Source organism: Lepeophtheirus salmonis, chromosome Z (genome assembly GCF_016086655.4).
Source record: "Lepeophtheirus salmonis chromosome Z, UVic_Lsal_1.4, whole genome shotgun sequence".
In the NCBI taxonomy this organism is placed as follows: Eukaryota; Metazoa; Arthropoda; class Copepoda; order Siphonostomatoida; family Caligidae; genus Lepeophtheirus; species Lepeophtheirus salmonis.
In genome coordinates this window covers 12,997,178-13,141,356 of record NC_092584.1, presented here as the reverse complement: position 1 = coordinate 13,141,356, position 144,179 = coordinate 12,997,178, and the positions used below count along the sequence as shown (strand labels likewise).

Below are 144,179 nucleotides of genomic sequence, written 5' to 3'. Positions count from 1 at the left end.
ATAGTATGGAGTTTTGTTAGCACGCTAATTTGTTTATTCGAGCTCAAAGATGAGGATGTTGATTCTCCCTTATTTTTATATATATTTTTTTTCTGTAAAGAAACTGCTTGTACAAAGGTTAATTTAACTACATTTGAAAAAAGTCTCTGTAAGTCTGATACTAAAGTGTCCTATGTAGTGACCACGGCGCTCTATTGTATCATGGAACCGTTCCTTAAAAAAGAAACATGAAGAAGGCCCGAAATCATCCCCTAGTTAATCATACCAACCGCTATTTATATCTTATATGCTTGCATACTATCACTGTTATATTATTTATTCACAATTTTTAAAATAAATTACATATAATTAAAATCTAGATAGTTTTTTTATTCGATACTGCATTATAGTATTGCTTAATAATATTTGATTAAAAGAGTAGTTATGATTGGTTATTAGTTATTTCTATGAAGAAATAACAAAATGGCCAAAATATATATTATATAAACGACAAGGGATCAACAAGAAATTGTATTCCTGTTCTTTTGGAACCGGAGCTTAAGTATAGAATAACTTATTACTTTGTCTATTTATGAAAAATAATTAATTATGAAATATCCATGACATATCCAGGGAGGAAAGGGAATTGAGAGCTGACAAAAAAACACATAGGGTATTTTTTGTCAGCGAGATTTTTGTGACAGGTGCGTCCACAAGGGGTGCGATTAAGGGCTTTAGCCCCTCCCCCAAATATCAAATTTTCAAAAAAAAAAAAAAAATCTTCCATTTTTTTTTCCAAAAAAAAAATTATATTTACAATTCCTTTTCCAAAAAATTTTATGTTTGAAATGTTTTAATAAAAAAACTTAATGAACAGCTGTTGATTTTGATTTTTTTTTTTCCAAGTTTTTTAAATTTTGTATTCCTAAAAGTTTAATTCTTCAATTTTTTTTCCAAAAAATTGAATTTTTTAAATTATTTATTCCGAAAAGTTTAATTATTCAAATTTAATTTCTGAAGTTTTTTTCAAAAAAGCTTAATTTTTTGTGAACAGTTGTGAATTTCAGAAGTTTTTTCCTAAAAATTTGAATTTTTGTATTTATTTTTTTCAAAAACATATATATAGCTTGCTGACACCCCTGAGTGTATCATGGTCAGCATGTATCATATAGTCAAGTACATATATATATAATGGGGAAATATATTGAAACAAAGGATATTAAAATGACAAATTGTTAATCACATTTTGGGGTCCTACGTCTTAAATGTATAAGTAAACCACTCCAGAGATTTAGCACTGTCTAAGAAAAAAGTCTGAGTCGAGTGGATAACTAAATCTATTATGTGTAAGGCATCTTTGAGATTGTACTTTTGACTAATGTTTTTAATGTTTTTCGATCAAAGACTTTACTTTATTCATATCACGACCACGCGGGATTTTATCATTCAATTGCAAATGCCACTCTGCAAAAGTTTTTGTTGATAGAGCCCCTGTAAGTAAAAGATCTGTCAGAACTTCCAGCTTACTTACTTCCCTCTTCATCAATTTTCATGAGAACAACTCCATCTTCCCCTTTATTTCTTTTATTGACTTGATTCAGTACAAGATCAGAGAGTCTTATAAGGTCCACATTCCCTTTATTCAGTAATGGATTTTGACCCACTTTGACTATGGTACCCCCCAGTTCATTCGACTTCTCTTTTCCATCACTCCAAATATCCACTTCCTACTTTCAATGAGAAAGTAGGAAATGGGGGTCTTAGTAAAAGTTTTAACTCGATATCCACATCTGTTTATTTGGACTCTAATGCTTTCAAACGTTTTTCGAGTCGTAGATTTGGCTCGAAGCCTATGGCACAGACTCTACTCTTTCGGTACTCAGGTCCTCCAAAGTCTCTATTTAAAGTCCTATTTTGGCTTCAGGATAGAGATGTGGCTCAAATAATTTTTGTATCTGAACACCAATTTTTGTGCCATCGTCCAAGTAGACATGAGTACAGTCAGAGAGCCAATTCATTTAATTTCGGTTCGTCGTTTCCCTCCATCCTTTATCGTTTTCCTTGCTCCATTTATGCTTATTCAATAAAAAAAAAAAAAAACTATAAATGAAAGTTTCAAAAGTAAAAACATTTAATTCCTGAGTAATGAACACTCTTTCTTAAATAGATTCAATTATATTCAAAACCTGATTGAACATTTGTGTATGCCCATGAAAGGCATTGTAAGAATTGTCGCGGAGTTATAATTGTAAGTCCTTGTTAGACTCAGAGTAGAATTGGAGATCAACATTGGAGTAATTCTAGCAAATGTCCTTGTTTATATCCTTTTCTCCTTCCTCCCTTGTCATAGATGTTTAACTGATCTAATGAAACCTCAAGAGCATTATTCTTTATCTCCTCCAAAACGTTTCTCAAATTGTCAGGGTTACAATGTTGATCTTAGATTCTTTTTTCTTTCTTAACATGCCTAGTTATCTGGAATATAGATACGTAATAATTAAAGGATCTGGTCAGAAGACAACATTAAATGTATAAAACTTTCCTTATGCTAAGAGAAAGGGTAATTGAAGGACAACCTAATTATTGATCTAGACTCCACAATTTGTAAGAATGAGATACACATTATATATCATAACAAACCCCCACTTAGAGCTTCACTTTTAAGGGTATTCAATTATTGTTTCAAAGGTCGTCCTTGCCACATAAGTTAAAATAACTTATTTTAAAAATCATTCTCTTCAAATAAAGAAAGCATATTTAATGATACATTCATGACATCTCTACTACGCCATTCGAAATGATAAAACTGGAACGTTTTATCAAATTCGTTGGATCTCCAAACTCAACATTTCAGAGTTGAAACGGCTACTAGTATCTACCCTGTCCTATTTAACAATAGCCCGGACAGAAGCTATTACAAATAGCCGAGAACTGTTAAGTAGATCAAGAAAGCAAAGAGTGGATTTCAAAACATTTTCAAGAGTGAGTGGGAAGGATTAAGATAAACATGGAAACACATCATGTGTCATCATGGATCACATGTTCCCAAAAAGACGAAAACGATGACTATGACAATCAAGGGATCAAATATGAAAAAGATTACGAAAACAATTTTTTTTATTTCTAATGATTATTCATTTTTTTAACACTTACAATGATTTATTTTTGGTTCTACCTAAAAATTATTTTTTTCCCTAAAAAGCTATTTTTTTTAAGTTTTACTATCTTAATTAATTAATTTTTTTCCAACTTTTTTCGATATCAAAAAGAGGGGAAGGATATTGGCATGAAGTCTAAACATTCTATATAGTCTCATATTATACATAACAGATCGAATTAACAGGTCACCTTAAAAATTGGACACCCTAGTCTACACGCTAAAATAAAAATAATAAGAAGTTGACCTTTTTAGTGACTTTTTCCGTTATAATATTAAAAAGTTATATAACTATTACTTTAAGCATAAAAAGGCTTTAATGATCACAACATTTGCGAGTTTCTTTTATTAAAAAAATACAAATTCATGGTTTGGGGGGAAAATATTATTTTTTATTTCTAGAGTTCTTAAAAGGTCTCTTTGTATAAAAAAAAAAAGGGCTTAAATTGGGCCCTATTTAGAGAAGAAAAAATATTAAATTTGAACTGTCGTTCGCTAAACTTTTATGTTATTTTCAAAATCCTCTGTCATATTCTCTCTTCTATTTTTTTCTTCTCTAAATCTTATAATTTCTTTCAAAAAAACAACAACAGGTATTTGCAAAGATACGTAGAAATAGATGCAGCCCAAATAATTTTTAAAATTTTACGTTCTTTCTTTTCTGTTTTATATAAAATAATCGTTTGTTAATCAATAAATTCGTTATTAGAAAAATACTATTTAAAGGCCACCATGCCCTTGAAGGCCAACAATTCTTAACAGAAGTATTTCTTGAGCTTAAAAATCTCCATGAAAAATGTCAACCAAATCCATTCATTGGTTTACCCCTGATTCCCGGACAAACACACCTACAGACATAGATTTTTTAAAAATCCCTTTTTATATGCAATATATATTTAATACTTCGTATAATGTGTTGCATAAAAAAATATTAAAAATACTCAGAAACTTTCTATGATTAATGATTTATATGATTCAAGTTTAATTCGACTCAACTCTCGTCTATGTAATATATATATCATTTTAATAATAGTATTAAAACAAGAAAGCCTTTGATACATGAGAATTAATAATGAAAAGAAGAAAGAAAGGGAGAGAGAAAGAAAGAAAAGGAAAATGAGAAATACAAATGAAGTGGGGGGAGTAATGATATACCATTAAGGGAGCAACCATTTCCTTTCTAAGTAAAAACGGTAAAAAAAAAAAAAAAAAAAAAAAAAAAATTACAATTATGTATATATACGTATTGTATTTGTGGTTTTGGGAAATCATTTTTTATACAGGGTTACAGGGTGGGTAAGCTATCTATGCCACCACTTTAGTGCGATTTTTTTGAGGAAAAAGAAGGCACTTAAGTACTTGATTTTTTTTATTAGATAGCTTGTTCATTCCTTCACCAGTTGGAAAAAATTGAATCAATTGACCCATTTGAATTTGTGCCGAGAGCGACAAAATGACAGTTTGGTGAACTCTGGGGCTAAGTAAGACGCTCGTTCCCTAGGTTGGCAAGGAATTTGAGGCTTCTAAAGGGAATTTCGAGGCAAATGCAATGCGGGATGAGGTCAAAAGTTGAAGTGACTGTGTTCAGAATCTAGCAAATCTTCAATGAGTACCTAAAGAAGTCCAAAAGGGTAGTTGCTTGAGAAGATTGCCGGTCAGAGTTACTGATATGGCTCTGCGTTCACGAAAAGCTTCGTTACCACTTATACAAGATGAGTAAGGGCCATATCTTGACAAAAAAGGTCCATAAAAAGGGCTTTAAGCACTCTCAAAGCCTCTTCAACCTGCTTAAGCATCCAATTGATTGAGACATCCTCTGGTATTTCTCAGAAAAGAAAAACTTTTGCTAGGAATGTCCCAAGGATGTGCCAGTCGTCATATGCAGACGAAGTTTTCAGCCCGTGTCATGATATTTGGCACGGTTAGCTGTAAAGGCCACGTCATGCCTCCTCATTGTGTTACCCTTAGGCCTTATGCTCTATACTGATGCCTATATAGACGTTCTAGAGATCAAGGTGACGTCTTGGATCTACCTGATTATGAAAATAGGAGTCCTTAGATGATGCAGTAGGACACAGCTTCCTGCCACACCTCGAACAAAAGTATTCAATAGCTCCAAGACAGTTTTGACGACTTCATCTAGCCAGACGTTTGGCCTCCAAACTCAACAGATCTTTCAGAATCTGGTTTTATTTAAAAAAAAATTGATAACAGCTTGGAGAGAAAATTGCAATTGAAAAAAAGATTGTGGCATAGATACCTTGGTCACCCTGTACTCTATTGCTACTTCTATTTCGTATATATATAGATATGTAATATTTGCATAAAAGGGTTATATTTCTAGGAATTAGTTACAAAAAGGTTTCATTCCGAGTTTATTAATCTATTTTCATTCCCCATTTTAGTTTCTAATGCGATTTTATTAGTGTTGGGTTTCGGTCTGAGACTGTAATATTTTTTTTTGGGACCAAATTAGTTTGGTCCAACAAAAAAAGCTCGGTCTGGACCGGTCTCATAGAAAAATTTGGTCTAGATCGATCCAAAGGAAAAATTTGGTATTGATCGGTTCTGAGGGAAATTTCGATCCAATTTGGTCCTAACAAAATCGGTCTAGACCCATTTTATAGATAAATTGTTTATAACATGACATCATTTGTATTTTAGCGTACAATGACGTCATACGAAGTTTAACCAGAGATAGCTCGGATGATTTTTAATCCTGTCGTATCTTATATATATAATAAATCGGTCTAGAAAAAATCACTTTAAAACGAACAAGAAAAAAAAACTATGACCTGGACTGAGTCTCAACACTGAATTTTATTCCTTAATTAATCTTGATATACTAGGAGCATTGACCAGACTCAAGAGGCGTCGACGTAGAAACAAATTTCTTAATTAGTATAGAAGATAACTACTGATGAAAATTGCGCTAAAAAAACCTGAAAATCATGATGGTGTACCCCTTAGTTTTGTTTTAGTCCATTGTTGAACTGAAAACTATAGTCTTGTCTAGTTCAGTTTCGGTCCGGTCCAGTTCATTACTGAATATCAGTCTTAAGCACTCAAGATTAATAATAATACTAGGTTATATCATAACGTGTATCCAAATGATGTTTGACTTCCACCACCCTTTTAAATAGTGACGCCATAGACTATGATTGTTAGTGTGTTTTGTGAAAATCGGTCTGTCTTGCCCAGAAGTAGTCGGTACGATATATCAAATTGAAAATTATAGAAAGCCCGATTACATAATGGTCGAACCTTGTATTTCTATTAACATTTCGAAACACTTATAAAGTTCGGCCCTTGATGATGTCATTCAATATTATGTCTTAGGTTGTTTAATTAGTTGTAGTACTGACAGTCCGAAGGACTAGCACTTATACTGGACTGAAGAATATTCAGGAGGAGATACATTTTATTAGATCAGCTACAATCAGCTGTGACAAGGAAGGAATTGGGGAAAAAATAAAAAAGAACATTGGCAAGAATTACTCTGATATCGATCCTGAATCATACTCTGAGTTTAACTAGGACTTACAAGTAATAAATCTACAACAAATCCGCAGGTTTAAGTTTACTCTTTTATTAGCATATACTAATATTCAATCCGGCTTTGTATATAATTAAATCCAAGGATGTCTCTGCTATATAGATGGCGGTCCTCAAGACGTACAACTCAGAGTGTGGCCTACCGTGCATCCAACAATATAAATTCTAGTTCTTTTACCTGATTTAAACTGTAAAATAAGTTATTATAAACATTTTTTTTCTCTAACAAAGATAAATTTATTTAATAGGAACTATTAAAATAAGGGATACTTCAACTAGACAATAAGTATGAATTCAAAAATAAAAATCATATGAATGTAAGTAAATAGAGAATGAGCGTAGAGACAAATGAGGAACAGCATGTCTGATGGAGTTGACATCTCTGCTCATTATGTCAATGAACTGGCTCAATTCAACTTGTTCCTCTTCCGAGACTGACATAAGCCTAATCCTAGTGTGAAGTGGAGAGTCACCAAATGAAAGAAATGATCTACAAGATGCGCATCTTAGTTTCTTCTTGAGAGAAAAGGCAATGTATCCCATACCATAATACAGGGCATTGCTTTGACCTGTAGTGGTCATTGTCTCCAGATCCGAAGGTTGCCACTCAGTTAGGATGAGTTCTCCCTTTTCAATGTTAACATCTGCCAACACCTCTTTAACCTCAGAGATTTTCATGTCGTTTAATTTCACACGGGACTTTATTCAGATCTTCTTTTCTGCTTCCAGGATTTGCCTGACACTGATGTAGGATTTGGTTCTGCTGAGTTGTCTGTACCAACCGAATCTTTCTTCAATGTTGTTGGACTGGAATACTGCAAGCAATATGTAGAAGAAAGTCCTTATCTGCTCCATCTAATAAGTTCTTGGTAAGATCTTCTAGAGCAAGACATGTATGTTTGGTAGCTGGAAAAGTTTCAGGTGTCAGACCCCTTTCACCACTTTCTTCTCAGACTGTGAGGAAGTGAGCAAACTCCTTCGGGAAGGACATATCAAGCCGTGTTTCTTTGGTGACTGGTTCTCTGATCACTTCCTTTTTTCTCAGTTCAACTGTTGGAGTCTTGATACTCAAGATGTTCCACATTGTTCGGACAAACTCAACAAAATTAGCTGTGTTCATGAATTCTGGCTTTTCCTCCGAGTTGAACTTAAGGGCTCCAATGGTTGACTCAAGGGAAACTGCGTCATCCAATTTCACATTTTTCTTCTCAATAGCTGTTAGATGAAGGGCCTTGAGAGAGAGGTTGGGTGATTGCTTCACTTTGAATGTTGACACTTTATCATGAATTTATCTGATATGAAAGAAGTTTGGACGTAATGATGGCTTGGTACCGAGACAATCTAAGGTAATGTTGAAGTAGTTTTCCCTCTGAAAACAGTTTTCGAAGTTGAGCACAGCATCGAAGAGGAGATGCACCTTTCTAGTGCTGTTGTGTGGGTGAGGTATTGAGGTTTGAAGCTCCCCACCACAAAGGAGCTTAGTGTAGAAATTCCTGTTGGCTTGATGGTTGTCAGCCGATACAGTAACAACAATGAACCTGATGTGATAAGGAGTCTTCATGGTGGAAGTTTATTGATTGTATATAAATTTTGCATTCATTTTCGCACTGGGACGAGCATGACACCATCTATATATTGTACTCCTTGGGGATTTGATCATGAATGTGAGAACGGTTTTGGTCGTTTGATTGTTCTCACAACCGAAGAATTTGCCTCTCACAAACTCAACGCTTTGTGCTGAGTACACCTCATCAATCATGCGAGTAACATTGCATTCTCTGCTATTCAGGTCTTTTATCCTTGCTCCGAGATATTCAACAGTTGAATCAGGCAATTTAGCTTCTATAGTCACTAGACTTGACAGAGCTCTGAGATGCTTGGGAGAAGGAATTGTAAGAGGATTCGAACTTTATATTTGGTTATAGAGGGTTGTGCTCACGGTTTGCCGCTGGAGACCAACAGAGAGAAGACCAAGTGAGTTTCTCCTAGCTTTGGGGCTCTTGATCCAATAATCCAGTATGTTGATTACTTCCGTAACAGATTTAATCTTCCCCTTTGATTTCGGGGTTAGACTGTGGAAAACTGCACTGTTGTTTACCCTGTGATAGTCTTTAAAAACTTTCTAGGTGAGGTCATCTTTTATTTCAAGGCTGGCTTTGATTTCTAGGCCCTTGACCCTCGTAGCTTCAACCTTGACTAAGGTTTTTTTTGGCGAATGTAAAAAAAATAGTTCCCTATGCCTATGATCACAATTACATAAAAATTATTTGATTTGGATTATGCCTCTTTGTCTATACAAAACACCTAAGGCCCAATAAGCTATAGCTCATATCGAGGATTGATTGCCAAATTGTTGTCACTCAAAAATTACAAATATTACTTTTATTGTAATTAATCCACACATTGAAATAAATAATTGTTTTTATAATATTACACTTTGAAGACAATATTGGGTCTATATTAAGTTGTATCAATAAAATGAAGAGATTGAACTATCATTCATATTCTTAGGTATCTGATCTCAGCTCATAAATTTGAATACAAAGCCTATAATTGACTGCAATATTGGCTTGTTAGTAGGCATACATTATGTACAACATTGGGTAGTAAATTGTATTGCTAAGAGTTATTAGACGTTAGCAAACATCCAAGCTTCGCTTCTATATGATAGAAGATACATCCCCAAGAAAATTTAACCTCACGCGTAGTTGCTCTATACTTAGAAAGAATGAATGAAAAAGAATATCAGGCGTAGGCGATGAGCCAGGGAGTACTTAATCTCTGAACCACTAGCTAGCTAAGTTTTAACTATACAAGGTCGTTCTAAACCTCATCTAAAGTGACAAACCTACGTTATTTTTAATTTTTATATAGATAATGTCATAGACATATCTAGTTATCTGGACTACATGTAAACGAATAAAAAAGTTTGTCGGTTCCAAAACAGGTTTTAAAATTGATTAGTCATTGTTTTCAGTAGTGAAAAATACTATATTTATATAAGTTTGTTAATGAATTTCAGAAAAAATTAGACTGGAGGAAGATAATTAACCTCATTTGACATAACTTTTTGTCCTAAATTCAATGATATTTTAAATATTCATTCGATAGGGTAGGTTAATTTGATGGTTTCGGTAAGGCATTCCTCCCTCCTTTCTCCACGTTTTTAATTCAATGTTATTGCTTGCTTATTGGCTATGATGTATGTCTGAGGTTCATTTGATGTTTTTACGTTTTAAGAAGAAAAGAAAAGAAGAGGAATAAAAGTCTGTATTAATTATTATTTAATATTTTTTATTTATGCGATGCGAAGAAGACAATTTGTTGTAAAATAATATAATTAATTATTAAATGTTTTATACATATTATAACTATAAATCAATTGGAATTCATATAATATTTTGTTCTTCATATTAATAGTTTCACCATTTTATAAATTAATAAAGTATATTTTATATTATAATATTACTTCTATTATGTATAATTCATTTGATTTCTTCAAGAAAATTAAATAAATTCCATCAAATAAAAAAATTATTTGTTAACATAACTTGAAGCACATACATTAAACTACAGAATATATTTACACTTATTTTAATGGCTATTTACCAAAAATTTTAATTAATTGGATTTATAAAAGTTACTATTGTTATAATTAATAAAAATATAAAGGCTTCATTATGAAATTTTGTCAGATGATAGATTTATAAAATAGAAGGGTTAACAGAAAAATGGATTGGAAGAACCATTTCGAAAATATAAACGATTATTCGTGACTTGAATTAATATTATAATTATTATTTTTATTAAAACAAAATTCCTTCATATCTTGCAGAGTTAGTTTTGCGCGTCCCTACAATGTTTTTAACATTCATATATGTATTTATAGCTTCAGGATTCCAATCGTCACTACTAAGTTTAAGGTGAGGGGATGGAAGTGCTGTACCCCCGGATACCGCCAAGGTAATGATGGATCCACAAAAAATCCTAAGATCCAAAGTTTTCCTGGTTTTAATGAACCTCCTAATATGGAACTTGAATCCCAATGGGAGAGTACTGGTCCAAAACAGAAAGTAGATCTCAAAGTGGACTCAAAAATATATACAATTACTAAGAGTTCAAGGCTGTGCAGCCTCCATTTTACAAAATCGGATTAAATTACTCATTCCTAGACCAAAGAGAGGGCAGTGGTCGTCAACTTGATCGGCAACTGGAACACAGGTATTATGGGCACAAGCTCCTGTTCGAAAACTAGCGTCAGGAAGCCCAAAATGTTTGAGGAAGAAGATACACTAATCGTTAACGAGCTTTATGATAAGTTGTTAATTGAAATATAGTCGTCGGGAGCTATACTAATTAAATCCCCCATTTTTCTCTTGCTAAGCTGGAAGCGACTAAAGGTAGGGTCCTTGATATTAAGGTTAGCCACGAAATCTAAGAAGACCGTACCTTTTGAATGTTTTTTGAGCATCATACGCTAAGCAATAGTTCAGTCACCCCATATCTTAACACAAAGGCTAATGTCATCAAATCAGCAACATTGCTGCGTGTTTAGGAGCAAAAAAGTTCTTGAATAATGAATATACTTATGAAACCATCAGGGGCTTATTTGACAAACTACTTGTATCCCCAGACTTGGAACCGATTCATTCTTAAAAATTGTCTTTCAACATTACTCTTCAAGAAAGCCGACATAAGGGATTCCCACCTTGTCTTCCCTCTGTTTTTCCTCTGCGGCAAAATGTTAATACGGCCCTCTATAATCAAATCTGTATGTCGAATTGCCTTACAATTCCATGCTCCAAGTATTCTAGAACTCTGTCTACTGGAGTTACTGCAGAGACTGGACTACAGTCATCCATGATTAAATATCTTGGAACAAGGATCAAACACCTAAATAGCATAGAGCGAAATGTCAATCTTATAATCGATGAGGTCTAGTCCACAAAAATACTTGAGTTTGTTAGAGTTATGTCCTTGGACTGCTAGAACAACCTAACAACAAATACAGTCTTTACATTTATTATCAAATCTGTATGAGGAAAATTACATGGATGTGGTAGAACTTATACCAGTTGCCAAACTAATCACTAATTCCTCTACAGAAAATATATTCTAATTATGAAAACGTCTATCAAATCGGATTTATGATTGTGGCCGTATTAGTTGGCAACCATCCAGTCAACAGGAAGTTCTTCACTCATTTTCTTTGCGGTGGTGTGCTCCAGACTTCAATTCCTCAGACAAACAACATCAATATAAAAGTTCCTCTCAACATCAGCCCTGTACACAATTTAAAAAAATATTTATAATTGCTTCAAAAGGCAAGAATAGGTCAGTATTTCCTTGAACCGTTTAGGAGTTAAATCATCATTACATCCAAACTTTGCTCATTAAAATAAACCCACCATAAAGGGTCAATAAAGATCTCAGAAACTACAATCAAAGTAATGATTGATACTGTGTGTGATCAACATCACAAATGGGCAAGCATTCTTGGTAAGATTTCATAAATCCTTTTCAACGTGAGGGGCAAAAATTTGGTTTCTCAACTCAATGGCAACATCTGACAGGAAGGCAGAAAAAGATAATCTGAAAACAAGCTGAAATCTAAAGAGGTTACCGAATCTGATAATGTTTAAGTGATGAACATTAATATATCTGGTGTTTGCATCTATTTTTGAAATAATTAATGTAAATTATATTGGTGATATATAGGCTTGTGAGCAATCAGGGAAAAAATTGCGATCAGAATTCACTGTAATATAGCAATATAACGATCAGGACCAGTTGCAATCAGCGAACCTATCAATTTAATTGCTATCAAGTTCAAATATACAATTTTTTAAAACCTATAACTAAACCTATATATATGTATATACCTTTTTAATTTAAATTATCGATTTATTCCCCTTTTTCAAGTGTATTTATTTACAAAATTTTATTATAATTGTAAAACATAATATATGTAGAAAAAACTACAATATAGGCGAATAATAAAATATTTCTATAAATTCTTCTAGCACTTTATTTGACATGAACAGGAGCTACTTCTCAAGGTTGCTGTCTCTCAGCCTCTGTCAAGTCTTTCTCAGGATCTGTTTGGGTAAGGAAAATTAACGCTCACTGCTGGCACTACTGGGAAGCACGACATTGCATCTTTGAAACGCATTCTTGGTATTCTTGTAGGCCAAGATCATTTCAAACCTTCAAGGTCATCAGCTGGGTGTCCTTCCACTTCCTGTTTGTCCGTATCCATCTTTTTGGGACGTTTGGTGTAGAAATTACACTAAAAGTTCATATTTATAAATTTCGACCGAAATCAGTTGCAACGACATATATTAGGATCAACACCAAGCCCGAGGTTATAAAGTTCGGGACGAAAATCAAAACCAAGATTGAGTGTATTAGACTCAATACCAAGACCATGACTTTAATGTGTCGAGACGGAGACGAGACCAAAACCAAAAAAAAAACAGTCTCGAGAGCCTGGGGATTTATAGTCTTCTATTCTTATTTCCTGTTATGAATAAATATTTATAGATTTTAACTCATATAATCTGCATTGAAAACCCGTATTAATATATTTTTATTATTCGTGAACCTCTTCAAAGCCACCCCTTGGAGCACAAATTTTCTAGTCTGTCGTCTAGGTCCTGGAGACGTCCATGGATAATGTACTTCATGCTTGATGTTAGTGTTGTGCCAGTCCTTATTTAGGACCAATGAAAGTGGTCCAGTAGGATCACATCCAGTCCAGTCCCTTTAGTCCAGAGGTCGGGTAACTTATTTTAGTCTTACCACAAAAGAACTTGTAGTAAAATTAATTTACTCCCAAACTAGTGCTGGGGAGTTTGCAGGATTATATATATAAATATTTCTTTTTCTTTGGAATTTTTTCATGATAATCCAGAAATAAAATTTTTTTGAAAAAAAAATTCAAAAAACCCTATTAACAAAAATTAATTTTTTTAGAAAAAAATTTAAACATTTAAATTTTTTTTTCTTTTTTCAAACAATATCAAATATGAAGGTTTTTGGAAAATATAATCCTAAAATCCAATTCTGGGAAGTAATCCCATTACCCCTCAAATTATCTAAATTACCCCATTTGGGAGTAATTAACCTCTTTTCCCTGATTAGTGAGCACTGCTCTATTAAGTCTTTAAGAATGTAAAATTGTGACGTGAATGAGGGCGTTTTTCTTTTTTTTTAATCATTCTGTCATATTATGGAATAAATTATATAACTAAGTAACAATAAATATTTTCGTATTATATTGCATTATAATTAAAAAATAATACTTTTCTCCAGATATGGGCAATAATCTTAATTATACATATCTTTTTTGGCACATATACCCTTGATATTCTTATGAAAAATTCCAAAGACCGACATTCATGGACCGGTCCTAGGGACTTACGGTATTAAAGACCGGCCAAATGGTTCGAGGTTGAGAAGGGAAATTTCTGGATCACGTTTAAGTGTCATTTTCTTGACTTGTACTTAAGGTAGAGAGCTCAAGTATGTTTATTTTGTAAGTAATTGGTTAAATTTTAATATATCGAAATATGAAATAATTTCAATCACTAAACTTTCATTAGTTATTAATCATTTCAATACACCCCCGTTAGCTATTATAGGAAGGAAATAATCTCAAATCCCCGTCCGTATCAAGCAATTATAAAGGCAGGAATTACAGCAATGTCGTGCCTCAATTCTGCTCTGAGTCCAAAGAGGACTTACATCGTTCCACAAATCCTCAGAGTTACTTTTCGACTTTCACGCACTACTAGAGATGGTTTAATTGTTCTCTCTTCAATAATAAAAGAATGTTTTTTTATTTAGTGATTACAAAATGAGCGTCATTTTCAAATTGCATATTTCTTAACCTTTGTTAAAGGCTGCACAGCCGTTACAAAGGTTTTGCCCGGTTCAAATTCAGTGGTTCTATCGGTACGGGCTCGGTTCTCTCATTTCAACAGTTTCGGTATCGTTTTTGGTTCAGCTTTGTCTGTCTTGGTTCCTGTCTTCGGTCTCGGTTCTTTTTTATCCCGGCTAAATTTGGTAACAGGATTTTTCAACAAGGGGCATCACTAGAAAATTCGGCCCAGAAAATGATATAACACAAACAGAGCCGCAGCTACCTTATACGCAGAGTTGGAAGTGCCCAAAGTTACGACAGATAAGATGAAAGGGCAACAGTCAAGATTGAAAAAGTAGATCAATATCTCAAGACAATTTGAGATCCAATCCTCAATTCAACGGAAATGTACCTGAAATATCGGATATCATCGGGGATCTTCTTTACTGGGAGACCTTTTAATGACCCTCGTACGCAATGTGTGGATTGCAATCAAGTGAAGACAATCTCTCTCTTATTCCGGGGCATAATAGAGAACGTTGGAAAAGGTGTAGGAGAGAAAATAGGAAGAACCTCTGATCCAGACGAGGTTATATACGGGTTTGAAGGAACCAACGAGGGAGTACGGGTTGCGTAGAAGTTTATATGTAAGCTCCACACTCTTATCTCAGCGGCGTGCTTCAGAAGAAGTGTCTGCCCTTCACCAAGAATAGCAGAGGTGGCTCTCGACGAGTTTAAATTATCGCCAATAAAGACGACAATGTTGGTGACGTGATTTGTTTGATTTTTTTTTCTAAATGTTTATCTAGCCTGTTTTTGAGTTTTTTAGCATCATAATTAGTAGTTAATTCCTTTATAATATGCATGTTATAGTGTTAAAGCCACTGATAAGAAAATAAATAAATAAAACAATACTTGATATTTAATTTCATTTTTTAAAATTTTTTTTCCAAAAGATTAAATTTTTTATAAACAGCTGTGGTTTTGGAAATTTTTTACAACAAATTGATAATTGTAATTTTATTTTATTTTTCAAATTTTTTCAAAAAAAATTAATTGAATTTTCAATTTATATTTGAAATATATTTTTTTAAATTTTTTCCAAAATTTTAATTTTAATTCCAAAATCAAGCCCCAATAAATATATATTTATAATCCTACGGTGGCCCGTGAGTATAGGAAACAAAATGCTAATATTTTATATATTTTTTTGCATCTTGTGGTGCCGGAAATAGTCTAGGGAGGGGTCTGTAGTATACCAGCAGGACGGGGCCCCGTGCACACGGCCAAAGTTGTACAAAACTTCCTCCGCAAGAATGCCCCAGCCATTAAAAACTCAAAATTTTATTAAGCGTCTGCGCAAATTTAAATTTGATATGTAAAATGTTATGTTAATTTTTGGTCGTCTTCATCTAGTATTTATATTTGAGTAAATATCAATATCATGATCGGCATACAAAAATAAAAAATATTTTTCTTCTTGATTATTAAAAAGTTTCTGAGCCAGTAGGGGTTGCCAAGATTTTGTTTTTTCATTTTAAAAATAATATCATCAATTGATCAAAGGAAGATGTTTTTGACACCTAATATTTAGTATAATACAGAGTGCCCCTCCTGATTGGATATTATTAATATTTTAACCTGGCAATACCCTGTGATCCTTGAAGTAGATTCACAATGATGAAAGTCCAGTGTAGAATGGGCATGTTAAAAAAAGAAACCGAAAATCCATATGGTAACCCTGACAATTTGAAGAATGTTCTAAAGTAGATCAGCTTAGCTGTCATGCCAATTCATTAGATCAGTTATAATCAGCTGTGACAAGAAGGAGAAAAGGATATCACCAAGCAAATGTGCTATAATTACTCCGATGTCAATCCCCAGTTCTACTCTGAGTCCAACAAGGACCTAAAATTATTACTCCATAACAAATCTTTTATAAGCGCACACGAACGTACAAAAATGTTTGGAGTATAATTGAATCTATTTAGGAAAGGATTTGCACTACTCAGGAATTAAATAATAATTACAACTGCTTAGGAATGCAAATTCCTTCTTTATACAACGAATTACAAATTAACGGCCTGCTAAAAAACACACCGGATTTACATAATTGACAATGGTCAATGTTATTTCTTCTTAACATTTAGACCCCTTCAGTGCGAACGAGCATTATAATGATAATTACAACATGGAACGACGTAGCTCAATGTACGGGCTGCTCGGAAAAAATTATTCTCTTGCACTCAATGTACGTAGGTTCGAGTCCCGGTGGTTCCTGAAAAAAAGAAAATATACTTTATGTTTATGAAATTCAAAAAATAAAATCGGCGATTAACAATCTCCTCTTACTCCTCAAGATATCAAAAACGATATAATAGATATGGAAGTTAGGTACGTAAACTTATGAATGTGAACCTGTAATGTTCTTTCTATTGCTGCTAAGAAAGAACGAATGAAAAATAACAACAACTTCATGAAGGAATATTTTGTACTGATAATTAGAGATGTGAAACTAATATTGAAATCCTCGTGACCATACATTTTCCAATAAAATATACTTTGCTAAATTCTTCATTGCTCTAGTTAATTACTAGCGATACTACCTGGAATTACCTGGAGTAATGATGTGTCGTCTAAAAAACAAATTTTTCTTCAATGATATACAACATAACTCTCCTCTCTTTGTTTTTCATCAGCACATAACTACTCAATACTCATATCAATTGATATGACGCGTTCTCTTCATAAGAATGCAAAAATTATGATAGGAGTTTGAAAAAAAAAAAATAAATATATATATATTGGGATGACTGATGAGTACTTTAGGCATAAGAACACTCACTAATAAATACAACCGAATTCATTTTCACATGCCAGCCTTTATAATTTATAATTTTTTCAAATCTTAACACATAACGAAAATACAAATGTATTATATTACACACAGAATTGATATTATCTAGTGGTACACTTTTTATTCTTTTCAATCCGGAATTAAATTATCAAGGAGGAGGACAACAAAACATATTATCTCTGAGCAGAGCAAGGTAAGGCAGTTGGAAAGAACAAAAAATATTCTAAAGGCCAACAGAATTTGTGCAAAGTTTTACTCTTTTCTTATGAAAACTTTTCCACCGTTGATGCCACTGTGAATAAGAAGAACAGTAAATGATAGAAGTTAATAGTTATATCCTATTTTCAATGATAATGGCGAGACTTTTCATTCATGTCAATCACCTATTGGTTTTAAAATGATATATATGTTACAAACAATGTGGAAAATCGGGGATTTTGCAAAATGCTCGGGCTATCTATAAAACTTCTAATTGAGTTGTCCTGTTACGTTCATATATATTTTCATGTAAAAGGATTGTGGATAATTTGATAATCAAACAATTCGTTTGGAAGCAATTTGATCATTATTGCTTTCATTAAGATTAGTGTGAGAATGCTAAAAACTACCGCAATACATCCAAGGAACACCTCTATTACACAAAAATTGTTCCAAGCTCTCAGGTTGCGTGGTGTACTTGGGGTACCCCTGGATGCTTAAAAACCATAACCAATTCATCCAGTACAACCAAGGAATCCCTCTAATACCAAAAAAAAAATAGTTTAAGTCCTCGGTTTCCAAATTGAAAACTGCATTTTTTCTGTGTTTTAGCGCCATTTTACTCTTTTTTCTTGTAGATGCTACCGTAGATACAAATAACATTATTTGTATTTGAATATTCATATCACTAATTGTTTTTTCTTTAAATTTGTAATTTATATTGTGTCATGATTCACCATGAAGTTTGAACAAAATACGGGCAATTATCTTTCATTGCAATTTTCACCAGGGCAATCTTTCACGGGCAATTTTCTTCAGTGTAGTTTTCCAGACACGGTGGCCGACTACTCATTCTCACTTCAAGTATTATTTTTTAGCAAAATTTAGCAATATCATCAAAACGCGTAGAACACTCATAATGCGTACAAACATTGAAAAGTATTTGAGGGTATCTTGAATTTTTTGAGACTCTAACAGGGTTGCCAGATTAGTTTTAAGCCGTTTGGCTTTGAAAATTTTTATTTGGCCGTTTCTCATATTTGGTCTAAAATTGAAATAAATTTGTATTTAATAGTTTTGTTTTATATATTCATTTTTCAAGAAATTTAAAATTATAGGTTCTGCAGCCCATTCAAATATTTCAATGGCAATGTGACCCATTATATTGAAAGGTTAGACATCCTTGGTCTAGTGCATCTTCATTAAAATTTATATTGTAATCAGACCATCAAACTATAGTATTATAAGAAATTTCACATAAGACTCGATTCTATTTTGAAATATATACTTAGGCTAACAGGTTGTGCAGGTGGAGAGCTGGCCCCTAAGATGGATCAAAACTTATTCCCACTACTATTCTGAGTTTAAAATACCCCTTTAAATATATTTTAATACAGCCTGGCCATGGGTTACGCTTGTGAATCGCTTTTCCACAAGAGGGGTCAAAATCTATCGACACCGCTATCCTGAGTATCAAGGATCCCTTCTAATGTCCTATGATCCACCCAGCCCATGGGTTGTCCTAGTGAAATACTAGTCAAAAAATGGATTATTAACAACCACCATCGATTCAATACCCGATATTACACTCTAGCTCATGGGTTGTCCCAGTGAAATACTTTTCGAAAAGGTAGGTAAATTGCTATCAGTACAGCCTAATTGAGTATTAATGACCCCTTCTAATAGTATATTATAGAGCTCGGCCCATTCGTATTGCAAGTGGTCTTGAATATGGGAATCTCTATCACTCATAATCTCAGGAATCATATGAAAGAACACATGGCAACATTTAAGACATTCTTATGATGTGGCAACCTGACAACAAGACAAGTAGGTTGGATGATGAACAGTGGTTTGTTCAGTATGCCAAGAATTACCGCTTTCACTCTGGTATTGGGGGGAAATTCATACCAAGCAATGTATGCCCATCCGATAAAGGTCGGACATGAGACCTTACATTGTGATATGTATAACCATAGAGTAGCATCTATTAGAGAAGGGTAGAAATATACATGAACCAGGAAAGGCCCGAAGTGGATGTCATTGAGAGAACACTGATTGATGACAAGAAGATTATATTCTGTCAACAACCTTTATCCAGAGGAAAAAAGAAATTCGATCTGTGACCTTAAATGCCAAGGTTCAGACCATTTTAATTTTGTCATGATGGAAAATGAAGATGCTTGGGCATTTCTAAAGTGCTTACATTGACAATCTTCTCAGGACAGAGAAAAGCTAATCACAAGCAAGAAGAACAAGCAAACAGGAGAATGCAACTCTCTTCAAGGCATTTTAAGGAGACTGAGATAGGACAGTGTGTCAAAGTCCAAGTTCCAACTATCCATCGCGGAAAAACAGATCTCCAATACGTCTTGGCTGTCGTAATCCATGTAGCAGAGAACTGATATGATAAATTAGAGACATAAAATAATATCTTAAAACTGCTCAATGGAAGAAAAATAGTTTGAGCCTTGAAAGAAGTCATACCTCAGTATTGAGGAAGTTTCTAGCCAAATGAATGTTACATTGCGACTCACCGCATCAAATCTGGGGGATGGAAATTAATAAGGTTTTAATCAGTGTCATTGCACATACTCCAAACAAATACATTCATCTGCAAATAAAGGGACACCTCTGTAATAGCAAATACCATAATAGTACAACATGCTGCAAAATATTTTATTTAGTGAATGTGTTTATGTTTAGAATATATTAAGTAAAAATATGAAGGTAAAATGTAGGTCAAAAAGATGATTTTTGAAATGATTACATTTGATGTTAAAAGTATGTTAAAATAAGTTTTTATCACGCTCATTAAAATTGCTCAATTTTTTGGCTTACATTGTAATGGTGACTGGTATTTTTTTTCCGCTTGTTATTTTTCCTGGAGGAGATTTTGTCGCATGACATCTTCGTCGCCTTTTTAAGTTTTTCTATGATCGGTTCGAACTTCACAATATAGGTAGGAAAGAAGAAAATAGAAATAATAATAAAGATGTAATAATCTGTAATCTTGTACTGTTTATACTATTTATTATAAGGAGAAGGAGTAAGGAACCACGGATCTGGGATGCCAAGTCTATTTCGAAAGGACTCCTTGACTTTTGGCACGTTAATGAATCATATTCGTGGTCTTAGTTGAGGATTGAAGAAATGGAAAAAACTCCCATCGATAGAAAGAAAGGAATATTTATTGATGAATCATTATCATAGCTCTTGTCCGAAGATGGTGGGTAGCCTCATATTTCTCTATCGTATGTACTGTTACTATAAAAGATTAAATAGCTCACGAAGGTGCATCTCTTTCCTTGAATTCATCTCACTTGGTCTTAGTATTTTCCCATTGTGTAATATATATTTTATTAATATTAGTTATTGCGATATTACTACTGATTCTTTCATTCTTTGTAGACTCTGCCTCCGATTTTGAAGCTGGAAATCACCAAATAATCTTATCAGGATACACCACTTTAAAATAACTCTATCCCAGATGGGCGATAAACTCATCATCCTGGACTATCTCTTAATCAATGATTTCCTTCGTATATTTCCTGAATTTACTCTATCTTTCTTCAGAGGCCTATTTTCCACTCTTGGAGCTCTGTCTCTCTCGATCATACTCAATCAAGAGGGATATCTGGTCAACCTTCTTTGGATAATTGATCATTGGACAAAAACGTCAGGCCTGAAGGATACCATGTTTTCATTACTCTTACGTTGTGGAGTACGACTTTTTATCTCTTAATACTTAATTTAATAATTTTTATTTAACGTGATTTTGCATTTTTTCCATGCTATCTATTTATAGATCAGCTCTGGAGAAGCGGATAGTTTATCTTATGTCTATTTTTTTTAATATATATATATACTCAAGTCATTAGTTATAATTCATACAAATTAAATATTTTAATAAGATGATTTTATATTCTTTATTTTCTATAATAACAATTATCGAGGAGAAATTACCAACGGAAAAAATGTACGAAGAAAAAATGTAGGGGGTGAAAATGTTAGGTACAAAATTACCTAGAACCCATTTTAATTCTTGAAAATACGTTGCAGAGGATCTGATTGACGGTCATAAACCACCACCAAAGTTACAAATAATTTTAAAGAGCCCACAAAGTATAATACCAAAATAATTTCACTCCCTTGAGTTGTGTGAAAAGCAAAGGTTTTTGATGCTCAATAAAGCAGTGGCTAATGATCTACCTGTTGGAACAGCGATTTATTTGCACAAATAATTGGATACGATGTATAATTACACATTGAAAGGGATCTTCGATGCTCAAGGAAGTGGTGGGGTGTATTATAGTAATTTCCAAAGGGTTCCTTGATTCTCATTGAAAAGATGGCGGGGGTTATCCACCTTTTTGGACCAGTGTTTCACTTGCGTAACTCGGGGCCAGTGTAAATTATAATATATTAGAAGGGGTCTTTGACACTTGAGATAGTGGTGGCGATAGATTTTGATCACCTTTAGGGACCAGCTGTTCAACTGCACAACCTGTTGGCCGATATATATTATACAAAATAGAATTGAGTCGGTCGTGATAATTTCTTATCATACAATAGTTTGATTGTGTGAATACGATATAAATTTCAATGAAAATAAACTAGAGTATCCTATTGCTTGCAATGAAATTGTACCATAATCAAATCCTTCATGATCAAATTGCTTAGCAATATATTTCTTAATATTCATATTACCCACAATCATTTCACCAGACATTGTAAATGAGCATGACATGACCACTCTATTGGAAATTTTATAGATTGCCCGGAAATTTTGCAAATTGTCCGCTCTAATATATATCATATATATTTTATAAGTATTTTTATCCTCCATATATTGAATTAAATGGATTTATATCGATTCTCAATTTCTTATAATCAAATGTTACTTGATTGAATACAATGGACTCAATTAATAAAATACATCCCATTTTGAAGTGTCTTTGTTATAACTCCCAACCTTTTCTTGCAAAAGAATAAAAAAAAAAACTTTATTACCGTTAAATTATCTTGAAACCTTTTCTCCGAAAAAAACACTAAGAAACAAAGGCCAAAATCATTTGATAATTATCCAATTCTTTCAACTACATAATTATTATTCAGTAATTGTATATAGCTTAATAAGAACTAATTCGCATCCAACCAATCAATGTTAAGGACACTGATTAGAAGAAGAAAATATGAAGACACATTCACAGCTATCATCCACATACTATGTACATTTTTGTTTTTGTGAGCTAGATAATGCCGCAGGAAATAATCATGCTGTGAACATGTTTATGTACAGGTAAAACGTGGACTGTTAATTAATGTTTATTTTCTCATAACTATGAAAAGGCTTAGGAATTATTTTTTCATATTCTGTTTCCACTATCCTTTTTACATAAGCAAACTAAATAAGAAGGCTCAAAGGAATTAGTATTTATTTAAAGAGAACGAACAAGGTAGATTTTATAGAGAGGGCCAATCTGAACCGAATTTTCTTACTAGACCCATATAGACCGATCTTGAAACAAATTAGTTCGGTCTTAAAAATACATTTTAGTCAATACAATCCATATTGACAACTATGGTCCCCTCTAAATGAGTCGGAATAATATTTTTGAATGTACCCGAGACTGATTTGAGGACTAAGCATCGTTGACAAAAATATCAATGATAACGCTAATCGATAGGGCCTGTAGCCTTCCCCCCTAAAATGAAGGAATTTTTTTATCATAAATTATTTTCGTATGTTATGAAAAATAAACTATTTAGGATGGGTGGGAATATATTACGATATTACTCCGGGCGGGAAAATTGAAATCTATCAATTAATCAATGATTTTGAATATGAAGTATTTAAAAACTTTTGTTAATCCCCTTACATCTAAATTTTTAATGATATTAGTATATATTATTTTTGAAAAATGCTTGAATAGTTTAATTTTTTTTTCATGGAATATTATCGTAACCTATATTCAATGGAATCTAAGCAGCTTATTTTACAAAAATTCCTTAATGAATATTGAAACAAAATACACACAAAATCTTCCTTTTTTTAATCCATTTAAAAAAATAATTAAAACATAAAGTCTTGAACATTCTAAAACTTCAGCTAGAATATAAAGCATTAGAAGAAAAAAAAAAATTAAGATATTTGCTTCTAAGTTAGGTCCTTTATTTTGCTCGATTTTTTTAGTGGTTATATAAATTTTTTATTAATTGTAATCAAGATAAATGAAAAAACATTCAGCATTTGAAAAATGCTGAATGTTTGTATCAATTTGCTATTTAATTTGATTTTTATCTCTATAGATCTTTCATGTCAAATAATGGCTGAATCGTAGCTATACACTAAAAACTTGATTTAAAAAAGAAAAATGATTTAAAGGCCAAACCTTTAGAGGTTGAAAGATAAAGATTGACTGGTAATATTTGTATTATATGGCTTAAATAACAATAATTAAATGTGGGGATTCAGCCTGCAGGAGCTCCAAGACCTTCCTTTTGTTGCATAGTGAATTATTTACACTGTTTGTATTCAGCCCTCCCCCTTATAATATAAAAAATATACGCCTCCTCCCCCCCCTGATGAAGTCACATTTATATAACAGGTTCAGAGGGGCTTACAATTTTTCAGCACTAACGGTTACCCTACTTTCATAATTCAAGGCAAATCCTTACTCTTGGGAGGAATGCAGAAATCTCCATTCGTTGTTTCTTTAAAATCAAACAATTTATTTTTGTGTAGAGTACTTTAATGATATCCAAAGGTCCACTTCTTGTAAGCCTTTTAAAGCAATTTAAAAAATTTGAGATAAATACCTGAAGGGATATACATATAATGATAAAATCTATTTGGAATGATATTTATGCACCATTCGTTCTATTGTAACACATGGACTGAAAAGCTTGGGATTAAGAAAGAAAACAGGTTTTTGTAAGTAGAAAATTTGCTTTTTTAAATCCTACATTGAATTTTCCAAATTTAATTGACTTGTAAATAGATATGAATGTTTCTCCAAAAAATGTATTATTTGAAGTTGTTTGTCAATAGTCCGGCCTAGAAAAACAATGATAAAAACGCATTTATTTAAAAAACGGAGACAGACATAATGGACATAAAATAAAAGTGAGTTGGGGGGGTATGGGGGGGCTTAGCCCCTTCAAAAATATTTTTTTTGAAAAAACGTACATTAAATAGGAATTATGAAGAAGATAAGCGAGTTTATCATAGTATGTATCTTCAATCCTCATTATGCTTGAAGAAGGAACATGACAAGCAAGCAATGTCAATGCCTCTAAATAAATCACAGGGTCAAACATTTGACAAAATTGCTTTATATTTACCAAAATCAGTATTTCACTTCCTCAATTATATATTTGATTGTTTTGACATCAAATGGACAAAAACAACGAGAAATGTTCTATACAAGGAGTTTTTACAATCGAGATTTACCTATTATCTAATATTGTTGATAGTAGATCGTTTTAATTTAGAATTTGAACATAAACAAACTAGATATAAATAAGATATTATAAAAAATTTAATTGGCTATCTTTAAGATAGCCTGTTTGTGCTATTTATTATTTTTTTCTATTCTTTTTTTTATTATTCACTTTATAAAGTGGAGTCCCAATAACACTTTTCAAGGCATCCCTTAGATTGAGTAGTATATTTTTTCATCAAGAAGCAGCGTAAAATTAAAAAAAAACAATAATAATCCATTGTGTTGAAAATAACAAAAAGACTCTCACACTTAGAACAGTCTTTTCGCAAACTCAAGAACAAACTGTTTTGCAATTTTGACAGCTATCTTTTGAAGGTATTATTATATTATACTAGTGCGTGTGCTCATGAAAGATGGAGAATCAAAATAAGGGTTTGCTCGGAAGAGGCAATTCGAAGGCTTATAGAAGAATTGAGGATCGACATCAGGGTACTTTTTGCCAATGACCTTGTTTATTTCCCTTCTCCCCTTCTTCCTTATCACAGCACTTTGTAGCTGATCTAATGAAACCCCTTGACCACTAAGCTGCTCTCCAACAAAACAATCTTCAAATTGTCTGGGTTAACTTGTTGAAATACGCACTTTTTTTTCACTAATGATAAACACTTGACAAAATAAAAAACACACTTAAAAGTACTTAGTATTTACAATTATATATATAATGTATATGCCGTTACAAGGTTGTGTGTGATATATATAATCTTGTATACGGTCTTACGTTTAAGTAAATATGGATATTGGATATACAAATATAAATTGCTAAATTTATTCATGACGTAACTCTAACTGAGCACATAAATTTTATTGACAAAGAAAAATAATATTGACAGTTTTTTTTTCTTTTTTGCAGATGGTTAGATATACAGATGTATATATTTATCGAATATATGAATTTGAGAATATGTTTATTTCACCTTGTGGCCATGATGTTCATTGTGTGTATGCTCTCAATCAGGGTGAACAAGCTATTTGTGCCGGGAAAAGATTTTTTTTTCAAAACCAGGGTTCTCTCCAACCAATTACCAAATTAAAAAATAAAACCAGATTCTAATAGCTTGATGAATTTTTATTTATTTTATTTAATAAAATCCTCTTTTGTCTCAATAACAGTCTCTATGAGAGGCTAAAAGTGCAAGCAAACCTTCGCCACTTGGTCCTTTGGCTAATCCTGAAATTCATTCTTGATCTGACTGATAATTTTGTCTTTGGTGTTGAAGGGGGTTTGGTTGATTTGTCATTCAATCGTGCCCCGGCGAGTTTGGAGGTAAAAAATACGGCAAGATGCATTCATCATAATGGTCTATGAGCCATTTGACACCTTTTTTTTTCGAGGTGTGGCATGGAGGGAGTCCTGCTGTAAGGCCTTCCATTGGCAACCATCCAGACCATACAGAGATTAACCTTGCTCTTTAGCCCGTCCATGTAATTGCTATGTTGTTTTTTCCATTAGAGATTACATTACAGTCCGCTCCTGGCATCAAGTGACTACCACTGTTCCTGTCCATGGCCAAAGTGCTTGGCTGTACAAATTTGGCCTCAAAAGAAGGCATGTGAAAATTGTTTGTTCATATTTTTTTTGATAGTAGGGAGAAGGGCTTCTAGGAGAAAGGCTTTATGAAGTTGGATTCTCGTTGACAAAAAGTTAGGGAACAGAACGAGGCATACTTGACTTATATTGAATGATTGTAACACTTCTTATATAATATATATTTCAAACTTTATACTTTATGTTATATTAGTAACACGGCTAGGAATTACTGTTTCTTTCTGCTATCCAGACCTCACTCATTATTATTAGAACGGGTATATGGGTAATCCCGAGGATAGAGGGAGGGACACACATGGCACTATTGATTAAAGTTTATTCTTTGAAATAAGGCTAAGGTTTTGGATATAGATGAAGCTATGACGTATTTATGCTCTAGAAATGAGTCCCTTCTATATTTCGAATAACACACACGAGGAGAGTTAATATAAAAATAGCTGATTTTTGTAGGCATTTCACTAATCATATTTATTATACATGGTTGATCTTATCTAGAGGGACACATTTTATTATTTTCAATCCGGAATGATATTGGTGAAAAATAACAGAGGAGGACAAAAAGACGTCTTATCTCTGAACAAATCAAAGCGAGACGGTTACTAAAAACAAAGAAGATTCTAAATTTTCTTAAAGGCAAAAAAAAAAATTGGTGGAAAGTTTTTCTCTTTTCTCATTAACTTTTTTTCACTGTTGGTGCCACTGTGAATAAGTAGACCAGCCGTTACATCATAACAATAAATCCAACCGGAACTTTGGTCTTTCGTGTTTTTGAGTCTGCCCCCATTTTTATGGAGAGGAAGGAGCTGCTCAATGCAGACGCCTAAATCAAACTTCTGGATAAAAACGTGCTACCTTGGGCCTAAAAAAAGTTGGGGGACAACTTTGTTCTCATTCAAGACATGTATTCCTTGGGAAAAACTTTCCAGACTTTTGGGACCTTCAAATGTGGCCTCTCCACAAAAAGATGAAAGAACCAAAGGACGTTTGATATACCCTAATTCAGTGTACTTTTGAACAATAATGAATACTGGTTGGGCCATCGAAATCTGAACCCTTACTATTTCAATTATTAATGAAGGTCAAGTTATTGAAATTAATTTACATTTCTACGTATTAAAGCATAATCAATTAGTTAGAAAACAAAACAAAACAGGTTCTTTGTTTTCGCACAAGTCGAGAAAAACAAGTTCACACACTCCAGGCAGCTTGGCGTCTCCAAGACCACCGTCTATACCGTCAAAAAGCCCGAAACCCTTGGAGAGGAAGAAGAACTCTATCAAAAAGGCCAAACTGGACCCGAAGGAGTTAAAGTAAACAGACCAGGTCAATTACCTTTATTATGTTGTTAGTTAATAAATTATATCTTGCTAAAGTTCAAAATTCAAAGTGTACAAATTTTCATGGACCACTTTGTAAAAATCTAAGGTAATTTTTTTTTTTAAATTTCGAATAATAGATTGGATAAAATCAAATTTTGTATCTATAAGAATTGAGTGATAAAATAGCCGCAAAAGACACTGTCGACTTTCATTCAAATATCATACAGTAATATTAATTTTAGAACATAACCAATAGCTTTAATAGGTAAAAATTGTATCTTATTTTTGTAAATTTATTTAATACCTCAAAAAAACATGGACGGATCTAGAAGTATAAAAGAAAAATTTTGGGCTTTGATCTAGTTTTCTTTAGAAGACAAAAGCCATCTTCAAAAAATAAATAATTATACCAATTAGAAGATTAGGTATTATATATACACAGTACCTAGGGTGTAGATCATTTCTTAAATTGGAAAAATGTTGAGCTCTGAGGGTCGCAATTTTTTTTTTATGTAAACGAGATCGTTTATACACTTTGAACGTTTTTTAAAAATATTCAGAGGTAGGAGCTCAATAGTTACCAAGTTATGATTTAAAAGAAAAGCGTTTTGATCTAAATATCCTCTAAGCACTTTGTCTTACCTTAAAACATAAGAAAATTTTGCTAAAAAAGTTTTCAATCCAAAAATGTTATTTTAAATTTACAAAATTAATGTTTCTCAAATCCTTATCAATGCTCTATTTTTATTTGAAGTAGAATAAATATGTTAAATGACTATAAATTTGACCTTTTTCTGAACTTTTTTTCTATAAATACACCTTTATAGCCTAAATTAATCGTAAATATCCAAAACCTGGTTGTAGTTGTAATTAAAAATTATTATGTGCTGGCTTTAGTTGAAAATTATCATTTCAGACCAATTTTATTTTGATATATATGTATATATTTTTTCAATCATAGAACTTTAACATATCTTTCTAATGTATTATTAATCCAAATTTTGAATATAACGCAATAAAGTTCTATTGGAAATTTGTTTTTTAATTCAAATTATAAAGATGTATTTTTCCTTGAATCAAGGCATATAATTCATCAGATGTTAGTAGAGCACTATATTCTTTAATAAAAACAATTTTACGCTCAACATGGTCATTAACAACTTTAAAATGAATGATAGTGTAAAGTGCTTATTGATATTCATCTCGATCATTCCATAAGTCAGGATCTGTCGAAAAGAAATGTATATTGTAGGTAAAGATTTCAAAAAAGTTTGTTTGATTGTTTTGTAGCAAAAACTTACAAGTTTTTGTATTTGAATTCATTGAGAGTAAAGAACAGCCTTTTTTAGTCCAATTTAGCAAGGCCTTTACTAATCGTCTTTTTGATTATGAACTTAATGTACTGCAAAATAGAAATACTCCAACAAGTTCCTCGGACAAGTACCAAAAATGTCTCAATTTTTTTTATGTTCACTTCGATGTATCTGAATTAATGGAGGAATACTGAAGGAGGGTTTTTATTAAATTCAGGTCATTATTAAGTGTACTTAAGGATTGAAGAGAAGACATGCAGGCTCGAAGATAACCTCGCACGATAGAAATTAAACCATTCTCTCTCCTCCATGTCTGTCAATTTGAATTGAGATCAAAACATCCAAATTTCTAGGTAGTATAAAACAGGGTTTTAGCGGGCGTGGTTTATAGCCACCCCAGGTAACATAAATTTTATACCTTGTGGATGCACATTATGAAGGAATATAATTACCCGCTTAATGAGCACTTTATAGTTGTTTGAAGAAGATTTGTTTCAATACATTTCCTTGCATAATCAAGGGTCCCCTGTCGCACATCTTTTACAAGACTAGTTATTTCACGATCTTCAATTCCAGTATCATACTTATATTTATTAATGGATGGCCATTTTTTTTTTTCGAAATCTTTTGAGCATATGAACATCACGAGAAAAAGTAGGTTCAAACCATGACTGGAATGCCGTGCTTATGATTAATTGCACGATATGATGTCTACATATGAGAGGTTGAAGGTTTTTTCCTTGTAGTCGTATTTGAATTTGTTGTGTCAAAGCACATGCCTTGAATTTGTTAACGTATTTTTTACCATGAAAAATTTAAACTAAATGCCAGTGCTCAGAAATGTTATCTCAGTTACAAATAAAATGAGGTGTAATGACTTTATTTATTGATTACAATTTGGCTGTTAAAACTTTTTGAATCAAGTAAAGCTCAGACAATGTTTAACACCTTTACAATGATGAATTCTTAATACTCAATGACGACTTATTCAATGGATTTAGCTAAAAAGTATTTTTACCAAAAGAGGCCATAAAAGGTCAGTAAAGGTTTGGAAAAATGTCTAATTTTTCCTAACATAACCTTTTTATTCTATTTCGAGTAATAAATTATCAATTGTTAATAATTTGGAACATATAAATATAATTTGGATCATTTCTTTGACAAGCCGACAGATGGACTTACATCAAAAAATGCAAGTTATGGTAGTCTTTGCTCTTTTTGACCAATTAACAGAAAACTCTTTTAAAGAAATCCGATAGAAATTTTATTTACTCAAATTTATTTGATATCCAGGTCAAACACACATTTTTGAAACAAAACCGTAAGATTTCTACCTTTTTAGACGTTGAGCTACCTCTAAATATTTTTCGAAAACCCTTCAAAATTTATATACAATTTTTGTAGCCTAAAATGAAAAATTTGCGACCCTTGGAGCACTACATTTCTCAATAAGTTAATAATAAACTCCTCCTTAATATACAGGGTTGATTTTATCTAGTGATACACATTTTATTATTTACAATTGGGAATGGCATTGGGTCAAAATCACGGAGGAGGGCAACAAGACATCTAAGAGATAGCTGAGATGGTTTGAAGGAGTACAAAAGATCCTAAAGCTTCTCTAGGTAAATAAGAAAGTATGTCCTCCCATTTTTGTGGAGAGGAAGGAGCGGTTCAATGCAGATGCTTACATATAACATCTGGATGACAAAGTGCTACCTTGGGAGAGAGACAAGTTCGGGGTCAACTTTACTTTAACTCAAGATGGAGCTACATAGAACTTCTGGATGACAAAGTGCTACCTTGGGAGAGAGACAAGTTCGGGGGCCAACTTTACTTTAACTCAAGATGGAGCTCCGTGTCATTGCCGGCAAAGAACATTTGGAACCTCAACATGTGGCCACCCTCCTTCCTAGACACAAAACCCTTGTACCTTTCTATTTGGGGGCGTTTGAAGAAGAAGGAGTTTGCTACTCCACACAGGAGGCTCCAGAGTCTAGAAGGAGTTGAACAAGTTTAAGTCTAACGACGTAGCAGTGTTAACTTTTCAAGCCATGGTGTTGCAAAATAAGATTTATTTATAAAAAAAATAATGAAACAACATCTGAGGTACACTTTTGAAGTCTGCATGCTCATAGATATACAAAAATGCAAATTTAAAAATCAGGGATCTGCCCCATATTGGGCTTGGACTTTTTGGGTAGGCTTAGTGTAATTAAAAACTGAGATAGCTTTAAAAAACGTTAAACCATTTGAACTAAAAAGTGAAGGTTTTTATTTCTACCCATTTAGAGCCATAAAGAGCCCAAATTGGTTAAGATTTGACCAATTAAAAAAAGTAAAATTATTTCATCAAATGATGTGAGTGAAAGGACAAGCAGATCCTTGTTGGATTAACCAGTATGATCTAGGATTATTCATAGCCAATCAAAATCATTCTTGAATTATTGTGTACATGTTTGGTCGAAATATAGATAAAAATGTTGATTACTCTTCCATTGCCCCCTCTACTCAATCTTAATTCTGACAAAGTAATAAGGTGATCTATTCTAACAATTATATTTCAAGTAAAAATAAGGTAAGTTTAAGGAAATACTTATTAAAAGTTAATTATTATTAGTTTAGAGAATTTATTTTTATCCTTTTAAAAGAAATGCCTTACTTCAACAAGAGTCAGGAAGAGAACAGGCAAAAAACTTCCCTTCTTTGCCTTAAAAAGGGGTTTCATTCATCCCATACCTTATGTTTTGAAGAAAATAGTAACAGAAAAAGTATACTTTCACTTCAATGACGATGAAAGATTCTTACTATGTGCATTGTGTAACAATTGTTACACAGTCTTGAGATCTCAAAACTATGACAAACCAAGAAAGCTTTCAGGTTTAATAGTTGTTTCTTGGGTAAGTCTTGAATTTTGATTTCAGTTGACTTGTTTTCAGAATTTTTTCCGAGGTTCAAAGAGTTGGCTGATTCCTTGAGGTCAATTCCATCACCCACAAGAACCAAACAGGACCAACCATGCTAATGTGAAACTTGCAGAATTGCAACAGCCAAAGGTAGGTTACTCCAACCATCTCATTTCTTAGAGAAGCCTAAGAACAAAAGAGGAAGGCCCGTGAAAAAACACCCTCTCTGCCAGACTACAATGCCTGTGGGACATGCGATCGCAGGGAGAGACGATGAATCAGGCATCAATGCTCCATTGCTAGAAAAAGGTAAAATGCTGCTGACACTGCTATGTCTGAACGGTGTCTGACTATTTGAAAGTGTTACAGGATCTGTTGCATCTAATAAAAAAAAAAAAGATTATACAGAAAGGCGATGAGCTTGATTCTATGTTTGAGGGCAAAATTTTAATATTTGATGACAAGGACGTCATGTCTCTGTCTGTAGCTCCTAGAAGAATGCTTCTAAGTACAGAAAAATAGAAAAATTGTGTGTCTTATGCAATGATCTACTTAATTTGATCAAATACTTCATTAAGAAGAGAGAATGCAAGAAGCCCACACTGAAACTTGGCATGGATGGTGGCCAGGTTTTTTTTCAAAGTATGCTTAAATATTCAAGAGCAAGATTCAGCTTAAACCAGCCCCTCCACAAGATTCTGGGGTGAAGAAAATGTTTGTGCATGCAATAGTGAAGTACGGTCCTGAAAATTTCTTTAATGTCAGAACCATCCTGGATCAGTTGAACATAAGTGCCACCCATGTTTTGGCATGGGATTTCAAATGATAAAATATTCTGCTTGGATTGCAGAATCATGTAGCTACCTACCCTTGTTGCTTGTGTGAGGACAAGAAACCTTTGACAGATGAGAAAGTCCCCTTGAGAACTCTTGGCAACATCAAAGCCAACTATAATGATTTTAAAGGGACTTCAAAAGCTCTATACATGAACCCCTAATTGGACAAACCAATTATGTAGTCATTTTGGATTTATCTCCCCACCAGAACTACATCTATTTTTGGGTAATAGATGGGATTTTTGATAGCCTCAGTGATTCACTTACTGGCAACAAGGCATTTAAATGGGCTTTCGAAAATGGAATAGTTCGGGAAGGCTATCACAGAGGCCAATTAAACGGCCCCAATGATGTACTTTTGCTCTCCAAGGTGGAAACTCTTGAGCAAATTGTACCCAAAGATTTATTTGGACATATTGATGCCCTTCGGTGGTTCAACAAATAAAGGCAGAGGTGTTTTGGCAAGACTCTTGATTCAAATTATGTCAAACTGATTGAAAACTACAAGAGGGCTTATTACAAACTTCAAGTCTTCAACAATCAATTTTGCTCCAAATTTCTCCTTTTTTTCATTGGCTGTAATTGGAATCTTGCTTCCTCACATATTCATTAATGTATTCATAAACCTGATTGCATCCTATACATCGATTTCCCTCCATAAATGTTAATAGAAGTACATTTCTATTAACCTTGGAGTGTTTTTTCTATTGTTTTTCTCCCTAATGAAGGAAGGTTTTTGCATGTTCATTTTCTCTCCAAAAATATCATCAAAGCTGTTGTGTAATCTAACTAGAATCAAAATTTTCTCTGCTTATTTCATACCAGTCTAGAAAAATGATCAATTTTCATACATACAAAAATGCAAAATAAACAATTTTTCCCGAATAGGTCAAAATGGGTAATTGAGTGATGGCACACAAATCCTAAGTCTACTTATGACTGACAAAGATGAGACGAATCTAAAAAAAGCTGACAAAGTCAAGGTCTCCAATGGAATAAGCCTCATATTAAGGTCTTATTAGAGCTGAGGGCTCACATTTTGAATAAAAGTTGTGCACAACACTGTTTTCAGATGATTTTATTAAATAAATATCCTTACCAAACCTCTGGTGTAAATTTAACCCTAGAAAAGTTGAAAAAAGAAAAGAAAAGATGTACCCCTAGATAAGATCAACCTCGTACTTATGTGTTTAGGGATTTGGTCAAAGAATCCTAGACTGATCTGAGACCGTAGCGATTTTTAGTTGACCAAATACATTTGGTTCTTTAAATAAGTTTAGTCAATATCCATGCTTAAGAAAAATTAATGAATCGTTGATGACTTCAGGCTGGTTTCAAAATTGTGAACATGGACGTACAATAACGTTACATGAAGTTAAATGTGTTGCATAAGTCAAATTTTTACAACTTATCAATTAGGAAGCGTAATAAATAGATTGAGTCTCAAAAAGTCAGTCCACAATTTGGAGATTGTTAAATTACGGTCTACGATCTGAGATCCCAGTTTGGTCGAAATATGGATCCAAAATCATTCTAAAAAATCAATTGAGACCGAACCAAAAAAAAGGGTCTTTGACCGAGTCTCAGCAATAATACTTGTATAAATTATACCTAATGGTATTTTCTATCTTTATAAATTATTGAATATTATATCCTTTGGGTAGGATGAATAAAAAACATTCATCAAGGATGTTCATCCGTCTTAAATATAAATGATACAATTAAATAACATGCAACAAACATAAAGGTAGGTATATAGAAAACACCCTCAAATTAGCGTACTATGAAAGGAACTTGAAGGATAAAACAAATGAAATATATAAACCCTTCTTCTCCTCAATAGAAGCATCATTCGACATTCAACCCCCAAAGTAAAAGTAAATCCACTAGAACAAAAACCAAAAAATGAACTCAAAAGTAATTGAATTCAATATAAAAATGATATTTTCCAAAAGTATTTTACACCTCTTTTTACTTTCAGGTATCCTGTTTGATTGTTCTCGGATGTACTTTTGCATCCCTTATAGCGGATGATGATGTCAAAAAGAGGGATATCCCTCTAACCTCATACGGGATTGGATCTTCCAGCAATTCCTACTCAAGTAACAATGCTGGATCCAACTCCTTTCAAAGCAATCGGCCCTATATTAAGATCTTGAGCAGTAATTACAACGCACCAGGTACTCTGGATGGCTCAAGTAACTTTGACCATGCTTTTGAGTCCGAGAATGGGATTCGTCAACAGGCAGTAGGGAAAACAAAGGTCGTTGGAGAGACTGAAGTTGTTGTGATGAAGGGCTCTTATGAGTATGTGGGCCCTAATGGGCAAACCTATGTTGTTGAGTGGTATGCTGATGAGACTGGCTATCATCCCTCGGGTCCTCATCTTCCCAAGGATGTTCCCATTCCCTATCCTGAGATTGCTAATGCTGTATCTGCTCAAATCTCATTTGCTGCTGCTAATCCCAATGACTACGACGATGGCTTTTACACTGGTGACAGTATCAACAATATAGTATATGATAATCGACCCATTTCTAACTATGGTTATGACAAATAAGAATCATTTTTATAAAAAGATTTGCATTGCTTTATAATTTTATTAAATAATAATTATTGTTGTTTCGTGTTTAAATTACCAAACTTTTCTTCAAATATAATTTGTATGCATTTTTATGTAAGCTGTTAATGTTTGTACCCATGTTTTTATTGATGTTTTGACTCTGAATCTATTTAACTTTATTTAAGTATTAAAATTAAATGTAATATTTAATAAAAAATATATAGCCTAAAAATTGGAAAAAATGACATCATTGGAAATCTAGCATATAATTTAAATAAGAATAGTTAGTTAATAAGTTCAATCCTCCAAAAATTAAATTATGACTACAACAGCTTGTGAAGAAAACTGTCTTTCTTTATTTTGCCAAATACACGAAAAAAACAGGCGAGCTAAAAAATTTCAAGTTGTTTATTCCTATATATCAATGATCATTTTTTCTATCACGCCTGGCAGACTTGATGTAAGAAAGATAAATTTAATTTATCCTTGTCACTACGTCAAGTTTTCGATAGCGGTTGATATATGTTGTATTCTCTTATTTTCTAAGATTTATATTTAATACAAAATAATTTTTTTTTTTTAAATCAAAACAGTTTTTTGGTCCCAAGATTTCTTGGAAAAATTAGAGTCCAAAAATTATTCTTTTCACATATTCCTTGTAAATACATATAACTATCATGCTTACCAACCTAAAACTTGTTTCTTACACCTTTCGATTTATGAAAAGACTATCGAGTGAAAAGTTTGAAGAAATGTTAAATATATTGAAACATCTGTTTTCTTCTAATTTAATTAACTTCACAACTAAAAAAAACTTAACTTTTGTTAATTTTTTTTTTTTGATTTCATATCTAATTATGATATTACTATAGGGACAAATTCCGAATATGTAATTAGTTTCTTCTTATGTATCCATCTGATTTTATCGCATTTTAGATGTGAATTGCTTTAATATTTATATGTTTTATATAGGATTTAGTCAAATTTTTAGTTTGGAAAAATTCCAAAAATGCACATGAAAACTAACTGAATCTCTGCAAATTATTTTGTTCATTCCTAGAGTTGTATGATATAATTTTCCGAGATACCAAAAAAAAACAAAAAAAAACTACAAAATCAATTTGTTATCCTGTCAATTTGAAGAATGTTTAAGAGAAGATCAGATTGGCTGTTTTGCCATTTTATGATATAAGCTGAAAGAGGCTAGCGAGGGGTTCATTAAAATCTGAAGACTTTGAATTTTAAACTTCAACAAGATATAATTTATGAATTAACGATAGAATTTCAACAAAATTAATACAATAAATAGATGTGTGTCTTAATCATCAATTTAGCTGTCCTTAGCGGCAAAAAATTCCTATATGGTTTCAAAGAACTCAAAAAAATCCTTCAAAAGTGCCTTGCAACGGAAGAGATGGGTTCCTTTCGTTGTTGGTCTTAAAAGTTGACTCCCCACCCTCGTAAGGCTCTTTCAACGTACTTTTTATAGCTCTTTGGACATTCTGGTGTGAAACACTGTGATTTCTTGCAAGTGCCCTAATATACTTCAGGAGATTGACATGGGCTGTTTGCTTTAACTCCTCTAGGCACAATTTGGCTGTTTTGACAGAACCCTTCTTCCTTTCCAACGTTTCGGACGGCGTAAACGGTATTTTGGAGACACCCAGTGTCAAAGAGTGCGTGAATGGAAATTCGTCGATCACGTTCATGTTTCCTCAACTTTTACGTAAGATATAGAACTCAAATTTGTTCCGTTTTCTAGCTATTTGTTTATCCTTTAATATTTCGAAATATGAATTATTTTAAATCCCTTCACCTTAATTCATTATTGAATGAGTAAGTTTTTTGATTATAATACATATACCACCTGGTATGAAAGGAATGGAATAAACACAAAGGCTACTTTTATTTAGCAAGGAAATACGGAAAATGTCTCCATTGTCGATTTTCAATTATATTCTGAGCCTAAAACGTACTTATACTCATAACCCTCATACCTCAACCTCATCAGTGTTACTCTCCGTCATTTATGAGCACACACACACACGTGCTAATGGTAATAGCTTTGGAGAAGAAATCGTTGCCATATCACTTTTCGGTTCTTTTTCTTTGTATACCAGTTGGTCATACTTTCTACACAGAAGGATTTATATTTAAATTTGAAATTTTCGGATCCTATATATAGTGTAAAAAGATCAAAAAGTCCGTTTTTTAAAGGTTTTGTTCAAGCCAAAATAATAAGGGGAGTACCGGTGCATCTGGATCAGAATCAGCAATAATTCACCTCTTTTAAAGTATGGAATTGGTTATGTAATTGGCTCAGTAATGCCGGTTCAACCAATACCTATAGATAATTAAGTTTATGGATTACATGACTTATTTGAACACATTTTTGGAGGCAAAATTACGCTTACAAATCAAAAAAATAAAATAGGTCCTTTTTTGTCTCTTTAGAACTTGAAATACAAGGTATGTCAATCACTTACATTGGGCCCACCCTCCTTTTGAATTGTTGTACCATACTGACTGATAGTCAAATTAAATGGAAACATTGCTTTTGTAACGTCATATCTGATGTGAAAAAACTATATAATACTAATATAAATATTGTATTTTAAACGTATTCATAGTAATTAGATACTATTGAAGGTCTTTACTTAACAAACCTAAATGTCTTAGCAGTATTTTAATATTTTTATTCAAAAAATCCCTTCATATCTTTTGCAGAATGAATTTGGTCTTTAATATCGGAAAATAAATTTGTATCTAAAAAATTAAACATTTTTAGATTTGTATCTAAAAAGTGGTTAAGTTTGTTTAAAAACTATAAAACACTTAAGTCTTAATTGTTAAGATCAATCACTTAATAATTATACGTTGAACTTAACTGTTGAATTTAATAGTATATCGGCTGTGACGTCTCGCTCCATTGACAAATGAAAAGAAGGAAAACGCGGCGATGAGGACACAAATCAGTCCAAAATATATAATTGATTGATATATCAAGTTACATTGTGTTTGTACAGGAAATTTACTTTGAAGTTACAATTTTAGAAAGAACCACTTTTTTAGTGCCCTATAAATTTAAATAGTAACATGGGTTGTTCACAAAGTTCCCCAAGGATAGAAGTTAGGCTTGTGCGGCTTACTCTGAAACCACTAAGTAACTTTTTCAAAATACTTTTTTTTTATTTTTGTTTTTTGAGTAATATTGTTTATTACAGAACTAAAGCCAAGTACATATTTTCTGAGTCAAGTTCGATTCATCAGTATCCGTCTCGGATCCATTAAAAAAGACACGACTACGGACTCGAGCTCTAGTTTATACATATTTATATTCATAGGGCATAAAACTCAGTTAAGAACTGGAGTCGGTTTAAGACCATATGATCTCATGTGGGCCGAACCAATTAAATAATAGAAAATAGGCTTTAATTAGTGTCTTAAGTAATTATTTTCTAGAAGTGAGGCACTTGTAATTAGATCAAAGACCATGGGGTGTACTCCCTAATATGAGCCAACCAGAAATTCTCTTGAGCACGGAGTGTAATTTACTTTTTTTATATTTAAATTTATTAACAACTCATCATGATTGATAAATCTATGTTATTTTTTTTTATCCATAATTAATAAAAAGTTAAATAAATAATTTCGTCATTTGTGTATAAAGTCGAATTGTCCATAAGGAAGGCAATCGAGCAGGAATCGTCTCAAAAAAACATCCTTAAAGACAAAGAATTGTTCATAATCCTTTCTAGACTATTTTGTTCATAAAGTTATGAAAAAGTAGATGGATAATAATGAATATAATTCAGAAGTTGTTAGTGAAAGAGAAGGGAAAGAGTGTGTGACTACATATTTATACAAGTAGTAGAAGGCTTAACCTATATACCTAGAAGCGAGAAGTTATTTTGATGGAAGCTTGGCATATAAGACAAACATCTTTTTTAATCTAAAGCTCGATCTGAAGAATTAAGCTACCATAAAAGGAGAATGTATAGAATAAATAAAAATTAAAGATTTTAATTATATATATTTTTAAAAATATGTAGAAATACAATGACGAAATAATCGAATGTATATTCTAAATATAAAATCAATAAAATCATTGATAACTTTTTATGGAAAATAAAGTCAAAATTGAGACTCACAAACTAATAACATTACTGGCTGTGGATGTTCAGATAGTTTTACAAATGAATCAAGGACTTAATATGAAAGATGCGCACTGTTCCTTGAGCAACGAATATCTAGTTTAGGTTTAATTTAGGACTCATCGACTCAAAGATCCTCCTCCACGTGTAGATGCGATCTGTATTTATTTTTGATATAAGTTAAGAGGGAAAAGGTTTTCTCATATAAATAATTTAAGCAAAAGGTTATAAGTAAATCTAAAGCTGATTTGGTAATCCGTGAATACTCATTCGTCACAGAAATCCATAATTCGTCAAGTGTTTTAGAATCAAATTTTTTTTATAGTGTTTGATCATATGGAAGTTTGATATGTGCATCTTCTTTGTGAGAAGACAGATCATTAGCTTCCTAAGTAACAAGGGCGTATCCAGTTATGCTTTAATGAAGCACTATCTTCTGGAATATACTTTTTAAAATGATTCATAGGAGACTTATACAAAAATAAAAGTTCATCATTGTTTAAGCTTTATTGCTACTCAAAGTAGTTTGAATTATATTCTTCTTTTTTGGAAATCATGTTGCGACCCCTCCGTTGTGTCCCACGACCCCCACTTGGGAAATACTGCTCTACTACATCCCTCTTTGTTAACAGCTGAAATTTATATCACCTCTTTTTATTTCTTTGTATACATTTTCAACAATGAAATCAAATCAATATTGATAGTAAACAAATTCAAACTACATTAGATTACTCTAGTACTACGGCTGCTTTTCAAAATGAAATAAACAAATTTAACACCTTAAAATATTCAAGACTTACTTTAGGGTCGCATCCCATCTATTGAGAAACGTTTCTCTAATACACTCCTAAGTGTAGTAATATTATTATATAGCTGTAAAACATTTATATATACATATATATGCATATAGCAAACAGGATTTGGGACTCTTCCGATAATCGAGTGGCCATTTTTTATCTAAAAATACCAAATTGAACAATAAATTAGTTTGTGGGGCCCTAAAAATATAAAAAATTACCCATTAAAATATCAGGATAATGTTATATTAATGCATTCATATCAATTAATTTTAATAGTGTTTATTTGGGACTGTAAAGGTGAAAAAAAGGGGAAAAAAAGCATATGAGTAAGGAGTGAGTCACAAAGCTGTTGAGTTTTGTTTACCTACATAATTTGAAAAGAAGATATATACGCAGTTAATTTTGACCTCCACAGATTTTATCATGAATAAAAAACATTCAACTAGGATATTGATCCGTCTTAATTATAAATGGATACAATTAAATTACATGCAACTAACATCTACGATATGGAAAACACCCTCAAATTAGCGTTCTACGAAAGAAACTTGAAGGATAAAACAAATGAAATATATAAACCCTTCTTCTCCTCAATAGAAGCACCATTCAACATTCAACCCCCAAAGTAGAAGTAAATCCACTAGAACAAAAACCAAAAAATGAACTCAAAAGTAATTGAATTCAATATAAAAATGATATTTTCCAAAGTATTTTACACCTTTTTTTACTTTTAGGTATCCTGTTTGATTGTTCTCGGATGTACTTTTGCATCCCTTATAGCAGATGATGATGTCAAAAAGAGGGATATCCCTCTAACCTCATACGGGATTGGATCTTCCAGCAATTCCTACTCAACCAACAATGCTGGATCCAACTCCTTTCAAAGCAATCGACCCTATATTAAGATCTTGAGCAGTAATTACAACGCACCAGGTACTCTGGATGGCTCAAGTAACTTTGACCATGCTTTTGAGTCCGAGAATGGGATTCGTCAACAGGCAGTAGGGAAAACAAAGGTCGTTGGAGAGACTGAAGTTGTTGTGATGAAGGGATCTTATGAGTATGTGGGCCCTAATGGACAAACCTATGTTGTTGAGTGGTATGCTGATGAGACTGGCTATCATCCCTCGGGTCCTCATCTTCCCAAGGATGTTCCCATTCCTTATCCTGAGATTGCTAATGCTGTATCTGCTCAAATCTCATTTGCTGCTGCTAATCCCAATGACTACGACGATGGTTCTTACACTGGTAACAATATCAACAATATAGTTTATGACAATCGACCCATTTCTAACTATGGTTATGACAAATAAGAATCTTGTTTATTTAAATATTCGTTTTGGTTATTAATTTTATTGAATATTAATTATTGTTGTTTAGTATTTAATTAATTAAACTTTTTCTACAAATTTAAGTTATATACATTTTCATGTCAGGTAATTATGTTTTTTCCTATCCCTTATTAATATTTTGACGCTTAATCAGTTAAAATTTGTATGAGAGATTTTTAAGTTATAAATAACGTAATAAGAATAGTCATAAATTGAAATGAGTTATCACATAATTTCGGGCCTTTAACTGTTTTGATGGAAATGATAACACCTGCACGATTAATTAGTCTATTTTTTTTAAATTTTGAAGGCTAAAAATGCTTTCTTTTTAGGAGTTGATAAACATCAAAGATGTTTGATTGTTTGAAAATATGATTTAGGATTTTTTTTTTGGTTAGAAACTTTTTTTTTTTTCAAATTAACTGAATGACTGCTCCTACTTAAATAGAGAGGTTTTTTTCACCTGAAAAAAAAACAAAAACAAAACTGCAATTTTCAACAAATTCATTTTTTAACAAAATAATTTTTTTGATTTTGAATAAATTTATGACCGGTTATTGAAGATTATAAAATAGCAGTACATAACTTTACTTATTTTAATTTGATGCACTTGAGTTAAAAGGCTATTAGAAAAAAAGCTGTAAAATTTTATTAACCAAAAAATTGGGAAATATCAAAGAATGAGTAGCATATTCGGAAATGCAGTAGTACTCCATCCTGAACAGCTGTTTTGGTTTTCCCATAAGAACAATTAGGATTATATGTATTATTTTATGCGGCACGGACTCTTTAAATCCATCCTTCTGGCGTTAGACACTCATTATTCAACAAACATACAAAGTCTTGTTAATTCATTTTTAGCTTACACCATATTCTTCGGAGTTATTAAGTGCCGACAATCAGATAAAAAGACACACAAATTTTGCTGTAATAATATAAACAGAGCTGCCGAGTCGGTACATAAAATACCCTACTCGGATTCCATTATTTGTATGTCACCGACTCCGACTACACCTCATAATTTTTAATAATATATTTTATATCCAATGTAAGTAGTATTGAGTTAATTGAGTGAGGAAGCCCTAAATATAGATTTAATTTATAGCTACAGATAGTTATTAGTTACACCGAATGTTCCATTAAAATCTGAACACTTTGAATTATAAAATTCAGCACGATATAATACATTAATTAACAATTGGCTTGTCAAAAAGGTGTTGGTTTAAGACGATGTGTGAGAGCTAGCATTGTCACGGTGAACAATGATTCGTCTTCTCTTCTTTTTTTTTCCAATTTCTCCGAAGACTTCAGGTAAAAAATTTGTGATGTACCAGTCAGAATTGACCGTCCTACGATGCTCAAGCGGAACAGTCGCCACGTGACCAGTTTTGTGGAAGAAACAGGCGACCATTTGCTTCGAAGTGCTTCTTCCACATAACAACTTATGTTGAATTTGGCTCGTCTTCGAAGACCCAGACGGTCGATCGTTGTTTTGTTTAGGACTCATACGCCTAAATCCATGATTCGTCACCTGTACTCTTAATCAATGTACTCTTGTCGTGATAATTTACGTCGAAAGTTGTAAAAATTGATCGCACGAAAATATTCACGACTTAATTCCATTTTTTTCAACAATTATTTTTGTCAAGTCACTGTAAACAACACAAATGATGGTCGTACGTCAAAACATTTTGAGTACGATTATGTTGCAAAGATGTCAAACTTACCATAGCATGTGTCAAATTACACATGACAACCCTTAGTGTAGCTTAGGCCAGAAATATATATAGTAGCCTACTTATAAAATCAATTAAAATTGAAAATCTGTTAAAATCGGATGGATAGTGAAGAAAATAATTTCATATTCGTAATTGCACCTCAAAGAATACCATAATTAAAGATATTAAATAAAAGTAAAGATAATATTTCGCATTTCTCTAAACTTTTCACTAAATAAACTTCACTTCTTAACCCTCTTATATACATCAAAATGAGTAAGAAACATGACTTAAGTTGTCATACATAATAATTTAATCTATTTACCTAAATATGTAAGGATAATATTTTTTTTGACTCTATCTGTTTCCATGAAACCTTATGACAAAGTATATAAAAAATGTGATGTATTAAGTATACTTTTGTAGGTGGCAAACAAAAGAAGAAATTTTCTTTTCCTAAGATGTAGTCGTTATTATATCATTCCTGAGGGTTGAACTTCTATTCCTATTGCCTATAATTATATTATAAACCTGATTGATGATGTTGGTTGATGAAATCACCAAGGATTAAATGTTGGATAAGTGAAAGGAGTAGCCTTGTTGTGTATGAGGGCAAGGAAGAAAAGGAACATCATTCTCCAGATACGGAATTTGGATAGGAGTAGGGATCGAGGGTTCAGGCGAAGGATGGTCGCAGACCGTGTTATTAATACTCTCCTCTTCAAAATCTGATGAATAAAACGATGTCTCAGATAAGACTGGATACTTAGTAAAAGGGTGAGCTGAATGGACCTGGATAACCATTGAGTTCAGTTTGTTGAATTTTTCATCCCACAATGTACATTTGATATCTTTTGTAGCCATAATTATTCGAAAAACACTAAATAACACGAAAAAATGCTGGAGAGTACTTGCAAGCGGTTACACCAGAAAGGGATAATAGCAAAGGTGACGATAAAACAAAGAAAATATAGGTTGTGTTAGTAGAAGGGCACTAGTTTTAGACGGTTTTATCAAAATTTGCTATTCCAATGGAGTGCAGGCAGTTAGTTACCCGACAAGCGAATGATTTTGAATACAAAGTACTTAACTACCCAATTAATGAAATTATACTGATAAACATAGATAATGTAAAAAATTATCACATAGATCATGTCTGATTTATAGCGGTAATGATTCGCGAGATCAGAAGTCCCTATCACCGACCTTGTTATGAAACGTATTTGCAGAATGAAAGAGTCTTCCATGAAAGGAGATGAGATCCAAAGAGGCGAGTTAATGAAGTTGAAGAGAGGATCAGAATACGTATTGCCAATTGACTATTGGATATCCAAATGAAAAAAATATGAATTTCTAGGAATAAGAAAGATGACCATTCGTCCGGATCCATATATCCGAATGCTTTGTACAAATCTGAAATCACTATGAATCAAATATCTTTCAACCCATATCTCCCTTCCCTTCTCTCCATCTACTAAGTAATAATACTAGAAATTCATAGTTAAACGTGTCCAAAGGTTTTGCAAATCAAAAGTTAGTTGGAAGTACTCCTTGTATAGTCCCAGACTATGTCTGTGACCGTGTGCGGACTTTTGGCCGAAAACATTCTTGCCAAGTGACGTTTCGCCAAAGGGCAATTTGCCGAATGGGGATTTTTCTGAAAAAACATTTCGTTTTAGGACCATTACCCAAAAAATGTTTCGCGGTCATAAGCTCTTCAAAAAGTTGATAATAAAGGTTTTTTCTTACCCCTTCTATGACCTCCTCTTGGAGGTCTTCCATATCCTTCAAGAGGACCCATCATCTCTTTGCATGAGTCAGTAACGTATTAGGAGCAGGGTTAGGGCTTGATGGTACATTAGCCGAAGCTGTATCTAGGGGCCTCTTCCTGAATCTCGAACCCCTTTTCATAGCGTTATTCAACCCACAATCATTTTTATCTTGATCAAGAATCATCTTAATAGATGTGGAGCTAAAATTTGCTCGTTAAAAATCAAACCCTTCACCTCCTTTTTTTAATACGTTGGTTCCCTCAGAGTGGAAACCATTATTATACGCCTTCCATCCTTGAAGACAGTTTCCATTCTACGGAGGCATTGAACTGCGTAGAAGACATGCCCTCAAGCCTCGGGAAGTGTTCCATTAATGTCACACCAAAGTTCTACCATTGATGGACTTTGTGCAACATGGCCTTAAAGGTCCCTGAACTTCGATTGCTCAGTTATATTGGGTAAAACCGTCGTTAAACTGTATATGCCATAGGCTTCTTCATAAGCCTCTATAAGGGGTATCGAAGAGAGCCTAAAGCTATTGTGGATATTTGCGAGAACCCCGAGCTGAGGCACAATGTCTAATGTCTTAAACTGCAGGTTAACAGTCGGATGGCCAACTCTGCGTCCATTGTGTCACTTACAGTATGAAATTCTTCTAACAACAAATATCTTAATTTTGTATCCGATAATTTGTCACTCTCTGAGAAGATCTTCTCTCGGAAGTATAGTAGAGTCTCCCATGTCAATGATAAGTTAGCTTCCTTCTCCCCAACTGATGCAAAAAAGGAGCTTCCCCAAAGGGCTCCTTCCCTGCACTAGACGTGCCTTCACCCAAACTCGCCTTATCTTCCTCTCTAACTGAAAGCCCAGCAAGAGAATCAGACTGAGTTGGTTCCGCCACCTTCTTATAGTGGCTTGGCACGTGAGTCTTGAATAACTCTATTGAGACAAGAAGTGACTCACAAATGCAGCAAGCATAAAAACAGGCAGATTTGTCTTGCATGATGACCTCACACAATTTTTCCCTCATTGTTTTTCTACTTTATTGTTTCAACTAAAAATATTGTTCTTCACTGTAAAGACCATGATCACACTCGTAAAGGATAGAAACAGAAAATACTTATAACTTCGAAATGTATAGCTAAGCTTTTAATAAAATACGACATTAATACATTAGACTTAGTTAATGTCTACTATTAATTTATATTAATATAGATAATATACGACACAGAGGGGGAGGCTGTTGGGCTAACAACAACATTCTATAACCCTGAGGCCGCCCTGCAATTGCATATTTTAATTCAATTTAAAATGATATTATGAATGATGATAAATAGGTATTGTTCATAAGCTATATATGTAACACTGGGAGGACTATATACATGGAGACTGCACGTCTTTTCAGATAATACATAGGTTGACATAAACTATCAACTTTAGTATGTCTACGTGGCGTTTGATTGGATAAAATACTATACGTAGATATGCTAAAGATGATTGTTTTTGTCAACCTGTGTATTTTCTGAAAAGAAGTGCTCTCTCCATGTATACAGTGCTCCCTGTGCTGGTTGTAGGGCTATTACCCCGACCAACTACACCCTGTCCTTAAATCCCAACCTATTACCTCCTTTTACCCACTAGCATTTCACCCTTAAAAAAGGGTGATTTAAAAACAGCATTTAATTATGTTAAAAATATCAAAGAATTGACTAAAAATGAGGTTTTAGATATTTTGAATGGAGAAGTTATAGGAAAAAATGTATGCCATTAATGGCTTGTAGATTCAAAACTTGAAAACTTTAATGCCAAAGTGGAAGATTTTAATTTAGATAGAATGTGTTTTAATATTTCATAATGGTCTCAAACCGAAAATTACGACACTGCAGAAGAAAGTGCATTTGCTTTAGTTGGAGATTTCAAGTTTTTTTGATTAACTTAATCTTACAATATTTTTATTATTATAATTTGTACATAAACAAATACATTGTTGCATTGCACCATTATTTACAATTGCTAAATAAAAAAATAATTGTTAATGTCCCATTAATATTCTTTAAAATTGTCAAGGAACATTGTCTAATATTTAGTGTTGATGAATACTGAAATAATTCTACTTATATAAAGTTTTTGTTACATCATAAGCATGTAGTGTAATCCGTAGTTTATTTATTGAATATTGATTCCAGATCTAAACTCCTACCGATAGAGTGAATTTTAAGTATAATGACAAGGGATTTAGGACTCCCGACTCACTAACTTTTAAAATATGTTAAACGAAATTCATATTTTTCATTAAAACTCCACTAAAGTTATAAGATCCCCATAATTTATTAACATATTTATCACGTAAGAGTTCCCATGAACTATTTATCCATATATGCAGATAATAGGAGAGTTGATGTGTTTTGCGTGTTTGCTGATAAAGATATCTAGAAAAGAGGACCCTATTAAATTCATGCTCCAGGATTGTCTTCTACCTTTTTTCCAATGACAGAAGATACTCATAAGTAATAATGTAATCGGAAGCGAGGATGGAGTTTCTAGAATTACATAAATAATACTGCCATATAAATAGATTGTAGTTCTTTGTTTGTTATGCAGATGTAGGATGATAACTCTCTTTGGTTCTTACTGTTCATTTCATTCCAGTATTACTCCTCTTTATTAAATATATCCTCAGTTATTATAGAAGTATACAACGACTCAACGCAAGATATAGAGGGGCGGATGTGTATTTGGACCAATGGATGATGAAGTAACAGATTTGGACGTCAAAGAATATATCCATAATGACTAGTACTTTGAATAAATGAGATGACATTCATCGAGTAAGTTGCAAGAACCTTTTCTAAAGAGATGAGATCCCTGAACATGATGGATATCCGTATTCCAATGTCATAAGCACATATGAGTTCAATTGATTTGGGAGCTTAATTACATTTATTCCTTCTAACCTTGTAATCTTGTTTTAAGTTCATATACATAGAGTATGTTTCTTTCTCTAGGAATGACCTGGGAACGAACGTACACACATTGAGTTCGAGAGAAGAATTTATCTCGAGGACAACAAAAAAACTTTTATATTTCTATATTATAGACCTATTAACATTGACATGTCTTAGTTTTATTGTTTCACGAAGCCTTTTCTTCGAAAAGAAACAGAAAAAAGGCCCGAAATTATCTGGTAGCTAGCCAAATAAGTCAATCATACCAACTGCTTTATATCCCTTATGTACTCCCAGACTATTACCGTCAAATATTATTTCTTCGCCATTTTTAAAAGATATTTTGTAATATTTAAATCTACATTGTATTTTATCGAATATAACATTACTAAACAATACAATAATAATCTCTCAAAAGCGTAGCTATTAATTTGTATTACTATTTAATAGCCAAAATTTATTCATATATATATATAATAAAATGACCTTTTATGAATAACTTCCATCAATTATTGATTAAGAATTCCATAGTTCTGAGGAATTGACCAACTATAACAGATTTTCTGGCTTTTCCTCTGGTTTCTTTAGTATTGAATGGTTGGGGAGTACAATGCAGGTAACACTGTGACCCTGACTAAGTGTTCTAAACATTCAAAGGGGCGTCTGATGGGGATAGAGGACCGGAGTCCCCTCCCCACACCCAAAAAAATATATATAATTATTTTTTTTAAGAGAATTAGTATTTGATAATGAGCTGTGAAGAAATCACACAAAATTTCGAATAATAGTTTAATCCTATGGAAGAATTAGCTAAGTCCTACCAGCCAATTTAAGCATTTCAACCCGAGTTTCTCTATGGATTTGCTTACTGAATAAAAGATAAAATTACGACATACTACTGTGTCAAACTCCTTACTTTTTAATCTTATTTCCTTTGATTCAATAGTAGCCTGAATATTTATTTTTAAGAAATCCTTTCTGCTCCGATCCCAACTTTGTGATTAAAAATCTGTGGAGGGGGAAAGGTTGCTACGTGATGATCAGAGATACTCCACTCTCATTTATTTATTATAAAAGTTATAATACATTAGGACGGATCAAGCGAGAGGAGGGAATCGACAGCTGACAACAAAATACATAGGGTATTTTTGTGTTAGCGAGACAACGCTTTGCTTAAGTTTTTTCCTATAAAGTTGCTGATATGATATGCTCTGGAACAATATAAAGGGAGACTTGTATCTTATTTATAGAATATATATTATTATGTTAATCTTACGTATATATTTTTCATAAATAAAGAAATGAATTTATACTAGAAACTTCATAATATTAAATCAAAGTAAAGTAATAAGCATGAATGGGAAAATAAAAACATAATATAATTTGTATGATGCACTGATCCAATTTTTCCAAATACATATATTTATTTTCAGTTTTTCTAATTCTAATTTTACTATGCTAGAATCTCAAGCTAATCTATTTTTTTATATATCCGGATACATAGCCTCTTCCATCATTAAATTTTTAAAAATTAAAGTTTGCGAATTCACGACCTTTTTCAATTCTGAGAAATCAATAACTCATGGTGTTGAATTTTCTGGCGAAGATCGAGATCTCATCGAAACATTACAAGATAGTGTTAATAGGGGTACTCTTAAAAGGGTTTCAGATTTATTATATTTAACTACCTTACATGCTAGTCAGGTTTACAATATGATATTCTCAGCTACCAAAACTCGACAAATTTTATGGACCTCGACAAATCCAAGACGATGCTTTACAAAACTATTTCTCAATTTATTAGAAACGGAAGATTCCTATCTTCCAATTGGGTTGAAATGTAAAAAAACAACGTCATGTTAAGTTTTCAATGTTTTATGTGATAAAAAAGTAATATTTAATGACTATGTAATATTGGAAAATCTAATGATCATACCCATGTCTTTAAGCGAAGAAATTAGTGCCAGACAAACTAGCTACGAAGCATCCAAAGCTACTACCTCTGTTGTTGTGACCATTTAAGCAGTTGTTTTTTCTATTTAATGAGTCGTCTATCATAATTCTTGATATTTTTTTTAGCTAAAATAGAATCATATTTTATGCTTATATTGTAAAAAAAAATGAATACTTACTGTTAGATGCCACAAAACTCAAAGTTTTATTTTGAACTTAGTAAATATTTTATACTTTTTACTGGTAACTTTGATCTTAATTTGGTGTCAATGACTCTAAACAAGCTGAAAATTCTCTCAACTTCACAATTTACAATGGAGGTATTTCCATAAATTTTAAGGGTATATTACATGCAATAAGCTTCTTTGTGAGATCAGAGTTAAGGTCTGACTTGATGTATTCATCATTAACTTAATTTGTTAGATGAATATCCATGCTTTTGATATGATAATGAGTGGCACTAAATTCTAGACGGGGAACTTAAGGCAAATTTGTATCGACAAATCCGACAAGCCATCTGTTTCTCGTCCGGTAAGTATTTTCAAATTCCTGGGCCTCCATTTCCAGAAATCCAGACAGAAGGAGACGTTATTTTAGGCATTTTATTCAGTTCTCTATCTACTATCAGTATCTAATATTAAATTTATATTGAATAATAAAGGCAAAAACAAAAAAGTTATGAAAAGTAATGTTGTCGAAAAAAATAACCTTCGACAACAGGCTTATTTTTGCAAATATTACAAAAAATTTGTAATAAAATGTTTCAGAAATTGAAAATATTATATTGTACAGTTAGGGTATAAATTTTATCTCCAAAAGGTATCATTTTGTAACATTTTCAAAATTAAAAATTGTTTTTTGATGGAAAAATGAGAAAAAAAGAGACAATAAAAATTAAAAATATTGAAAAACATTCAAAAAATGAAAAATCTTTGAGTTAAACGTCAATTTTTTTAGTCCAATTTATATGCAAAAAAATATTTAGACAAATTTATACAAACTTTATTCAAATTTATCAATGAAGCAATACTCCAAAATAGAAGATTTTTGAATATGATCTTACAGTTATATTTTTTTTTTGTTAAGCCTAAATCGTTTTTTCTAATTTCAGAGATGTTATGATGGAGAAAATTTTTTTTTAAATATAAACATCAGTCGTATAAATCATTCAACTGAACTGAACTTCATTCCAAAGATATTTCAAAACTCATAATTAAAAAAAGAAAACTCAAAATTATATGCTAGATTTTTTATAAAGTAATTGTTTCCAGTTTTTTGACAATTTTATAATAAATATAAAATATAACTTTAAAACTTAAAAATATTTAATTCAAAGTTAAACAAATTAAGGCTCAAAACATTAATAAAAGCCTAGGTAAAAACATAAAAGTGCATACAAATTATATTTGAAGAAAAGTTTGGTAATTTAAACACGAAACAACAATAATTATTATTTAATAAAATTATAAAGCAATGCAAATCTTTTTATAAAAAAGATTCTTATTTGTCATAACCATAGTTAGAAATGGGTCGATTATCATATACTATATTGTTGATATTGTTACCAGTGTAAGAACCATCGTCGTAGTCATTGGGATTAGCTGCAGCAAATGAGATTTGAGCAGATACAGCATTAGCAATCTCAGGATAGGGAATGGGAACATCCTTGGGAAGATGAGGACCCGAGGGATGATAGCCAGTCTCATCAGCATACCACTCAACAACATAGGTTTGTCCATTAGGGCCCACATACTCATAAGATCCCTTCATCACAACGACTTCAGTCTCTCCAACGACCTTTGTTTTCCCTACTGCCTGTTGACGAATCCCATTCTCGGACTCAAAAGCATGGTCAAAGTTACTTGAGCCATCCAGAGTACCTGGTGCGTTGTAATTACTGCTCAAGATCTTAATATAGGGCCGATTGCTTTGAAAGGAGTTGGATCCAGCATTGTTGCTTGAGTAGGAATTGCTGGAAGATCCAATCCCGTATGAGGTTAGAGGGATATCCCTCTTTTTGACATCATCATCTGCTATAAGGGATGCAAAAGTACATCCGAGAACAATCAAACAGGATACCTGAAAGTAAAAAGAGGTGTAAAATACTTTTGGAAAATATCATTTTTATATTGAATTCAATTACTTTTGAGTTCATTTTTTGGTTTTTGTTCTAGTGGATTTACTTCTACTTTGGGGGTTGAATGTTGAATGATGCTTCTATTGAGGAGAAGAAGGGTTTATATATTTCATTTGTTTTATCCTTCAAGTTTTTTTGTAGTACGTAATGTAGTAATTTGAGGGTGTTTTTCATATCGTAGATGTTTGTTGCATGTAGTTTAATTGTATCCATTTATAATTAAGACGGATCAACATCCTTGTTGAATGTTTTTTATCCGTTAGAAAATCTGTGGAAGTCAAAATCAACATTGTATAAATCTTCATTTTGAGATATCCATAGATACAACACTTGGTAATCTATAGCTTGAGGCCCTTAATGTGATTGTATCCTTACTCAAATGCTTATTTTTTTATGGTCGTGCATAAAGCCTATTAAAAGTAATTGATAGAAATCTACTTGAATAAATTTAGCGTAATTTTTGTAACCGGAAGTAATTATATTTTTGAGGTTCCCACAAAGAAAATTCATTTATTAATTTGGTAGTTTCAGATAAAAGTTGTACCCTACACAAACATCAGATTCGCCCTGATTTCCTACACATATGGAATGCATATATCTAAAAGGTCGTTTGCGGGGTCCCAGAAACCATATAACCAGGTTTTAGAGTGGTGATAAAAGGCATTATTATAATATTTTATTATCCCACTATAGTGAATGTTTCAAGCTGTTCAATTATTACAAGATTTCTACAGATCCTTCGATAAAATATGATTTATTTAATCCAATAATACTGTATTTCAATTATTTATGACCTTTTTAGGTTATAGAGATTTGTATATTATTTTGTATATAGTTTTTTAAATTTTTTTGACAAAAATATAATTTATTTTATGTATCCAAAACTATATACATATTCAGGGTGGTACATATACAAATCATTGGATTTGTAAAGTCGTACAGGCTTATAACGAACGAACGAGATGTGGTAGAACCATTTTTTTTAACTATATGGGTAATAAACTTCTTCAGGCCTCCACAGGCGAATTTTACTTGGGACAGGCCTCTTGTAAGACCCTCTCCCAGACATAGAAATCGCATGGGGTCAGGTCTGGGATGTTTGCAGCCAAAAATGAGGACATTTTGTGGCCAAGACATCCTGCACTTTTTTGCCCAATCCATCAGTTTTCCTATTTCCACGTCTAATAGAAAATTAACTTTTGTTATCCAAACCTTCAAAACTCCTTTGCTCTTTCCATTCTTTCCAACCTCCGGGATTCTGTAATAAGCTAATGCTTCTTTCTAATGCACGAAGTTTAACCCATGTCCTTTTTTAAATCTTGAATAGCCTCTTGTGACAATTCTGTTATTGTGATAAATTTGCATTAAAAGATTTGTTTTCACAAAACATATTAGGACACTTCCGTACTTTGAAGCTCTTTTTTGGTTAAAATACTATAGTTCAAATTCCTCATCCACTAAACTTACTATTTTTTTTTTTTTGAGGAAGGAAAACCTTAACCTTTATTTTTATTTTATCAGCCATTTTTTAATCAATTTTCTGCACAATAAACTTATTTAAGCAAACCTGTATTCCTTTTATATAACTTAACCTTGTATGGTTTAAAATAAAATCTTAAGTACATTTTTTGCAGTACGACATTTTTGATTGTAGACCATTTAATTGTTAGGAACAAAAATAAACTATGTTATAATTCCACCAAATTGAGTACCATACTTAAGCTTCCATAATGAACAGGGATATTAGACACCACAAAATTAAAAAAAAAAATCTTTATTATTTTTTTTTATTTATTATGAATTTTATCGCCAATACTTTTCCGTCTGCTCCTGAATTATTCAATCTGATTAAACACAATTCATGATTTAAATTTATAATTCCTTGTTTAGAGTTTCTTACATTCTTCTTTTTTCAATGACAAAGATAGTTCTAATTTCATAAATTTTTATACATGTAATATGTAGCTGATTAGTAGAAATTGAATAGCCAAAATTAGCATAAAGTAATAAGTATTTCATATAAATTTTTATATTGTATAAAAATGTAATATTTTTATTACAAGAATAACAAATTATAATCCCATATGATTATAAATCACAAGGCCATAATCACTTAGCTGAGGATCTACAAAAGACATATCTGTACACACAAAAGAAAGGAAGAAATTTGGCGAACGATTTGAAATCCCATGTTAACCGAATCATCTTTTATTCGGGAGAGAAAAATCGACTGTGAACAGATCTCACAGAATCCAGAACGATAGATGGTTAGTCAGAGAGAGAGCTAATGTTTCGCACGTCTTTAAAACCAAGTATCCAGCGAGTATCATTACCCTTGGGGTCATTGAGAGGAACAGCTTTGTCATTGCCCCATCTTCTTTGAGGCAAAGGAAAGGGTGGGTGCGGAAAGGTACTATGAACTCTTGTCTGACCAAATGATACCTTGAATGAAAGAATCGAATTTCTGTTTCAACAAGAATCGGCTCCCTCTTACAAGGGTCGCAAGACCCAAAATTTGTTGAAAGAAAGGAAGGTTTTATTTTGACACCGTCACAAATGGCTCTCTAACTCTCCATATATAAATCCCATGGATTACTTCTTCTAGGGGGAGTTAGAGTCTTTGCCAATTCACACAACAACATTGATTCCTTCAAGGTCTTTATCATCAAACATTGGGGGAAAAGTGTTTCCTGCAGACGTGGTCAAGGTCTGCAAATCCTTTAGGCCTTGTACCGAGGGAATGATTGGTGAAAATAGCTAGCACGTTCAATAATTTTTTTCCATTGTATTATTAGAATTTTGTAAATAAAATTTTCAAACATCTATTTGCTTTCCTTAATGATAATGATGCAGTTAAAGGTAGTCGGGTTTACGACCCTGCTGTTACACATGAGTTAAAATCTCCTCCGCACCTTTCTTTCTCTTTCTCGATCTGTTTAAGCTGCTGTGTCACACCCCCTCCTTACGTCACAACAATGAGAATAGTCAAAATAATGCCAAAAATTAGAATTAAGAAATTAATTTATCGTCAAATCTATAGCCAATTTGCAAACTAAATAGGAATTAAATGACTTAAAGATAAAGGAAAGATTCTAATTATATATCTACATTTTTTAAAATGAATCAAATAAATTTTAGAAGTAAAAGTTCTTTATGCTGTTTTTTTTAATATAAAGTGAAGAAAGATAGACTTTTTTTGTAATATCATACAACTTCTTCACTTTGATTAGATTGTATTTTTAGATTCATTATTCGACTCGATTAATTCCTTTCTTTGATGAGACGTATGAAAACGTTTTTCCTCAGCTTGACTCCATGACAACTTCTTTCTCCCTACTTTTAATTTCATTTCGTTCGCTATATCATATAATAAATTATCTTCATTTAATCAACACAAGAGATGAATCAGGTATATAATTATGTTAATAATTTCGATTCATTAATATGATCTAACTGTCTTTATATATATACCAACAAGTACTTATAGTAATTTTAATATCAACGATAAGGTGTTACAATATTATAAATATAATGGTAATTCTATGTTTCTTGTTTATTAGATTTAGTACTTCAGGGACATCCGCAGGATTATACTTTTGTTATGGGGTTTGAACTCTTGGATTTTTTTGTAAAAAAAAAAAAAAAGTAAAATTATTTTTGGATAATAATTTTAAAAATTAAATTTTAGCAAAAAAATTTCAATAATTAAATTTTAGAAAAAAGTTTCGATAATTTAATTTCAAATTTTAATTTTATGGAAAAAAATTTCAGTAATTTAATTTCAAATTTTAATTTTATGGAAAAGAAGTTTCCATTATTACATTTTCTTCCAAAAAATTTCGAGAAATTTACAGTTATTTTCAAATAATTCAATTTTTTGTATAATCATTTTAATAATAAAACTTCTGAGAAACAAATTTTAATTTTATGGAACTTTTTTTCAAAAATCTACGGATATTCACTAAAAATAAAAAAATTTGAAAAAAAAGTTTCTGATATTAAATTATTTTCCGAAAGATTTCGAAAATCTGCAACTATTCACAAAAAATTAAATTGTTTGTAAAAAAATAAGTAAAAAATCCACACCTAACCACAAAAAAAAAAATTTTTTTGAAAAAATTTCAAATTTTAATAATTTAAAAAAAAAATCACAGTTATCCACACAAAAATAAACTTTTTAGAAAAAAATTTCAAAAATTAAATTTTTAATTTTAATTTCTTGAGGAAAAAATTTCAAAAAAACATTTGGAAATTGACTTAAATTATCTTTGAATTTTCCTCAACTGGGATGTTTTTCATCATTTTATAAGCTATTATTTCTTTTTTGTATAAACGAATGAATAAATAAATGATTTCTTAAGTAAAAAGATGCTTAGGGTTTAAATCGTCCCTCCCTATCTAAATCCACTAATTTATACATATAAAATAAAAAATAACCAAAATTTGATAATATCAAAATCATCATAGGCCATTATTTTCAATTCCATGCTTCCCCTTCTCGGCCCTAACGAACCATTAAATTTTAAGCCAAGACTGAGGAGTCGAGATGAGTTTCCTTAGGAGGTCGATTTATATTCAGCTTGTCAATTCCTGAGGATGACTATCTTTTCCTATAACTAAAAAATGAAAAATAATTACTATGATTTTTTTACATTGATTAATAAATTTATCCCAATCGTAACAATGTCTTATGATCTTAAATTAATCAATTTCTTAACTTATCCCAAATTATATTTATCCTTTAACTTAATAATTTTCTTTCGTACCTACACAAATTAAAACTAAATTTATATTACTTTCGATATTCATTTAGCATATTTTTTTTACATTAGTGTAAAAATAGTTTTTATTTCGTATGTAATGATAAAAATATAATACTGGAAGTACAATCATCCATTAAGTACAAGGAAGTTTGGCAATGTTTCTGTTGTTGTTCTGATGATGACAAATATTTTATCTTCAGGAAGCAACGCAAAATTCTTTATCACAACGTTTAAAGACAATTTTAGGAATATAGGTAAAGAAAGAGTGATCAGATTTGCAGCTTGTTGATAGTATTTCCCTGGATATTGATAATATACAAGGTAAATACTCCATTACTTTTATTTATCAAAAACTATCATAATATCCTCAACTAATAGAAAAGTGATTCCAGAATATTACAACATTTAGTGTAAACAAATCTTTTGACTTAAAAAGGGACTGCTGATGATTACTAAAATACTTCCACATAAGTTTCTTTTATTTATGAGCGAAGCTCATTTCTAGGTGACGTTATTATGATAACTTTTTATAACTAACGGTAGCGTAGTATTTACTTTAATTATTGTACTTGATTTAAGGTGATATCATAGTTATATATTTTGAGAGGTGTGCAAATATAGCAAATTTTAGCATAATGATTGTGTTATAAAATATCCGACAACATAAATACTATTCCTTGCTGGTGTTGAAGATCCTCTAGAGGAAGTTATTTGCAGTATATTTCCACATAAAGTTCTCAATTTGCATATCATATTGATCTACTTTTAGAGATAATATTTTAAAATTATTCTTTTTTCGGCTTTGAATGGATCGACTTGAACGAGTTGATTTTTGTCAAATAAGGAAACTATTTACGTTTAAGTAGTATTCTTTGGATTTTTGTTAAATAATTTTTTTTTCACTGAAGTACAATTAAGTACTTTTTGTTGGTTTGGGTATCACAATTGATAATATATATATATATATTTTAAATAACTAGAATCATTTTATTATTTTAGATGCAGATATCTTCAACTTCAATTGATGCATGTACTATGCAAATTATTTCTCGTTTACTACAAGTCATTTCTTATATCGTAAATCATACAACCATTTTAGAAGCGTAACTTTTGTTTCCGTAGAATTTTTCTCTGGAGTATTAACAATGATTGTTGTATATATCCGCCAATATCAAATACTATTCCTTGCTGTTGTTGAAGATCCTGGGGAAAAAGCTCTACAGTCCGGAGATTTTCCTTAATAGTCTGAAATTACCAACAATTTCCATTTCATATTGATATATTTTTAAAGAAAGATGTTAGATTTTATAATTTTTCGCCTTTGTGTAGATGGACTTGAACGAGGTGTCAAATAATGAAACAATGTATGTTTAAGTAGTAGCCTTTGCATATTTGTTAAATACTAAGTTTTTCATTCTTGTTCAATTTATTACATTCACTTAATTCCTATTGTGAGTATAAGATGGATAACATAAGACAAGAAGAATTCACTTTTGGTTTATTCTTTTTTGCACTAGCTAGGCAGATATCTTAAATATATAAATTAGAAATCATGCAAACTATTCCTTGGTAACTAAAGGCCATTTCCGTTTTAGAAGTTTGATTTTGTGAACTGACATTGTACAATATCAAAGCAACGAGAAGGAGCACAACATAACATATTTTACTTTTAGGATGTTAGAAGAGATGATAACTTGGAAGATTGAACATCGTCCATTACTACTGAGTTGAAGAAATTAAGTAGCGGTTCACAAATGTCAAATGTTTCTTTTTCTGTCCGTGGAGCCCAGAAAAGCTGTGATGTTGATAGCTTCAGTGACAAGAGTTAATTTTAGTATCTGAATTTATGCAGTGTGATACAAAACTCTTATTTAGCTCGATGTTGTTAAAGAAGATCCTAAAGGATATGTCTTCTTCCACCTCCAGGTAGCTGCAATGTCCAGCCCTTTCATACCTTAATGTATAATTTTGACACATGTAACTTTTGGAACTTTAAGCAACAAGAACCATGAAGGCGATGATTACAAAGAGAGTTTTCAATTAAAGATATTATGCTGACAAAACAGTCTCTTCCATAAACATTGCATACTCCAGAGCTTCTTGTCTTTCCTTTTCCAAATGCACTCTTTTGGTCTTCATTGATGCCTGTGTTGGAGATGGTGATGAGAAGTAGATTGGTAGATTCGGCCACTTTGATGGGATGGCATCATCTTTCAACCGCATGTCAATATATATCATTTATAAGTAATATTAATGACTAAAATTACAAAGGAAGAAATTGGAATATTAAAGTACATAATTTAGAATTTGAAGGGAATGCTTCTGAACTATGCTATGATTTCGTTGTCCAGACATTTGAAAATCATTAGGTAGTACTTCTAAAAAATATTTGGAATGAAATAAAGCAAAAACGACGAGCAGTCTCAGAGATTCACACGCAATATTCATAGTATTTGATAACATTTCTTACTTTCATAGGAGAGATTTTCCTTTATTATGGGATTAATCTTCAGATTCAGTGATAAAATCAGTAACTTTAAAATACATACTGCATAGTCTTGAATTCGCTGTAAGTGTCTAGTTAATCGTATCTCTTGGCAAGACCCTAGGCCATTAGGTTAGGATTTTGGAATATTTTATGAGGGATTTATTAAATCCGGATCCTTAGTAATGCCTTCATAGCCCTGTACACCATTATTACTTAAGTAATAATAAAACAAATTCATTCACTTTTGTGAACCACATCTTTCTTTATTATAATTTATAAAACAAAGGAAGAATCTGTCAGACTCATCATGAGGGAAAAAAGTGAGCACTTTATGGGCACAAGAGGACTTGTTGCATATACGTAGTGAGTGAATGATTCCAAAAGAAGAAGATTCTCGGAGCAAATCTTACTAACCAGGGGCATTTCAGCAGGGATTCCTTCCAGCACATGCAATCTTCTCCATTGATGAACACCGATACCGAATTTGGAATTATATTCTCAGGATAGATTGCATTTAACATTTTTTTAAATTTCTCCCATCTTCTCAATAGGCGCCCATAAGTGTAGTCGAGGGGATTGACACTAGGGCTGTAGGGTGGGCAAAAGTTTCAAAAAAGAGTTCAAAAGAAGATTAATTGAGACATGTTCTTTTCACCCACTTTTTTGATAGTTATCTGGGGAGTCTGGTATGAAACCTGGGATCTCTGACAAAGGCCCTGATGGACTTAAGGGGATGGGCTTGGGCTTTTTTTAAAACTTCTTCAGGTCCGGGTTGACCTTTTTGACAGAGCCCTTCTTCCTCTCCAATGGTTCTGATTTGATGACGGCGTAGACAGTGCTCCTGGAGGGGCCCAACTGCCTGGAGTGTGCGAATGGAAATTCGGGAATCCCTTTTCCAATATCTTATTTTTTTAATCTATGGAAATATTAATCGATTAAGGTTGTATTGTTAGAACATTATGAGCATGTTAGAACAACATTTTCCTCTGAGTAATTCCCTTCTAGAGGGGTAAAATTTGCATGAACTGACTATCTATTCAGTGATTTTTAGCAGTTTTTTTCTCTAACTGGTCAGAGTAAAGGTTTTGTGATACAATAAAGGTCATAAAAAAGTTTGCTGAGAGAAAGTTACAGAAAAATAAAGGACAAAAGGTGAAAAAAGGATACATTTTATATTAAAAAAAAACAAAGCAAGATGGATACACAGGGTGGTTAAGACAAATTGGGAAAATATTTAAAGGCTTATATTAAACGAACTAGATGGGATAACCCCATCATTTTATTATTATTTGATAACATTTAATTATTTATAATGAGATCCCCTCTCTTGATAACCACAGCCGCACAACGCTGGAAGCTTTGACAGACCCAAGTGACATACTCAGATCCAGGATTGTCATTATACTGGTTCTAGTTTTCCTTGGATGGATGGAATATCCGAAAGAAAAAATAACATCTTCCAACAGGACAGTGCACTAGTTTGCAAGGCCGAAAAGAATAGGATGTCTTGGCTACGAAGTGTCCTCACTTTTGGAGCCTGAATTTGGGCTACAGCCGAGACCTGAACCCATACAATTTCTATCTCTGGGGGAGAGTTGTTCATGGGGACTGTGCCAAGTATCATTCGTCTGTGGAGTCCCTGAAAAAGTACAATGCTGAATCTAAATGACGCCGCCCAAGCGTGCCAAATCTTCCGGTCCCGTGGGGCCAAGGTTATCAAGAAAGGCAGATCTCATTCTAAATAAATGTATGTCATTGAATTTAACTTTTAAAAATAATAATGGTTCTGTCTAACAATTTCCTCCGGTATAAGCCTTTAAATATTTTACAAATATATCTGGACCACTCTGTAGATGTGACAAGGGCGAACAATATCAATTTTCAATCCTTTTACAAATCCTTTCATCCTTGAAAACGTTTTATTCTTTTGTTTAAGTACATAATATTTGGAGTGAAAGCACAAACAAAACTATGATTTATGGTTCTAATATGTGTCTTTGTAATACCCATATTCCATATCCTGTTACTTCTGTCAAGGAGGTATTAGAGTATCCATCACATTCAATTAGGAACTATTCCACCAACACCCCCTTTCATTCTCCTCTTCAAAGGATTTCCTTTTTCTAAAGTAAACAAACCTTTGAGAGAAGAAGAAAAGTTCTCTAATGACGAATCATTAATCATGTTGTGTGTCATATATGATCATCATTTTTACCAGTGCTTTTTCCCCATGCCTTTATGTTCATCTAGTATTGGATCAGTCCACTTTGCCGTATGCACTTTTGTGGAACGGACACATTGCCAAAAAAATATTATATATATTTGATAATGATTTGTTAGGTTTACCATTCATGTTACACCTATTTTAAAAGATATAATGTTTATTTATCAAAATTGATTTATTTCATTGTAAAAATGTTTCAACCATGGGCTCAAATCTCTATTTAAACCTTTTGCAACAAGAATCAGGATAATTGACCAATAAATAAATAAATTAGTAATAGAAAAAATGAAGACAAGGGGTCAATCCATCAATGGTTGAGATTCAATGGACTGTGCAAATGAATCAATCGTTAGAGATGGAATGCCTTGGAGATTTTTTTTGAAACTGATTAAGTCTTGGTCGATACTTCTTTATCCTGGGGTCTTATCTGACCATAATTATCAAGGTGTGTTTGTCATTGGTGGAGTCCAGCGTTTTGCAAAGAAAACACCCTCTGATTTGATCTAGGGGGTGGTAATGCAAAAAAAAAGACCGGTAGAGAAAAAATTAAACTTACAAAACTTAAAACAAACCAATTGATCTACAAAATTTAAAAAAATGTTACTATTAGATAGTAGTATTGAATATTTTTCTATTTAAATATGTTAGATTGTAATAGTAAAAATGTACTTGATAATTTGCTCCTTTACATTTTGTTCTGTTCTCAGTATATTCTTACCACAAAGTATAAATACTTATAATTTTGTTAAAAACGTGGAACAACGGAAAGTTAAGATCCAAAAACTACAACACATATTCCACATTCTAAAACTTCAAGCACTGGACTTCAAGGACGTCAAGTAATTATAGAAACTGTATTAAGATTTTTTTTTTTTGCATCAATTAGCTTTTATTACTTAAATTATTTGGGTAAATATCTCGATCTAAATTTCAGCTGTTAAACAAATGGTTGTAGTAGAGAATAGCTGGAAAATAAAAGACAGTTACGGTATTATCCAATTAATAAACCTAGTAAGGGGTTATTATTTTTCTTTCTTCCTTTAGATATTGTTTGCTCAATGCCAAAATGCAATCAAAAATAGCTTGTCCCACTATATTCATTTGAGAGTTATCCATCTTCTTACTGAAGCAACATTTACAACTCACATAACTTACTCATTTGAAAATGCCCGAAGCGAAGGACTTTATAATTTTTTTCAACTATTTACAACCCTTAACCATAAAAGTTATAGTCGTATCTTATATTTTTTTTCAGAATAAAGGATGTTAATCCATCAACAAGCGAAAAATAAGTGTAGACAGTATAGCGATGTATATTTGAAATATGGATTTGTATCAGCACTACTGAATCAATATCAACCTATGTGTCTGCTGAGAAAGTGCTTTCAAAAGAAGCCATGAAACCCTCAACACTTTAGGAACATTTGAGAACAATCCACTCTTATAAAACAGACAAAAGTGTAGCATATTTCCTGTCGCTTCAAGGAAAGTTCAAGGCACGAAAAACTATTCAAAATATGTTTTCGCGCACATTATCCACTGACGGGTTGCGTGCTTTACAAATACAACATATCTTTGATGATTGCTAGATCTGTGAAGCCTCCCATAATTGGAGAGAAGCTTATTCTGCCTGCTGTACGAGATGTTGTGCACACTATTGTACTTAAATTACCGAACTAAATTATGAAATCTATATCTCTCAGTAATAATTCAGTTCAAAGAAGAATAGATTAAATAGCTGAAAACATAGAAGATAAATTGTGTAACATTCTTCCCGCAACCGAATTTAGTTTGCAATTAGATGAGTTTCACTTTACCAGGAAAGGAATCCGTGCTTTTTGCTGATGTTCGTTTTGTAAAAGAGGAAAATTTGTTTGATGAGCTGTTATTTTCTAGACAACTTATAACAAACACTAAAGGAGAGTTGGTATTTGATAATTTTTTCAGAGAGAAAAATATCCCTCTCATAAATATTCTTATCTGTGCAACAGATGGTTCACCATCCATGATAGGTCATCATCGTGGCTTCATCAGTTTCTTGAATAAAGCCATACCTGTATAATTCACTGACAGAATCCGGTAGCAAATATTATCACAGTCCAATCTGTTATCACCGCTTTCCTGTCTAAGTGTAAGTTATTCAAACAAAATTTAGCTTGTCATATAATTTACTAATTTCCAAGCCTTTATGAATTGGATATCGAAAAGAACATATCAGATGATGACCTTCAAGTGTATTGTGCTCACCTGAAAAACGAGTGGCAAAGAGACATGACTTAAATATATCAGGATTATTCTAGCTAAAAGTACCATACTGGATTATCAATCTATTCCTCCAAAAAAAAGTTCATCCATGCAAGTCCTAAGGTGGGAGTTAACTACTTATACTTAGGAATTTACATCTCTCATGATCTGAGATTGAAGAGTCATATGTAGTACATTATAAGGAAGACCAATCAAAACTTGGGAAGTTAAAAGAAGAAGCTTCAAAACTCGTGAAAACAAAACAAACGTTTAAAAAAAAAGATAAACCTAAAATAAACTGTGGACTTTGTCTAAAATGCTATAAATTTGGTAACAAATAGTCCTGCTAATAAAGAGTATATTAGCATGTTCTTTGTTTTTTTTTCATTATCTAGTTTATAAATAACTCTTCATTCTATAAAAGGTATTCATACAAAATAAATGTATGTACATGTTATACTTGCTAATTTGTCCCCTAATAAAGAGTGATTTAATATGAATACTCTAAAAGAACAAAACCCTATGATACGTGTATAATCCTCAAAAAAAAAAAAATCTAATAAAAGAGAGAAAAGTTACAGTTCAAACCCAGAGGAACACCAGTATCCCAGCAGTTTTAAATCACCATAACTTTTGTATTTTTCAACAAAGCATAGCTAAATTTCCCTCATACTAGACAAATATTAAATAAACAATAAAAAATTTAAAAAAATGGATACATGAAAGACAAATAAAAGGTAGAATGTGATTTTATCGAATTCTAAAAAATGACATAGTTTAGAGACTTATATAATACGTACATAAAGATCTATGATAAAAAGTTTTTTATTAATATTAAAACGTCATCTTGCCCCTTTTTGAGTGAAATCATGTTATACAAGTACTTCCTACTTGAGAAAACTTATGCACACACCAAACTTAACACCATTCAGTGCATATTTGGAACAACGCAGCATTAAAAAATGTAGCCAAGAAAGCCTTAAGGCAATCACCAATAAGTTTTTTAGTTCGAGCGAAAGATTGTTTAAATACAGAATATTATCAGGGACTCTCGCGGTTGCTTCTAAGTATTTTAATGACTAAAGGGGAATTTGCTTCTTCTGTCAATGCTCAAAAGAGACAACCGATCATATTTTGTGGGAATGTAAATCTTTATCTAAAATTTATGCAGACGTTATCAAAATGGTTAGTACATTATTCAATTTACAACTGTGTAAAGAAGATTTCCTCTTTACCTCAAATAATGAGAGAGTTGATGCAATTATTATTAAAAGGCAATAATATATAGTCTATAAATTACGTACAGTAAAAGAAGACAACCTCGATGGAATTTTACATATTGCTAATCTTTATGCGAATATTTTTTTGAAGATTTAAACTCTTTTATTTTTTTTTAGTTCATCGTGCAATTGATGTTATTTCTAAATAATTTATTTTAAATACTCTTGATTGTGCCATATTTTATAGTGGGCTTTTTAAACTTCGTTTGTCTACATGTTTTAACGAATTATTTTTCGAGTATATTGTGTTATATTATAATTAGATTGTAAATGTTTAAATGCATGGCAATAAAGGCCAATAAAAAACAATGTTGAGGAACACAGTGAAAAACATCAGGGACATCAGTCCCAGATGTGGCTGTCCAAGAACTTTGAGGACTACAACAGCAACAACATCTGACCTCTCAACAGCCCGGATAGAAATCCCTGTGACTTCTACCTCTGGAACGCAGTTGCACAGGATACCAACCGAACCTTCTGACACACGGTGGCCAGTTAAAAGCAGTGAATCATCGTTGCCAGGGACCAGGTTGAGTGCATCTGAAACAGTTTCAGGTCCAGGCTGGAGACTTTGAATAGAATTCAAAGCCACAGGCCACACCCTTCAAATCGTTTTTGTATTTTTGTATTTATTAAATTATTTAAGATTTTAATCCTTGTTTTGTAAATTTTTTGAAAAGTGTCGGAAATATCCCGTCGATCTTGTATGCACAGGTTCCGCAATTGCTCTGTTTGATTTATGTATGTATATAAAATATCACCCAAATAAATAATGATATAAAAAAATCCTCACTAACAATTAATTGAATTAGTTTAATGGGAAAAATCCAACGGCTACAAAATACATTTTAAATTCATATATCTTTGATATATGAATTTAAATGAAATTAATGATATGTCCTAGCTGTCATTATTGGGATATTTTCTCGTCTTGAATATAATAATTATTTAAAAAATCTTTTTTTTTTTTGTACAAGTCCTTATTTTATAAAAAATAATGTAGCATATATCATATAAATAATTGGATGAGTTTAACACTAGAATGACCATGCTATCATTTTTGATAACATTTTTTTCTTTTTTCTAGAATATTATATAACGTTCAATCTAGACATGGGCTGATGTCAAAATAATTTCCTTTTAGATACGAATCCTTTATATTTAAAATAATATTTTTTATCCAATACTTTGATTTGATCTGATATTTTACAAATGATTAGATGTACGTTATCCTTGATATATTTTTGTTTATATTGTCACCATTGGATTATTAAGTATGGCAACAAATTTGTCTTCTAAGAATACAATATTTAAAAAAAATCAACTTAAATATTTAGTAGCAGCTTTTCAGTGACAAAACTTTTATTTAGCTCTGTAATCTGTCTATTATTTTGTTGATTTAATAATATAAGAACATGTTACGCCAAAAGATACTGATCAATTTTGATTAAACTTTGTATGAAGATTATATATTACCACAGTAAGAGGACATTAAATTTTGAAAGGTTAGGGTAAAAGCTCGCTGTAACACAAAAAAGAAAAAAAAAAAAAAAGCATAACATTACTTTGTAACAAATTAAGATAACTCAATTTGATTTTATGCTGAGGTTTAGTGGTCTACTGAGTGCCCGTTCTAGTTCCTATTGGTTTATTGAAAAAGGTTGCTTGTGAGAGGCACATTTATTTGAATAAAAATATTTTAGTTATAATGGACTAATAATGTACTATAATGGAATTAATAAATCTGATCGTAGATTTTTACCTTATATAAACCAGTGACCAGAGAGGCAAAGTTTTTTTAAAAGTGCTTAATTATAACCGTTGAATTCATTCATTCAACTAAATGTGATTGCTCTGTGTATTAAGCCGTGACCGGTAATTTCATTCCTTGTAAAATTAATCACCGGTTATTTCATTCCCACTTTGTAGAGGGATTTTTAGTGATGTCATACGGTTTATGGGCAGTGGTCAGTTGGCACCGAAGATGAGTGATAGATGGGAGATGGATATGAATAATATAGGGTGTTTATGGATTAGAAAAAACGTCAAGATAAATCTTTAATAGTGAGTAGAAATAGGATGCCGATCCGTGGATAATATTTATACCTTTGGAAATGGAGGTAACTCCCGGCATTACTCTTCTTCTTCTCCTAATTCTGAAGGTATAAACACCATAAATTATTCATATCCGTCCCCCATCTATCACTAGTCATCGATGACTCATCCATCATCTACAGTGCCGACTGCCCAGCCCTCCCTATAACCCCTATACAAAAAATACTAAGTATTTTAGAAACATGAACTGTATGACGTCACTAAATATCCTTCTTCAAAGTTGACCTTTAACCAGGGAAGTATCACTGTCTCATTGACTTCCAGATATACTTCTGCGTTGACCTTGAGGTATTTTGGAAACCAGAAAACTCCAAGAAGTCCTCTGTCCTTTTCCAATTTTGACCACAACTTCCAAGGCTTCCTCTCATGGCCTTTGTTGTCGATAAAATCTTGGGTAAGGATATCGTTGCAGCAGGGGAAAATGATGGATATATCCTCATATCCATGTCAAAAAGCGCTGATAAACGATTTCTTCTAGTCTCTTTCTTAGTTGTCCTTGGCCTGATCAATAAACTGACTCCCCACAAAGAATGTTTGTTTTTATTGCTCTACCAGCTTTTTGTTTAAAAAAAAAAATTGGATAATTATTTATTAGGTTAATTATACTTTTCTGGATTTTCATTCACGTTTAAGGGGTGCGGCAGGATTAAACGTAGGCTACTATATATATTTCTGTCCTAATAATGAAAATACGAATATTTATCATCCAAAATGGTTTTATTGTTTTTTAAAGTATTCTTCAGCATGATTTATACACTTTTGCATGCGCTCCAAAAAATTGTCGAAGTTCTTTTTCCACTCCGATTCAGACACTTCCAAAACATGGCTTTTAAACACTTCAAGAGCATCTTTTGGCGACGAAAATCGTTGACTACGCATTTTTTTCTTGATCTGCAGGAATAAAAAAAAGTCATTAGGGGCCAAATCAGAGCTGTACGGCAGATGACCCATCAGTTCGACATTTTGGCCGGTCAAAAAGGCGCTGGTTTGAGCTAATGACTGAGAGCTCGCATTATGGTGGTGATCAATTATTTGTCTTCTCTTGTTTCTTTTTCCAATTTCTCCGAAGACTTCAGGCAAAAATATTGTGATTTACCACTCAGAAGTGACCGTCCTACGATGCTCAAGTGGAACAGTCGCCACATGACCAGTTTTGCCAAAGAAACAGGCGACCATTTGCTTCTTCCACGAACAACTTTCTTTGGATTTGGCTCGTCTTCAAAGACCCACACGGTCGATTGTTGTTTTGCTTCGAGCTCATACTTATAGATCCATGATTCGTCAATTGTGACGATCTTATAAACATCTTTTAAAGGACTGCCAGCGTATTTTTTCAATATTTCTTTGTACCAATCGACACGAGCCTTCTTTTGAGCGATTGCCAAATGGTGCTGGATCCAACGAAAGCAAACCTTTTTTGTGCCAGGTGTACATGCAATATCGAATGTAAGCTGGTGAAAAAAGTTCCCAAGGAGCCCTCTATCTCACAGTATGTCACAAGACGATCTTGCATTATCACTTCACGTACGGCATCAATGTTCTCTGGCACAAGGGCTGTTTTTAGACGACCTTCACGAAATTCGTCTTTGAGCAAGAGTTGGCCACGATTGAATTCATTAAACCAGTTTTTCATAGTGCTATAAGATGGTGCTTCATCGCCATACAAGGATTTAAGTTCATCAATGCTCTCTTGTCGTGATAACCCACGTCGAAAGTTTTGAAAAATGATCGCACGAAAATGTTCACGATTTAATTTAATTTTTTGGCAAATTAATTTTTCAAGTCACTGTAAACAACACAAATGACGGTAATACGTCAAAACATTCTGAGTACGATTAAGCTACAAAAAGGTTAAGCTTACGAAAGGAAATGTCAAATTGCACCAGGCAACAGTTTGTGTATCCTCGGCAAGCAGAATATATAGCTGCCTACATAAATATAATTATTATATATATATATATTTTTTTTTTTTTGGGGGAAAGGGCCTATTTTTTTGGATATTTTTGTAAAATATTTCAACAATTCATAGCTATTCACAAAAATTGAATCCTTTGGCAAAAAAATTTCAAAATTTCACAACTATTCATACAAATTAAATTTTTTGAGAAAAAATTTCAAAAATAATATTCCAAATATTAAATGTTTTGAAAAAAAAATTAATCCTAGTCTTAAAAAAAATGTATTTTGTAGGAAAAAATGTCAAATATGAAATCTCATATAAAGTCTTTTGGAAAAAAAAATTCAACTTATTAATGATATTGTCTATAGTATCAATTAGTAGGACTTCTTTTAATAATACTAAGGACTTTGAATTTGCTTTGTCGAATGCTAAAACCTTTATTGCGAACAAGTTTTGCACCTATTTAAAACTGGAAGCCCAGAATTACTAACAATTTTTTTATCTGCTGTAGCACGATACTCCGTCTTCTCTTTGAGGATTCCAAATGTGCTGGGCTATGTATGGTAATATGGATCGGATTGGATACGATACTTTTCAAATATATCAACACTTTAAAAACAACTATTAGATCTTAAAAAACTTTTTGAAAGTAATTGTTTTAAATGGGAATTTTGGACTCTTGAGTCGGTATTTAGTTTAGTTTTTTTTTTAAATAAATATTTATGTTTATTTTAATCGTCATATTATATTTTTGTTTGTTCTACTTCATCTGATCATGTTTTATTAATTTCCCAAAAATTTTATTGCTGTGTATTAGCACGTACTGAAAGGTACTTTGGGAAGGGGATGATTTTTAAATTAAATGTTTATTTATGTTACATAACTCAATTCTCTACCTACATATTTTATATTATAATATAAGTGTTCATGGGCCTTAATCATAATGATACAAAAATATTAATTTTTGTGAAAAAAAAAAAAATGTAAAATTTTTTTATATTGCAAATTTAGATATTGTGGGATATAGCCCCTCCAGCCCACGTCCTACGGAGGCCCCTGTTTTTTTTAGGAAACGCATTTATATTTTTCAATTTCTTAATAATTTTCTAAGCAAATTTACTAATTAGTATTTTTTAAAACAGTTGGAATCATTATTGATATATGCAGTCTCTGAAGGTAGGTACTAGTGTTAAAATGAATTTGAATTGACGTCATTCCCTCTCAAATCCCTTGTATGAATATGTAAATACACACTTTAATCATAGGGGAAATGTACACTCGTACAACAAAACAGTTTCATTATACGAGGAGAAACGCCGTCGACGTCTACTTAAGTTTTTCTTAGGCGCTTTCCTATTTTGTAATTTTTTTTTGTTCGTTTTATCTCCCATCATTTTAAGTATAAATATACACTCACTCAGTTTTTCATTTGAGTTTTGAGAGAAAGTCAAAGGAGTTAATTCTAGGGGCTTTCATCAAAAGAAGAAAGAAATAATTTGTTGATTCCATCATATCATGTATATTATTAGAGCAGTGTGAAAAATAAATCATCTTATAAAGCAATTAATGATTTTTTTCATTCGCAAAATATACATAGTTTCGCGCATATTAGTTTCTTCAGCAACACATGTCACTTTGCAAAGGTATGCTTAGTCTTAATAACTTTATTGGTATATATGTTGTATACACGTTGCAGCTTTTAATTAGTTAACTGTTCATTTTCTAAACAAAAAATGAGATGAATAGTTTGAATGAAGGATGTACGTACATACAGTAGGACATGTGACAAAAATAATGCTCAGGGGCGTCCGTAAGATGTGGTCTGGATCTTCTCCCAAATTAAGGAATTTTTGATATTTACTCGAAAATTTAATATTTGAAATTTAATTTTTCTAATTTTTTTCCAAAAATTTTTGTTTTACAAATTTTTTATTCAAAAAATTAATTTTCTGTAAATGGCTTTGAATTTTTTAAAATTTTCTCCAAAAGAATTAAAATTTGATAATTTAAAAAAAAAAAAATATTTCATATTTTGTGAACAACTGTTGATTCTGATTTTTTTCAAAAAATTTTACAGTATATTTACATTTGCTAGAAAAAGTTTGGAAAAAATAGAATTTAACTTATTTTTCTTACTACCACCTATGACTTCATTGTCAGGTAACACGGTAATTAGGCTATTAAAATGAAGAAAAATCAAGTTTCAATATGGGTATCAACATTCAATAGTAAAAAAATCAAAGTATTTTGATTCAAATTTTAGCTTTATCAAAAACCCTTTACCATTATAACTGCTTTACAAACTTTTACCATTCTTGCTGTTAGTTTTTTAAGATAGGCAGGTTTGGTGTCATCCCAAGCATTCTTCAAAATGTTCTTACTTGGGGGACACTTTTCCTGAACTTTTCAGTCTAGGTGTTCTCACAATAGCTCTATTGGATTCAACTCAGGCGATTGAGCTTGTGGCAATTATAATAGATAATATGTGGGAGGCTTCTTTCTTTTGCAAGAAGTTTTTGGAGAGCTTGAATATAAGTTTGGGTATTGCCTTGTTTAAAAACAAACTTCCTTCCAATTAATCTCTGTCCAGAAGGAATGACTTACATCTTCAGGAGATAGAATGAAAACTATTCTGAAGGAATTAAATACCAATCTTTCATGCTTGCCAGAAAGAAACATTAAATATGAAATTCAGCCTCTCCAAAACAGCTGTGTTTTATTTTTAAAATCTAGAAAGACTTCAGTCCTATCAGTCTGTTCCTAATCAATTTTATTAGTCCTAGGACTAATTACAACAGCTGAAATGATTAATTATAACCTCTTTCAATGAGACAAGTTACCTTAAGTTTGAAATAAGAGGCGCGCGACTAGAACTTATTATTATATATTCTAGCTATCATTAATTATTTTCTTCAATCCTAGTAACTATGAATGAAATAAATTGAAAGATAGTCAGGACCGTTGGAGTAAAAGAGTGACTTATCAGTCCTTAAACCCTTGAATGGTAAAAAAGATAGCCCGATTAAAAAGAAGAAGATAGAAATGGGGGTAGGGGAGTGTGGAAGAGACTTATTTGTAAATTAAGAGCTATTCAATACTAGTAACTTTTCAAAAAGTTGGTTAATGCAAAAATGTGCTTTTTCTAGCTATTTAAAATAACTACATAGTGTGAGATTTGTCTAATGATTTATGTTATAAAAAATATTTTATAGAAAGAAATTTAAATAGTAAACTAATTAATTCAAAGTTATTTTCTTTTTTTTTAATCTAAATAAATCATGTGACTTTTTTATCAATTTGTTATACTATTTGAAGAAAACATGTGAATACTTTGGACTTAAAAAAATAATGTGAACATTATTATTACATTATGGGGTTCATGTGTATTTTGTGATATTAAAAGACTTCCTTGATGATCAGGAAAGCAGTAGCAGATAAATTTAACTTAGTTCGGGGCTTAGTAGCTCCCCTACATAACCCCGTGGACTAGGGTTTACTAAAGCATATTAGAAGGGTTCTATCCTGATATGTTTTTTCATCATTCAATAGTTTTATAGTCCAAATATTATATAAATTGTAACAAAATTGCACACGATAATATTGTCTTGCAATGAAATTACTCACAATTATATTGCGTTACGATGATATTACCCACAACGTTTTTGTTTCACAATGATAATGTACACAATTATATTAGTACACAAAATTATTATCCCAACGTTTTTGTCACAAACTTTTTACCACAATCATTTTACAGTGAACCATACTCGGTATCGATACTGAGATCCTTTTTATTCATGTTCCAAATTAGATCAACTAATATTCGTCCTGAAGATACATAAATTTTGAAAGATGATTGCTTCAATTTATATTGAGGAATAGTAAAAATCTAAATTCAGCAGAAAAAAAATATTTTCCTAATTGAAACAGATTTTTAATATTAATTTAGAATGCTCATATTAACAACTATTCAACTAATACACTAAGTATATTGACTTAGTAAATGCAAACCTACACTTTAAATGCTGACTCTTTAATACTTTTTTTTTGCAAACTCTGCTAATATTAATATGATGTCCAATCCTTCAAGAATGTACATGTAATGACGCTAATTTTAAATTAATATTTTATTTAATATAGGCTATTAAGTTTACACTGGAGATTTGTTTCAAACTTTATAAAAAACTAGTCTTTGAAGATAATGAGAACAAAATTATGTTTACTTTTAGTGAATTATAACTGAAATATAATTTTTTTAATGCAATATGGTGCCCCTCACACTCAGTAAAGGCCTCCACCCTCTTCCTGGATACTGCACAACCCACAAGTCATCTCATGGTAGACTATAAAAATTTGGCAGACTCGTGAGGCTTGTTGCAGGCAGCTCCTTCGACCATTGACTAGATGGAATAATCCGAAGGATTAATATCTGGGGATCTGGAAGCCACATTTTCTAGGACACATTCAACAGTAGTTTGCCTCTAGACAACCTCTTCTCTTCTGTGGCCATTGTAATCAAATTTTTTTCCTGCTTTTTCATGATTTTGCTTCCAAGTAATCCATAATGATCCTTCAGAGTGTGACCTTGTTCATATTTATCTTCTTGACCATACAAGATACTCTTTCTTAATGTATTTCTAGTAAGGCTGTTTTTGTCACGCATAATTATAACCTTTGCTCATAATGTTCGTTCCTAACCTTCCCCAAACTTCCTGGCGACTGTTTATTGGATTTTAAATGTCTTTTTCATGCCATAAATGACTGTCCAACTGATCCTGAGGTATTTGATTGGGATTTTCTGGTGCAGGAGGATTTCAGCACAAGAATTCATTTGGCTACCATTTTCTCACCTTTCAAGATACAGAAAATATTTTTAATCTAAATAAAATTGTTAATGATTATTAGAACATAAGGGAATCTCATTTCTGTAAACATTCCTATCAAAACTCAAGCTGAGATTATTTCTTTCACTGTCACCTTTCAATTGATTCACAAATTAAGTTCCTTCCGGATATGATTGAAATGAATGTTTATAATTTTTTTAGAGGGTACTTATTTTTGTATGCTAGGCAGATAATTTTATGGAGTAATGCCAATTAGATGGGTTAAGACCCATCATTGTAGCAAATATATATATTTATTTACTAAGCTATCAACGTGTATTCATAACTATATGAAATGTTACTCTCTAGGGCACAAAACCACAAGTTTGTTCTCGTGTTTCTCGAGTTAAAAATGATAAAAAACCATCATCGTAATCCCAGGGTAAACATTTTTTGACTAATATTGTCTCATTCCTTATTCATTCGGTCCAGTCCATGCTCAGGGTGGTCCTTAAGAGTGTCAGTCCTTGGAATTTTTCGTCAAGGTTTGGTAAATTTGATTAATTTGCTCAAGTTTAAGTCGTTTCTTTACTTCGCCTAGAATCCTTTTTTTCAATTTAATGTATACACATAGCTACAAATGTAATATTAGCAGCTACTATCCCATACATCACACTCAATCACATCAAAATTAAAGTGTACCAACATATTTAGTACTAAAAGTTCGTGAAAAGTAATTAATATAAGTTTTAATTGATACTGAAGTTATAATATTTCAACTCTAATAATCACAAATTATATCATGCTAATACCCAAAATCTAATGTTGTTATGATTAATAAGCATAATTTAGAGTATATATCAAGTGTATGTCAAGAAATAAAATTCTCTTAACATTTAAGTTAACGTTGAACCCAAGTTTGCTAACTATGTCAAAAAAGTATGTTCACTAACAGGGGTTTAAAACAAAAAAACATGGATTTAGTTGGATGTCTGTTTTCCCAGAAAATTCAGGGATGAGATATTTAATAATAATTAATGTTTGGTTAAAGTAATTTATTTTAAGTAGACATCAAAATGTATCAATATTTTCAACATTTTTAATAATTAACTATTAATTTGTGGCTTTGTTATACTTCCGTTGGGTATCTTTTTTTTGTGTGTTAGTGGATTTGCACTCTAGCATAAGTTTTTTAAAACTTTACGATCCGGCTAATTTTCAATGTTTATTTCATTTTTCATTGAACCCATAAGGATTTTTAAATGAACTTATAATTTCAGCTAATATGAATGTAAATAAAGAGAAAAATATTTTAACCGGAAAATAGTCTTTTTTGACCAAAAAATAGACTGGTTTCATATGATCACTCTAGAAAGATCTGTATACATTTTACACATTTTTCTATTTTCTTAATCTTTTGAACTGTGATATTATACACGCTGAAATTTATACAAATGCTTAGAATCTACTTTTCAGGATGACCCTTAAATATTCTATCAGATTATTTGCATTTATATATTTATCTTGACTATGACTTGTGGGCCATAGTTATTATTTACCCATTTTAAGACACAAAGTATTGAAGTCCTTGGCAGGATCCTAGGTGAATTAGGAAACAAGTTTATTAACTATTAATTGAAACCCAAAGGACATGCTTTAGTCTATATATTTGACATCAGAAATGATGGTGGAAGCTGCTGCACCCTCCCCCCTCGATGTACTCATGGAGGCCCAGGGCTTGTTGACGGAGATCTCCAGGGCACGGGTGTTGTTGTGACGTCTCCTTTAGGCCTTGGGTACCACGTCTAGATGGAATAGTCTAATGTGGTTGATGTCTGTACTCTGCAGCGGACAAAAGTCCTTTTTTCAGAAATGCATTTTGGCTAGGAGTAACTTTTAGGTTTTCTTTGCGGTGTGGGCAGGTGATCCATCTTGTTGGAGTACCAAGAGAGAATTGAAAAAGATGGATTTGATCCATTTGAGAACTTTGTTGTCCAGAATTATGACGTACTCATCTGGCTTCACCCTGTATTGTAAAGAGAACCAATTCATGACCTTCCCGTAAGATACAACTAGACCTAACATTATCAATGAAGCCGGGTGTTTGGTGGTGGAGACATATCGGTGCTCCTCTCCTACATCATCTAATGTCACAAGTGATCATACTGTCTGTTGAAAACAGAGTCAACACTAACAGAGTTCTCATAAGAAAGGATCACAATGAGTCAATATGCTCCCTTAAGGTGGCTCAAAATATTTTTTGAACACTCCACAGGGACTTTTCTCTGTAGTTCTGTCAAAAGATACCCGCAAATACGCCGCAATGGCTTTCCTCCTGCTTTTTTAGAGGCCTGGACACTGTTGATGGGTAATGGTTCATCTTCCTGGTCACATCACCAATTGAGGAATTTGGCTTTTTCTTGAATCCCTACATCAGGGGGTTGAAGGACACGGAGGGCTTCCTGCCTGCTCCTGGAGAGTTTCTGATGTTCTCTCCAGCCTTCAACCACATGTTGACATTGTAAATTGTCTTCCTCGAGGCCTCGGTCTACTCCCAGATGGCCTTTTCGGACATTTTCGCGCGGAAGAGCGCTGCAATCTCAAACTCAATACGAGAGTTGAGTACACATGGTGAATAGAGGTGAGTTGGCCCCGCCTTGAGCAAATTCTAATGTTGGTTTAGTGAATTTAATTAACTCCTTTGATTCAAAGTTTTTCCTTTTGATTTCTATGATAATTCTTTTTGTAAGGACCGAGGCATACAGTAGGAGCAAGCTATGTTCTTATAAAATACACACAATCTCATCAAAAACCGATTGGTACTAATTTGATTCCCAAAAGCTGCATAAAGTAATGGATGTTTCATATACATTTTTATCGATGATAAATATTTTATATATATAATTTTTGAATAACAAATATTATCTTGTTAAAACCCAAGATTCATGTTGTTAATATTATTTTAAAAAAAGGATTCATTTTTTGTCAATGCATTTTATTCATATAAGTATTTTTAACACTTTAATTGATAGGATTGCAAAATGGATGGAAAAGTTAAAAAATGAATGACAATTTAAATGACAAATTGATTATAATCAAACACTTTATGTCATGAATTAAATACATATTATTTTTGTGGTTTATTTTAAACCAGCTCATTAACAGAGTTATATAAAGGATATGCACTAACGGAGTAATACATTTCTCAATTTAAAATCTTTAACCATTGGCTCAGAAATTTGAAAGTACCACAATAAAAAAATAAAGTTAATTTGGACAAAAGTTTTGTGTAATTCAATCTGAAGTCTAAAATAAATCATCTTGTATTATTTTAACTTTTTATTTTATTCAAACTTTCAAAGTGTAGTTGAATCATTTAATCTGACATTGCTTTATGTATATATGGGATCATAATAGCCGTTAATGGGTAAATATGAATGAATATTGTAAAATATTTACACTTGTTTCTACAAAGACTAAAGATTCAAGTGTATTTCAATTTACATCCGGACGGAATTAGGATTATTAATCTGAGAGGTGACCATTCATGGTGTCATTATTCATAGTAATGTGACAATTAAAAATTAATTCCGATCCCGATGCAATTCTAGTATAATTTCCGAATGCCGATTCTTTTATATGTTAAATAATAGTTAAAAATGACCATTTTGCTATCAGAGGCGTACTCCAGATTCTATATTTTTTCGGGGGGTGCTTGGTTTTTCGATTTTTTTGTTGAGAAAAACCCCAAAAATATTCAAAAATTTAATTTCAAATATGAAATTGAAATTTTGTGGAAAAAAAAAAAAGAAATCCAAAATCCTTAGCTCTTCTCAAAAAACTTAATTTAAATATATTTGAAAACAGTTGCATATATGAAATTTTCTAGTAAAATGCAAAAATTATTTTTTTTTTTTTTTTTGGGGGGGGGGATGTGTAAAAGTAATAAATACAAAAATAATTAAGAATTGGAATCGCAATGTAAACATTATTTTTCTGATGCCGATCCTGATTCCAGAAAACAACAATCGATTCTCCGATTCCAAATAATCGTCCCATCACTAATTATTAGAATTGACTTGTCTGTAATTAAAAAAAACTACCTTTAAAAAGGGAAGAAGGAAAAGTGGTTGTTACGGGTCTTCTATTTTTTTATTTTTTTATTGGTTGTAGTGGTGTTCCTTTCTCCCACTGACGTAAGCATTCTTATCTATCTTTGGTGTAAATGGTTTGCAAAATGCATAATAAAATTAATATATATATAAATTTAAATATAATTTAAATATTTTTCTTGTATACTAATGCTATTTTAAAAGTAAAAGGTTCTCCTCTTTATACCCTTAATTCATTTTCTCCCCTCAAAACTTTATGAGAGGCAGCTGATATTAACAAGGGTCTTATTGGGGTGTAGCAATTGTCTTGCTCTTGTCATCTCCTCGCTATCTTTTTCCCTTTATAAACTACTCAACTACTTAGTTGGGAGTCCTTTTCTCCTGATATCCAAAGCCTAACCAGTTTCAAGTCTCAAAATATATTTTTCAAATGGATGTATCTTCTCTGATCTCTATCAGTTGGTGCTCTGTAAGCTGTGCAAGTCCTCTGGGCTCTCTGCTGTACTTGCAATCCAAGTAACACAGAGCCAATCGTACTGTGCATAATACTCTTATGGGATTTAATTAATTATTAAATAAATCACTAAAGATGCCAGATTTTGGGATCAGAAAAGTTACTTCTACTTAAATATACATTGTACGTACAGTGAAAATATATTAGGGGTGTCCAGGGTCCCCCAAATGAAGGAATTTTTGAAAAAAAAACCCCGTATTGAAAGATTTTTTTGGAATAAACAAGGGAAACAATTGAATATTTAAGAAAAAATTCAAACATCTCAAGCCCCCCAAAAAAAAAAAGAATCATGCGGACGTCCCCAACATATCCGACATATTTATATACAATTTCGTATTTTTCAATTTATTTCAATGGTTTACTAAGAAATCTTACAATCATCCAATTTAAAGCAGGTATACCCAGTTCTGTTCGATAACTTTTTACCAACGCAATTCATAATGACCTTCCCGAAAAAGGCCTTGTTCCTTTTGTAAAAAAACACTCTCGGGCAACCAATTTCTACTGTCTCTATTTAGGTTCAAACTTATATCCCAAAGCACGTTGGCCATAGACAGAAACAGGCAGTAGGTACTTGATGCCACTTGTGCTGTTGTTATCCTATGATTTTCTTGTTGCCAACCTTGTTCTAATAATGAATCCAAGAATCGAAAGGAAAAACATAGGAACGACTTTAAAGCAAAAAAATGTTAATTTTATTACCTAAACCTCAATTAAAAGTTGCTAAATACGAGAATAAATTCTAAAAAAGGCAATATTAAGATAAATAAATAAACGCATATACAGAGTTGATCTTATCTAGAGGGACACATTTTATTATTTTCATTCCGAAATTATATTGGTGTCAAATCACAGAGAAGGACTACAAGACATCTTCTCTCTGTACAAAGCAAGCTGATCTTCAACGTGAAAGAGCAAAGAAGATTCTAAATTTTCTCAAGGCCAAAAAAATACTCTGGCAAATTTAAGCTCTTTTCTCATTAAATTATATTCACCGTTGATGTCACTGTGAATAAGCAAAACAGCCGCTATATCACAACTGAACATAATGTCTCCGCTTCAGTGAGACGTGTCTTCAGAACAAAAAATACAGCTTGAACCATGGGGTTGGGCTTTGCAGAGTCTCCCCTAACATTTTTTTTGGTAAGGAAGGAGCGGCTCTATCCAGATGCTTACATCAAACTTCTGTATAAGAAAGATCTACCTTGAGCTTTGTTTTCTCTCAAGATGGAGCTCCGTCTCATTGTATCGCAAAGACCTTCTTGAGAGACAACTTTCCGGACTTTTGAGACTGCAACATATGCCCACCCTCCTCTGCAGACGCAAACCCCTTGTACTACTCTATCTAGGCGTGTCCGGAGGAGAGGATGTGTATTACTCCTTACAGGAGTTTCCAGTTCCTAGAGGGTTCTATCAAGAAGGAGTGGACTAAGCTGGAGATTGACTACGTAGTCAATGTCTGTAAGGGATTTCGGCCTCGTATTGAGGCAATTATTAAAGCTGAGGGCTCACACATTGAATGAAAAGTTGTGCTGAGGACTATTTTTAAATTATTTTGCTGAATAAATGATCTCAACAAAATCTCTCGTATACATTTTACTCTTTAAAACCACTAAATAACATCAACCTTACAACAAATTTTTACTTCAACATTTAAGGTTATACATACTTCATATTGGCAAGGAGTATAATTATGTAATTGGAGTAATAAAAAGGGTGTGACGCGGCAGCCATTACTTTAAGGGTATATGAAGAAATATACGATTTAATTATTTTATAGAACACAAGTTATGTTGAATTAATATCCCTTTTTTTATTGTGGTCTCAATCGATAATACTGTATTTTCTAATGCGTGTAAAGGCAAATTACTTTTTAATAATGCATATGGAATATATATATTGAAATGACTCGTCATGATAAGATAGAGCACCAATTAGTATTGACTTCCAATTGGTTATTTTATCAATTGATGTCATTGGATGACCTCATAAAAAATAAATATATAGATACTTAGAGAAAAGAAAATATCAATCATAATTTTTTCAAACGCTCAAGGAATATTGGACAAAATGAAGATAAATAAGTTGATTTTCCGGATTGTATATCCCCATGGGGTACTCAACATACTCCCTAGGTGATATTTAACGCTTCTTCTCTTATAAAAGATGTCCACTGGATCTTTGTTTAGTGTGCGTGCTAGATCAGACTTTAGATATTTTTTTTATTATACTCACTTTTTTCCATTAAGTACACTTTTGTTTGTTAGATTCATAAATTTGAGGGGATACGTAATCAACGAGCAAACTTTTTAATATTTTAATGAATGAATGATATTATAAAATTTTAGTTTAGTATAGAACCGTTTAAAGCAGTTTTTATATTAGAGACCAAAATTTATTCAAATTACCCTTATTATTTAGAAGTGAAATCTTGTGACTAATTATTTTTACCCATATTGCTATTTGAAATTTCAGACACTATTTCAGACTGAACCGAAAAAAGTTGTTCTTGTACCAATAGTATAAACGTCTATAAGCAAAAAAAATAATAATATCATAGTCAGGCTATAGTTTACCCGATCTGTTAGTGGTCACTTGTTTTTGTTTCGTCACATTTGTTTTACTACAATTTTCGGTTACATTTTGTGGAGCAAATCAAATATTTGCTTTAGTTCAAAATTTCCAAAAAAAAAATATTTGTTTCTTCTTCATCTCTTAATCCAAAATTGGCCCATTACATAGGGTTGAACAATTTAATTCATGTTTTGACGCTAAAGTTGGAAATCTTTTATTTTGGTTTCTTCAACATGTGATGTGTCATTCTTTGATCTTTCTTGTATCTGTTGCACCAAACTTCAAAGAAGAAGTTACTCACCACCTTGTTTATTTTACTATGACGCTCTCTAATGAAATATCTGAATGACTTTTGTACCAATCCAAGATATAAGTTTATTCCACATTTTGCAATGCTTAATATTTCTTTGCATTTCTTAACTTTTTGTAAACGGATTTAGAATAGTATCAATTGAGGATTGAGAATCCGATCGAATTACTACCTATTGAGTAATATTATCATTGTGGGAGTTGTATTATTTTTTTTTGAAAGACAACCCATTCTCGATCGTTTAGTAAACAAACTACTATAAGTAAGAAATGCACAAATCCCACTAAAATTGTCCTCCGTCAAGGATTCTAATTCCAAATTTTGTGATAAAAATTGAATGAAAAGAAAGAACGTCACTATAAAGTATTTAAAATCTAATCAACAAATGCACCAGAACCATAAAATTGAATAGGTAATAAATTATAATTGATAACATCTTTTATTCTATCGTTCTTGCCTAAAAATAAAAAAAAACATTTACAAAAAAGTTTTTCCCTGCATATTTTATTTATGTACAAGTACATTGAAGCTCTCAACGTTCATACTGGGTGCGACAACAAGGCTTCCTTCTTACAAAAGGTAATAAAACAAGGGTTTTTTAAGAGTGATGATTTTTTTTTTGTTTCATAATAATATTTCCCAATTAAACATTTGTTTTAGACAGTTTTTGAACAAGAATGGGCAATCAGTAGAGCACAAAACCTCCGTTTAAATTCAAACTGAGTTATTTATCTTAATTTGTTTCAAAATTATCGTCGGTTCTATAATTTTGTCGTTTTCTGTTATTTTGACCTTGACTCTCAAAATTTAATGGACTCTTACTGTGACTACTATATAATCAGTGTAATCAAAATCGATCAATAACTTTTGTCGTAATTCTGGTGACTAACAAAGAAACAGGACAGAACCATAACATCCAATCAACTTTATTGTAAAAGGTTGGTGTCCTCAATTATCCATACACTGAATAATTCCAACTTTAATATTTTATTACTTGAATTTTTGGTATTTCTTTAAAATTCTTTTCAATTAGTGATTTTAAAGGATAATTTATGAAAAAAAAAGATATGCAAAAGCTTAAACTATTACTTTTTTAAATAATAAGTCAATCTCGATTTTACATGGTTCTTAAAAATCGTCCCAAATAACTCGAATATTAATTACTTGATTGAAACAATCTGCACTGATTTAGAATCCTTACATAAGATCCCGTTTGATTACTAAGGTCCCGAAAGACATCAATGTGTGCAAGTCATCAATGAATTGCATGATCAAACGGTACAAAGAGAACCGGCGAATCGATGATTGATCGCCTGGGATCCACGAGGACATCGAGGCAACAATATCGAAGATCAATCACAAAAAGAAGCACTCCAAGGATAAAGATGGGCATGAGGTTTGTGTGTCTCGAGACACCATGCATAGGAGGGTGATGAGGGAGAACCTGAGGATGAAGACCTTTTTATGAATACATTTGAAGAATGAAAACATTTTTTACTTGCTCAGATCTGAATTTGGAAGCTGTTATCATTATCTTTTTATTCTTGAAGAGAGAAATTTGAAGTATAAAGTAAGTACCATTACTTGTGATCATGAAAGGCAGAGAGTAACTATGAGGAATTGCAGTAGAGTTATTTGTTCCAATGAATCCTGATGAAAAAAGGAGAACAACACGAAAAATTTATTGCAGCATCTTTTTTAGGGAAAGGAATCAGCATTTAATTATTGCAATTCGTGTTAAATAGATCAAACCTTATTTCTTTTAAAATGGGTTTAACATCAATTGGAATAATAATTACATAGATTTACAGCATGAATCTAATCTAATTAAGGAACTTTTGCAAACTTTGGGAATTTCTTATTAACAACTCTAAATAAAAAAGAAAATAATATTAGAAGTTATTTTTTTGAATATCTATGGTCTTTGGGATTTTTTTGTACACAGCTCTAGATTTTTGAATTTTTTTTGGAAAAATTTAAAATTTGGAATTATTCTCGAAATAAATTAGTATTTTTTGAATAAGAAATTTACTTTTGATTTTTTTTGTTAACAACTGAAATTTGGTTAGAAATAACTTAATATTTGAAATTTTTTTTCAAAAAATTAATTTTTTTGAACAGTCATAATATTTTCAAAAAATTTAATATTTGAAATTTAATTTTTGAAATTTTTTTCCCGAAGAATATAATTTTCTATGAATAGCTATTGATTCTTGAAATTATTTTTTTCTAAAAAATGTTTGTTTTTATTTTTTTTCTAAAAGTTTAAACTTTTATGCATAGCTTTGGTTTTTGAATTATTTTTCCAAAATGTTTAATTTTTTGTATATTGTTATGAATTTTTGAAATAATTTTTTCATAAAAATTTAATTTTCGTGAATAACTATAGGTTTTTGGAAATTTTTTTATAAGAAAATTAATATTTGTCAATTAATTTTTGAACATTTTCCAATAAAATTAATTTTTATTTAAATAAGTATGGTTTTATTAAAATTTAAATTTTAGTTGTTGTTTTTTTTTTTTTTTTCAAAAAAATTCAAAAAAAAAAAAATAGTAGCCGTACACAATTAGACATATTAATAGTACTTACAGTGCTGTATGCATGATCATGTAACCACAAGAAGCCATTTTCTATAATTATTATTAGCATACACAATATAAAAGCTGAATAACTGTTGCAAATATTTATTTTTGCACAGTATATAATATGTATGTAAATAAGATGAAATCTTACAAATTAGAAAACAAACTTTATATTTTCAAATTAAAGAACAAAAAAATATCAATTCAAAGTTAAACGTACATAGTACAAAATAGTGAAATGTATAAGATAAGTATTCGAAAAACATAATTAAAAATAACTGATTCCTGTAGCATGCTCATTTTAATTATTTTCTGAAATTGAAGAAAGGATTTCCATGTTGTTTTTTCCTTTGAGAACTTTGTATTTTATTTACAGATGTCCTTTAACTAAAATGTTTCATCTCATAAGCTTACACATAATTGTGCTGAATATTCATCAAATCAAATAGAACTAATTGATATCTAGGTCCCGAATTTTTATGAGTGCAATTTCTAAATTTCAGTTAATTGGTTCAATTTCTAATATTAAAAGATTTTATTACTTCGATTCGTTTTCATAATTTGAAATTTGGTAAATTATTAAAAGGCCAATTAGTTGATAAATATTTGTGTTAGAGAGCTAAATTAGAGATTATCAGATCCGGAGTCAAACAAGAATTCCCAATCAGTGCATTAATCGAGTTATTAGACCCATATTTTTAATTTTGTATTTTTGTTTGTATAAAAAAAGCTACTTCTCAAAAACTGTTAATTGAAAAGTTATTTACAGAGAAAAAAAAAATAACCCAGCTATTAAAAAATCGAAAGTCGGTTTATTCAGTGTGTGGACATTGAGGAAGGTCACCTATGACGGATATGATTCTCAATACTGTAATTTTATATTTTTACATACTATTATTATTAAACAAAAATAAAACTTTTCTAATTGATTAATTAAACTGACTATACGGGGTGGTCCATTGAAATCTGACCAATTACTCATTCAATAATTATTAATGAAGGTTGAGTGATTGAAATTAAATTCATATTCACATATATTAAAGTATACAAAATTAGTTAGAAAGCAATGAGTAACATTTAATTCGCACACTCCAACCAGTTGGGCGTCTCCAGGACCACCGTCTACTCTGTCAGCTAGTCCAAAAAGTTATAGAGAAAGATTGGCTCTGTCAAAAAGGCTCTCAGGGTTTTACAGCAGACTGTCTAGAGAACTACCAAAAAAGTGAGTGGAATAAGCCTTGTGAGGGTGGACAGACTACTTTTTACACCATTGCAAGACTCTTTTTAATTAGTCTTTTGGATATCTTTTGACACCTTTTAGCTCGCTACAGCCCTGATGCCAAGCCCTTGACTACACCTTTTAGGGTCACATCGAGAGGAAGGCATTTAATGTCCGTTATCTAAATATTGAGGCTCCCGAAGCCACTGTCAGCCAGCACGAGGACACCTTTACAGAGGACTACATACACGGAGAGTGGGAGGTCTTCTGCCGTAATCTGGAAGCCATTATTGCCGCTAAGGCTGGCTACAATAATTGTAAAGAGAGCTAAGACACACATCTATTTATAGTATTTTTTTATATTGACATTCAATTTTTAATTAATAAATTATGTCTTGTTGAAGTTTAAAATCAAAGTGTTCAAAGTTTCTTATTGCTACAAGTTTTAAAAGTGGGTTACCACATTTATCGAGCATGTACATACGCACATGCAATATATTTATAAAAACTTTGCATATAATAATTTTCAAGCCTCAACAATTATCTTTGTCAAGATAATGAGGTTATGTGAGTAAAAAAAATCTTGTTTGGGGGAAGAAAATGCCACGTTGGAAATGTTCGTGCTTCCAAAAATGAGTGTGTCTTAGTAGTTTCAATTTTACAAGTATGGAACGTCCTAAGTCACAAAAAATATTAATTTTGAAAGGGAAAGTTCTTAATTTTTGAAGATTTTACTAATCAAAGGTCCTAAAAAGAAATTATCTCTCGCTCTGTTTCAAAATGATATACGTGTGCACTGTACACACATGATAAATATGAAAACTTAACATCATTAAAGATTCAAGTTGTGCTTTTCAACGAGGATTTAACTTTATTGATTGTTATATAAATAACTAGACTTAGAGGTTCACTAGCTCGTCTGAGGGGAATGCCCTCCAAAAATATATTTATTTACGTTCATTTCTATTGTAAAGACGCAACTTTTGCAATGGTTAAATATTTGAGAGCTCAATTTTTGTTGTGGACGATGCCCTCTAGGGTAGAAGCATAATATATCTGGTAGCCACCCTTTAGTCATGGAAATCACAAATAACGTAACTGATAATAAAACAAGGTAGAAATATATCTTTTACAAAATATACTTGTACCCTATTACCAACTCTCCGAATTGGTCCTTTTTATCACATAAAAAATACAATTAGTTACAAAAAAAAGTTAGTTTATATACAAGAAAATATTTGTCCATAGATTTTTTATCTTGAGGCTCCAAATTTTTTTAGTATTTATATAATTATGTACATATTTTTGTGAGCCAAAAGTTTTTGTGTTTTATGTAGAATATACACATGTGTGCAGGGACATTTTGTCAAAAACCATGTTCCCGAAAGCCACTTTGCCGAATTACCACACTCGATACAAATAAAAATAGAATGGATCTTTACTATGTATTTATAAGAAGGAAAACTTTACTGCACAGTTTCAAATCTTGGTTGACCTTATTTTTTATAATGCTCAATGTGAGAACATTCCAAAACATGTAACTCCTCTATGAGATTGTCCTAGTGTTTGAATTCTAAAACAATTTATGACAATAAACATAAAAGAACTGGATGGCCCAGAATCAAAATGATGAAAAGAACGGTTTTTGTTTAGACTTTCTTAACGAAAGGGATCCCCATGAAAGACGAAGGAGTTGGAATGAATGTTTGTTGTTGAATTCCAAAGCTCTTATTGGTAGTAAAATGAATCTTTAAAGTAGATTGTAAAGTCTTACAAATCTTTTAAAAAGAAATAGTCTCATGATGGGGACTATTGGGATCTTTAATGGTGAATAAATAATTATATTTTCTTCTTATTCGCTTTTCTTTCGGTAATTGTTATATGTTATGCAAGTATGTGTCTTAAAAATCTGTATGTTGACAGATTTTATTTAGTTCTTTTTGCTTTGTGAGGATTAGGCTGTTTTTTTTTAGGAGAAGGATAATTATAAACTAAAATGTTTATCAACTTTATTTTTTACGTGATCCTTCTTCTCTGAGTTATCTCTTATTTCATTTGTACATCAAAAATGAAAATCTGAAAAAACGAAAACAAAATTCAGTCATTTCAATTTTAAAGTGAGAGATTGAGCCTTAGCTTTAAGTTGGTCGCGCAACTTTTAATTCAAAACATGTATTTACGATGTAAGAGACCCGGAGGAACACCGTCATCGAATTGACTTTCACGGTACACAATCCAGTGTACATAAAGAAGATGCTCAAATATCCAAAAACAAATGTCTACGATGTTTAAAATCGCGGAAAGGAGGAGGGGGCTTATAAGATAAAATCCCACAAGTTTTGGAGTGATAAAAATGCACTCCCAGATTCCTAGTAGGCCTGAAAAGTTCCTAGAAGACATTCCCTTGGACTACAATTAGCGCTCTTGCCAAAAAGCGCAAAGAAAGCCATCCAACAGTCTCTAGGGCCATAAACACGGATCTGAGGATGAAGTCATAGAGTCCCCAACGTCGTTAAAATCAAATTTACTATAGTATCATTTCCTCTTTCTTCTTTGAGCCAAAAGAGAGTGTGCCTTGTAATTGCTGCTCAAGATCATAATGTAGGTTTGATTACTTTGGAAGGAGTTGGATCCAGCATTGTTGTTTGAGTAAGAATTGCTGGCAGATCCAATCCCGTAGGAATGCCCCACTTTTGACATCATACACCACTATAAGGGATGCAACAGCACATTCAAGAACAAAAAATAAATGAGAAAGGACACTTGAATGTAAAAAGAGTTGTAAAATACTTTGAAAAATATCTTTTTTATAATATATTGAAATACTTTTGAGTTCATTTTTTTGTTTCTTGTAGTTGATTCTATTTCATCTTTGGGGTTTGAATGTTGAGTGATGCTTCCTTTGACGAGAATAAAGGTTTATATACATTTCATTTTTTTGTATCCTTCAAGTCTCTTTCATGAAGGCTAATTTAAGGGGGTTTTACAAATCGTATATGTTTGTTGCGTGTAATTTAATTGTATCCATTTATAATTAAGACGGATACACATCCTTGTTGAATGTTTTTTATTCATGAGAAAATCAGTGGAACTCAAAATCAACTATGTATGAATTTTCATTTCGACCCTTAACGTGATTATCTCCTACTTAACAGATTTTTTATTTATTAAAGTCACGCATAAAGCCTTTTGAAAGTAACTCATATTAATCTATTAATATAACATTAACATAATTTTTGTAATTGGTAGTTAAAATATTTTTGGAGTTTTTGGTATTTTTAGCCCTACAAAAAAATCCCTGCTCGATTATTGGAAGAGTCCTAGCTTCTGCTTGCTATATGTATATACAGAATATGCATGCATAATGGGGTTACAAACACCGCGGATTTCGCATAATAAGGGGTTTGGAATTATTCTGAATAGCGCGGTAAATTTGCGTTTTTTTATTTTATGATTGTAAATAATAAGAAACTTTGAGGTATACAATTTTTTTTTCTATTGCTTGATGAGTTTGTTCATAAAATATAACTGTATATGAGAGGGTATCCTGTAATTATTGGATCTGATACATACATATGGTTATTACTAAACAAATAAACTCGCAGTTAAAAAGTTTGCCCGATAAATATTGGTTAAATTTTACAGTCTTGAAATGAAAAAAAAAAAATCTACCAAGTAAGAGTAAATTTTTCTAATGGCTTTAGAAGTATCCTGCCTGCCATAGATTATTTTATTTTATTTATTATGAATAAAATGTTTTTTTGTCTTAACCATATATATATATATATAAACAAAGAAAAAATAGACAAACGTGTACTTTAAAAAAACGGGATTTTGCACTAAAAAAAACCCTGTACATATAATGTGGATTTCATATAGCATGATTTATTCTTGCTCTAAAAAAATGTGATAAGCAGGATCCCCTGTACAGGGGATTATATATACATATTTCTATAGATGCATGAGAAAAAATCTAAAAATTAAAATATTTTGTACAAAAATTTGAAAAACTATAATATTTTGTACAAAAATTTGAAAAACTATAATATTTTGTACAAAAATTTGAAAAATATTAATTTTTTTTGCCAAATCCACGTTTAATCACAAAAAATTTAATTAAAAAAAAGTGTAATAAAAAATTTTTCGCCCAAAAATTTCAAAAATTCACGACTACTCAGAACAGATTATTATTTTTTTTAAACTTAAAGGTTTAATTTCAAGTATGAAATTTTATTTACCAAAATTTCTAATGTTATATTTTCTTAAAAAATATTGCAAATTATTACATTTAAAGTAAAAGCAAAAATTCTTTAATTTGAGGAAGGTTAGAATCCCTGTTTTAAACCCCATTTTTTTATTTCCAAGAGAATTTTAAATCACAATACAGCATCAGTATTTCCCAAGGTAATCCACCTTCGAAACTGAAATATTCTTGTAAAATATTAAATGTACATATTTGCTCCATCTTCTTTATATTTTTATTGTTTATCAAATCTGCAGTTTTTGAAAAATACAAAAAATTATAATATTTTCTCATAAAACTTTAAAAGAAAAAAAATTTCTGAATTTTTTTTTTAAATATTAAATTTTTTCGAAAAAAATTTAAAAATCCACACCTTTTTACAAAATATTTCAAAAATCAATAGCTATTTTCCAAAATAATTTTTTTTGCAAAAAAAGTTCCACAATTAAATTTCAAATATAAAATATCTTGGAAAAAGTTTTTAAAATTAAATTTTCCCCGAAAAATTACAAAAAATCAATAGCTATTTTAAAAAACTTTATTTTTTTTGAAATTTAAAAAAAAAAATTGAGTTTTTACAAAAATGAATATTTTTAGAAAAAATTCCTAAAAACTATATTTCAAATATATCATGTAAAAAAAAATTCCAATACAAAATAGTTTGAAAAATTTAAATAAATTTCAAATATTAAATTTTCTTGTAAGAATCAAACATTCCTTAATTTTTTTTTTTTTTTTTTTTTCTGGGGGAGCCCTCCCCTGAGGATGCCCCTGAAATACTTTCTTTTATTAACATATTTTATAATTAATTATCGAGTTTTTAAAGAAAAAGTGTTGCGTGCTTTCTTATAATTACTTATTATCAAACTTATTTTTTGCCTGTTAGAAAAAAACAAGTTATTTTCTTCCAACCTACAAATATGAATACTTAAAAAGTTTATTTAAACACATTTATGAAAAATATATTAAAAAAATGTTTTAGTTTCATCTGTTATCCATTGCCTTTGTTCTAATTTAACTGTGTTTTATTTTCTAACTTCTTTTTTAAATCTACGGTTACTTATTCACTTATTCTTTTTATTTCCAAAGATATAATTTGATTACAAAACTTGAAAAGTTTTTACAAACAGATTGTTTGGTACATAAGTAAATAATACAAAATTTACATAATAGAATATTTAGATAATAATATAATCTGTCAGTGTTGGATAAATAAATGTTCTTCTATAAATGAATCATGAAATATATTTAATATAGCATGACAATCTGCGTCATCCATCAATCCAGTAGGAATTTATATAGCTTTTCAATCAAGCCATTGTTAAAAGCTCTTTGATATATATATAAAAATCATTGGATAATCGATAAAGTCACATATTTAATATGTAATTACGTTATTGGACAGGGCTGTCTGCAGGATTATGTTTGAAAAAAAAAAAAATTGAATATGTATATATTTATTTACCAAAATATTTGACAAATTATTTAATTTCAAATAGTAAAATTTTTTGAAAAAAATTTCAAAAATCTACAGCTCTTCAGAAAAAATTTAAAAAACTAGTTGTTCAGAAAAAATTTTAATATTAGAAATAAATTTAAAAAATTAATAGTTATTCTCAAAAAGTTCAATTTTTGTAAAAAAAAACTTGAAAAATTAACTTTCAAATATTACATTTTTTAATAAAAAGCAAAAATTCCTTATAACTTAGAGAGAGTGGGCTAGATATCTGGCGGAAGATTTTCTATAAAATATCAATTGGAGGACACTCGATCCATGAATAAAAATCCCTAAGTTGTTGTTTTTTTCAGTTTGAACTGGGTCAAATTTTTGAAAAATAATGAATAGCTGTCATACTCTCAACCAATATTTTATAGTACACAACGTAGTCTCTCTGGGTAAATTCGTTCGTTCAAATGTCAATAATTTTGTCTTTGATGACACGTCATGACCTCATGTTTATCCGACGTTTTTTTAGCTGGCCTTTAATTTGTAATTGGTATTATAAAGAAGAAATTATCTTTTCATTGCAGCTGTCATTATTATTTAATTCCTGAGTAGTGAACAAACATCTTTACCTAAATAGATTCAATTTATTTAAACCCTGATAAAACGTTCGTTTGTGCTCATAAATGCCAGAACTTAACCCTGAGGATTTGTTGTTCATTTTTAATTATAAGTCCTTCTTGAAGGACTCAGAGTAGAATTGGGGATCGAAATCGGAGTATTTCAAGCCAATGTCCTTGTTTATATCTTTTTCTCCTTCATCCTTTGTCACAACTGGTTGTATCTGATCGAATGAAACGTCATGAGCATTATTCTTTCTCTCCTCCAAAACATTCTTGAAATTGTCAGGGTTACCACGTTGATTAGTCCCAGACTTTGCTTACAAAATCTTTTATCCTTTCATCAAGTTCAGTTCGTATCCATTGATTTTTTATGAGCTCATTTAAAAGCCATAATTAAAATATAAAGCCCATAGTTGAAGGCTATTTCTAAGTTCATTATAAAATACATTTCGAGTACATAGAGTCGTGAGTCTTAGTTATCGAACCAAGTCATGTCTCATGTAAAGTTCCAAGTCTTTAAACTAAGGACTCTAGTCCAAATCGAGTCACAAAGCTGGAGTTCAAGTGCACATCTCTTTATATACAGAGTTAGGGAAGCTAATTCTTGGGGTCAGCAAAAACCAAACTTATTCGTTCAAAAACTCAAAATTTTATTAACTGATTTGAAAAAAATATATTTACAAAATTTGTTTGTCACATCACAGAGGTTGCATCTTATTAGAAGCACTGACAGCCTAAATACCGTGCCTGAAGCTGGTACATGCTTTGACATTATTGTCCTCAGAGTAGTTGATCCAGATATTGGATATGACGGACTTCAGATTATGACCCTTTCGGTGTAGGTTTAGATTTGTGATGCCTTTGACGTCAGCCCACCAAATTCGGGGTATGACGGAACCACATGTCCTTGGGGCAGAAATCAGATATTTTTTTCTTGCAGAATTCCACATCTTGGAGCTTATTGACGTCCATTTACCAACGCTCTTCATATGCTGGATATTGCTGAGGTCCTCATATTGATCCTAACGATGACTGCAATGTCTTTTTGAGATATAAAACCCCTTTTTTTCCTCCTGCTCACTAATTCGGTGGTCGAATCAAAACAAAAGCTTAATTAAACAATAACTATTTTTGACGCAATAACATGATTTAAAAAAATAACAGAGAATCTTATTCCAACATGCATTCAAATGAATTTAAAACGACTGCAAAATTTTGTAACGGCACCTTCTATATATTTCTTTAAAAGGTTCTAAAAATAGCAAAAATAAGAGAGGTCCCATTGAATTTAGTAGTTTAGACATATGACGTTTCATTTTACAGGTTTAAATTAAAGATATTTGCTACTATGAGTTTCGTTTTTCTTAAGTAAGTGAACTGATAAACACATTTATTTACAATGTTTTTTTTTCTCAATAAGGCTTATTATTTACGACATTTACTTTATTTTTCTTAAAAAAAGTATTAATATATATGAATCCCCAAAAGGACTCAAATCTTCTTTTATTTATGTGAGAAATAGAAATAGAAAGGAAAGAAAGAAAGAAAAAAAAAAAAAACTCCGTTAGTGCTGCCAAATCCTAAAAATAATAATTATAATAAATATACCACCCTAGTTCATCATAATTTCAATAGGGCGTCCCAATTCTCTAAGACTTCGATAACAGGTGCAGACGAAAGCTTAAAGTAAATAACATGACTTGATCTTAGGGGGGACTGGGAAATTTACATTCAAATGAAGCTTTCACCAAAAGCTCTTATCTAAATTTACTTTAAATCGCTTCATTAATAATTAGTAAATAGTTGTATTTCTGTTCTGTAAAACTTTGGTTCGTCTAATTTGAAGACTCTCAAAGTAATTCAGTATGACGTGTTTCAACTTTCTCCGGTCTACCCTACTCTTTATAAAGTGATGAGTTTATCTTTTAGAATGGATAAATAGTTCCTTTCTTATTCATCATAATAGTATTCCGATAAGTCTTTGTATATTTTGAAGACAGTGAGGTTTTATATATTAAATTTAAACCTTGTTTGATTTTAACTTCAAAGGCAGATTAAAATTAATTTCATTTAGAGACTGCAGTTGAGGTTGGAGGGGATTTGATTAAATAAAATAAATCGGAAGCCATATAGCTTTCAGAATATAGATTTATATTAATATTTTTCACTAATTGTCCTCCTTTTTTCGTCCTTAGTCGATCCAAAATTTGTACAACGAATTTAATCTTTTAAAAGGGATTTTCAGTAGATATTATGTTGGCTTAATATCAATAAGTTTCATCAAGATTTATTGGAAATTTGGTTTTTTTACAAAGTAAAAATATTAGGCTTGGATTCGAGTAAAAATTGTCGAGTTTGCTCATATTTTACTGCTAGTTTTCTATCAAGGAATAACATAAATTACAGAAGTTAGGCTGGTTCTTAATGGAACAAATATTTGTATTTCATTATATACTAATTGTTCCCGTTTAGTCACACACAAAGGAGCTTAATTCCAAAAATAAGGATTACTCCTTTCCGATAAGTATTGATTTCTCTACACTTTGATATTATCTTTATCGAGGTTACCATGAAGGGTAATGAGTATATCTGCTACTTTGTAATAAATCCTGTTTCTCTTTAAAAACTATTTCCCCTGGAGGTGAAAACCCTCTCTCACAAGGAACTGAAGTTGCAGATTTTGATAAATACCTATTGGCTAGCTTTAATAGGTTTGGAAATGATATTTGTACTTCCGTGTTCCTGCACCTTGGGGAGTGATTTGATTCTAAATATTGATGCTTAAATAAAACATAAGGTTTATAATATTAAAATATTATGTAGCCCCTGGCCTGTGCAGTTAAAATTGTCATTTATAAACTCTAACAGTGTGGCGGGGATTATAACTAGTTAAAACTTTTATTATTGTTATAATTTGTAGGTTATATCGCCTTTCCTATCCTTTGTAATGAACAATTAAAAATGCTAATCATTGCTAAGTTTGGCCCCATCAGTATCCTTTATTTTGAATAGCAATTTTAAAAATTATATTTTAAAGGGAATAATTAGATATTATTTGAAATCAAAAAAAAAAATAATGCAATAGTTGAGGCTCATATAAATATTTCGAGTTTCCGTGGTTTGAGTTCAAACTATGTTGTGTTTTCAATAGACATTTTGGACGGGTTTCATAAATGTAAATTCAAATTTTGTCTCTACTTATGTCAAGTAACATTTGAATCCAACTCTAAAAAAATATCAACTTTCAGCCCCCGAGAGAACGTCTCCTTCAACTATGATCCAATTTATCACGTAAGTCAAAACGCTTTAAAAAGAAGGCAATTTCTCATATATATATGGAGAAAAAAAACATATTTTTCTTTTCTAAATATATTTCTTGATTTTTATTGCATTGATTTTCTTTCATCGTCAGCTTTTGATGATAAGTGTGCTCCATGTATTGAAAATACTTCTCCCAAAATATATGTCGAAAATAAATACACTACCTCATGCTTAATTGACCATAACCAAACAACACAAAATATACAATATCATTATATAATGAAATGGATTTAATGCAAGAAAAAAAACAAGAATGAGTTCACGTTGATTCAATACATGATGACCTTCACTTAATCAGTATTTATTTCTACTCTAATTACCCATACTTTCCCTTCAAATCTTAGTGTGAATACGTTCTTGTCATCTTTCCCGGTAGGACATGTTTAATTCATAACTGGAGATAACTATAAATAGTAATGACAATCTTGTATATTACTATTAGCTCATCCCTTATTTTAAAATTGGTAATCAGACGGATGAATCTTCTTTTACTCAGCTGCTGTCATTGCTGTCAGCTGCTGCTGTAGTGAACTTCCTTGTCCACAACATTAAATTAAATACAAAACTCATGGAATATTTGTGTGTGTTCATTAACGATGGAGAGTAACCTTGAAGATAATCGAGAGAGAGTTATAAATTTTAGTCCTTAGTGAAATCCGAGTAGAATTGAAGATATATATAGAAGTAATTCTTGCAATGCCCATTTGTGCGTTCAGTTATGATACTCCTTCAAAACATTCTTTAAATTCTCATGATAATGATTAGCCATGAAAATCGGATCCTTTTTTTTTTTTTTTTGGAATTGGTAATCTGAAGAGTAAATTTTATTTCCCTAAGCTGTTGTGACTATTATTCAACTCCCCCGACTCCTTATCTCCTGACCATGATTCAAAACGTTGAGTTCACTTTTGACTCAAGGTATCTCCAAACAAAATAATCTATCGGATTAAGATCCGGGGAGCGAGGAGACTAAATATCGTGGCATTTCCAGGGCTATTTAGTCTCTACCAGAGCCTTCTTTAACTCTACTACTCTTCTTCTGTCAATTTCTTTCATCTTTGAGATCTTAGCTTTGCTAATATCCAAATGGACAATCCCAAAAATCATACCAACAATGCACCTGCGCCCTGCTTTTGAAAATGTAATGTGTAAAGAAGGGATCCGTGTATAGCGATTAGAAGAGGAAAAATGGTTGATGGTGTTTTTTCTTTCTTTAATTCCTTATGCGCGAACTTATTTTTGTATTTCATACAATTATAGTCAAAACCTGATAGAACATTCATGCTCATAAAAGACGAAAAGTAATCCTGAAGATTTATTACGGAGTTATATTTTTTAGTTCTGGTTGGACTCAGGGAAGAATTGAGGATGGACATCTGAGTAATTCTCGTGAAGTTTATTTCTTTCTTACATTACTCCCTCCTCACGGCTGATTTTAGCTGACTTAATGAAAAGTAATGACAGCCATCTTGATATCATCCTCGAAATTCTTCAAAACATGAAGGTTACCATATTAACATGCCCCAAAATATATATGAATTTTATCACTAACTTATTATATATTGCTCTCTGCTAGCTTAGACATATGGAAGAATAATTAATAAAAGCACTCATATTTTACTCCAATCAACATATACTTTTTTTTATCACTCCCTTCAATTAAGCCAATATCCAACTCCCGATATAAAATAAATGATATAAAAACCTGTCAAAAATCCTAACTAGTACATATTAAAAATAATACTCGTTTATGCTTGCAGTAATTGTTTCACCTTATATTCAACATATAGTGATGAAAATAGTGTGTATTTTGAGGGTATTAAAAAAGTCAAAATTGAGAATGGTAACAGTTTGAAGCATGTCTTGGAGCTGAGCAGCTTAGCTTTCATGATGCTTCAATGGATGACCTGTGACAAGGGAGGAAGGAGAAAAGGAGATTAACACAAGGACATTGGATAGAAATACTCGGATGTTCATCCCCAATTCTACTCTGTGTATAACAAGTACAAAGAATTATAACTCTGAGGAGTTTGTTGGGGCCAACAAATCATCAAGGTTACTCTCCTTCCGTCTTTTAAAATCACACACAAATTTTCAATTAGGTTTTGTCTATAGGGTCCTAAGGAATTAATTCCTTGTTCCTTTTCTCCACTTCTTCTTCCGGACAAATTTAAATAATAATAGTAATAATGATTTAAAATAATGAGAGAAATCCATAAACACCTAATGTCAATTACTAACATTTTTTTCTTGCATAGATTGTGAATGTCAGCTACATGAAATTTTGCCAAATGATAAAACATTTTAGTATGTTGTTAAGTTTAAAAAAATCAAATACTTTAGAAAAGGAGAAAAATAAAAAAATATATACCTAATCAATTTTAATAAAAAAACTTGTCTCTCCTTCAAACGGGGCAAAATATTTGAAGCACCCTTTATATTGTTAACATATAGATTTAAATAGCCAATATAAATCTATTTAAAAAAGAGGCCTTTGAAAATAATAAATCACAGTTTTTATGAAATTATTTAATTTCAATATCAAAGCCTGTCACATGCCTTTTTTAAAAGAATATTGACAAATATTAGACTATTTAAATCTAAGAAATAGGATTTTATACAATAAATATATGACAAATGTTGATTAATGACTATTTGAACTTATATATGTTATTGAATTAATTTCTTAGTTCTTACGCTTACAGGTCTATAGTATTATCTCCCAGAAAGCGGGAAAAACTCTCTGTAGTTGTACCAAGAACCGGTTTTATTATTTGAATATCAGTATTGTTTAATTCGAAGTATAAAGTAATCACATGTATGTGTGCTCAAAAAGACTGAGTATAGCAATGAGGGTTTGCTCGGAGTTATCAGGGAAATCCTTGCTGGGGTAGGTATAGAATTGAGATCAGCACCGGTGTAATGATTGCCTATATGTACTCTGTATATACGAAGTGGGATTTCCTTCATTTCACTGGAGCTTGCAGCTAATTTAATAAAAAAGATATTGACAGCTAAGTGGCATTCCACCAAAATACTCTTTAAATCGTCAGGGTTACCACCACGTTAATTTTTAATTTAATTTATTTTTACATACCTATGGGACATATCATGCATGCATCACTAGCATGACCGTAGTACTGAAGGACCGACTATTTTGTCATTTATTCAATTTTTGAAGGGGGAACATATATCTCATTTTGGGGTGATCATTAGTGTTGAGACTGGTCCAGCACCGATTTTTTTTTCGGTTCGGTCTTAAGTGATTTTTTCTAGAAGCATTTTTCGGTTCAAACCACTGTCTAAGTCCGTGGACCGATTTTTTTCGGTCTCACTTTGAGGAACGATTTTTTTTGGTCTCACTTTATGAACGGATTTTTTTTTGCCTATCCCTACAGACCGATTTTTTTTGTTCCATATATTATGAGAGAGCAATTTCTTTTTTTTTCTAGATCAACCGTCTTTGATTTTCTCAAAATAATATCTAAAGTATAGGATATGTTCTAGAACAAATACTGTAAACATATGAGAGACGACGAGATTAAAAAATCATCCATGCTATCTCTGTTTCAATTTCGTTTGACGTCATCGTATTTAAAAATATATATCATGTCATGCTATAAACAACTTATCAGAAAAAGAAGAAGTTTACACCCAATTTTTTTTCCTATAGATCGATCTATATCAAATTTTTCTATGAGAACGGTGCAGACTGAGCTTTTTTTTTAAGACAAATTTGTTCGGTCCAACAAAAAAATATATAGGTCTTGGCCGGTCTAGTATTTCCAAACCGAAACCCAACATAACACGTATAGTCTATCTAGCAGTTGCATTATAAACTACCACTTTTTGACGTCTGACAGGTGTAGTAACATTCTAATTGTGTCTAATATGTTGTAAAAAGTCCCCAGTTTACGAAATGGTTAAGTTTACGGTCTAAAAACATTGGGAAGTACCGAAGACGTACTTCCAAAATGGAGAGTCTTCAAACGAAACTGCAAGAAAATTACGTTGGTCGAAATAAAGCCCCTTCCAGCCAGTTTGTGGATAAATTTGTGAAGCGTGTGCGCAAAACTGGTTCATTAATGGATAAAACAACGCATTACCGTGTTCGTTCAGTGCGCTCAATCAAAAACATTGCTGCTGTTGCCGAAAGTGAAAAAACGAGCAAGGAGCTGCCGTTACGGTCAATGGTGAGCGCTATCAGGCCATGTTGGAAGATTTTTTGTTTTCCAAAATGGAAAAGGAAGACATCGACGGCATTTGGTTCCAACAAGATGGCGCACCGTACCACACAACCAACGTTACAGTGGATCTTTTGCGCACTGTCTTCAACAATCGCGTCATAAGCCGAAACGTCATCTGGCCACCTCGTAGCTGCGATTTGACTCCGTCGGACTATTTTTTGTGGGAAACCGTTAAGGATAAATGTTACGTCAAACATCTAGAGACGATTGACGATTTGAAACACGAAATTGGAGTCGCCACTCCAGCTATTGAAGATCACACCATCGAAAATGTATTGAAAAATTGGGTTGATAGAATGGGCTACTGTAATGCCACCCACGGCGGCCATATGAATGAAGCAGTATTCCTTCATTAACTGGAATGTTAAGGCTTTCAAATAAAATAAAAAATATTGAAAAATATCCATCCGTCTTTTATATTTATAGTGATATCAAAAGAAGAAGTTTCGTGGGCCACTCTTTAGTTCTCATGAAAGATGGAAATTAACAATGAGGTTTTGCTCACAGATTGATAAAGGAAATCCTAGGTGGGTTCGGAGTAGACTTGGAGTAATTCCAGACTCTATATCTTTGACATATACCTAGTGCGATGAATCTTTATGTCTTTTCTCTCTCGGCTGCTTGCAGCTTATCTAATATAACGCCATGACAGCTCTTCCCCCAAACATTCTTCTAATTATCAGGGTGAATTGCTATTTTAAAGATGTTTTTTATTTTTCCAGAGTTCTTATCATTATTATTTTATTTCTGAAGAGAGAAAATCAAAGTATAAAGTAATGACTAGTGCATGAAAGACAAAAAGTAACACTCGAGATGTGTTCCAGAAATATTAAGACCATGTCCTTTTTGGACTTGGAGAAGGAATGAGGATATATATCGAAGTAATTCCTGCATATATCATTGCTATATTATATATTATAGTGGGGTTTCCGTTTATTTATTTTATCTGTTCTCACAAATAATCGAATATAAAAGTACAACTGCTCTCGTCCAAAACATTGTTACTACTAATATTTTATATTCATCTCTTTATTACCAAATTCTTATTAAAATAAGTTCAAAAAAATAAGTCAAAAATAAAACCAAATGAAATTGAAATATTAGGTTGGAGAAAAAGTAATTTCGGATTTTCTGCCCCTATTTTTAAATATAAATATATTTTGCTTATAATTGGTCACATCGGACCACACAATAATGGGTACTAGGGATGTGAGTGTATACTACAAAGTCTTTTTCTATAATATGTCGCTTGACCAGTTCAGTCATTAATTATGGAGTATTAAGTATGGAGGTATTTAAGGAAGAAATTCGCCATATTTTATATTTTTACTACCTGAAGTAGAAAAAAGTGTCAAAGGCGACTAATAAAATTTGATATGTATACGGGTCCGATACTCTCATAACAGTAAGTTGAGCAATTTAGAGTTTTCTTAAAAAGTCACCTTTCTCTTTCCATATGTTATGGACTCTCTCAGAAAAGTATTATTGAGTAAACTCCATGAATTTAGGTTCTTCATTTTATGCGGTTAATTCCTGCCTATATCTTTGGAAGATATAGAGTGCGGTTAAAGGTTATTTTATTCAATCATAATTTATGTAACAGGTTGATCATTTAGTCTATTTGTACACAAAACCAAGATTCCTTTTTCCCTAAACTTCTCGAATAGGTAATCTTATTTTCCTACTAACTTATCAGGGCCTGTAAGAGTCATGACTTCTTAAAAGGTGTGGAGTAGAGGACAAGTAAGAATTTTGAAATGATTAGTTTTGATTTTGTTGAAGCTTTTATATGAAGGGCATCATTAGTCTTGGAGATCGATATTTGAAAGGTTGCCCTACTTTTCTACATTCGTTGAATATATGAAAGTTTGGTTTCCTCCTGTAAGCCACAGAAGAAGCCGTTGCCTTCATATTGAAAAAAACATTTCTCCTTTTGTCTTGGGATGGGGTATCCAAAGAGGTTGATCGAGCCCTTGACGGAAGGTTTTTTTTTTTTTTTCAATGTTCAAAAAAATTAATATTGGTGGACGCATGTTAATAATGATTATAAATGTGAAAATGCAGGCATTTTTAGACGTCCAATGTACAATTTGCTCGTAAAAAGAAAATAATGTATATATTAAGTTGTACTAGTACATTCTGCGAGTCATAAATAACATGTGTTAACTCTTAAAAATATCTTTTGAAATGTATATATCTTTAAAAATATTAACAGCCGTTTTACTTATTACTTTTATTTTTAGCTCAGTAAGTAAATCAATTGCAGAAAAACAAATTTTCTTTTTGAAACTTCAATACCATAAAAGGCGTACAAAGTTCCTAATTATTGACTGACTTTGAGCTATCAAAAAATTAATGTCAAAAAAACTTTGTTTAAATGGATTCAATGGTTAAAAGAATACCAAAAAGAAATAATATAATATTTGCTTCATCCCTGCATAACATCCCGGCATGAATATGAATCATCCCTTCCCAGTCTATTTGTATCACAGCTGAATTTTCTACCCGAACTGTATATTAAAAGAAACATCTACCTCATAATGTTATACAAACTCATAAACATACACTCATTATTAAATAATAATTATATATTTGGGAAAAATTGGCTGGCTACTAACTGATTTTGGGCCTTTTTCCCCATGTTCCTTGTGGACGAAAGGTTGCGTGATACAATGCTAGTAACGACGTGCTATAATTTATTTTAAATTTTGCCGAATTCTTATATAAAACAAAATGACATTTCGTATTAAATCTATTGATAGATAGAAGTGAAAATAGTTTCCTTCAAAAATTCTTTACATTTTTTACTTTTGACGCTAATTAAGGCTTCAGGTGACATCTCAAGCATTGCTCCTACACATGTGTTGTTTTTCTTGTCTATTATGTTGTTTTGATCAAAATCGGAGGAAGAATGAGAGAACAGAAATCAAAAAGGCAAAGGGTTTCGTATCAGATCGACGCGGATATTGATCCAAAATAATTACAGAAATTGTCGACATTACCTTGAGGACACTCTGGAACATCCGGGTGGGCAAGAAGAATGGAAAAGGAGTCAAAAGGAAGGAAGGAAGTGGAGGAAATGGTTTGACTCGAGATGAAATATTTCTCAAGTCCCTGGAGGCCAAGATCAAGGAAGATACAAAACAACATCAATGCACCACTTGACTCACGTGCTCAACGTGGACGAGATTACCACCAGGAGGTAGCTCATGATGCCCTCGGCCTTATGTTCTTTATCAGGAGTCCAATACATCTCCGTACCGACAGGATAAAGGCCTTAGTGGTTGAGAGATGTAACAAAGTCCTTAATTACATTCTTTCCCTCTGTCAGTCCTGATCTCGTCTTAGAGAGAAGGGTTTTGAAGACATCAGTCATAAATGTGCAGGAGCTCAAGGCCAGCATCAAAAATCAATGTACTAATATGTCCACTGATTATCTTGTGTCAACTTGAATCATGTTCCAACCTCGTGTGGGGGCTGTGATAGAGGATGGAGGCGACCATGTTGAATACTTCTTGCCAAGATTGATTGCTAAAAGTATTTACATAACATTTTTCAATTTACTTTTGTAATAAAAAGTTATGAAGGTTTTGTTTCTTGATTGCGTCAAATTTCCCTGTCGCACTCTGCACATATTCATTGTCAGTAAAAAAGGAGACAACCATTTTGCCATAATAAACACTGTATAACAAATAATGAGGATTTACTGCATTATGTACAATATTCATTCACATATTTGAATAATATATTATAGCAAATAAATAAATATACAACACTGCAGACTTTTTCGACTTATCTCATAAATCCAACAATTTATTAACAGTCAAGGGAAATATTTATTGCTTGACATAATTGTTAAACTTGCTTGTTAAATAATTAGTACATTAGATATGATTGTTCATGCTAAAGTATTTAACACGGGGTTTTTCATGACTAAACATTTATAACCCTCTTTGGAAACTCTACTTTTAGAGAGGACAAGTTTATTACTCCATTGTTCTTCTGTTACTTTGCTGGAGTTTTTATCCATATATAGGTAAATTATTATAATTTTTTGGAGGATAGCAGCTTAGTTGTCATAGCGCTTAATTAGATAAACTGCAAACATCTATTATATAAGTGGAATGAGCTCCGTATCTAGCAATGGTATAGCTAGGAATTACTTCGATGTGGATTTGCCATTTTATTTCAAGTAGAAAAAGACTTATGCTTGTACCTAGTGTTGTGTCAGTCCTTAGGACCATCCATCCTTGGGATTTTTCATAACAATATCGATGGTGTATTAAGCTAAATAATATATATGACATATGTATTAAGATTATTGCACATATCTTGCTAAAATTATTATTTTTTTCATTGTAGTACAAACATTTATATTGTATTAAAATCTATTCTATTATTTAACAGAATAATTTAAAAAAAAATCACAATTATTGACTTCACGGGGGGATTAAACTTACCTTTTTTAAAGACCGACAAATGGGACTGGACTGGATGGGACCAGACTAGACTGGACCTTGGTCCTAAATATGGACCGACACAACATTACTTGTACCAAGTGGTCCATTAAAATCTGAACACTTTGAATTTTGTACATCAGCAAGATATAATTAATTATATAATTTCAACAAATTAAATACTATAATTTGATGTGTGTAGCTAAGCTCTCTTAATCATTAATGTACCCGCCCTTAGTGGCCCATGATGGCTTCCAGGTTACGGAGGAAGACCTTGAGCCCTCTGTGTAGAATGTGTAGTCGAACGGGTTGGCATAAGGGACGTGAGCAGTTTCTAATTTTAAGCCAATCAGAATTGAGAACTACTAAATCCTACCTTCCTGTCCTTGAGTGTTTACCCTCAAGGACTAGAGTCCTTTAGTCAGAACAATCTCTAAATCCTCTCTTCACTATATGATTTACCTATCAGATCTCTAAATTGGCCGGTTTTTCTTTTTTTGTCTTTATCTTTGTGTCGTTGATGCAAGTGCCGTTTCATTTTAGGTTTTTATGAGTGTGTTTTTTTTAACCTAGGATGTGATATTAATGTTTCCATTCTTTTATAAATGTATTATATATAGAATGAATAAATAAATATAAAAAAAAGAATGGCATATAATCTGATTTAATATTTTAGGAATATACTCAAAAGTATTGGCTATAAATTGAAGATTCAAAGGACTAAGAAACATTTTTATAAAGTTCTGGATGTTAAATATCCCTTTTTACTAGTGGAAGTTGAGTATAAAAAAAATAATAGGACTCTAATTGACTATTTTTCAATATACTTAGTTATTGAAAGTCACTTCCACAATATTTTCATTTATGTTGTAAAAATATTCGGGCTGTCATTTGAAGCCGTTGAAAAAAATATATATTTTTAAGCTTTTGATATGAATAATGGGTTTTCCAATATTCAATTACTTTTCTTCTACACAAAATGTCTTATAGAAGTGGGTATTAGAGAAGGAATATTGAAGTATAAAAGTTCTTACAAAAGTATTATTTCTTTTCTATATGTTACTGATAAGATCATTAATCTTTGAATATTCCTTTTGTGTTTACTTTGATTTTATATAGATTTTATTATTTGAATCATATTATGACTACCCTTATGTTTGATGTCCGTGAATCAAAATATAATAAATCAATTTCGTTTTCTTATGATGACAAATGTGGCAATGACCTCCCCAATTGATATAGCACGGCGTAATCTCCCTATACAAAAATTGACATTGTATTTTTTGTATGTGTTCGAGGTTGCTATTTTTTTCTTCTTCATATTGATTTTCGACCTCACACTATAGTGTAGTCTACACACTTCTCTCAGCAAAGTTACAGGCGGGACGGGCTAAAGAGTTGGGTGCATGATAAAAAAATAATAATAAATATAAATTATAAATTGTCAATCAAAAAAACAAAACTAGAAAAAGGTGTTCAATAATAACAATTTTTTTTTTAAATTACATTTTTTCGTAAATTGCTATGGATTTCTGAATTTTTTTTCCAAGAAAGTTAATTTTTGGAAAACATTTGTTGATTTTTGAAATTTCTTTTTTAAATTTTTTGCGATAAGCTGTGAATTTTTATGAAAAAAAATATTATTTTTCTAAATAACTATAGGGTTTGGAAAAGAAAAATTGTATTTGAATTTAAATTTAGAAATTTCTTTTTGCAAAATTTAGTTTTTGAATTTTTTTGTGAATAGCTATAGATATTAATTTTTTTCCAAAAAGAAAATAAATAATCCAGCAGACACTTGTGCTAAAAATTTCAGAAATACGTTACTATTTGATCTACATATTTACAATTTAGTAGACTTGTGACTTATAAATAATGTTTAACTTATATTTTTACATAATTTGATGACCAAAAATTGGCAAACAATTAGTAGATTATTTTATATGTACGATTAATTTAAAGATAGATTTTTGATAGATTATGTTCACAATGGTATATAGAATATCTCAGAAAGTATTTTGTATAGCTCTGTAATACGGTGGAATTGAGTCATTAATACCAAAATAAAATTATACATGGTAATATCCTTAAAAAAAAAGTTTTTCCCTTTTTTGAAAAGTGTGGGGAAGACGCATTATACAAGAAGATGATTTTTGTTCAAGTGACAGCGGCGTTAAAATTAATTTATTGTTGTTACAACAACTTTGTGAAGTACAAAAAAGAACTTGACATGAACCTGAATCTCATTAAAAAAGTAGGAAAATAAGATTTCGCCCCCCTTCTTACTTAGCCATAAATTAGAGCAAAGATTTTGCATAAAATTAATAGTAAGCCTAGAACATTTTTATGTGCGTTAATTTGTTCTACTGCATTTAAATCCGTGATAAAAGAGTATAATTATCTCATGTACATTAGAACAATCACTATTTTTTGCATAAATGTGCACATTTAAAGTAAAAATATGGTAAGGATTAAAAAAAACATAAAAACTTCATTATAAGTCTTTCAAATGACTATTTTAAAGGTTTTTGATAATTTTATTTGCGGGTTGTGTGAATATTTTGAATGTAGATATGTCTCAAACAGTGTTTCACTATGTTTTCTTTTTTGAAAATACTTATTTATTTTATTAGAATAACCTATACCTATATTTTTAATGGGACATGTCTTTTTAGGTGGGGGTGTGTTTGGGAATGAATGAATGGATTTTGCAAAAAATCCATGATGCTTTTTTAGGCTACAAAGACGGTTGTGGTAACATATATATATATTTTTTTTTGGGGGAGGGGCCTTTAAGGCCAATACAGCCTTAAAGTAGCACAAACGTCTACTTCATATTAAACAAGAAATAAGTCATTAAAATTATAAAAATTATTCTCTGTAAATGTTAGTATTTATATTTGCATAGTTAAAAAAAAGAGATTATAAGTTTTAGAGAATAAGACAAAGGATTTTTTAGCATAAAATGACAGTTGAGCAAGTACCAGTTCAACATGCAGCGGGAATAATTCTTAAAATTGTACGGTCTTCATATAACACCAAAACAGAAGAGATGAGACATAATTCTAATTACTGAATGTCCTGGGCATCACTGGGCAAACATATTCTAGTAATTAGTTAAAGGTGACTACTACTTACATACATATAATCTACTATAATATTCTACAATTAAAAAAGGGCCTAATTTAATGTCTTTTAAAGATCTTGATAGTGCAATAGAAAATTTTAATGTACTTTATAGAGTTCTCTAGAAAATACCTTAAAATATCCACAGCTATATCGAACGCCTATATATCGTGCTTTTTTTTTTTTTATGTATGTAAGTCTTTCTAAGTTCCAAGCAACAAACTTCCTCAGTAAAAGGCAAAACGTACATTCAGTAAAATTGTGAAGAACTGAATTGAACATATAACTAGGGTCTTTGCAATAATCATTTTATATTTACCAAACCCTAAGTACTTTCAATTGGGCAATAAATTTTTTTCCTTTGGAAATCCTTTTAGCAGAATTCATTATATGGATTGTCCATTCCTCTTTTAGGCTTATATTACAGATATTTTTTCTACAAACATTGATGGCTGCATTTTATGCTTTTTTAAATGACCCCTTTTCATAGGCCAAGGAGTCAGGAGAGAGTGTGTTGCTGCCTTCCTATGCAAAGGAAATAATAGCTTCCCTTTCCAAAGAAATACCATAAAATTTAGCATCATGAATCGAAATTATGTTAGTATCCATGGCTTTCCTTTCCATGCTTATCTGATTTTCATAGTTTTTAAAGGAATACCTCCTTCTCCTCTTCTGATGCGTTGTGTTGATCGTCGAGTTTGAGTCAAACCCCACATCGTTCATCCATAGAATTCTTTGAGTTGCTTCAATAAAAGAAGAAAATTGGACCATCTGACAATTTATCTTTTGAGTTCCAAACAATCCTACTCAAGGAAATTCAAGACCTCCCACCAACATTCTAGTTCCCAATTCAATTAAGAAAAATCTTCTTGGCAACTATAGGCAAGATAGTAGAAATAGTGGCAAGTCCACCTCCAAGTTTATTTTTGCTTCTTTTTAATAAAGGTATGCATAATTTATCAAATAACTTTTAAAGCCAACTTTTTTTTCTCCTTAATCGAATGCTCTCGGATTAGTAACTTTATACAAGATCCATGGAATGACTTTATGTTATATAAATGTATCCTTTTTTACAAGGTAAATTTTTTTCGATCCACTAATTTTTTATAGATCAAACTTTTATGTGACGTCCATCTTCCCAAGAAATTCGAGATTTTCTCGTATTACTTAACCTCTAACGTGAGTGTAACATATGAGAGTCAACATACTAATCAGTTGTATTACCGTTTTATACATTTCGACTGCAAGGCTACACTTTATCTCAAACTTCTTAAAGTAAGTCAAGGGAAGGCTTCTTTCTCCAATTTAGCCTCTACCATAAGAGTCACATCATGTGCATACAGGTTCAATATTTTTATGCTCGATCTTACTAGAATACTAAATGCACTATATTTCCTATTGATAATCTTACTGATTTCTCCAATTGTCCCAACGAAAAGCAAAGGAGAAACTGGGCAGATTGTCTGTAACTTCACTTTAATTCCATTGATTTATCCTCTAATCCATTTTAATATATTTTTGAAGCTCTATTAAAAAGTAAAGCCGTAATCGGAATATAAAATTTCTTAGTTTAGATTCTCATAACAGTATTCATGATAATAAGGTATCTGGTAGAGTCAAATGATTTTGAAAAATCAATAGCCATAACCGGACCATACATTTGAGGGTCATTTTCCAATTCTATTGCCGCTTGAATGAATCAGTGATTCTCTTCCCTCGAAGAATATTTTTTTGTTCTAGGGCGCACTTCAATTTTCAAATTGTCTCACTTTGTTGAAAATCTTCATTAAGGATGATTTGGTATGATCCTTTCAGCGAAAAATACAGATGGATGGATTCCGTCCTGAAAGAGTTGCATTGAAATTATAAATGTATATGCCATTTGAATGTCCTTGCTATCATGCAATCACATCAGGGGCATCTGCAGGGGGCGAGGGTGCTGGAGGGCCTGTAGTATCCCCCTCCCCCTAATAAAGAAATTTTTGTTAAATTATGGAAATGAAAGGCAAAATTATTGATATGGTAAAAAAAAAAGAAGTTATAACGGGAAAACATATAAAATTAAATGTCATTCCATCAAATTATACCTTGGAGCAAAAATTTAAAAAAAATCCTGTAGACGCCCCTACACATTTAATTTAATTATAGTATTAATTGGTTAATGAGATTGACTTTTTCTCTTTCGTAACATTTCAAAGATGTATTATCAACAAACCTCGATCCTTTATTAATAGTATAAATATATTTCTCCTTGCTAAATTTAATTTTCTTTAATGAAGTTGTATGTCTGTATGATACAACAAGTTATTATGACTTTTATCATTCTGATCAAAATAGGTAAATTTAGCAGATTTCTAAAAGAAAATAATTTTTGTTTTGTGGGTGAAATATGTTTTTTGGAGGCATCCTAAAGGCCCTTAAGCTCTACTCCACCCTTTTGGAACAACCCTTGTTTTATTTACCAAGTATTACCAATTTACTTCACAAAATGATGTCTGAATAACCAAGTAAATGCTTTGAATTATTATCACATAGAAAAATTAAAATAATACTTTAATACAAAAAAATAGCAACAATCGGTTAACTTGTTATTAAAACGGAAACCCGTTTGATAACACAAGTTGACCTTAATTGATATAGCTATATTCTTCTCCTGAGTGAGATTATCTAAGTATGATTGGATAAAACAAATTAAATACTTTGAGAAAATATGTTTTTAAAATTAAATTAAACTTGATATTGTATGATGTCAAGTTTTAATATTTTAATACAAATTTTTCACTTGTCACTCAGTGTTATAAATTCATATAGGTAGTATATCTACATATTCCCACTCAGGGAAGCAATGTTCATCGATTATCTTATCGAAAAGATTGTGCAATGTTCTCTTAAAAATACATTTGCGCAACATTTTAGTTAAATATTTTTTGTGTGCCCATTTTTAAAAAAAGAAGAAAAAAATTTAGGTTATTAGACATTGGACGGGTATTAAACCCGAATTCGAAGTATCCAAGTGCGATTTAAGTAAATTTTTATTATCCGCAAAGATCTAATATTTCAACCAACTTTGGGTACTCAAATTGTTACAGATAATAAAAAAGATCAAATGAATTGTCCGGCTCATAAAAATCCTAATAGTATTGCTTAATATTTGGTCCTAGTTACATAAAAAGGATATATTTCTAACTTACACCAAATTTATTTATATTTGTGCTTGGAGCTAGTTCTGCATAAATAATTACATTGTGTGGTTATTTCACACGTTTTAACTAAATCAGAAGCACAAAATAACCACTGTATTTGTTTGTCACCTGTCGATGTTTATTCTTCTTTTCCAATCATCAGTGTTTCCAATAATAATAAGTTAGATTTCAATGTGTCTTGATTAAGATGTGACCAATTTTCAACCATTATTGAATAATAATTCCATATTTTGAATAATTTACTCTAGACCAACTGATTTTGGGTCTTTTTCTCTTTCTAGGAAAGGTTACGTGATGCAATAAATATTAGGATTTGTCTAATGTTATTACAATAAAAATTATATTCTAATATTAATAAAAAAGAGTTATTCACTGCTATGTAAAAATGAAACTTTAATCCGGATCCTAGTTCCAAACTTTTGGTTAAACTGCTTATAAAATATTCATCTTACATTGGTTTCGAATCTGGATTCAAAAGTGTGGAAATCCGAAATTCATTAGAATATTTACGTCTAAATATCCAAACATACCGCCAGATCCGAGAAAATGCAGATCCGTTTCATCTTTACATTGTATCCCTGACAAATCGGAGGATGCTTGGAAGGAAAGTTTCTGAGCTGTTATGGCGTTTTATTAAATTCGTTGCAGGTAGTTATTAGAGGAAGAAAATAAACACAACATCCTGTTGTGTATCAGTCAAAGTCATAGGTTTGAATTACTCCAATGTCGATCAGCAATTCCACTTTGAGAGTACAATAGAAACATACACATAAAACTCCCAAATAATCCTGAATATTCTTTTAAAAACAAACTAAAAAAAATGATACCAGCCCTTGTACATAAAAACACTCTTCAAATAATATACCTACTAAAAGTTTAACACGCAATATTTTTTTATAACTCTATTAATGAGGCATGCACACCACAATGACTCAACAAAAGTTATTTTATTCAAAATCTTTTGGTTTTGATTTTCCTTGTTTGATGAGGTATTTTAATCAATGTGACACGGCATTTAATTAAAAAAAGAAGCTAAAGTTAGCAAGATCCTAGGCCATGAAGAACCAGTGAACTACAACCCAAGGTTAGATACAAGGAACAAATACTATTCAGTACTCAATATTAACACCTCTGGAGTGCTCAGGCTTTAGAATAAACAAGGACTTGGCATTCCAAGCTTTATAATCCACAAGATGACTACTTCATTTGTCCTGAAGCACAAAGATACTACTCGTTTTAGATCACCAACTCCTTTTTTATTAGCTCTAAAGTCAATTAAAACAGATGACTAAGAACATAACTATTAGGTAAGGTAGAAACATCAGTGGAAAAACTGGTAACAAAACAGTTGGACAGAGTAGGTCTTTCTAGGTTTCGTCATTTAAGAAAAAGTGGCTCCGCTAAATTGCTACTTCATCGATTTATACGATTAAATTGAATAATAAGGATGAGAGTATACATTGCACATTCTGCAGCAAGAAATATAAACATACAAATGATCTACAAGTGTAATGAGGAACTCATTTTGTAATGTACACCCCAGTCTACTCCAAGTCCCTCTCCGCCTGATACTCAATAACAGAAGAACTCACAGCTTGATCCACATAATAATAACACTTCCTGCTACTTTTAAAATACTCACAATTGATAATTAAATAACTCAAAAGAGTCCAGATCGCTCTTCTCCAATAGTGGTGGGTCCGTTAAAAATATGAACACATTAAGGTATAAACTTATTTATAAATTAAACATTGAATATGAATAAAATTAATGCCATAAATAGATGTGTGTCATAGATCTCTTAATCATTAATGTAGTCCCCCTTAGTGGCAATGATGGGCTCCATATGGCGGCAGAAGGCCTGTCATCCTCTGCATATGTAGTCATATATCATGGCATTCCATATCTGGCAAACAGTAGCATTGAGGGAATCGTTGTTTGCATGACGGTTACTGCAGGCCTTCTTCTCAACATACGCACAAAAGGTGTATTTGAGGGAGTTTGCATCAGTTCTGTTGGGGGGTGAGCAACATTGTCAAAAAAGACTTCAAAAGACTCATTTAAAATAGAGTCTTACAACAAAGGAGATGGGATTTCTTTCATTGCTGGTTTCAAAAGTCGACTCTCCATCCTCACAAGGATGGCTCCATCGACTTTTTTGATAGCCTCTGGTGTGAAATCCCGAGATCTCTTGCATGGGCCCTCATGGATTTGATTATATTGGCCTAGATTGTTTTCTTTAACTTTTCCGGGACCAGTTTGGATTTATTGATAGGGATCTTCTTTCTCTCAAACGTTTCGAACTTGTATACGGTGGTCCTAGAAACGCCCAACTGCATGCAGTACACGAATGGAAATTCGTCAATCACGTTCAAGTGTTATTTGTCACTTGTGAGATTTTGTTTTATTTTGTAACTAATTGCTTATGGATTTATAAATCAAAATATGAATTAATTTCAATCACTCAACCTTCATTAATTATTAAAATAGTAAGTATTCAATTTACAATGGAAAACCTGGTAATATGACACACAGGCAACAATTGTAAAGCATTTGTTACCCATTTTGTTGTAATATAAGTTATTTTTATTTGATTCATTATAATACATTTTAATATCATTTTTAATAGAAATATAAAAAATACTTATTTTAACAAAAAAATATGTCTTTATAAGATTTAATCCAATGATTTTCCTTTTTGTTCATCAGATTAATGTGATAACCCTAAGCACATATTCAAACAAAGGAAATATTGTTGTTTTGTGTAAGAGTATCAATTTAAAGTATAATAAAAGACCTATAAATGACTTGCAAATAAAGCTGTTAAACCAACGTTTTGGGTATTTTTGTAGGAAGATTGAGTCTCAACTATTATAATTTTGATATACGATAAAAAACTTAATATAGTTTAGAAATTGTCAAAATTAAAAACTGAATTGAACGGTTTATGGTACGTAAAGGATATTAATGATCTTATTGATTACTAGCAAAGGGATACCTGGCGTTGCTCAACCAAAGAGGGAGTGGGGAATAACATTGACAATGACCAATGTTATTTCTTTTTAATGTTTAGAGGCCTTCGATGTGGGCAAGTGTTATAATTTGGCGCATTAATAAAAATATATATGTATTTTTACTAATTTAAAAAAAAAAAGAATTTTTTATAAACTTCAAATAACATAAAAACAGATATGCATGGAAAAAATTGTCAAGATGAAAGTCCCTTTTTTATTTTTGTCAATAAATTGCCAAATCGAGACTCACAAAGAAAAAACCAAAAAATTATTTTACCCTAATTTTGTAAAAAAAAATATTTATCGGCATTGTAAACACAGCCTTCTAATATTTTTTTCGTACTTGAAAAACAAAAAAGTTACATAAAATGAAGTTGTCGAAAAACTACCCTCTTTCACTTTTTTAATTCATGCAAATATTACAAAAATAATGAAATAAATTGTTCCAATAATTAAAAATACTTTATAGAAAAATAATAATTTTATGGCATTTCTTCTTAAAAATGGACTTTTGATAAAACGAAGAGAAAAGAAAGTGAAAAAATTATTTAGACAATTACTGATATTATTATAGTTAAAGATCAATTCTTGTGTGTCAAATTTATGAACAACCGAATTTCATGACAAATTGTACAAAATATATTTTCTCTAAGAATCCAATATTCCATTCAAAAAATTTTTTGCAAATAAAAACAAAAATGTTAGTGCATTTCAACCGACTACTGATTTTGTACATAACTTTTAATTTTGAATAAATTTTGTTTCTTGAATTTTTTTTGTAAATAATTTAATTTTTTATGAATAGCTGCTGATTTTTGAAAAAAAAATTCATATTCAAAATATCTTTTTTGAATTTTGTTTTTTTCTAAACAAATTTAGATTTCTTAAATTTTTATCTTAGAAATTCAATTATTTGGGAAAAGCTATAAATTTTGGGAAGTTTTTCAAAAAATTTTAATTTTTGAAAAAACACGCCCCCCTAAAAATATATTCCTGTGGACGCCCCTGGACCAGTTACGCAAACTTTGTATCCCACTCTTTTTAAGAACTACAATGGATCATTAGATAAAAATAAGTAGAATAGTTTTATGTTTAAGAAAGATTTAATAATCTGTTTTGATATTCGGGATCATTTTGGGCATTTACTCCCCCCAAAAAAAAAAAAAAAAAAATAAATAATAATAAATTACATATTAACCTTGACAATTTAAAGAATATATTGGAGAAGAGTAATGTAGCTGTCATGAAATTTCATTAGATGAACTACAAGCATCTGTGACGAGGAAGGAGGGATATTGGGAAAGAACTATTCCGATGTCGATCCCCAATCCTACTTAAGTCCAACACGGACATACAGTCATAATTCTGCAAAAAATTCTCCGGGATCGCTCGGTCTTTTATAAGTACAGATTTCTCATACATTTCCTTGCTCCCAGTGCGGTTCTTGGATCCAGGGAAGTACTTGGGACAGTAACATGTTCAGATAGACTCGTTGACTGACCTTCACACACTGAGGAATGAAGATCAAGAGCATCTTCATCCTGCAGTAGGTGACTTCTGCCCAGACCATCAGCGAGGCCAGCTTTTAGCCTCTGAACACGATGCACTCATTCAAAATGAATTTACTCGATACTCCAACCCAGGACCCGGCCGTTGTGGCTTTAGTAAGACAGCTCACAGTGACGATCTTCTCGTCAGTCCACATGATTGAAATGTGCGTACAAGAATTGAGGAACTTCAGAAGCATTTTCTCCTGGGTAAGCCTCTTGATCATTGTGGGCTCGCTGAGAAGTTGCCACATTTTAGGAGACACGGCTTTATCCTGTGGTCCTCCCTGACCGCCCTACGCATGGTTTTTTGAGACACGCCAGTCTCATTAACTATCTTTCTCATTTAGCACTTCTTTTTGCGGTTTATCTTCTACCTCATTGCCTCAATCAACCTAGTTCTTCTTGGACCTTGGAACACCCCTTCTGAGCCTATCATCGACCCTCCCAGTGTCCTTTTACCCTTGATCTTTTAGTGGACTGATGACTTGGATAGGGCATTGGTATTGACCCTACAGCTCTTCCCTTCCATACTAAGGGAAATGGTGGGGGCAGATCGTGTTCATGATGTCGCCGTTAGAGGCTCAAGAACCTGTTTTAGAAAAAAGTCTGATTAACAACAAACAAAGATGGATGTTGCATGAATCATATGAAAAAAATACAAAATTAAAAAAATATATATAAACTCATCTAGGATGAATATTTAGTTAACGTTGCTGCCCTAGAACTTATGGGTCTTCTGACACCCACTCCCCCGAGTTCATATTTTACATAATTTATTTTGATAGAATACTTTTTGAATATTCCAAAAACTTGTTCTTCCCCAAATCTATACAACCCACCATAGTGAACATTGCCATTTTGCATCAATCCAACTTTAATTGCAAGTAGGAATCGAGGATGTCACAATTGTTTTAGTTTGTTCAATGGGGCCTAAATGTCTGAGAAATAACTGACTTCTTCTGTATTCGTTTTTAATAACTTTTGTTTTTACAAGATATCTTATTTCAATATTTATTTAAGCTACTTTTTCTCACTCTGGTATTTTGTTTACCATCAATTAAAGCCCATTTATATGTTTGTTCCTACAATTTTTGGTCGTTTAAAAGTACAAACATAAATACATTAAATATAATCTAATTGTCGAAATCTCTTCTCATTGCAGTAAAAAAGATGCATGTCCACATACCACAAATCTATTGTGTGTATTTGTGCTAATTTATTTGCAATAAAGTATGATTATAAGTTGCTACGATACTTTTATAAAAAATATTATTAGGAATTTTTAATGTATTTGATGATGGCCTGGTTTTTCAATGTCTTTAAAGAGAAGGATTAAATAATTCTCACATGACGAGTCAATTTATTTTATTCGTATTTCATCCCAGCCGTAGCTACCTAGTAGTCCATGGAAATCTAAAAACTTCAGCAAGATATATCATATAATGTATTATTTAATAATAGAATTTGAACAAAATTAATACTAAAAATAGATTTGAGTCTGAACTTTCTTTATCATTAATTTAGTATCCCTTAGCAGCAATGATGACTTCCAGGTGGATGTAGTCCTGAACCATGGCGTCCCAGTGTTAGCTGACAGTGGTTTGAGGGCATCAGTGTTTAGATAACAGACACAGCAGGCCTTTCCCTAGACATTCACACAAAAGGTGCAGTCGAAGGGGTTGGCATAAGAGCTATAGCTGGGGCAAAAGTGTCAAAAATAGTCTGTTGTGATACCCTGAGATCTGTTGCATTGGTCCTTATGGATTTTGAAGGGATGGGCCTCGATTGTTTTCGTTAACTCCTCCCGGTCATGATTAGCATTTCTGATAGATCCCTTCTTCCTTTCTAATGTTTTGGACTTGCTGATGGCTTAATCGGTGGCTGGAGACGTCCAACTACTTGGAGTGGGCGAATGGAAATTCGGTGATCATGTTTAAGTGGCATATTCTCGACTTGTATATAAGTTAGAGATATCAAGTCTCTTTTGTTTTGTATCTAATTGTTTATTCTTTAATATACCGAAAAAGGAATTAATTTCAATCACTCAACCGTTATCATTTATTGAATTAGTTAATGTTCAGATTTCAATTGACGACACGGTAAGCCATCGATATGTTTATCAAAAATTCCAGGAGGGACAAGGATCGGTCCCAAGGACTAACAGTTCTCAAGGCCTGTTCTAAGGAACAACAATCTTAAGGACCGGTTCGTAGACCAAATAAATAAGGATCAACACAGCACTAACACAAATTACATTACTTTATCATTTTCCCGCCTGTAATATTCAACTCTTTCTTCCCTTTATATAATTTTTCTTGCCACTTTATTCAAGAGTAAATTTATGGAGGTTGCGTGGTTAGTTACTAATGGTGCTCTCAGCAGACCAAAAATTACTACAACAATAATTATTAATATCGTCTTATGGTTACAATGCATTGAACCTTCAGATTTTTGCCCGTAACTACTATCCTTACAATTTACTCCACAACATCTATAAATTATAAATATATTCAGCTGATAAACAAGGATCAATTTTCCTTATTTTACGAATGAATAGAGTGGCGGATACACTCTATTTTGAACCGCATCTTTGAATACTCATTTTTTCAGAATGAAGTTTATTCAATTAACGCCCCTATAGCAATTTTTTTTTTTTAGAATAACAATCATGTTACTATGCAAATTATCGAAAACCTTTTAGAAACAACTATTCATTCATAACTTCATTAGTTATAATTCCATCAATGATTTCAAAAAACAATAGTTTTATTCAAGAATGATAGTTAAAAAAAAAAAAAAACATTCAGAAAGACGCAACAGAAAAAGAAACAAAAGTTTGTTTCAAATGCAAGCGTTGAAATGGGAAAATGATGATACACAATAGCTAAGTGATTCATGGAAAACTAAAAATAGAAAGTTGTTTCAGATTTTTTTTTCGTTTTTCTATCCAATTCACGCGTACTCTATTTATGTAATACAACTCTACCCGCTAATATTTACACATGCCATACAAAAATGTTATATACCGAGCCAATTGACCACATTTTAACACACAAAGTATTGAAGTCAATGGCACGATCTTGAGTGAATTAGGAAACAAGTTTATTATCTAGAAATTATTAATAGATAACCAAATGACATGTTTTAGTAAATTTACCGGCCCTCAGAATTGATGGTGAGCTCCAGGCGGTGACGGAAGCTGCTGTAAACCCTTTGGATGTATTCAGCACTATTACAGGCTCAGGTCTCGTTGAAAGAGGTTATCAGGGCCTGGGTGCTGTTGTGGAGTCTTCTGTAGGACTTGGACTCCACGTGCTCCTAGGTGGAATATTCTAGGGTCTAGGGTTATCTGAAGTAACCAAGGTATAGTTGAAACAAAAGTAAATAATCTTTATTTTTATTCGATGTCTCTAAGTACCAAAATATCGGAGCAACAACAAAAAAGGCAACGGGTATGCGAGATTTTTCGTGGTGGTGTCAGTAACCAGAATGCCAAAAAATCGAGAAGTCCATTGTATTGCAAATTAGTTTTGAATTTTCCTTTCTTGATTAAATAAAAATCACATTTTTCGTAATTTAGTCATGCTACTGGAAGTTTTGGATCAGCTCACTGTATTTATTCATTAAAAAAGTATGATTTACATATTCATCAAATTAACAAGTTTACTAAATACGGGTGTATTTATTTTTGACGAAAATCGGGAATTGCACTTTTTAACTCTATCTGTCCTATATACAGATCAGAGTGTTTGAAGCGGATTCCACTTTAAAAGACCTTAATTGCAAAAATTACCTTGTGCGTTGACTGTTGATTATATTAACTAAGCTACGTAAAAAAAAGTTTCATACATAAAATGATAATTCAACTATGTTTTTCCAGGTCCAAGATTATTGAACTAAGAAATTGGTAGCCCTGAGTTCATTATAATTTAACATACATATCCTTTATAGTTACTTAATATGGGTTGTACGTTAGTTTTATTCAATCTCATTTATAATATGTTATCTAATCATTTTAATTAAATGAATTCGCAAATATTCCATACTATTATATTATTTTATCGAATAAATTTAGAACATAATAGGCCTATATTTTATTTATACCAAATGCATTCAGAATACAAAAGGATGAAAAATATGAACTTCAAAATTATGTGCTACAAACACGTTCTTGTTGAAAGAGTCTTGATTAATATTTAATATGATTTGCAAATAGTATTAAATCAATATTTTCTAAACGACGTATAATTTGATCAAGTATCCAAGGTAAAAATATACATAATATATTGAAATGCCTTTAGCGTGTCCGTTTTATGATTTTTTAATTTGCAGATGAAATTTGTATAAGTAGGAAAGCTGAAGGAACAAAATAGTATTAAAAAAAAAGTGTAGAGTAAATAACTTTGAACGATGAATATATCAGTCCCAAAATTTGGAAATCTATATATTCCTGTTATACATAGTTAGAATTGTAAATATAATTTATCGCAAAGAACTATATTTGCAGTTGGACGTATTTATTGATATTAACCGGTGAGTCATCATTAGTCATAGGATTTTTGAGGAATTATTTGGAACTAAATTAACATAAAAAAGAGATAATTTTTTTTTGAAATTGAGCAATTTGTATTTAAAGAAAAAATAGTTTAATACGAATAATTTAATGTAATTAGTAATATTTTATATTTATTACAATTTATGCATAAATTTTGCTATTTTATATCGACAAATCAATATTTTAGAAATGTATTCTTTTCTTAATTTTAACATTCGATCAGTATTGGTAGCTTTATCCCAATACTAAGAGACCGTTCAACGTGCACATTAGTCGTCGGAGCAAATTTAATGTTGGTGTGATCTTCAAGAGGACGTAAGGATTAGACATTATCTCATCATCACCAACACTAATCATACGCCCAACCTTTTCCATAAATGGACAATCGGGAATTAACAATTTGGGCAATGAGTATTTTTCATTTGTTGCAAAATTCAAGGAAGATTATTCAGCAGTCAATTTTTCCTCAAATGTATCCTTTCTCAAATTAGGTTTGTATCATAATAAGGCTCTCTCACATATCCAATCATGTAATCATAAATAGAAAGCGACCTTTCCAACCTCAAATGGCTCTTTCTACCTATTTAAAAAAAATAGTAATCTGAACAGTCTGGTGTAAAACTCCGAGATTTCTTGCATGGGAGCTCATATACTTGATGGGATTAGCCTCTGGTGTTTTCTTTAAACTCTACAGATCCAGTTTGGCCTTTTTAAAAGAGCCCTTCTATCTTTTCAACGTTTGGACTTGCTGACAGGGTATAAGGGGGTCCTGGAGACGCTTAACTGCTTGGAGGGCGAATGGAAGTTCCTAGATCACGTTCAAAGTCATTTTCTCGAGTTGTCCCGAGGCTAGAGCTCAGATTTTCTTTTGTTCTTCCTAATCTTTTATGCTTTAGTCTATTAAAATATGAATTAATTTCCATGACTCAACCTTCATTAATCATTGAATTAGCTATGTTCAAATTTCATTCTACCCCCCGGTACTGAAATGAACTTCACACAATATTGCCTGTATAAGTTTTACTTAGTATTTCATTGCTCTCCTAAATTATAAATAACTTCTGAAAGTCTGTAATTATATTTACTATTTAATTAAGAATACCCAAACTTTTTAGAAGAATAATGAAATTTGTTTACGTACATATAATTTCCTGGTTTTTTTTTTGTCTCTCTTTAGAGGGAAAGTTAAAAGATTATATGAAAATCTTCTTTTTGCAATAATAAATATCCATATATCAATCTTTATAGCATCCTTCAAACTTTTTCTACAAGGATAAATAAACCAAAATCAATTAGTAGTTTGACATTGTTGCCATGATATGGGCATTTGTAGGGACTCTCAAATCAAGAAATTGTTGTCCTCATCAACATAAATGTTCTTATAAATTTTAAAATTATTCTTATAATTTGAATGGCAAAACGGGGGGAAAAAAATCACTTGTTAAAATTTAAAAAAATGTTTCTTTTTCTCTTCTAAAAATAAATAAAAATTATAATAATTATGCCTACGAGCCAGTCTTATTCTTTGCTTGAAAATAACATTTGAGTCTATCTAAACAACGTTCAGAACATATTAATCATGGAAAGGTGTATCCCTTTTCTGCATTGTAGTTTATATTTCTTAAATTGTAGTATCTGTTCTTATTAGGGGCTTGGCAAGCCCTTGCATCCACTGAAACGACTGCAGATCGGGGAGACCTGCTTTCAATGCGAGTGTGTCGCAACAGTTTTGCATCACTTAGATAGGGAGGGATACCAATATGAAAAAATAACAGGGGTAGATCCGCTGTGAGATTCAAAAAAGTTTCTTCTCCGTGTTAGATTACTAATATTTAGTTGCCTATTAAAAATGTATTACACAAAATATAAAGAGCCCATTCGTGTTATTTGGACGTTACACTCCACTTGTCGATCATTGGTTCAGCATTGAGAAGCTTTGATATCTGGTCTGCAGAGAACTTGGGGCGCTCAATAGTCAACTTGGTGTTATAGTGATTATACGTCATTTGTTATTTTCATTTAATCTTTCAATTCCTTCGTACTAACTATGTCGAGCAAAAAAAAAAAAAAGTGGTCCGACAAATACGTACAACATGGATTCATGTTTATAATGGAACTTGTCGGGAGTCAGCGTCCTCAATGCATGATTTGCACTGCCATCTTGAGCAATTTTAGTCTAGCACCGGGAAAACTGAAGGAACGCTTCCTAAAGCTTCATGAAGATAGGAAATACAAGAATTTGCTGAATTCAAGGTGAAGAGAGCCAGCTTCAACGGCAACTTTTCAGAACAACAATGCTGTCAACATTTAGTGTCAGCAAATCCTTGCATACTCTCTTATTGAAAAGAAAGCACTGGGTATATTCATACCGTTTGTCACAACACATCTTTGTGCCCCCCGCCCCCTACCATTATGATTAAAAAGATAAGACTTTACTGAGTTAGCTTATTTGTCAAAGATTCGTCGAGTTATTCCAAATCGCTTAGGAAAAATACTTATAGAAGAAAAAGTAAAACTACTTATACGCCATTTTGTAGAACACTTTGTGTAGTTTGTACTTTAAATACATATATAGGGCTCAAAGATTAAATATACGCCCCGTTTAGGTCCCCCTCAATTAAAACAAAGGACATAATTGAACAAAATTTCGATGATGGTCGACATAAAAACAAAGAAAAGGAACATACTCTGTTGTGAATATGAAATGAGATTGTGTACAGTATGTCAAAAAATGGATGGTGGTTTTTTTAAAAATAATCATGAAATAACCTTAAGCTTAATACATTTTTATATGCGTTTTGGCATCCCTTCATACAGATTATTCAGAGTACCTAGAGAAATTTTTTCCCAAGCTTTTGTCAGATTTTTTTTAAAAATTCATCCTCTGAAGTTGCTGGTGCATTTTCATTGAGTTTCGTCTAGACCAAGATTCACAAATATTCAATGGGAGACAAATCAGGACTGTTGGCTGGCCGTGTATCTTTGCGCCAGAAATAATTTAAGTTGTCTGAACACCACTTTTGAGCCTTTTTGGAGTGGTGAGCAGTGGCACCATCCTGCTGGAAAATGACTCTTGATGTGTCAGACAACATTTTCCTCTTCAAAAGAGGTCCAGTTTCTTCAATACAAGACAAAGCTGACATCAGAGACTTGCTGAAGTTTTCTGTTACGTAGTACTCAGCCGTCGCAGCTTGGTTTTGTGGAATCAGGTGAAGATCTGACACTGCCTGGTGGCTGATAACGGCCCAAACCTGAATTTTGAGAGGAAATTTCACAGTTGGAGTGGGTTCCACATCTCCCTTATCTCTTGCCCAACCCCGATCTGTTTGGGAATTTGGGACATGAAATAGCTCAAATGGACTTTTATCACTGAAGAGGATACATTTCCAGTCATCTGTAGTCCTGTGTTTCTGCTCACAACATAATTGAAGTGGGGCCTTCCTTTGGTTTTCTGAAAGTTTTGGGTGCAGACGAGGTTTGTATGCAAAGCATTCAAAGAGTGCCTCATATAGTTGTGGACAGACTACTTGGATATTGTATAGTCCTTTGAAGTCAATCATGCTGCAAGTTTCCTTGTGTATTGCCTATCTTTGGGCAAACATTTTGAGATCAACAGATTGGGAACTTTGCTAATTTTTTTCATCCTTCCTCAACCCTTCTGATTTGCAAGGGTGTGTTCATCCTTCCTTTTCTTACACCAATTCTCAAAGGTCCTGAGAGGAATCTGTTGTAACCTTTGAGCAAAGTATTTCTAGCTTGATCCACCCTCTATTATGTCAACAGCGTGGCCCTGGTCTCCAAAGAGTCCTCTCTCACCATTTCGGATATTGAATTTCAACTAACATCCTGTTGTGTTTTCTAAGCCCTTTTATACTGATGTATCATGAAATCATCAAAAATTATTGCATCAGAAAAATTCAACATTGCCTAATGATTGTATCAGCCAAATTTCATTATATTCCCAACAAAAATAATTTTTTTTAAACTATAAAACGGATATTTTTAAAAACACCATCAATTTTTGGACATACTGTACTATAGAATATTAAAAGGATTCATTGGTGCAGAGAAACACGACGGAGGTAGATTTTAAAATGAATTTTGGTCTGACACTTCACCTGTACAACCTGAGAGCTAAGATGTATTTTCTGATATTAGAAGGTAATTTTGATGCTCAGGGAAGGAGTGAGGGAGAATTTTAACTTGACTCGGACTCAGCAGTTGAATTGTACAACCCATGGACTGGTATTTGTTAAAAAAAATATTGGAATGGTTCCTTGGTGGATAGAAACACGGCGGCAGTTGAAACTATATTGAAGCCCAGCACTTTATCCGTACAACCTCAGAGCCAGGGTGTATTTTGGGATATTAAGAGGTTTCCTTGATGCCCAGGGAAGCTGTTGCAAGACTGCGAGTTCTGTGTCTGACCCAAACTAAAGGTACTGTTTCCTCATTGCATGAAAAAAGAGTACCTATACAATGAATATATATCAACATCTCATAAAGGGCAAAGACTACTTTTATGTTATCTATTGACAGGAAATCATATTTCTTCTGGCTTTGGTGATTTTAGTTATCCTCAAAAAGCCATAATGTGGGAACGGGGAAAAATTCAGAATGAAAATCAGACTCCTTATAACAAGATCGATTTTTTTATTTTTTTTGCATAGTAAACATTTCATTCTCAAAGTGATATTTATAACAGTCAAACACTCCAATGAAAAAATAGGGAGGATTTTGATTGAACACATAAGCCGAACATTTCATGGATTCAGGGTGTAAAAAGAAGACGAGTCTGTGTGCAAAAGGACTCTTGTGTATTCATAATTTTTTTTTGCTAAGGCATACTTCAGTTTTTTTTTTTTTTTTTTCATCTTCGAATTAATAAAATATTGTGAACCAAAAAAACATATATGATGTCCAAACTTTTGTTTCTAAATATCCTTCAACTAGTCTGCTGTTGTGTTATGAATGTATATATAAATCATGGCAAAAGAGGAGAACTTTTTATATTTTGGAGTTGTATAAACAATTTGTCAATGTTCTTGATGCTTTGATGTTATAAATTGACAACAATAGAGGAGTTAACGTACCCTTTTCTTTAAATATATTAATATATGATTGCTCTTTCATACTAGGAGAAAGTTTTGTGGAGACAATATCTTACAAAAATGCACATATTAAATATTGAAATTGTTTGGCAGTAGATTTTTTTAGTGTCCTGATTCGTACGGTTGTGATTCCATGTCAAATCAACAAGGGCATGTCACCCAACCCTCTCAGACTCGAATGATTTTTGGCACACAAGCTCAAATTCAAAAGATTGCTAAATTTAAGCACATAATTCAGATTATTTTCTGAGATATAGATACTCGTCTTAAGCCAAAATTTTCATCGTCACTTACAACATGTCTTTTTGTACATATTTTTTTAGTTTCTAACTTGTATACTTATGTGTAATCTTATACCCTTTCTTTATATTAATAAATCATCTTGCTTTTTTTCCTTACTGGAATTCACTTGCTTTTTCTTAAGAGAAACACTGCTTTGACAAGATTATTTTCTTTCTAAAAATCCATCTCTATACATACATATATATACGAAGGACTGAGAATATACATATAATCAAAGTGTCTTGAAACAGACATGCAAAGTAATTCTTGAAGAAACTTTTTTTCACAATACTTTTGTATCTTTTTTGTTTTTCATTTATTTTGTAACAACCCAGAGTCGCTTTTCGTTTCTAACTTAAATAAAAACAAACAATTCTTTACACAGCAACTCATTCGTCAATCTTTTTTTTCTCTCAAACCCAATGATGGGAATGACAAGGCTAGTAACCAAAGACCAAGTGATCAATATTCGTTCAAATATTTTGACCAAGTACTAACTTCTTCTTTTTTCAACTAGAGGCGTTGATTAATATACATGCATATTATTAGAAAGGATGTAATAAAAATAAATCAACTATTTTCCCAATAGTTGACTATAGGCATGGGTATAAGCGGTTGACGTTAAATAATTGTAGAAAGATTATACATCGTACAAAAAAAAACACAACTATTTTGTGATTGTTTTAGGGTGCATCGAAGATGGACAGCGGGAAATGTAATATATGCCCTATTTCAGAGTTTTTCTTCAAGCAAGGAGAAAACAGAAGCCAGGTGACTAAAAACATGAATAGTGATTATGGGCCTGATACTATAACCCTAAAGCGCAGAAAATTTTGTTTTAATTAATTCCGTTCTGGTAATTTTTATGGCAAAGATGTACCACACAGATTAAAGCCAATTGTCAAAAATGTGGATAAAATAATGGAGATTATCTAGTCCTTGACTGCTAAGGGGATACACATTAATCGGGGAAAAATATAAAATAAAACAAAGCAATTGGAATTGACATGAATCGCCCTGTTTTGAAGTATCGGAGTCGGTTATTAGAATCAATGCAATAATGCCGATTGTTTGGTGTTTGGTTTGTACTCCATGTCTGAAAGTGTAAAAATGTCGGAGGAACGTCAAAAAAGGCAACGCGTCAGAAATATCCTTCAAGCCGTTGTCGATGCTAAGACAACAACAGAAACTGTTAACATATCTATCTGGACGGTCTACAACATCAATAAAGCTTTAGAAACCTTTGACATATCCATTTAAACTGACTACGACATCAAAAAGTTAATATAGACAAGAAGAATCAAAAAATTTCCACCAATAATATGATCGACATCTCATCTTCCATATTGTGGCCTTCCTTCAGACCTCAACTCCCATTACTTTATTGTTTGGAGTGCCTTTGGCAAGAATGTCTCCCCTAAAGCTTTAAACCAAATAATGAAACGCAACTGTTAGCCTGAGGACATAAACTTGTGCAGCATTTTAACATTTTTTCGCAAGATATCTCTTATCATATGACGTCAATCTGTTATTTTTTATAATTGGTTGTGAAGGAGGACATATTTAATCAAAATTATAGCTAGATCTAGTATATAAAAAACAATTCATAAATCGGTGTTGAGTTATCTCTTCTTGATTTTATAAAAATAACATTGTCCTTAATTTAGTCATGCGACTTCAAGTTTGAGGTCGCACTCTGTACAACAAAAAAATAAATAAATAAAGGTTCACCCCAATATATTTAATAATTAATGTACTTTAACATATCAATTTACGGATGTACCGATTAGTTTACATAATTTACGGATAATATTATTGAAAGTATTGCGACCAAATACTTTCCAGCGTTTGTACTGCATCATACTTCTTATCCTACAAATATTAACCATGATTTAATGCCTTTTTATGTGGAGTAGAAAGCCGTACTTTTTGGGCCATTCATAAATTATATATTCACTCTATGTGTAGATACAAGATAAGTTATATTATGACCAAAATAAAGTCTAATTATTCAGTCATGCGTTCATATTCAAGTAACATGGATTTTCATGTTTTCTTCATACATACAAAAAAATATAAAATATTATATGTATACATATAAAAATTATAATATTATATATATTGCGAAAATTGTTGCAAAAATACGTACATATTTGACGTCTTAAAAGATGCTGTTTCATTTAAATATATAAATATATGTACACATGAATAAAAAAGTGAATGTATATATAAATTATTAATTTGTTAGAATTAATTTTTCAATTTAAGAATTTTGTCATTTCATTTATATAATGAAATATTATATGTGATATATATAGTGTGTAAGCTGTAATCTACACGATTGTACAGTTTACAATTTTACCGTTTCATTAGACAGGATTGAAGTACATCTTCTCTGATTCTAAATAGAAACTATGAGCTCATAATAATTTTTAAGGATAGTTAGGAACGATTTTTGAGAATTTTTTGGGGAATTTGAATCCAGAAAATTTCAGGATAATATATATTATTATTGATTTCTCAAAATTAAACCAGCAATATTCTAATTAAACATAACGCATACTAACTTTCAGCCCGATCGGTCTATTCCTTTCTGTTTAGCATTCGTTTGAATCTGCAAATCGGTTGGAAAGATTATGACGAAAATCGTATGGATTCGCAAGGAATAATCCTCATCGACTATGTAGAAAAGGGTAAAGATGTTACATTGGCATATTATTAATCGTTATTGGACCGTTTTTATACCAAGCTACAAGAAAATACCCACGTTTGAAAAGTCATTTTTTATCAGGATAATACCTTACACTTCAACATTCATTGCCGCAAAATTAATGGACATAGGGTTCCAACTTGAGATACCCACAGCACGAGCAATCTCATGCAGCTTCACTCTTTTGTGATCCATCTCCATATGATGGATTTTATTAATGATCTCTGAAGTAGTAGTGACCACAACAGGACGTTCAGAACAATCAGCGTCACTTGTACCGATATGGCCACTCCGAAAATTTTGAAACCCCTAAAGAAATCTTCGAACTGAAGGTGCAGAGTCCTTTTAACTCTTATCAATCTTCTTTGAAGTCTCCTTTGCCTTTCATAAAGTAATGTTTAAACAACATACGAAATCATATTTCGTCCGTTATCTGAAAATCACTTTACTTCCTCGATTCAATAGAATGTTAAGCAGAAAAAAATATACTGAAGTGCCTTAAAGTTGTTGTGTGTTCTTCCAAGAGATGCTACTAACTAAAGATAATATCGATACTCACTAGTAGTGCCATCCCTCAGACGTTACACGAACTTTTCAAACAACCTCTCATATGGCAAGATAGACACAAAATTAATTCAGGACCTTATTATAAACCCATGTACTAACTATGAAAGATAAATTTAGGATCGTAGCAATTTTCGGAACTTTAGCAGCTAAAATAATAAGTAATTAGCCAATTTTTATCAACTATGATATGATTATTTACTTATTTTTGGGAATTATTTAAAGCTGACCTAGATCTAATTAAAATATCAATACTTAGATCCCTGATCAGAGGGATGGGGAGCAGGCAAACGACAGCTGACATAAAATTGAATATTAAATACGTATCTTCGTGAAGTGGAAAATATCCAACATCTGAATAAAATGTTAATCATCATGCTCAAAAGGAAAAAAAAACAATAACCTATATTTTTATGATGCGGCCAGGTACAAATCTATCTTCCTATGTGCAGATTATTATTTATTTTCTTTACTGATCTTTATATTGAAAAAAAAAGTTTGCTACTTATTTTTAGCAAATTAACGTGTTTTTTTTTTTTTTAATAAGGATAAATAATATATTTGTTTAGTGTAATATATATATATATATATTAGTGTTGAGACTCGGTCCTGCATCCATTTTTTTTTCGGTTCGGTCTTAAGTTATTTTTTCTAGACCGATTTGGACCAATTTTTCGGTCCAGAATTATGTCTCAGACCTTGACCGATTGTTTTCGGTCTCACATTGTAGACCGATTTTGATTCGGTATCACTTTATGGACCTTTATTTTTTTGGTCTCATATATTATGAGATACCATTTTTTTCTTAGATATATTGTCGTTCATTTTTTTCCAAAAATCTCAAAAGTTTCACCACAACTTCTAGAGCAAATAGTATATACATATTAAAACGGAGGAATCAACATTAATCCGACCTATCTCTATTTAAACTTCGTATAACGCCATTGCACTTGAAAAAACTTATGATGTCATGTATAAACAATTTATCTCTCTAAAATCGGTATAGACCGATTTTTTTTGCGACCGAACTAGACCGAATTTTTCCTTTAGACTGATCTACACCGAGATTTTCCTTTGGACCGATCTAGACCGAATTTTTATATGATACCAGTGCAGACTGAACTTTTTTGTTGGACCGAACTAATTCAGTGCAACGATCTCAGACTGGTATAGGATTTACAAACCAAACCCCAACACTAACATATATATTAGGGATGTACCGAAACAAAACAAAAAATCAGGCAATTCCAATACCATCTTTATGGATAAATCCGATACCGATTCCTTAGTATGTATAAAGGAATTTCATAAACAAATAAAAAAAAAGTTTACTTTTTTAATGTTTAAATTTTTATTAATTACGGATAGGAAAAAAAACTTATAAATTTAGCAATCGTAAATTTTAATTAACAAATTTAAACATTTAAAAGTTAAAATCTCTGTGTTCAGGAGTCAATTAATTTCTGGCTGGCTCATATTGGAGAACTTGACACCCTTCTGCTGTTAGATATTTAAAGTCAACTTTCTTTGCCCCTCAGCCTCTGATCTAATTTCAACACAATAGGCTATTTTCTATTATTTTACCAGCCAACATGAGATTAAATGGTCTTGAACTGTCTCCAGTTCCTAAGTAAGCTTTATATGCTTTCCGAAGGAATTGAAATAAGATTATATAAACCAGTGCTCAAGTCTGGAATTGTCTTTTTAAATTGACCCCTGACGAATGCTGATGACTTGAACTTGACTCAGAGAATATGTACTCCACTTCATTTCTGTTAGAAACAATTTTGTTCAACAAATATACAAAAAAGAAGCATTTAGTGAGAAAGTTACTTTATGGTTTCAAAGTCAACAACTTAACCCGATTCCTACCGTTACATACTTTTTGAACGACTCCTAATACAATTCAAATGTCTAGGCAAAATGTTTCTTTTAAGTAAATTTTATTCTCATACTGATCAACAAACTTCTTTGTACTTTTTCCTCTTATTTTCTTTCTTTGAATTTCTTTCAACAACGTCAATTTGTCTAGCTATTTTATTCATTTATAACAGTAGTTTTTTTCGATCAAAATTACAACTTTCTTTTTGTGCTTATATTTTTCAGTCAGGTCAGGTTTTGATTGGATTGAAGGTGCCCTATGAATAAGAAATGCCACACTAATACGCCATGACTGTTAACTCAAATAATTTGAATGGTAATTTTGTTTTCTTCAAATTGTAAAATTAACGTCCATAACACCATTATTTCTTTTAGATATCATTAAATTTGAGCAAGGTCAGTACAAAACAGACAGAGCAAACAAGTATTCTCCATATACGATGGAAATATAATCACCTACAGTAAAGATAAAAACAGTATCACGATGAGATTACACATTGACTGAAAAGTCCTGGGCTTAACAAAAAAAAACACATTTTTTTCGTAGAATTTTTTTTTTTTTAAATAATTATTTTTATTCGCTTTATGAAGCAGAGTCCCTTAATACACTTCTCAGGCCATAGCTTAACTAAAACGCTATTTTTTCACATAAAAAAAACAAAAAATAGAGTAAAATTAAAACGCGAAAAATGTTTTGATCCATTGTTTCATAAATAACAAAATTAGCGTCCCACAAAGCACAATAACTAAAAAAAAAAGAAAGGAAACATTTTTATGAAATTTTGACGGGTGTCTTTTAAAGGTTCATACTAACTGAACATGAAATGAAAAAAAATTGCAATCCATGTGAAAGTCTTGGTATTTTCATCCCATCTTATATATTACGTGTTTTAAGCACCCCCCTGTCTTGGAAAGGGGGAGTGGAATAACGAATGACAATTTGTCGTACTACAATTAAATGCAAATATAAAAAAATGAATTAATCATAAGTGTTTTCAAATTCCTCCGGTGGACAAAACATCTGTAAAACCAAATCCCTCGACATAAACCAAAATTATAAAAAAATGCTATCATAAAAAATAACTAATTCTACAGATGTATTTCATCACTAGGCTTCTACGTCTTGAGGGATTTAGAAGGTCTTTGCCAAGTCCCACACCTCGTTGAAGGCCAGAATCATGCGTGAAACTAAGAAATTGGATCTGAGTTACGTCAGAAACATATTTGCCACCTTGAAGTACAAGATCAAGCGTGAGATGGTGTCAGCCACCATTTGCTCAGATTTATCTATTAGGCCTTGTATAGACAAAATAAGCAAAAGTTTGAATCACTTCTTGTGATGGCATTAGCAAAAAAAGGCCTTATAACGAATGAAAATATATCACTTCCCGTTATAAAGATTAAACTTGTATGTAAAATAAATCATTCATTAAAAACCATCCATTCTAATAATCCTAATAATATCGTCATTTTTAATAAATAACTATAACAATAATTTATATTCAAACCCTGAAGTAGGTGGATAACCCCATATACAATACAGTTCAATCCTAAGAGGATTATATACCCCCCCCCCTCCCCCTTCATAAAGAATTTGAATTGATTGAGGACTTTTGATTAAATAATTCTAACAAATGAACTAGATTCAATAGATTTATAAATGTATTTTTAACTAAATCGAGGATTTTGAATCCTGATATTTATAAAGAAATAAGTAATTATCCTTTGCTAAGAATTTTAAATTAAAAATTGATTTTCTGCAGTAAATGGGATTTTCCTTTGTATAATAATTTATCATTGATTGTAACTAAAAAAACCTCCACATATAAAATTATTTTTGTTGTAACATATGCAACATAACTAAAAAACGTATTTTTACAAAAATGTTAACGAAAATCTGCCAAATTGAAACTTTTTTCACATCTGAAACTACTCTATTGATAAATGTGAGTAGATATTGGTAGGATTTGCACCATACAAGACGCCTAGTAGGTATTTATTAATGAGTAATTAGCAAAAATAAATCCAAAATTTCCTTTTTTTTTTCCGTATATCATATTTATGAAGTGTTTTTACTTGATAAAATTATTTTCAAGCCAACAAGAAAAACCCATTAAAGTGTTAAGTAAAGCAAGAATTCCTTCAATTGCCTTAATTATCCTTATTATTAAAGAACTATCAGTAATACCCAGTGTTATTTGAAGTAATTAGACGTCGAAGAACAGACACAGTGTCTTTAATACTATTAAAAAAGTTAACTTCCCACTTTTTCCCCCTTTTTTATCATCAGCTGAACTAAACGCCTGCGAAATTTAATTTCATTTTATAGAGTGGAGATGTGTTTTCCTAAATTATTGTTGACTCACTAGATGGCTCTTATGTTGAATCAATATCAGTTTATAAAGACTTTTTCCCGACATATAGTCAAATTGTATCCACTCACTCAATACTCAAATTATATCGCATTTTCAAATAATAAAATCCCCTAATGCCCTTACTTGAAAATCCTTTTAGATCGAAGGGAGCAACAGTTGATGTTATTATAAATACACAGGGGGTGTACGTACGTCGTATATATAGACAGACATTGCTTTATTAATAAATATTCACATATTTTCAGCCTATTTGTACATTTCTCATTTGTTTGTTTTTTTGTACTTTTCAGATTCCATCACCAACTATGGAAGATGATCATCGCAATCAAAACGAGGTGGAGTGCATTGCCATAGTTCTCCTTGAAATGGGACTCAGCCTCTTTGGCATCATACTCAACCTCATCATCATCACAACTCTTCGACAAGATGGAACACTTCCGGCTTCCATGCTAAACTGCCTTCTCCTGAACCTCTGCTTCTCTAATTTAATCATCGCCTTTTTTGTTAAGCCCATAAGTGCCATCTATATAGGATACTCTATTTTCACGAGTCAATGGCGCATAAGCTTAGTATTCTGCACACTATATACAGTAGCCTACCAAACAACTTGGTGTATATTTCCTCTTACACTTCTCGTTCTGAGTTGGTTTAAAATCCTTTCACAAATTAAAAACACATGTCATTGCTATGGATTTCATCTTTCATGGCTCTCCAGCTCCCAGCCAGAGGTATCTATAATCAAGTCCACTCCTGCCTCAACAGACTCACTCATTAAAGACTACTCTGCTGTTAAATCCTCAGATGAGGATGAGTCCGCAGAAAGGAGAGAGTTGCGAAGGAAGAGTATTCATGAAATCAAAAAGAAAAAAGTCAAACGAACTGTGGACGATGGTCTCTCCATTCGACAAAAAATCCTTGTGATTATCTTGTGGATCATTTCCGTGTTCCTTGGAATCATGATTTCTTATCCAGAGAAGATATTCGGACTTGAAGTTGTCTCACAAATAAAGAAGGATGCGTTAGACACTCCAAATTCGTTGGAGTTGCATGGTCTTACACTCGAAAGGAATTCGAGTGAAGGATTCCATAAAGAAGATGAAGAATCAATGTCCATTTGCGTAATAAAGAATGGAGTTAATGATCTGATTGATTATCTCTCCATTACCATTACACTCATACTACCAATGATTTTCGGTCCATGCTTTATCGTGGTCTTTCAGGTACATATAAAAATGATTAAACCTTTAACCTACATTTATACAAACTTTTTTTATAGGGAATTTTGTCCATTTGCCATCATTTTTTATGTTTGAAAGAGAAAAACAAAGCTCAATCCAAGAACTCCAAAAAGTCCCAACCCTCATGGGGCCTTTTTCTGAGTCTCATTTTGGTTTTCCTTTCTACTTATCCACTTCACTTGTATTTTTCAGAGATTTATTTTCAAAACCCTTTTGTATTTGTGGTATTTAAATATTCTCTTGGATCCTTCTTCATACTTCTTATTCCATTAGTAATCCTTTTTTGGGAAAAGGATATTCGATTGGGACTTGGCTCTGTTGTTGGAGGCACTTTGGTCTGTCGGGATCGGAAGGAAGTTGAAACACCTTGTATTTTTAATCCATCCATTAGCAATAAGCGATCAAAAAGAATTTAATTTAGCTTGCGGGAAAAAGCTTTTAAATCATGTTTCAAATTGTATCCACGCTTATATGATTTAACATGTGTTGGGTTTACTTTTTAGCTGATTTTTTTTTTTTTTTGTACATTTAGTAGTGAGAATTTTATTTTTCTCAGATAATGTATTTTAATTAATTTTTCTCTTTTAATTTATGTAATTTCGATATGACTTTGTTAATTTATAGCTTTCAATCCTTAAATATAATTGAATAGTTTTAATCTTTGAATTTATTTGTTTAAATGGTTTCGAAATATTACAGTTCATTGATGATTTTATTTCTTTGTTTTAATTATTTTAATAAGATAATCAAGAAACATAAATATAGTGGGGAAATCTTGCCTGCAATGGGCATGCTAAAGAAACCAAGAATCAACATACTAACCCTGACAATTTGAAAAATGCTTCGGAGGAGAGAAATATTAATGTTCATGACGTTTCTTTAGATCAGCTACAATAACCTGTAACATATAGCTATTTTATTACGCCATATAAACTGGATCACGTAAAAGATTTTCTCAATAGACCTTCGATAGAGTTTAGAACAACATTTTTAGAAAACTTAATTTATTTTCTATTCATTAACAATTACTCTTTACTTTCTTGTTTTGAAGTTGGAAATATTACTTTTTATACAATGAGATATAAAAAACTAATGATTATCACTTTAACCATGGCACAAAATTATTAATTAATTGATCTTATACGAGCATTTATTCATTTATTTGTTATAATAAGTTAAATAAGTATGAATAAATAATAAAAAAAACACACACACAACTAAAAATATGTAAGCTATTATAAAAAATATTAATTATAAATTTTGATAGAAGTTATATGAAGAAAATCATTCAAATTATAAAAGACAAATGATACGATATAGAAGTTATTAATAGTAAATAAATCAAATGGATTTAACAAACTAATAATGATAAATGTAAATTATACATAGGTAAGTTTTATATCGTCGGACACATCAAAGAGGTTCTCTGTATATAATATACAGATCATGTGTTATATTGGAGATATAACTATTAATGATTTAAAAACTCAATCAAAAATCCCCATTATTCATAAATTCGGACATGTGTCAAATTATCGTTTATCGTGTATCTACTCTTGTACGGAGGGAAATCCCTGATTATTTGGCAATCCTTGAGATGAAGGTTATCACACTATTTCATGAGGATGGGGACAGACACACGGTACATAAATTTAAAAAAAAATCTTCTCTCACTCTTTCGTCTTATTAATATAATGTATAAAGGATCGTATCATTGTTTCCAACTACGTTTCGGGAAGGAATATAATTTACCAAGTTCTGCAATACGATGCCATCTATTCCATAGATTGCTCTAATATCCGAATCCCTGTTAACTGTTTACTCGGATTTTAACTCTAGGCAAGTGTCATCTAGAGTCTCTCCGAGTCAGAGTCGCTTCACTTCAACTCATGGAACCTTAGAAAATCATGAAATTTTCAATTTCAAAGATATACTATAATTCTCAGGTCTTATTTTCTCCTATCGTCAACTCCAGAAAGTTAAATCCTAATTTACAATGTGATCCTATATTTCAAGGAGACTTTTCTATGTATGTCAAAAGATATACTATCCTGATACCAATTACGAAGAGAAATTATTTCTTTATTTACTCCAACAATCATCAAGTGTTTGTATTATTTGTATTCCGATAGATGATGGGGATGTTATATTCTTTGGTTTCATTTATCAAGAATAATTATTAATTAATGCAACACTCTTTTCTTGAGACATCTTTGCATGATCGTATTTCATAATCCAATTCATCCTTTCTTGTTGAGAAAGGCTTCATTCACTAACTTTGAAAATTCATGTTCAATTTGTTTCGACTTATTAATAAGCAAGGAAGTCAATGAACATCCGTGGAATAAGTGACTCGGTCCTCAACAGCTCATCATGTTCAGCCGTGAGGGAGTTTTCTCTTTATAGTTTATGTACCGTGAGTCTTTTCCTCCTTTTCTTCTTCCTCATCAAAAGGTATTTGAATGATCTTCTCATCAGTATCTAGCTAATTTTTTTTTTTTGGTTATTTATATGCTTATTTGTAATTTTACTCAATCTAAGTCACTGTCCGATAATATGAATTTGGGAATTATTTGGTTCATATTATCAGACAGCGATTATTTTGCTAAAAAAAATATCGCAAAAATGTAAAAAATAAATAAAATTCTTATGTCAAAACTCCTATTGAACTCAAACATGGCAATTTTCTTCTAATATAACCAAATGGAGACAAAATATCTTCACATTATGATAGACCAGAAAATGCACTAGTTTGTAATTTTAAAGTCAAATTAATTCTAATATACAAGCTAGCTACAAAATTGACGTGTAGCCTTATTACACACATATACAAATCCCTTTTAAGACATAAACTCGGATAAGTGTTATTACCTGGGATTTCTCTATTATAAATCATATGCATTTATGGCATTTAAAAGAAACCCAGAAGTTAAAATTCTAACCTGTATAATTTAAAGAACAATACGAGCAACTTAGCTCTGATGAAGTTTTTATACAATAGGTCCAAGTTCTCACGTTTGGAATCCGAATTTTTGGTCTATAAGCACCCAGACCTGAATCCATGCCATTTCTATATCTGGGGGAGGATCGAGTATAAGGTCTGTGCCAAGTATAATTCGTCTCTGGAGGCCCTGAAGAAGTCCATCATGCGTACAATGACAAATTTGTATCCGCACAAAGTCTCCTTGGTCTGCAAAAGCTACCTGTGCCGAGTGACCGAATTTTTCAAGAGAGGCGGATTTCATTATGAATAATTGAATGACATTGTACAAAATACCGATTTACGCACAGAAAAAACTCAGAGGAGGCGTATGTGGAAGTCTATTAGAGTTTTGAGGATCTCCATTGAAGTACTGGATTTGTATTCCTTAAATAAGAAAAAATTGTAATAGAATATCTTAATCAATATATACTTTATATATATTTAGAAGATTAACAAACTTTTATAATTAACTAAATAGGCATTTTTGATAGGAGGAGAGAAACATCGAAACATAAAGGCAATAAAAATAACTTGAAAATGTTTCCAATTTAAGTACCTAGGTAAATCAGATAAGCGAAAACGTACAAGCACTTTAATTAATACACAATACTAAGACCAAATGCATTTGTTTAATTATTTTTTTTTTTGTATATAATATATGTAGTGGTCGAAAAAAAATATATTTGCATGTAGACTCATCAAAAGTTAAATGAATATTTTATAGTATCAAAATGCTTTCATGTTGAATATATTTGTCATGACTCGCTATTTAGTGTAGGCATATATGTAAATTAAACTTCCTAATTGTTGCATAAATACACATATATATAAAAGGTAAGGTAGATTCTATGCATACCTCTTCATAAGTATGTTTTGTTATTTGGTTAATATTATCCCCCCTCTCCCCCCCACACACACACTCAAAGAGAGTCAAAAAACAAGTTGACAAAATTAAAGGTTCTTTTTACCTTTAAGATGAGGTGTTCTTGAATGTTTTTACAGAGAAAAACAGCCTGAAAATGACTTTATAACCCAAAATGTTTGCAAATATTCATTTCCCTCCCATTCTGGGATCCCTCAGAATTAATATTCCCTTTCACTCCGAAGAACAGAAAATCTCTGACGGAGATATTAAAATTTGTTGGATTTACCTAAAACACAAAGGAAGAGAATAAGAAGTTTCATATCTAAAATCCAGGATAGAAAGAGATTTACTGCCCAATTTCAAATATATTTGGGTTTATTTTATTTTTTGATGTAAGGACTATGCCCAAAATTACAACACTGTTATTCATATGTGTGCAAATTACCCGGAACTTCAGATTTTGAAAGATTTTATCATGTAGAACAAAGTTGGAAATACTTAAAAAATTAAAGCCTCTTTAATTTTATTTCATCTCTCCATAATAGTTCAAAGTACTCCAACAAAAAACAAGGCCTAAGTAGTTTGCGTTATCTCATATCAGAGAAGTTGGGAGTGGTGGAGGCTATCAAATAAAAAAAATAAGAGCTAGGTATGATTGCAGCTTCCATCAGATATCCTACCTTCTCTGATAAGATTCCAAGGGCGTATCAGTCTTCGTGGAACTAACATAGGGTCATAATACACAACTACACCTCATTTTCGAATAAACCGAATATTGCCCCTTTATACATAACAAATTTTCTTGCTCGCTTCTCCCCGCGTTTTACCACTTCAGGTAGTCAAAAGGTACAATATGGCGAACTTCTTCATTTGAGACCTCCATACTCGACACACAATAATTCGTGATTGAACGGGCTGAGCACAAAAGGCGTTTTTTAGTATAAACTTACATATTTAGAACACTTTATTGTATGACCCCATGTGCCTAATAAACTAAGATATACTTAGTTTAAAAAGTGTTGTAAATACGAAATTACTTTTTCCCTAACTTTTAAAATATATTTTGTATATAACTTCTCTAAATGAATAAAAACATTTTTAAAGTTTTTTGAATGGGTGGCTTTATGTGTGCATTAAAAAAAAAATTACAATATCCACACGATTTGGTTTTAATAAATGAAAAAGATATTGTATGTAAGTACATATTTCCAGATTCAAAAAATATTTTAGTTATTTTTGTATTACCTTATTTTAATTAGACTATTTTGTTAAAGTCTTTATTTTATTCCACTCAAGTAAAAGCAAAAAACTGACAATAGTCAACAAAATTTCAACTTTTCCCCCCTTTGACTAGGTTGAGGTGTTCTTGAATGCTTTTATCAAAAAAACAGAAGAACTACAGATTACATGTAAACACCAGTAATGACTTTGCTTTTTGGGAATATAATTAAACATTATAGTTAAAATTTATTGACCACATTAAGGCTTACAAGCATGAATGATCATAGATCCAATTTAAATACATTAATTATGATCCCAACAACAAAATATACATGAAAATATTAACTGAATAAAAAACAATAAAATAAAGCAACAAGACATTCCTAAATTTTCATATCTTTACTGGCCAACATAAAAATACATAAATAGCAAGCATGGCACTAGAATTAATAAGCTATAAATATGTGATATTAAGAGCAAAATTGTATTTAGACTAACAACTAGTAAGGTTCTTAAAACTCTTTCCCAAAAGTTTTAGTATCTTACATAATGTCCAAAAATGTATAGATGAAGTCTCTGCAATTATGGTTCCTTCTATAGTTATATTCTTAATAAATCTTAACATTAAACGAAGCATTCTTATCAATTTAGTTTTAGGAGTAAGATCTTTATTTTTTGATGACACGCCGAAAAGAATAATCCCCACAATTATATCAACATTTTTGTCCTTCAGACACTTCGGGTTTAAACTAATAATCTCAGAATATGTAACTAGGGAATTACGATAAAGCGTGTCTAATGTTGTTGAATAATTTACAACAATATTTACATGGAGTGCTCAAAAACTCAATTCCTGACGCTATTTGAAATGGACCTCTGAATTTTCTTTCATAAGCAAATTGGAAGTCCATAATATAGTCCTATGCATTCAATTACTAGATAGATTCAATTCTCTAATCCACCCATCACTCCTTGACAATTCAGAGTCTTCCTTTGAATGAGAAAAATTCATTGTCAAATGCCAAGGAACAGGAACATTGTGTAGCTGAGCATATCTAACGAGAGTAAAAGTAAACTAAAAACTCAGAATGAAGACAAATATCATTTATAATTAGCTGATTTTTTGGGAGTGCCTCACATTCCAAAGACAAAGGGTCACGTAAATTCTCAAAAAAAAAAGTTTCTTTATAAGTTTTTTACGAATAATATCCAAGGTTGTTCCATAATTGCAAGCTGGATTCGATTTCCAAAGAGCCGTTTGTGTTGCAGCAAGCGTAGGGGAAAAGTTTGTAAGAACATGCTTCCAAATTGAAATAATGTTTGAATTATTTATGTTTCTAATTCTGAATCCAAAAATATGTCTTATAAGTAAAACAAAAATGATGAACAATGTACATTTTGTTTAAACGTGTATTAAATTCTTCATTTTTGATCACAATGGTAAAAAGCATAGTTTTCTGTTGAGTGAAAATATATCACTTTATGATAAAAAAAGTTCTTATAAGCCTTTGTTAGTAAACTGGGATTTTTGGCACGCCGATTTCGTTAATTTGCTTTAAATATGTTCAAAATAGATTGCAATGCTGGGAACAGAGCAATAATATGCTCTTGAAATATCTTTGGGAATATATCCAACTTTTTGTTGGTTAGAAATATATATTTTCTTGGCACTATTCTCGTTTTTGCAAGGTTTCGTAAATTTGATTAATTTGTTCAAGTTTAAATAGTTTTTTGCTTGTTTATAACTCTTTTTTTCAATTTGAAATGATGCTTTAAGAGGTTTGCAACTCTACTCAAGTCAGTTTGTTTTAATGTGTCCAAAGAAAATAAATTTGTAGAGTGAGTAAGGGGTAAATATTAATCCAAAAACAAAAAACTTTTATATACATATATCTTATATCTGTATTTCTCCTTGTAAAGGGCAATACACTTTTAAAAAATATAAAAAATGGTTTTTATACATTAGTTACTCTTTTTATTTGGTTCAAAAATTAATGAAGAATATAGAAGATACAAATTTACGTCATAAAATTTCACTATAATAATCGTCAAGCTTTAAAATGGCATCACCATATCCCCATGAGAACAATTTATACATTTTTTTGTTCGCTCAAACTTTTGTCTGCATCCTTAATCTCTGTATTGTGTTAGAATTAGGGGTTGTTTAACTTTGAATATTCCTACTATGAAATAAATAGTAAGTAATAAAATCAAAAAGTAATTTAATATCTACTCGCATGAAAAGTTGCAATTTAATTAGCTGTATAAATTCGATGCCTATATGTACGCACTTTGTGGTTTTTTAAGTTATATATATAGATATATATATAAAGTAAATTTCTTATACTGGTTTCATCTTTTGTCCAGTGTGCGGTGAGTTCAAAAGCTCTTTTCACCTACAAAAGATTAATAATGAGGAGAATTCATTACAAGGAAAGTTCATCCCATGTATTTCATATACAATTGCTAAATATACTAATAAATTTTGAAACAAAATATATATATATTATTCCAGTTCACTAACCGAGGGTTAAAAAGGGGTTTTCAAAGAGTGCCTTTGAAATTATGTCGTGAAAAAATGTTACCAGTACCAAAAGAAAGTTTTGTTTGTTTTTGGAGAGGGAGGGGAAATCCATTAATATGTAGTTATATAATCATAGGTATAATATATTATTGCAAAAAACTTTTCATTGACTATATTACGAACTACGTAAAAAAAAAAAGAAAACTCAAAATCAATTTGTTATACATATGTTTTAATAATCTATTTAGCTTTGCTTTTTTAATCAACATGTCCTCTTTACAAACAATAACAGCCCTGGACGAAAAAAAAAAAAAAAAAACCCGAATGAATATGTAAAATCAATATGGGACCCTTTATACAAACCAAAAACTCAGATTTAAAAAAATGAGACGCAGTCATTTTAGAACGATTTCAGAGAGTGCAAAGGACTAGAGAAAGCAATGGGAGTGTATTCTTCAAAATATCGGGAGATCATCAACCTACGGCTTCTTGCCTGAAAGCCAAAATGTATCTTTGAGAATAGTGTCCAAAGCAGTGTCAAAGTTCCAGACGATTGTGGCGAAGAGGGTATCCCTGGGATTATATTTCTTAAGAAAAGTGGGCTGGTCCTAATATGGGAATTTAATTTAAAAGAAGTCCCTTGCCAAGAGAGTAAAAGGGATTCATATAGTGTTCATTTATGTCAGATTGATATTATGTTTATTTATACCCGTTATCATTTTACTAATTAATTAATCGGAAGAATTTTAAAAAACCACGAAACCTTAAATCTATGTATAGTATTTAAAATTATTTATTAATTCATAATGTAATTATTATGTATTTTAGAGAACTTTAATTAAATTATTATTGAGATTTCTCTGAAGATGCATTTATTATTTTTTCCTCGATTAAACAATTTACAGTTGAAATAAATGAAGGAAAAAATAAATTTATAACAGCCTGATGTTATATGTAGTCTGTATGGATATGTAAATGATGTTTGCTCCTTTTTGACACTGCCCTTTGTGCAGAAAGGATATCACAAACTTTACCTTTTTTGTTATTGCTACAAGATTATAGACTTAAAAACAAATCTTGTCCCCTATGGAGTACAGAAAGTTCCCAAAACTCTTTTCATCCTCGAAATGTGTATAATGAGGAGAGTTCATTCAGAGGAAAATTTACCTTAAGTAATGTACTGGGGTTGCACTACACATTTTATTTTTTTCAATTATCCAAGAGCGAAATTTAAACGAGAGGTTATCTCACAAAATCCTCTGAAAATAGTGCTGGTAAATTTTTTATTCAATATATGAGCCGTCAGCTCTAACAATTGCCTCAATACAAGGCCTAAATCACTTACAGGCCGACTAAGTATTCAGACTTGAGCTTGGTCCACTTCTTCTTGATGGAAGCCCCTAAAGAGTGGACACTCCTCTGATAAGTAGCAAACACACTCTCCTCTAGGCACGCATAGATACAGTAGTCTAAGGGGTTTTCGTCTAGAAAGGAGGGTGGCATTTCTCGGGAAGCACTTTCTTATCTAGAAGTTATATGTAAGGATTTGGCTGTTCTTCTTATTCACTGTAGTATTAACTCAAAAATTCTTTTGCATCAGATTTTCTGTTGCCTTTCAGAAAATGAAGAATCTTCATTGCTCTTTCCAACGCTCTCAGCTTCTTCTGTTGAGAGATAAGATATATTGGAGTCCTCCTCCGTTATTTTGTATCAATGCCATTCCGGATTGAAAATAAAAAAATCTCTACCACTAGATTAGATGTATTATATACAATCCCTAAATATACGAATAAACTCTTAACAAGGCATTGTCAAGATAACATATTATCCCAGGTATAATAAACTATCCTAGACTAGACAAAGATAAAATACTTAGAATGAAAACGTATAAATATCCTTAATTAAAAAAAAAAGTATTACTTTTGGAGAAACAGAAATAATATAAACTCATGTTTTATTTATATTTCTTGAGGTAAAAATAAATAAAAGCTTGAACAAAGGAAATAAAACAATAAATTACAAAGAAATACATTTTTTTTTGTTTGTGGATGTGTTGTATTATTATTTTGTTTTCTTACAAAGGGTTTGGTAATGGTTGATCAGGGAGTCCACAAGGGAAGACTGGAGGAGCTGAAGCCCCCCGCCTCCCCCAAGTGGTATTTTTTATTCTTTTTGGAAATATAATATTTGAAATTTAATTAAATTTTTCTCCAAAAACTTTAATTGTCTGTAAATAGCTGCAGATTTTTGATTTTTTTCTTCGAAAAATTCAATATTTGAAATTTTTTATGCAAATATTTATTCAAAATTTAATTTCAGAACAAAAAATTTCTGTTTTTTTCTGAACAACTCTGGATTTTGGAATTTTTTTTTTTGAATAGCTATTAATTTTTGAAATTTTTCTCTGTAAAATTTAATATTTGAATATATTTTTTTGTGAATAGCAGAGGGGTTTTGATTTAATTTTTAATTTTTATGGAATAGCTTCGGATTTTTTGGAGAAAAATTTAATATTTGAAATTTTTTTCTAAAAAAGGTTTTTTAATCATACATACCTTTTCCAATTTTTTTTTCCAAAAAAATACAAAAACCAAGTTCTCCCCTCTTCCAAACAAAAATGATGTATTTATAATCCTGTGGACGCCCCTGTTGATTCCATGTTTTTTTACTTGCTACAATTGTTTCTTTGATATAGACAAAGTCGTACTATAATTCCCCATGACAGATTTTTGTATCCTTTGGTCAGAAATTTGAACAAGGGAGGCAATTTAATGAGTGTCAAATCTTTGTTTTTTAAAACTACTAAATTTCGAGGGATGGGGGTATTCTAAGATTTATTATTCGAGTCACTTTTATGGACCACGAACTATGTGGACGCCAAGCATGATAGAGGCTACGAAATGTGTTTGCATGGGAGAGGGCCCCATTATATAATGTTGACGTCAAAGTCACAAAGCCTTACAGGTTTGTTATAACCAATGAGAGACTTAAAACTTGCATTAGCCTGAATAAATCAGCTAAAGGTGAATATTATGGATTTCAGAAACGACAACTCAAAACCAATTGGTGCATTGTTTAAATA

At 31.6% G+C, this 144,179-nt stretch overlaps 4 protein-coding genes across 4 annotated transcripts; 3 read left to right on the top strand and 1 right to left on the bottom strand.

Annotated features, from left to right (window-relative positions):
* The first annotated feature begins 34,943 nt into the window (after positions 1-34,943).
* LOC121130364 (endocuticle structural glycoprotein SgAbd-8-like) lies at positions 34,944-35,598 on the top strand. Its single transcript, XM_040726115.2, has 2 exons — positions 34,944-34,955; positions 35,020-35,598. The coding sequence occupies exons 1-2, from the start codon at positions 34,944-34,946 to the stop codon at positions 35,596-35,598; spliced, it is 591 nt and encodes a 196-aa protein (XP_040582049.1).
* A 5,568-nt stretch (positions 35,599-41,166) lies between these two features.
* Positions 41,167-41,868, top strand: LOC121130325 (endocuticle structural glycoprotein SgAbd-8-like). The gene is made up of 2 exons (XM_040726082.2): positions 41,167-41,226; positions 41,290-41,868. Exons 1-2 carry the CDS (start codon positions 41,215-41,217, stop codon positions 41,866-41,868), a joined length of 591 nt encoding a protein of 196 aa, XP_040582016.1. The 5' UTR covers positions 41,167-41,214.
* A 9,901-nt stretch (positions 41,869-51,769) lies between these two features.
* On the bottom strand, positions 51,770-52,477 carry LOC121130284 (endocuticle structural glycoprotein SgAbd-8-like). Its single transcript, XM_040726044.2, has 2 exons — positions 52,418-52,477; positions 51,770-52,353 (listed from the first exon to the last, which is right to left on the bottom strand). Exons 1-2 carry the CDS (start codon positions 52,427-52,429, stop codon positions 51,775-51,777), a joined length of 591 nt encoding a protein of 196 aa, XP_040581978.1. The 5' UTR covers positions 52,430-52,477; the 3' UTR covers positions 51,770-51,774.
* Positions 52,478-70,846: 18,369 nt separating this feature from the next.
* Positions 70,847-134,219, top strand: LOC121130576 (uncharacterized). The gene is made up of 3 exons (XM_040726320.2): positions 70,847-71,068; positions 132,557-133,486; positions 133,543-134,219. The coding sequence occupies exons 2-3, from the start codon at positions 132,572-132,574 to the stop codon at positions 133,918-133,920; spliced, it is 1,293 nt and encodes a 430-aa protein (XP_040582254.1). The 5' UTR covers positions 70,847-71,068; positions 132,557-132,571; the 3' UTR covers positions 133,921-134,219.
* The last annotated feature ends 9,960 nt before the right edge of the window (positions 134,220-144,179 follow it).

What these genes read in the sequence shown, in the direction of transcription:
- LOC121130576 (XM_040726320.2), top strand. Translation starts at nt 132,572, where the DNA reads ATGGAAGATGATCATCGCAATCAAAACGAGGTGGAGTGCATTGCCATA. An exon ending in GCTTTATCGTGGTCTTTCAG is followed by an intron (nt 133,487 to 133,542) that starts GTACATATAAAA and finishes CTTTTTTTATAG; the next exon opens with GGAATTTTGTCCATTTGCCA.